The following is a 141,400-nucleotide window of genomic DNA, read 5'->3' as shown; positions in this document are numbered from 1 at the left end:
AGAAAATGTCTTTATTGTTGGATTCATACAACAGTATGAACAATAAGTCAGTTCAGAAAACCTTTACATTTGCACTGTAGGAGGATATCTCCCTCTCCTCTGCTGCAAGGAAACTGGTGCATAATATTCTAATGACTCAAGCAGCACTGTCTTTTCAAAAATACTAGTAGTAACAAGGAAATATTAGCTGTGCTAAATAAATATATAATCCAAAATAGAGGTGCGATTCCTTGAGAATGTCTGTCTTGGTTGGCAAGTGAAACTGCTTGCTTCTTGTGTCTATCCCAGTCAGGTCACTGAGGTTGAAAAAAGTTCCTCCTCCTAATTTTGGGCCGATAATAAACCGGCCGTGAGACCCCTTTCTGCTTCACACCTCCATCCCCCCTCATGAGGAAAATGTGTTAATTTCTTTTTCACTTCAGCAACATCATGGATGGCAGGGAGTTTGGTGACATTGAGGATGATAAACAAGGAAGCCTGGTGTCTATTTCTGTGTCTTAATAACAGTGGGCTAGGATATTTTTGCTGAGGGTAAATATGAAACACAAAACGTGAGAATCAGGGGGCAACTCACAACAAGTCAACACACTCAGAATAAGCGCCACCCACAGAATTCTGACTTTCTGGAAGTGGTGCTCTTTCCTTTGTCAGTTCGGTACTGGCACACACTAGCTACCCTTCCTTTTCTCATCATTCAAAACAAATTACTTTTGTCCCAAACACAATATATCACTTTGTGTGCAGCAGAGGATTTCAGTCTCAGGAGCAGGAGATGTATTAGACCCACGGTGTTTGCAGCAGCAAATGAAGGAACTTAGGTTGATAAACAATAAACAGATAACTCTTTATAATGTTAGAATAAATGTTGAGGATTAAATATATGAATAATCTGCTGGCAGAAACAAATTATTAGAAGAAAATATATGCCTTGTAATAAGTCTTGGAGCCAGCTAACGGAGAAAACAAAGTTAAGTGCAAACATGAACAGAGTAGGCAGAAGACTGACCGTGGCTTTGAGTGCCTGGATGCTGTGAGCGCGGGGGAAGCCCATGGAAGTGAGGATGGCGATGCTCTCCTCAGGGGGTGAGTTGCCTAGAAGTGTGGCACCCATGGGGCTGTCACTGGTGGAGGGACCAGGATCCATCATCGAAGGCAGAGTGAGAGGTTCTGCAAAGTCTGATAAAAAAGGGAGAGAATAATGAGATGCTGTAGCTCTCTATTTATTTTTAACCCTATATGTACACACAAAGCCATATATATTAAAATTCGAACACAGTAGAGACACAGGCAACTGCTTACATGAAATACTTCTTAGTACATGTCTCTACAGCAATCAAGTGTTTTTCTGTAAGTAAAACTCATTTTAGAATTTTCTGGGAAGTTCATGTCATCAACATCTCTGACTATGGATGATCTAGTGAGTATTTTTTTAAGAAACAAAACATCTTGAAAGGTGAAACACAGATCCATGATATTACTGCTGTTCGGAAGAATCCCCACAGGAGGAACGTAGCATGAATTTACATCAATTCAGGAAGCATCCTCAACTGAGAATACAGGCTTTGTTTCCAAGTCAACTGCAATGCTTTGAGCACTTTCAACAATTTCTAATGAAAGTGAAGAGACCCTCAACCTGGGAACAAGGACACTTTCACTGTAATTATCTGCTGTTGGCCATAAACAGAGCCTTCATTACTTGCCATAAATGAAAATGCACTTATCTCCCACTATCGTCTCTATCACGCCCTCCTTGTCTCGTGTCCTTTAGATTGCCCATAACACAGTTTTTATGCGACAGGGAGAAGCCAAGTAGTAAGATAACTGAACAGTGTATATTTGCATGTTAAGCTAAATTATTGTTAAACTGGTTGTTATTATTTAATTTCGAACATAAACTTTGACAGCTTCAATCTGTCTTTCAATCTCATCACAGCCTTTATTAAAGTTTATATGAACTCTGGTCCTGTTCAGTGAGGCTTATTACTGAATACCATGCTTTAAGTTTACCTTTGTAAATGTAACAAGTTCACCTCAGCCAAAAAGAGAGTTATGTTCTAAAAATGATGAAGTGAAAAGTTAAGTTTAAAAAAAACAAAAAACAAGTTGAAGTAATGCTAATGTGAAGGTAAAGAAACCAAAGAAATGTGGGGGAGGTATAAGAAGTAGTAACACTTGTACAGCAGTCAGGGTCAGACGCTTTTGAGCCTGAATGCAGCCCATTTTGCAGATGCATTAAGACCATTTAAAACCTAACAGGCAGAGGGCTGCTCTAATTTCCCTCCACTGTAGAGGCCCATTAGAGCCAACCAGGGAAATAACAGTGACAAGAGTCGACGCCTCAGGGGAACATCTCCACTACTGAGAGGCTTTATAAGAGAAAGTCGGCTTACAAAGTTTCTGATGACATTCTGATCACACACAGACATACAGAAATAAACACCTGCAGTACACAAAGGGATGCAAAGTCTGACACTTGCAAAAACAACTGATTGTAATGGAGGAAGTGGAGATGGAATACTTCTCGCACTTTGAATTACCTTTGCATTTAAAAAAAAAAAAAAAAAAAAAAAAAAAAAGGTCCCATACAAATAAACGTGCCTTGGCTTTGTATACTTGCTGCAGTTTTTTTTCAGTAAAAAAAAAAAATTATAAATCACTAGCTTCACATGTGAGCTGAACATCATATGACTGCTTGTGTTGCTTTGTGAAGCAGCAGACCTTTCTGAACCTTTCAGCAACACTTGGCTCTACTGTAAACTCTGTCCATTGAAACAAACACTGAAGTGACCTTCTTTAACACTACCTGCAAACACATCACATTTTAATTTACGGTAAACTATGAAAAAGTGTACACACTTTTCTTTCTGTTGTACTGTAATGCCTACATCTTCATCATCTGTGTAGTGTTTTCATTAATTTACTTAAAGCTGATAAAAGGCCTTAATGAAAAAGTATAAGAATTTGTGTTTCTGGATCTCTCACTACTTTTTTTCCAATGAAGGCAGTGAAGTTTCCTTACCAGGCTCCTCCATGTGGGCTATGATCCAGTTGAAGGCCATCTCAGGGCCCATGTTGCCTGTGTAGTAGACCGCCTTCCTACAGGCCTCCAGCGGAAAGCCCATCTCTGCCAGCTGCATAACTGCCACCTCGTCTATTTCTGGAGCTGGGGACACAATAAACTAAAACATCAATAACTAAAACATAGCAGTTGCTGATTCAACACAACCAGTAACCTTCCGGTTTAAACAACCAAACAGATTTGCTGTGGCTCTCTCTTCGGGTCTCATTAAACAAAGAGACCAGAAAAGAATCACCCCAGGGGATGCTTCTTTATCGAGGGATGATTTATCAAGGAGAGAAATGAGTCTGGCTAAAACAAGAAGAGCCATATGGAAAAGTAAAGTTTGTCTGGAGGTAGAGAGCAGCTGCAGCACCTGCTCAAGTATAGCCCCATAGCATTCATCACTATTGCTTGGTGACCAAAATACATTTTCCCCGGATATGACTTATATAAATGTTACATATTCATTTACATAGTACCGTAGTAGTAACTGAAAGGAGAAATGAAATACTCACAGTCTATGGAGCCCATGGAGTTATCTGAAAGAGGAGAAGAAACTTATTTTAGGTGACAGCACACAATGAGATCACTGTTTGTACTTTCACTTGTAAGAATGTTAAACAGTTAAATATTACAGATAACAGATATATAAGATATTACAGCAAATCAAACTAGAGAGAATTATCCAAATTTTGGGTTGGTAACACCATGGCAGGATTTTCCCGCTAAGGGCCCCAGAGCAAATGTTAAGTGCTGGGTCCCTTTCTCACCCATCTCTATGCATTTTGTTCAGCATTCCTACTAGAATATTACATTTTACCCAGGTTTGCTGTGTGGTGGTTTGATTAGTCACAAATAATTTAGGAATATACACAAGATCACCTGAAATAATGAAGGTCTGAAAACTAGATTTTGACCAACCTCAGAGTGAGACTATGTAACCTTTGAAAGAAGAAATAAATTCTTCTTACAAATGAAAAATTGAATTCATAACATCATTCTTCAATTCAATGTAAATGCTGAATTGGTTTGCTGACTTTGCCTCTTTTCTACTTATGCTGTTGATAACACTATTTTCGAACATTTACCATAGTCCTGTAATTGTAACTTCACGTCAAAAATGATATAGGCTCACTTTATTGTGCGGTATAAAGTCTCATATGGGTGTCCCTTTACAGACAGGGCTGATTCCAGTTAGCTGCAAGCTGGGCAAAAAACATGTTTGGCGGGGGCCTTGTCACCACCTGCGGTGAGGAGATTGATCGACCCCCACTGTTCCCAAGCACTGCAATCACAACTTGAGAGAGTCCCGCTCCCTTTAAACAAGCTTGATTTTTGTGATGCCTTTCCAATTGTGTTACTTTGGACAGTGAAATCTTAGCAATGTCTGCCACCAATACTCATTAAGGAGACAGATCCATAAATTATTTGAAGATGCTGGGTAAGAATAATCTGAACAAAAACATGTACACTGCTGTTTCATTCCCAAGTCCTCATTTACTCTACATGGACTTTTTTTTGTCACCAGTACTTTACCGGAGAGTTTTACACAAGGCAATTTCTTATGTTTTAAGTACTTGTAATGACTCAATAAAGTAATTTGCAGTTTGTTAAGTTTCTTTGTCTTGCTCACTCATGCGCTTCCTCCCGCTCTCTCATATTTTCATTGCATCAACAAAATTATAAAACAGATCCTTGCACACCTTTTTCCACAAAAAAAGACTTTTCCCATTTTAATTTCGAAGGAGACGAAATGATTAGCAAAAAAACCAAATCAATATCTATATGGTTTGAGCAGTTTTAATGGTTTGCTTTGTGCTTTAGAAAAATGGAATCACAAAAAGGCATGATACATTTTTTCTATCTTCCATTATCTTAATGGCCTGGAATCGTTGAGTGAATGGATGATACACAGGCCAATAAGAAATAATGTGATTCAAGCAGCATACAGGAAAACACGTTTTTGCGATGCTGTGTAATCAATGAGAAGCACTGAAGCCTTTTGGAAACAGAAGGGTGAGCAATGATTAATCGCTGCTGATGCCAGCCGGGGGATAATGGGCCGGTGGTTAATCGACAAAACTCATCATATAAATGAGAAATAAATAAATCAGAAAATGTATTGAAAACAGCACATCATTTCCTCTGACCTCTTTTCATTTCACGGTTTAAACCACATGACTTACACACTGGTACTTGTTTTAAATCCCTGTATGTAGAGAGAGAAGCTCAGACAGAAGTCAACATGGGGCAGGTGCGAAACAATTCAAACGACTCTACTGCCTCAAACTTACTACATCCAAAAAACATTTACACATATTTTCATGCATTCATTTTACTGTGTAGCTGCGTAGCTTATTGCTGTCAGATATGCAGTGCTGCATAAGTAAGGTAGTTTCAGCTCAAAGAAAGGATGCTTTAATGTGACTTTTACGTATACTGCAATCTTCCAAGAAGCCAATTCCATGTGTTTGGAAGTCTGAGATAGCAGGTACAGCACAAAACATGCAGTCCTGAAATATTAAAGTTCACTCAGACAAACATGTTCAGACTTTAGTTTCGTCCTCCGACTTTCCTGTCCTGAGAAAGAGCCAGCTAAAAAATTCTGTAAAGCTCTCAGAAAAAAAACCCTCCTGTGTCTGCCAATGTGTGAATCACAGTAAAGGCTGCTTGCAGATGTTACTGTGTCTTTGCTCCTTGGACCCCTTTTTGTGAGCTTGAGACAGTACAGAACACTTTGTGCTTCACGCCTGCTAAAATATTAAGGAGTACACTGATAAGTTGATGTAGCTGAACTTTGCAAACGACAAAAGGAGGACTAAAAGAATAGGAATTACAAATCACAGAGGAGACAGAGACAAAAAAAGCTGAACAAAAAGGAGGGATGTTGTAGTTTTGGCCTTTAGGAAGAGAGGCCGATAAAGAGGCTCAAGTACACTGTACGTTATACTGGAAATATCACTAAGCAAGCAGTCTAATGCAACCAAGTATTGAAAAAAGTAACAACAATACTGCTTACGCTCAGGAGCCTACAGTAGGTTATTCTCAGAGCAAAGGGAAGTCCATTACAAGGGGATCTCATTAAATCATTAGAACTGTAAGACTTAGCCACACTGTGTACTCAACAACTTTTAGTAATTGATTGAGCATGCCTTTCCTATGGGATTCAATATGCCCTTAAGAGAGAACTTGGGTGGCTTTGAGCAGAACATCATATTAAAGTCAATTTCACGGATCATTTGTCTCAGTCACAAAAATACCCTACACCTCCTGAAAAGGGTGCAATCCGATATATACTGTATTATATATTAAGAGGTCTTTCTAATATTCTGTACACTTTATGTACAGTATATGATTAGAGTGGAAAAAAACAAGTGCTCAGGGAAAACAATACCCTTTAAAATTAATAAGAGGACTGTGAAATTTAACATGAAGGGCCAAAAACGCCCCCAGTAGTTAAGAGTCGAGTATTTGCATTCACACATGCAAATACTGCAGTAAGTCATGTGATGTCATGAGTCATGTCAGTCTAATGACCAGGGGATCCTTCTCAGTGAATTCTGGATGAGAACAATGGAGCACTGTCTGATCTGAAAACTGGAGAATATCTCTGAAGTAGAACCAAACGTTGCCACCAATGATTATTTGCAAATATGTAGTAGAAATTAATAAAACACAAAATGTCAGGTTAAAAGAAAAAAAAAAGAAAATGTCTTTTACGTTATCCTAGTTGTAATCCCAGAGATGCCTTGCTAAAAAGTACAACAAAAGGTGTGTTATACTAACCGACATACACACACACACACACACACACACACACACACACACGACCCATTCCCACTTTAATCCACTCTTTGTGTAAAATACACATGTTCCATACCTCTAGTGTCCTCAGGTAGCACGATGGGAGGCATGAGGTCAGGCAGCTCCTCTTCACCCGCCTGCAGTCCTGTAGCCCGCAGCCGGCTCAGATCCAGAAAGTCTGGAACATCTATGGCCAAGTCTGTACATAGAGGAGACAAATAATATATCATATCGGAGGAATGCATTGACATGGATGGTGAGCTGAGCCTGTGCTTTCCCCCGAAGTGTGTTTCCAAAAGCATCTTAAGGCGACAATGATCTTAGCCCATAGAGGAGCGGCAGTCTTTTTTTTTTATCAAATCATTGTTATATTTGCTGTTTGTGTAAGTGATGCCACAAAACACGACTGATGGTGGGCCACATAAAACTCCAAATATTATACTGAAGATCACGATTTATAAATATCAGTTTAAACAATTACAGTTAACCTTGCAAAGCCAATTTAAGACAATCTGGGTGAATTTTGGCGAATTGAAAGCTGCAAGAATTACAGGAGAAGCCAAAAATGTACTTAAGCAGCAGTTTCACCTGCTACTGTACATGCCATGAGAATTTCAGACTGATGCTGCCCTCTGCTGAGCATATACAGTACTACAAATACTTATAATTAAGAAACAACATTGGTGGAGGCCAGTAGAAGACCCATTTAAATCCCATTAATCAGCGAAGGGAGACAGACAGTTACCTAGTTTCTTCGGCACCCAGTCAACCCCAAATGTGAATTTCTTGATCTGCAAAATCAGATACTCTGGGAAGGTGGAGAAACGAGAAGTTCTGCAGAGGAAAATAACATTTTAGTATCTTCAACCAAGTCCAGTTGCCCTTGACCTGGATGACTGAGAACCTTCACAGACAATTAAGATAAATTTATGAATACAACTGATTTTAATTTAAAGATATGTGGTAAAAAAAAAAAAAAAAACACTCATTGTACAGAGTAGTCATTACAGGCTCAGGAACAGGCGGCCCCTTTGCTTACTTGACTCCGGCTGACTTGGCCTGCAGCGCTGAGCTCCAGAAGTCGGGGACGTTCTCAGGCTCTGTGAAGGCCTGCAGGCACGCGGTAAAGGGGATCCGCGCTCTTACCGGCTCAGGGGGAGCCCGCATGTTCTCCTCAGCGTCCTTCCGCTTGGCCTCGTACACCAGCAGCTCCTCTGGTAGAATGACAAGAAAGAACACTTTGAGCGGTGCATAATTGATCTAAAACACCCCACAGTATTCAGTATTTTGAGAGAAATCAATAAATAATTTGAAGTGTTAATGTACCATTCAGGAGGGCTGCTCACTAAGGTCACATTTGTTTATTCTAATTATACAAACATTGTCACAATTAAAAGGACAACATTACAATAACATTAGCTACCGCTACATATCCTTTCAATAACACATAGCATTTGTCATATAATATCTTATGTCAAGCCAAGAATGTGTATGCAGTCACTTTTTCTTTCTGAACTACACAGCTCTCAGTCAGGACCTTCTGTGCCCTTTCAGAGAAGGACCTGCTGTTTCTCCCAGCGGCTGGAGCCACCTGAGCCCAGCATCATGCCAGCTGTACCGAACAGAAGCAGCTGTGGCTTCCTACTGCAGCTGAACATGTTTTGTGTGAGTGAGTGAGTGAGTGAGTGAGTGAGTGAGTGAGAGAGAGAGAGACGGGAGCTCCTTTACCTCGATTCGTAGCCGCCTCAATGGGGGCTGGCAGCTGGATGCAATAGTCCACCCGCTCAGTGTAACGAACTCGACGAGTCTGGCAGCACTGAACTCGCTCCTCCACCAGGAAACGAAAGACGTCGCTTGGATTCTCTGAGCCTGCACTGTTCCTCTGTAAACACAACAACATATTGGGAGGATGAGAGAGTGGGTTTATATATCAACAACAAAATCAGGCCATGAGCTCGGACACATATTTCAGTTTGATAATATATATCAGACATATTGTGGTGATGCCGCAATGGATAAGACACATACCTTTGGTGTAAGAGACCCAGGATCAATTCCACACTGCAAGACACTTAACCCCTAGTTGCTCCAGAGGTGTGTGACCTCTGACATGTATAGCAATTGTAAGTCGCTTTGGATAAAAGCATCAGCTAAATGTAAATGTAAATATTGTTAAGTATAAAATACAGACCTTTGATGTGACACTGATAAAACGGAGGTTCCTCCCAGACTAGTCAATAAACAGCGTTTTCTTTGCACACTTCATTTTTTATTTAATAGTTGATTTAAATAAGTAAAATAAAATCTTAATAGCACACATGCTGTCATCTGTCCCTTACATTGTAATGGTATTATCTGGCTAATGCACCGATAATCTCAAATTAACTGCATTAGCATAGTTTTAGTGTCCTATGGTCTAAAGGCTGTTACAAATACTTTTTAGAATAGTTCTGATTGTATTTTAGCAGTTAGCAGTAAAAAATATAAGTATGGTTCTACAAAAAGATATATCAATCAACAGTTTGAAACACAGGTATTTAAAATATAAGCTTCACATGTACCATAAACTTGTAAAGCTCCTGTGACACATGACAGCCTGAGGTTTGAAATGCAACTATATCTATAAGCTATTCTTTGCTGTGGTTTATTACAGTCCTCCTGGCATGACTTAAACCTAACTGCTGTTTGTATTAAGAGATCTGGGTCAGTTATTCATAAAGTAGTTGCGACTGTTTAATTTAGGAACCGCCTCAATTACCCCTTCATAGCTGAGAGTGTTACATCTTTTCAGAATCACAGGCGCATTCATCATTAGCACTGAGCAGCTCTGTCTCATCTCCCTACTTATGAACGGGGTCGGGGTCATTGAAGTTTAGACTGTGTTTATTTGAAGACTGTGATGAAGGATGGCATCGTGACTTAAAACAACCAGTTTGCGACGCAGCCTTTCTGCAACCCAGCCCTTCTATTCTAAGAAGCTACAGAAAAACACAAGTTATAATTTTACTCACGCCAAGTATGCAGGCTGACGTTGACAGAGGAAAATGTTGCTGATGGTGGTGGCTTTAGTCCCGTCATCTATGTCTGGATAACTAAATCGGTGTCTACTTTACAGACAGTTGTAAAGGCAAGAAAGTGGACCAAAGAAGGGGAAAACAGTAAGGGCATTTTTTTTCCTAAAAAAAAAAAACGTGTTCAAGCACAAGAGTTGTAAGGCGTCTATAGATAATGGGGCAAATATGGACAAATTGGGGCTCAGAAAATCTGGGTGGTATGTTTTGCTGTTCGTCACAACATTAGGTGGAGCGTCAGGTCCAAGTCAGGGCATGTATCATGGCTGAGGCAGAATAGGAAGCGTTATCTGGCCTCCCTGTGTAACAGATAGCACTGAGCTATATATATCCTAGTTGAGAAAGACACATCAGAGCACCCCATGTGTATGTACCAACCAAGGAGACAGTGTGCTGTGTTTAGTAAAAAACAGACCCTTACCCTCCCAACCCTACCCTCCCAATCAACTGCATGTCCATGTGTGTTAGGGGTCAGATGTAACCCAGCCATTTTGTGAAAATGTTATGATCACAAAAGTTTATAGTGTAGTATAGTGTAGTTTATAGTTTGTCAAAGGCAGGATCAGTCTATCTGTTGCATTAACTAGAATTATATCCCAGTGGATATGTATAAAACATAATAAATATAATAATTAGTCATTTAGCTGAAGTTTTTATTCAAAGCGACTTACAGTTGCTATATGCTGTATGTAATGCGTCATTGTAACCTTTCAAAGTTATAGTTAATCACATTTCTAGACTGAACAACAGCAAGTTTATGTTTATTTAACAGTTTATAACATTAAGATTACAATTTATAGCAACAGAGTCATCATCACAACTGGCCAAATACCATTTGCTGATGAAGATAATGGACCAGTGGATGTTGTGTTAAGTACAAAGATACCTTGGTTGTGGTGCTGCGTTAAAGGTGAAGAAGTCACTAAAATCATAAGGTGAAATCCTCTGAGGACTATCAACATCCAAATGAAGATTTAATGGTACATTGAGCAATACGTGGAGTAATATTTTGTTCTGAACTAAAGCGATTGACAGAGAGACCAACCAAGCAACAGAGGGGCAGAAAATAATGTTTCTCCTTACTTGCCATTGCTAAAATATGATTCTTTTAACAACGTACTTCAGTGAACAATTCGTGGCACTTCTCAAAAAAAAAAAAAAGAAAACAAAAAGTCTACTATGCAAATAATTCTATAAACACGACAAATGTGGACTAAGCTTATATACTGCACTACAACACAATTAAAGTGCACAACATATCATCCATTATATTTATTGTTTTATCAACCAACAGCATCTAATACTTCAACATTTGTACATCAGAGATATATATATGTTTTTTTTTGTTTGTTCCCCCCCCATGATGTCAAGGCCCCTTCACAGTCTACTGGCTGTAGTTTCTGTTCATTGGCAATCGCCTACTGTACTTTTTTTATTTTATTTTGACCTTTACAGGGTTTTAGTTTCACTCACCTCCACCAGGTTGATCATGTGCAGGAGGAACTCGTGGGCATCTTGTTGTCTGTTGGAGGAAAACTCTGGGTGTCCCCGGCTGACCAGGGCCTTCAACATCCGAGGAGAGATGCCCTTCTGCTGGTGCTGGAATTACAACATTTGGGCGTCACACAAGACAAGACAGCAGACTAGTGGTGATTTTTAAACACTGAAAGTAGCCTGCCAGTATCAGGCTCTATACAGAAGATATACCTGTGAAGAATTGTGTCACATAGCTCGTTATAGCTCCAGTAAAGAGTCTTGATTTACAACCTGAGAGTTGTGAATCTAATAAGAATCTAAAATATTATATTGAGACAATATTGTGTGATCCCAAAACAATAGTCAAAACATAACACAGACAGTGGTATTGGCTGTAACTTAAAGTTTAGTATGCAGAAAGGATAATGTTACAACAATGAATGAATAACTGGCATGACTGCTTCTCAAATTCTATAAATTCTTCTCCACGACTGGATTTCTTAACAAAAAAGTTTGTTTACCTATTGGTTATTAAAAAGGGCTTTAAAAAAAAAAAAGTGATGGAGCCTGCTAAGCAGAGAAAATAAATAAATAAATAAGATTGTGTCTGGTTCATCTGTCTGCTGGTGTGAAACACATGATACTCAAAGATGAAAGTATTCATAAGTCTTCGTGTTTCACTAGAAACAAGCAACACCCAATACTCCACAACTCGAAATACTTGTGTTCGGTCACTACCTGGTTATCTTATGCTAGTCCTGAAGTTATTGATACAGGCAGTCTGTGACTAAAAGGGAGTTTCTGCAGAGTTAGTGCTATGCTGAAGTAAAAGTTGAACACGTTCGATCTTCTCATTTGACCTAACTAAACATGTAAGTCAAAAAGTTCATGATTGATTAATTACAGATAGATCCAATGTGGAGACATCCCTACATCACCCTGCCACACTAATGTAGGCCAACCTCCAGCCAAACAAAAGTTATCACATAAAATCTTGGGCAGAGGAATAAACTTAAAAGGTAATTTTAATGAGAATATATATTATAATATATAATTGTATTGGGGAATATTTTCTTAGCACAAACAGACCACAGCATGCCAACTCAAGCCCCTTCCCCTTGTCTTCCCAGCTGTCAATATGTATCCAAACGTACCATCACATGTGTAGAAAGTACAGGGTGTCCGCTCTGCCCTATTAATTACTGTGGCTAGCAAGGCTTAAAATGGGCTTTAATGGTTTTCCTCTCCTAGTTTCCTGGCAGCTGTCTGGTATGTGGTTGAGGGGCAATGATTTCATATCATGCGCATTAAAATTAGTAACGCAAAACACACAAACAAATAAACCAAATAAATCAATATGTTCAATCACTTCAGAGACTGCAGGAAGCACAAGACAATCATTAAGCACCGCTAATATATGTGACTAAATTAAGTAGTGATGTGGGGAATTCAAAGCAAAACAACATTACAGCAGTGCCTGGGGCTGTGTTCTTAAACAATTTGAGTTGCACATTTGGGACCGCAGCCAACAGCTATTTTCAGACTACAGGAAAAAAGGTCAGAGCACATAAAAACTTGACAATGTATCTAAAAATCCCATCTTCCTTCAGTTTCGATCAACATCAAAAAGCTCAAGTGTATTAATGACACAGACGTTATGCATTATGAAAAAGTTGTTTCATGTTTAAAATTGGGAAAACATCAAACTGACAAGCTGAGACTCACGTCAGTTTGGTCCTTTACTGAAAAAGACCAATTTCACTACCACTCAGTACTAACATGCATCTGTCGGTTATGGACCCAGTTTGGGAGCTGGACATACCCAGTTTAATACCTTGTGTTCTTCTTTCATCACCTGTTCAATGAGCTCAGATTTCATGGGTGGTTTGGAGTACTGGCCTGAGAGCAGTCCGTGTCCTAGTTTAGCCCTGTCGGACAAAAACAAAAGGCAAAAATATTACAACACATCGTCAGTCTTTTAGTTTTTTTCTAGTATTTCAGGGGTGATTTCTTGTCAGAACAAACATTTCTGAGCCTTCAGACTATACACCTGGGGCTTGTTCCTCGAAGCAGTTAACTTGTTACCGAACATTTGAAGAATACATCACTTTTAGAAAAATTTGGAGAATATAAATCATTGTAATTCTTCAGATCCTTACAATTAGTTTGGTCACTCCGGCAGATGTGGCAATCTGTAATCCTTGGTGGTACATAATGTATTTGTGAACAGAGTGTGTGTGTTTATATATATATAAAAATAATCATTCCTCAGACATCCTACTGTATATAGAAAAATGACTTGTAATTCACCATACCAAACATTAACTGTAGGTGGCAGTGACTCAACCAATTTCAGCACAATCAGTTTCATCTGTAACAGTTTCTTCAAAAGCGTATGTTAAGATTCATATGAATCTTAGTTGTTTACATATATTAAGTATAAAAGGCAATAAAGTAAAATATTTCAAACTGAGCATTAAGTTTACTTTAGGTGTAATATCCTCCCCCAAAGGAAGAAATTATAGGTCAAGGCTAAAACAGTGAATATACATATTAGAGTCTGATGACAGTTGATAGATGCAGGAAACAAGGGAGAGAGATTGGGGGGGTAAGCAGCTAAGGGCTGCAGGTCGGATTCGGACCCTGACCCCTGAAGTAAGGACTCAGGCTTGTATATGGAGCACGCATTCTACAGGTGAGCTAAGCACACCCCTATTTTATTTTTTTTAACCTTACTCTAACCAGGAAAGTCTTTCAGAGATTAAAAATCTAATTTTGAAGAGTTTCCTGGCCAAGATAGACATCTAGTAAAAGGTATAAAATGCCCCAAAAATAATTTACAAAAAAAGAAATACAATAACTTATACTGATCTAAGACAATAAGATAATAAAGGCTGTAGCACCAATTAAAAGAATTATTGTTTTCCAAATAATCATTACACCATTGTGAAAAAAGGCATCGTTTTCATAATTATAGCAGCAAATAATTGCTGTCTTGTTTTCCCCCCCTCCTAAATGTATCTGAATCTCTTTCTGTACTCTATTTATGCACCGAGGCATCATCTGTATTAAGTACAGCATACAAGGCAATATATCACTTTAATTAGGTTAATCCTACTTTATTTAACTCTGCCTCCAGTGCTTTTAAGGGGGGTCATATTTAATCAATACAGGCCAGACGCATTACAGAGACACATATTCTCTTTCTTAATGACCTGATTTGTGCTGCCAGACAAACAGTGATGGGTATAAACATGTTTATCTGGCAATGAACTGTTTGTTGCTTCACATGAGTGATATTCATCTCCTGCCTGGCTAAGGCCCCTCTTACCTTTCATTTTAACACAGCATGTGACTGGCCTCTTGCAACACACTGGCTTACATGATAGAATACACTGAGCTCTCGCTCAGCATCGCAATTTATTGATCTTACCAACGTTTCGCTCTCAACAAAGATACAAATTTGAAGTTAGATACTCATAATTTAACCATTCTTTAGCCACAGAGACAGTGGCAGCTGGAAGACACTTTCACTTGTTTTGTATATTTTAAACACTGCATTATGTAACACTGGAGTCACTTACATTTGTGTGGCGAAGTCCTGGCTGGGGTCAAGAGGTGAATAGTCAAATATCCTCTGAAGATTCCCCACATACCTAAAGATGAAAATACATGTCACACACTAACCTCAAACGGAGCACATGGGACCCCACACAGACACAAGAGTTGGTACTTAGAAAACCTTCTGCTGGAGGCCAGGTTACTTATTTAAATACCCAAAGCTGTACTCAATGTTGTTTTACTCTGTATTTACAGCCAAACCTAATCCAGAGGTAGACAATCAACAAACAAATTATAAATAGTCATCAATAATTACAAGCAAGCGAGCTGACAGAGAACACTTCATAAAAATGTACTTACTTACCTTGACGTAACTAAATCAGCAATGCAAAAACTACTACAAAAAAGGTCCATCATGTCCATATGAACTAGTTTCAAGTGTTGACTGAGCTGTTTCGTGATGCCATTCAAAAATGACTGTTATACTTTGCCATGATTTAAAGGGTGCAACGTGTAAGAATAGAGACCACTCCAAACTCCAAAAAAAGGCGGGCAGCAAATCACATGTTGGGTCTTAACTGCTGCTAACTGTCAATAGCTTTTTAGCTCAATTAGCCGTGTAGCTAACTTAGGAGTCCTATTAGCTGACTGAGTCCGGAATGGCCACCAGGACCTGAACTGGGCAAACGGGCAACGGAACCAAACTCAGCAGCCTACAGCGATCACGGCCGGACCGGGACTGAACACAGCCTCTGAAACTGACGGAGGCCAGTGTGACAACAGGGAGGTGATTTACAGCAGTTCCAACCAGAATTGTGATGCATCAAGCAGAGAGTGGCTTAAGAGAGGCTGCAACAGCATGTAGAGCCAGAATATTTATACATCTAACTCGGTGAATTAAGGTTTTATTTCGACCAAACCCGAGTTAGTGATTGTTGGAACAGTGGTAAGACTAACCAAGATGGTTTTGCTGAGTTTTATTTTGTTACTATCAAGTTTGAATAAAATGTGTTTTACAATCAGGCAATTAGTTTGGTTTTTGGAAGGTTTAATATGTAAAATAGGCGTAAGATTTTTTTTTTCTTGACATTTTGTGCGAATATTTTGTTCACGTACAAAAGCTAAGAGAGCTGGTAAACATAGCCAACTCGCAGTTCGCACATATCTCTTAGCTGAAACTACAGCAGGGAGACAAGACACGCTGAAGCTAGCTGGTTAGCAAGCTAACTATCTCTGCAACACAATACATAGATAAATACATATCTTTGCCATAATATGAGAACTGTTACTGCTTCACATTCTCTTGATAATGTCTTAAATTCTCTCCATCATATTCTTACACATTGCACTTTTAACATTTAAAAATGTCATTTTGATCAGTGTAATCACAAATTACTTGGATAACTGAAACTTATCAAATTGCTGGTTGCAAGATTTCTTTGATAGCTGACAAATGCTATACCTGCCAATCAACTTTATATTTGAAATGTTTTATTTTAGCAGATTTGTTATTAAGTTAAGTCCTTTCCTATGCTGATTTAAGTATATTTTGTCTCCCTCATTTTGGAACACCAAAGTCATGCTGTGTTCCCCTTTGATTATGAGATTCTGTTTGCACTCAAAGTGACAAAGTGATGAGAAAAGTCTACACACAAATAATATAGTCTACATAATTTTACAAAATAAATATTGTGGTTTTCTTTAAGTCAAGTCTCATCACAGTGTACTCACATCCTCTGGAAGTCTGGGATGCTGAAGAGGACCTGCATCACTGTGCCGAGGTAGCAGCTGTTGCCGAGGTTTTTGATGCCTGTGTAACCAGAACCAAACACCGCCTTCAGCTTCATGCCCGACTCCTGGATCACCTCCCATTCGCTGACCCGCGGCCGGGAGTTATTGTCTGTGTGGTGACCATTCTCTGTCTGAAGGAGAAAAGAGCTTGGTGTAAAACCTTTAGGGTGGAAGCCTCACATTTTGGTTTATGTTTGGTTTTTGCACAGCAAACCCCACTTACTCTTTTCTGCATCTGTAGCATGTCTATTCCAAAGTGTGACAAGTGTTCTGATATGTGGGGGTCCAACACTGCTTCCTCCTCCTCAAATGAGTAGACATCTGAAACCAAAGATCCAGTTAGTCATTATGATAAGCTCATATTATAAACTAGTTATTAAAACAAAAACAATAAAAACAGCCATGTAATCCATTTTAAATAACCATGTCATGTGTCTCAGACCTGCTCCGTCTGGGGTGATGGTGTCCATTTTGACAGCCAAGGGGTAGTTGGTCTCTCTGTAGTGCTCCAGAGCGTGGCCGTTGCCTCCGCTACCATCAAAAAACCACTTCCCACAGAGCACTGCTCCATCTGTCAGATTCAGCCACAGGTTTTCCCTCATCTCGCACTTCTGACACTTCCAGCCACTGATAGCAAAGAAACAGACTTTTGTAACAGCTTGGTTGTTTTTTTTAATCCTGCAGTCATGCAAAGACTCCCTGAATGACAGCTTTTGGAAGATCAAAAAATTGCATTTTGCTCGTGCAGAAGTGATCAGATTTACATTTTGATTGTTAAAATAAAAATATAAACCTATCTCTAACCTATCTAACTGTTGCCATTTTTCACAGAGGGAAACGCGTATTGCGTTCCTTTTGGGGTTCTGGCGTACCCCAAAAGGCTGTACCTGCTGAGAAAGTAACAGAATCTATTGCTGTCATTAAAAAGGATTATTTCACCATATTCCACCAGATTAGACCATGTGAATTGCCACCCAAATTAAACTGTTAAATGTAATGCTCACTGTATAAATGATACAGTTGTGTATCAGTGTAGCTTGCTGCGTTCCTACCTAGGCGGGATCCTGACCCCGTTATCCAGCTGTCTGAGGCTCCTCGCATGTCTGGACACCTGGATCTCCTCCTCCCAGGATTCAGGCTCCTGCTTCTTGTAAGCTGATGGTGCATTGAGCACAGCGTCACAGGCGATGGTCACCTGAACATCAGAGGAAACAGCGGAGACAAAATTAACTTCTGGAAGTGGGTGTGACTGAGATCATGTTCAAAATATATCAACCTTTTTCTAAAGAGAAAACGTCAGAGAGATTAGGAACATCCACAAATATTATTTTAGTACTGTAGAAACATTAAACTTCTATCAATGAAACTTAAATGCAAGGTCAATAACAGCAAATAGAAAAGGACAAAAGTGGACATGCAAGACATTGTGAACAAAAACCTATTGATCTAGCTTAGGAAACAAACCATGCAAAACATTTTTAAACAAGAAGGGTATTCACCAGGTGTTTTCCCAGTAAATGTAAAAATATTATGCTCATCACAATTTGTACATTCACATTAAATGATAAATGCACTAAAAAAAAAAAAAAAAAAAAAAACACACAACACGACATGCCAAAAGCATGCTATTCAGTGTCCAAGCTCATACTACTCTAAAAACAAAGAAAACAGGAGCACTGACACACAGCCAGAAGTGATGAGGGCACCTATACAGTAGGTGCGTCCAGTGGTTCCCCAGAAACAGCAATTAGAGCTCAAGTGAATCACTGAAGAAAGTCTGAGCTTCCACAAATTATATTCTTGAGTGTTAAATTTTAAAACTGAACTTGTTCAGTGCCAGAGAAACCACTGAGTGCACCCTCCCATCGACATGCAAGGAAACACACAGAGCCCGTGCAGCAGTGACTCACTGACCAGAGCGGGCAACTCCTCAATATTTGGTAATGGGATCTCGAAGTGGTCTGGAAAAATGACAAGCTTGGCCTCGTCCTCATATTCATAGTCCTCGCCGTTAAAATCACGGTTTAGCTCTAAATCTACAGGGGGATGAAGTAAACATCCAGTCAACTGCTGTTAAGATAGTGACTGCTGTTTAAGACAACGCTGACTGACACTACATGATGAGCATGCTACAATCAACTTTGTTCTTGGTTATTTTTATTTTACGTTCTGTTCTTTTCTGCTCTTGAAAGGGAGGTCTGTTCTTTTTTGCTTCGTTCATTCACTTCAATACCATAATAGTCTGGAGGATGCAGCGAGCACAAACAGAACAAATAAAAAAAAAAAAAAACAGTGACAGCATGACTTCATAAAATGCTGATGACTCTTTTGCTCAGGCACAATTCATGTAGAGCTACTATATTTAGGCATTTATCACACTCTTTTCACCAGCAACGTGTAGAGTTACTGAGCAGTATGGAGGATGGCTTTGTCTGTGCAGCTACTGAAACTAAATGATCAAACACCCTCTGGTTCCAGCTAGTTGTCTGATCCATCCATCCATCCATCCATCCATCCATCCAGATATATAGTTATAGACTGTTTGTGACCTTTTTTAGACCAATGAAAAAAAAATAAGAATAATCTGCAGATCAATCAATAATTCGTTTCAGCCCTAGTTTACGGTCAACTAAGACAAAGAGTTTTAAAAGTTTTAAAACCTCACAATGAAGAAGCTGGAACCTAGGACTGGGCGATATGGCCAAAAATGTTATCACCATAAAAAAATAATATCATTCGATATAAATAATTATGACAATAAATGTCAAATCATTATTTCTTTCAAGTTTAAAAGGTGGACTTTTGCTCCTGAGTGAGTGAGTTTTTTAAAACAGATAGTTAATTGTAGTTTTAAGCTATTCTTTATGGTCAGAACATGACAAACACTTGATGCCAAACAGTGGATCACTGAGGTAGAACATTCAAAACAATTATGATAAAATCTTTTTTTCAACAAATATGCAGGAGTAAAATTAAGTAAAATCTTTTTCTCCCCCCTCAACAAAATAAATATTTTAATAGAAAGATAAAGTGCTAATTTGTTTGCTATTGATGAAACATTTATTGAACATTTGTTATATTGTGTGAGGAAAATTATACTGTAATAATTATCATTATTGTTTTACTGCCAAGCCCTTCTAAAATCAGAACATTTTTGCTCACAGGAAATGGCTACTCACGTCTCTCTCTCTCTCTCTCTGGCTGAGCCACCTGCACTATACTTACAATCCTCATATGGATCCTCTTTTTGTCCATGTTATTTGTTTGAGGCTATAACAGGGTGCAATTTGTAAAAAAAGTATTTTTTTTGTCATGAAAATACCCCCCACCTCCCTCCGCACGGTTTGGCACGCAGGTGAACTGTGGATTGATTGCAAAGTTTAACCATCACAGTATGAGAAAAGGTTTTACTGCCACTGTTAGCCTACTTAGTAACAAGTAAGTAATAAATAACTAAAATATATAACGTTACATCGCGATGCAGAGTTGCAGTGAAAAGAAGATAGATGCATGCTGTGTAAAAGCGCAGTGAGTGGGTAAGGGGAGGGCGACTGATTTAAAAGCGTCACTTTCAAGAGAGTCATTGAGTGAAACCCCCGTAGCTGTGACTTTGGGCATGTTCACACTGTTGTAACCTGGACACTGTGTTGCTTGTCATCATAGAAACAGATCATCATATTTTGATGTTTATTGCACCTTCAGTAATATCGGCTGCCTTCTCATCAACACACAGCTCCGCTGCTCAACGGAGCAAAGTGTTGATAGGCTATTATTCGCAACGTGTAACAAGTCAGATAGTGCTGTGGGTGGGACATAAATAAGTAAATAAAGAAGTTTTTTTTAAAGTGCAGCAAACAGGTCAAGATGTAGATGGGGGTGCGTTGCCAAAGAAGCTTGGGAACCGCTGGGCTAGTGGATTAATTAACCAATCATTTCATCTCTAATCAAAATAATATTTTGAAAGGAAATCTAGAGAGAACCTCTTCTCTTAAATCACTCTCCATATTGACTTGTCCGTCCTCCACTCCAGCCTAAAATCGTGTAATGACTCATGAGAAACAGGATCATAGGTTAACCCCGACATTGTTATTGTGCCCACTTGTTTCATGGTAACGTCTGACATTAACAGCTAGCGGCTTGATTAGATCACTGGACTGGTATGGAGATGACGGCGGATACATACTGCTGTCACATCAAACATCCAAAATGAACGGCAGCAAGAATTGTCCCAGAGAAGGAGCTTTTAAGGAGAGACAAATTCCTATGAGACATTTTTAATGTACACCTAATGTACAGCAGTCAGATCAAAAGCAATGGATAAAGTCTATTAAACTCAGGACAATAACAAAACAGGAACTTCAATTAAGTAGGAGGTTGAGTGGAAGGAATTCCTCCCCCCGCCAGGCCAGCACTAAGGGAGGGAGAGTGACAAGGAGCAAGAGAGACACCTGGTCCTCTCCAAGCAGTGTCATAGCTGCAGTAGGAGTGTGTCAGCTTAGAAGTGAGGTTGACAGGTGGTGGCAGCTGACAGGCCGGCGACAAATCCCCCCCCCCCCACGTCAAAAAGGAGGAGGAGGAGCAGGCCTGGCTTTGATTTAGAACAGTTACCAACCACATACAACCACATACAAATAAATGGGCTATATTTGGAGCACAGGAGGAGGAGGAGCATAGGTCTCATCATGGGAAATATCTGACGCTTTGGGAAAAGGCCTGGCTGGAGGGGCAGCTGGCAGGTCAGCGCAGTGTAACAAACAATAACACCAGCTTGTAACGAAGGGGGGTTCTCTAAGCGGAGAGAGGCGTTTTCTCACATTTAGTTTAAGAGTTTAATATAAAAACATGAACTTAATGGAAAAAATATAATATGCGTCCAGAGCAGCACGTTTTTCCTATCTCCAAGAAGCTTTAATGTCTCATAACTCTTCAAGCCCAGAAGAGGCAAAACTCTCCAATATTTCCATGAATCCTTTCAGATTTATTTCGTAACTCATTAAGAGGTTGGGAACTACTGGACTAAACTATCTAACTGTATTTTAAGTAGACTAAAATAGCTCCACCAGCTACAACATTGCAATGTTACTTAAAGATTAGTGTTAACAATCTAATAATGTCATATATAATATTCAGTCACAGGGGGCATTTTATGCATAAGGAGTACTTTTTCTTGATATTTTAAGTACATTTTACTAATATTACTTCACTTAAGTAACAGTGATTGCAGGATAGATTTTCACTTGTAATGCAGTATTTTTACATAGTTTAACTGATATTTTTACCTAAGTAAAGGATCAGAGTACTTCTTCCACCACTGCCTCTAACCGACAGGCAAACCTAACCTACCTAGAAACACTTTTCCATTTCTCCGTCTGGGTATGGCGCCTCCTGCAGCTCCTGTGGCTTTCTGTGGGAAACAGGAAGCAAAGGATTACATTGGATCAAATGATCATCATATTTAAAACATCTTTTGACAACTTTGCTGATACTCTTTATAAAATGCTAGGAAAGCTTGTGTGCTTTGCTGTGACAGAAGGTGCAGATGGTTGTCATTTTGTTAGAAATAGATGCTGGATGTTCCAGTTGCCAGGTCAGGTTACAGGGCAAGGGGAAAAACCCCTTCCATGGCAGGGTCAAAATAAAAAAAATAAATTATAAATTACATGACTTGACTTGGACAGATATCATTTACAGTACGTCATGTGTTTGGGCCTGTCTTTGCATGTAGAGTGCAATCGATCATCTTTCTATTTTGTCCACTTCATACTATCCAGAGTGATAAAAACTAAGATAAAATAATCAATCTTTAACAGACCAATAGATAAACATTTTCAGCTGTGATCCATTGATCAATTAACAAATAGAAACCAGTTTGTCAGGGAATCTACTAAAACGTGAATATGCCAAATGACTAAATAAACAACCCAGCGCCACCGACTGGTTTCCTGTTAATCCTGTCAGGCTAAGGTGGCTTCCTGTTCACTCAGCAGGGAGGAGGACACGACAGGAGATGGACAGAAAGACAGGGAATGCTGACACATTTGAGACCAAGTGGATTCATGGGGGGGGGGAAAACAGCAGACACAGGAGCCTGCAGAATGTGAGCAGCTGTTTCTGGTCAGATCCAGGCATGAAAATAGTAGCTCTTTACAAAGCAGCGCTTATCTGTGGGCAATTAGAGCCAGTGAGAAGACACGGCAGCAGCTCAAGCCTTTGTTGTTTATCATCAACTTTTAAAAGAGGGCTTGTCTGGGCCCATGAGTGCTTTGTTGAGTTAATTTTTTGTACATACAGGGATGGACAAAATGACAGAAATGCCTTAAAATATAATGCAATCCAATGCACCACCACCACAAACTTGTAAATTGGTACTAATCATATATAAAATAATAATACTTATCTTAAAAGAAACATTACATTTAAACCCTAGTAAATTTTTTACTTTATTATTCTCTCTCTCTCTCAAATTTTATTTAATTAATTGGATGTGTGCCAAAAGAAAACTGTCTATTATTTCCACATAATTAGTACCAGATTACCAGGTTGCTTTTTAGAAACCCGGCAGGAAGTAATAAGGAAATGAGGGAACTGTAAAATAAAGCATTACTAATATAGATACAAAGCACAAATGGAACAGTGTGAAAGGTTATAGTGTGATATGGGGAGTACAGATACACACAGAGCTGAAAACACTCAGACAGACCTCTGAAGGTCAAAACAGTCAGGTCCAATGAAAAGCCTAACAAAGTTAACATTTTCATCTTTTTCAAATTAAATGTTGATGGCAAAGCATTCAAGCTCCAAATACATGCAGGTCATGCAACGTAATTTAATCACTGATGCTCAAAACAATTGGATTGTGATATCAGCAATCCAAGTCTTGCAGCATACCTTTTTATTAAGCACCTTACAGTACTGCATACTTCTGCAACATCAGTCACCAAAGTGGGAATTTAACATGTAATCCTGTCAGCGTTAACATAGTCTACCAACCGAAAATTCATATAAGATGGGAAACACTTTACTTTCAGTCCTCCTATTTATCATTTGAGCAGTTTACAAACGCTTAATAAAGGCAGGCATTAGCTTAGTCCGTGGGGACTTCGCTTGGGAGAGTCACCAGTTTGAGTCCAGCACGGACGACTGCCAAAGGTAACACACTATAACGCAGTTATATATATAGTGTGATATATAGGCTTTTGTAAGGGTTTATTAATGTGCAGTATTTGGCAACAATTATCAGTTTTCATATAAAGATATATTTTACATTATTACAACTGTGTTTCACTAGATTGCCTTTTATTATCTGTTTATACAGCAGCGTCATCTAATGAGTGCCCACAGGAGGACTTACAGTTAAAGTCAAGTCAATTTTATTTATACAGGCCAATGTCACAAATCATGTGCTTCAGGAGCTAAAAAAAATTATATATTATATTACATGATGTGAGACACACAAAGTGCATTAATATTTTGTGCATAACTATATCAAGAATGAGTTAAATCAGTTTTTACTTACTAAAATCTCTTTTTTTAATATAATTTTTGTGCAATTTAGATGTGGATGTATGTGGTGGTTGTATTTTACTTTTCAGTTCTATTCCTAATGATTAATGTTTCCATCCATCCATCGTCAACCGCTTACAGGGTCGCGGGGGCTGGAGACAATCCCAGCTGACATTGGCGAAAGGCGGGCTACACCCTGGACAGGTCGCCAATCCATTGCAGGGCCAAACATAGACAAAAAACCAGTCACACTCACACCTAAGGACAATTTAGGGTCACCAATTAACCTAGTCCGCATGTCTTTGGACGGTGGGGGGAAGCCGGAGCGCCCGGACAGAACCCACGCAGACACGGGGAGAACATGCAAATTCCACACAAAAAGGCCAGGGTTGTTTTTTGATTGCCCTTTATAAATGTGATTTATAAACATAAACAAAAAAGATTACTGTCATTCTTACAACTAATACTGCCTCCAACTCCACATTAACTGCTATTATACAGGATGCAATTATAAAATCAGTACCCAATAAAATACAGGGCAGGGGTAAAACTCACCTCTTTGACATGGCGTTTGAGGTGCATGTAAACACTCTGTCCTGTTTTGCGATAATGCCTCTCCACATGTTCCCGTCCAAAGCCCAGGAATGTGTTCATACACACATACAGGCCTCCCTCTGACTCCTGCGGATCAAAACAAACAACAATGAACAGCAGCACGAGGTGAACAACCTTCAACACAACAGCACATTTGAATCTTTATTTTGCCTAATGTCAGACAGATTACGTGCAGTATATCATATCCTCACACAAGTATTTCTTCTTAAAATGCCTTCTCTAAAATGGAATTGTAGCTTTATTAAAAGTATTTCACAGCAAACATCAGATGACAATAATCATTTCAGTAAAAGCAAATGACTGTCATGACAAAAACAAAACTAGGTTTTTGGTGTCAGTCTCAAGAAATGTACTGGAGATGAGCTGTATTGTGTTCCACACTACTTGGCACTAGTTGGAAATAATTTAAACACGATATGCACAATGGAAATGCAAGAAAGAGACGTGTGCCAATGATTCTGCAAGCACATTTTCAAAAAAGGCCTTATTGCCCAAACAGTGTGTTTTGTCAAACGGCCAAAAATTTAAATAAAAAAAAATAAATAGTACCTCTGCTTTTGGGGGGTGCTGAGGACCTGCATGTTTTGCTCCAGTTTAAAAACACAGTAACCTTATTAAACTGCTGGTGAGTGCCTATGGACTGAGGCCCACACAGTTACTGTATCTAAAACAGCTTGTTACAGGATACAAAGGTTTGATCATTTTGTCACATTCAAAAGATCTGCATGTGATGCAAATTTAAAGAGGTTTTAAATATTTTCACACATGAACTGTCAGAGTCAAAATACACCAAGATTACTACTTCAAAACTAATGTAAATCTGCTATCAGTGTAGGCCTTATAAACCTCTGTGATAAACCTTTAAGTAGCCCAGAGTGACATTTGAGCTTCAACAGTGCAAGGATAAAAATAAACCAGTCCTGGGCCAACATGATGAACTCCAGACAGCTGAGTCACCGTTAAATACGGTTTACAGCCAAAAAAAAAAAATAGGTTTTTGGTTGTATGTAAATTTTCTTAAGAGCCAAAACCGCAGAATTTCTATCGGTCATGAGTCTATACAAGAACAGAAAAGGTTGAACTCTGTATAAAATCTCTAACATTAAAAAATGTGTCATTTCAAAGTTTTTAAAATGTAAATCAATCTAAATATGAAATGTTTTGATGCCCAGTCACTATTGCCCACTATTCACAGAGGAAACAGAAAATAAGGGAACAAAATAAAAGACAACATGCAGAGGAATGAGACTTTCTATGAACAAAACCCAAACTTTCAAGTGACACAAACACACAATATTTAGGCCTATTATAAAAAGACCCCAACAGACACACTATCAAGTATTTTTTAAAGTAAACATTTTTTAAGTCAATATATGAGTGTTTCAGTTCTACAATAGTTAGCATGAATTTCGCTTGGTCATTGTAAACACACTGTTGAACACTCTGAATTTTAACTGTAGGCCTACATCACACCATTCACTGAGAAAAAAAAAACAGACAAAAATTCACTGTTGTTAGCATACAATAATGGAAATATTACGAGGTTCCAGCTGAGCACCACTGACACACTTCAAGTCCATTTTTAGCCAAATTATACAAACAAAAAAAAGATGGCTGTAAATTCACTACCAAGCGGCACGCGCACACACACACACACACCAGCTACAACCTGACAGGGCTGCTCATGCTTTTCAGATAAATTCAAAGCTCGGGGCAGGTGTGGTAGCTTGTGTATTTAATTACTGATTTAATTGGCCTGGTTGGAGCGGTAATGTGGCCTGGCTTGGCCGTCTACCTCCCGCCTCGGCACAAAGGGAACCCCTCCATCCCTCCCTCTTTCCTGAGATGTAAACAACATTTAATTATTTATTTTCAAGTTCACGGGAGAGACACGCATATATTACAGCAGATTCACTTGTGCCAAGTCAGTCAAGTCAGCCCGCCTAACAACCCCCGCTCCAAACATCACGCTCATGTCTCGGTGTGTGTGGGGGGAGGCAGACACTTACTGGAGAGTCGAAGGAAAAGGCGCACTCGCTCTTAAAAACCCTGTCTCCGGTTCTGGGCACCCTGATGGTGGGCATGAACGGGACCAGCAGTTCTCCTAGGTCTGCAGCCATCTTCGCATTCCTGCTTCTCGCACCACAGTGCTGCGGAGCCCCCGGAGCAGCGCTGTCAGAGCAGAGGATGCTATTTTTAAAGCACTCCCTTCTCTACATTCCTCCGGCCAGCGCGACGTGACGCTGGAAAACCATAAAAATAAAATGACAAGAGGGGTGGAGGCTGGTTGCTACACAGGCGGAACAGCTAAGGCCGTGGAGGCTAGTACTGTTGTTCTTTTGGTGGGTGTTTTTTTTTCTTCTTGCAAAAAAGCTTTGACCTGCGCAGAAATTACATCGCTCCTGTTGACTGTAGTGACGCTCTCTGCACACAGGGATGTTTTACCAGAAGGGCCCCTCCCACCTCTTAGGATGATTCATAAAGCCACCCACACTTACTACAGCATGTTCCCCCCTCCAGGATTCAGGAAAAGCATTACTATGATTTAGTAGCTGCTGATTCCAGTATCATAGACACACAACAAAATACTCCATCACTCTTTATTCCACGCTCCTATTTTTATTTTTATATTTCTATATTTCCTCTATATATTATCATTATTTATATTTCTTGTTTAGCAACGTGAGCAACAGTATCCAAAAAATAACCTTAAGGAATCAATAAAGTGTTTCTGAAAGAGCCTACTGATAATCTACTAATTAATGTGCAGGAGCTTTTGTTGTTAAAATTATAAAAATAAATAAATACATTAGGGGGTTACTGTACATTCAGTTTTATTTCTCAGTAGCATTTTGCATCTTCTTGTGCATCTTATCCAATGTGTGGATGTCTACAACCACCTTTAATAAGAGGCCCTTTGTCCATCAGACAACAATCATTTTGTTTGCACAGCTCTGCCACCAGGTGGATGTGCTCCTTAATTGCAAAAAGAAAAATCTAGAAAATTAAGCAACCGATTTGCCAAAAATATATCATCAAAAAAGTGACTCTGTGCAGCCTGTCCTTGTTGACATTGCGTTGCCAAGTCCCTTGTGGATGTGCATAAACAAGTGTGATCTGTTCATTATGAGCTAAATACCCAATACTCTATTGAAAGACTACATCTCAATTTGTTTCACATTTCTTTATTTATCATAGGAATAAGAAATGTAATGTATCTAGTGCACCTAACTGAAGCTATTTGAATTTGTAAAAGCGCTTTGGATAAAAGCGATATATAACTGCAGTCCATTCATCTGCATCCCTCATCCCTGCTTAGGCTCTTACAAACAAATGGATTGTTCAGATTCAGGATTTTTTGAATTTTAAAGAACAAATTAAACAAATTGTCTCCAGGTGTGTATGTACTTTACATCACTGTGTATGCATTGACATGTAGGTGCAAACGTATATAGCCTAAATGTGTATGACCAGCTGACCCATTTAAAACTCAAATTGTTGTTTCAGATTTTGAAGAGCACTGGAAACCATTTATTATTTAATTTTGTTTATCCAAGGGCAGATATTTCATGTCACTGATGGTGGAGGACAACAAAAACATCTCCCAGCAGAGGGTTTGAAAAAGTTTGAAAAAGGCAGCAGACCAAACCACTGTGAGGCATAGAAGGGGGAAGGACATAATCTTTCAAAGCTTAAAAAAGGCTTCGGACTCTAGAAGAGAAGAGCTGTTGACCATTTGTGTACAGAATACATTGACTAAAAGCTGACAGATAACAGTGGTTATATTTAATTGTAAAAGTTATTGCTAAGGACAATTCATAAGTTTTGGGGTATTAGTAGGGACATGTCTCTACCCTCCCAGAACTCAAATAAAAATGAGCCCCCCAGATAGAGAGAGAGAGAGAGAGAGAGAGAGAGCTTTAATTACTTTACTTGTTTAATGAAATGTATGGGGTTGATTGTTCTTATGTAGTTTGTATGATGCTTTGGCAATATTGTTACATAATAATGTGTTAATAACACAATAAAGCTAATTTGAATTGAACTGAGAGAAAGGGGTGGGATATTATGTTTTTGGACTGTAAGAGGACGCAGAAGCACCTGCAGGAAATGTACACCGACTCAAGGGAGACCTTAGCTAGTTGGTGGATTTAAAGTTTGGACCTTCTTGCTGTAAGGCAGCATGCTATACACTGAGCCACTGTGCTTCCAAGCAATATCAATGAATCTACAAAGATTTAAAATAATTTTACCCAGACAAGGTCAAAACTATTTTGCCACATGGAGACAAGACAAAATATAAACACTTTTATTTAGTAGCAGCTGATTCCAGTATTCTACACACCCAACAAAACACAGTTTTTGTTAAAACTGTAAATAAAAATAAGGGGTTACTATACATTAAATTTTACTAAGTAGCATTTTGCATCTTCATGTGCAATAAAGACACTGGAAACAAAAAATCAGAGTCCATATACATACTTTATTTAGGTAAGAAGGGAAAAAATGTACAAACAGTGAGACTGATCGGCATGATGTACGAATAGCAGACACATCTTAAATTAAGAGTCAGGTGATGACTTGGGGCTGTAGTCAATTAGCTCCTTGTTGAGGGTTTCCACCTGGAACCACGGGCCATCTCCCTTCTGCCTCATCTGTCGACGTACCTCCAGCTGTGTCAGTCTGTTGACGTCAAAAAGGCAGGGCATTAATAAAGTCACGCTTCGGAAATGGAAACCGAGGGTAAGGTGTGAATCCCAGAATAGTGCTAGAACACCCCTCATGTTCACTTTTCACAAAGACAGAAGGAAGGAAAAAGGTTTGGTGTGCAGCAAACATTTCAGTTTGGTAAGATACGTTCAGAATTATTGTTTAACAGTGGAATTATAAAGTTGTAATTTTATGACTAGACAAATGGCTATGACAGCCTTTCTAACTGCCACAGATAAAACTTCCTCCTTAACACTTTCAGTTAAGTGCAAAGTGGATTTGTAAAGGAACTGCTGACAAACAATTCTTTCAACAACATGAAGCCTGTTGTGTTGGGACCAAACTATCACATTGCGGCCTGGATGTTTCAGTGCAATGATATCCATTTAGAGAACACTGGTACAGATATCAGCTGATCTAATTAAACATGCACAGGAATCTGCCTCATATGTTTATCTAACGGGAATCTAATCTCAAACCTCGAGATTAATCAACTGTCAAAAGAAATATCACAGAACTACAGGACTGATCTCTTAAAATGTATTCAGACTTAAAGCAATGACACCACTGACTGTGCTATGTGGCTTTGCCAAACATGATTTAATTAATTTAATGGTTTCCACTTTAAAATGAGAAAAACAAAATATTCTGTGTTTTTCTTCTTCTAAAACAATTTACTTCCAAGACTGATTATTTGTGTCACTGGTGAAGTTTAATGACAGTTACAAAATGTCTTTCTGCCGCTGTATCACAACTGCTTTGTGGTCTTCACACAGGACTTTGGTGACAGAAGCTACAACACCGGTGCTAACACTCACCTCATGTCTGCTTTTTCTTTCTCTATTTGGACTGCAGCCATCATCTTTTCATAGTCCTTCACTGGGGAATCATAGATTGTCCTTGCAATCCACCTGGTGATGGGGTGCTGAAGTGACAGGGAAAAAGATACGCATGACAAAATATTTTCAATAATTAAACAATTACTGGGTTTTCAGTTAAGTAAACAATTAGTTGAACAATTACTATGACTATACTAGATTTTATCCTTTTACATACGTACCACATGAATGAAAGGAGAACTGTAAATAGGCTCCTCCTGAAATATCTATTATAGAACTCTGTCTAGATCCAAAATGCACTCAAAAAAAAAAAAATCTGTGGTCTGAACATTGCAGACATAAAGCACACAAAACTTTCACTAGAGGAAATCACACTTGTTTTAAACACTGGCAGCACAGGCTTTGTGACGGCAAGGATGATTATGGTGTGCACATAGTATGAAGCCCAATTCCAAATTGAATGGATGCTTGAGCCCATCCTTCCCTAAACCAGGGTTCAGATCAGTGACAGAAAGAACCTCTGAAAGAACTAATGGGAAAGATGCTAGGCACATACCTTGTAGTACTCCCAGTGTTCAGGTTCATAGCCCTCAGGAATTTCAGCCAGCTCTGCCTCACCTTCACGACACAATGACATTCAAGCTCAATTCAAAGTAACATGTGACTTCTTTTGATTTACTCCTTCAATCACATCTTTAAATGGCCAGCTATTATCAAGTTATCCAAATAAAGCAAAAAGAGGCTTACTTACCGATGAAGACATTCACACATGTGACAATGACAGCCATAGGAATGCCGGTCAGAAGGATATAATATTGCTGAGAAAAAAAACGAGAAGAAAATGAAAAACTGAGAACTCTAATGTTTTGCATAAGGGGTGGTCAAGACTGGAAGTCTAATCAAGCCAAGATGTCTGGAATAATTCTTCCTTTTAGGGCAAAAGTAGTGGACATTTTATGCATGGCTTATAAGCACAGAAGTAATTGTTAGAGCAGACATGATACTGATACTTGCATTACTCACTACTGGCTCCATGTAATGTTAGTAATCGTAAGTAAGTAAAGTGTGTAAGCTTATTCTATTGCTAAACTAAATGCAAGTCCTGCTGGATTAGTGCATTGTCATTTGTGTTGTTCTACGTAGCACCATGGTCCTGGAGGAGTCCTGTCTTGTTTCTGTGTACTAGCTGTATATGGTTGAAAGGACAATAAAGACAGTCTAAATATGACATGAGCATGCACAAACATGTCTCAAATAAGGCTTATTTATTAGGTGAATTTCCAACAGTTTTGAACAGTGCTTTAAGGAATACAACTTTAAAGACAGCTGGTGAGGCTGAACTTGAGTAAAATTACATTACAAGCTTTTAGTACCCTTGTCCAAACTTCAGAAGAGTGAGAAGTACAGCAGGGCTCCACTTCAGTGTCTTGGCTTTTGACACAGCTGTCTATGAAGATTGATTGCTGCTGGCATCGACATTTATATCTACTAACTGCAGCTCCCACATTTAGGCGTTTGCACCCCCTTCATTTGTCACAATCACAGGTAATGAATGAGATGGTGTTACAGTACTCACCAATAAGCGTAGAAATCTCCTGTCATAGTAGTCAGAGGGTTTGATGACAAACATTTTCTTTCCATGACCCCAACGAACGGCCACTGCAAAACAAGGAAGGGGATACTGTTGTTACCATTTCCCGATTAAAGTTGTGGGCCTTATTTACATAGTATCGAAATCATGATGTCAGACTAGACAGACTGGTATTTTGGTTCTTGTGATAATGTCATGTAGATTCAATGTTTCTTGATTTTTAAGATTGAGGTCAAAGTTCTGAACTTATTGGACTGTAGTATCTGAGTGAGCTGAACAGTCATTGTCACATTATGTCCACATTACTGATGATCGTTCTTTAAATGCGCCTTAAATAAAATCAGGATGAACAAAATCAACAAATTCCCTATAATGATCATTATTACAGCTGTATCTTGATATCAATATGACAATGATAATTACTTTTCAAAATCGTGTGGGAAAATGTTTAGTGTGCATCCCACTGAGTAAAATGTTTTTTACTAAAATAAATCCTACAAATTACAAATATTTATAGGTTCCTTGTATTTAGACTACATGGTTATTGCAGAAGTTGGTAAAATACAAGCATTTATTTCGACAGAAAAACTGTAAACCACATCATTTTATTCGGAAATTGTTTGATTATCCGGGACATTATTCAATGGGGTAAAATTAAATTTAACGCATTGTAAGTTTATTTCTGACGCATAACATTAGGTCCATATCATTTCATGAGATAATAAACTGTCATTCAAGCTGAAAAACAACTATAACGCCGGCTACCAAATAAAGCTTGCACTAATAAAAAGAGCCGTTTAAAGATGAAGATGAAGAAATGTGAGCAGATACCTGTAGCTATTACGGTTTAACTTTTTGTTGACAACAGGACAAACGTTAGCGGTTAGCTAGCTAATGTTAAAAAGCTAACGAGCCCCAGCGCAAGGTCATAAGAAGAGACGGACACCTCCAGGGTAAAACTTCTCACTCTTTAAATGATCGGGGTGCCTCTTACCTTTATCTGCTCGCGGGATTGTTCGCGTGAGTAAATTTGCTGCATTATTTCCAGATTTCAGAGGACTCAGTCTGGCTGCAAAAGCAGCCGCAGACCTGAGAACGCTCATTCCCACCATCGCTACTGTGGGACGACAACTCAACAACACGATCTCTGATTGGTCGAGGACAGAGTAAAGCAGAAATCGCCATTTTAAGTAAGGGCAAACACGTTTATTTGTATTATTGTTAAGTGGTATTATTGTGTAAGCATAGTATATAAAGGTACGACGTACATTTATATTAATAAGTCGAAAAAGTCAAACAATAAAAAATACATATTTGGTGCAGAAAAATGCATGACGGGTAATGTGGGAAGGACTACGGAAAAGATGGCGGCGTCCTCATCGGCAGGACGCGTTTTGACTCTTTGCAAGCAATTTCAAAATGTCTGTAGGATATCTTCAGCGATAAATTCTCAGCACTGTGCTGCTAATTTGACCAAATACCAGTCTCACCTTTACAGGTAAGAAGGTGCTGAAACATGTTAATGGAAGCGTGTCCAACGCTGGCTCTGCTCCTTAACGGTTTGTGTAGATTGTGTAGGAGTCATTAACTTATATTAGGTTTAAATTATTGTTTTCAGTTACAGGGTGCTCTTTGTGTCCTCAATAAATGTAGATGTAGACGGTTGTATTTGCTATATTTAAATACAGGAAGTCATCACAGGCTGCATATGGTCCACTAATCTGATATACCAACAATATCATTACCGTTAAACTGAAGCAGTCGCTGACAATGAAATTCTTTTTGTAAGGCCCCGAGAAACAATGCGCATACAAAAACATACTAAAGAAAATAACTCGTTTTGGGATTTGTCTAAAACAAGTGTTTCTCTAGTGCTCTCTGAAGTCAGACTAAGAGGTGCAATTTTAGCGAAATAGCATGCAAATTGCAAATTAAAGGGGTTAAATCTTGTTATGTGAATTTATTTTGCATTCACCAGGGTAAAGTCTCCACTCGTTGGCCTGTCGTGGTGCAGTCCCATCAGCTCTGTGGGTCAGTGTCGAGCCCTGCACACAACCATCAACAGAAGAGGGCTGGAAGAGTTTTTTGACCTACCTGAGAACTGGGGAGAGGCAAAAGTGAAGTCGGGTAAAACCAACAAGTACACAGCACAGTAAATGATAGAAAAACAATCATGCAGATTTTTTTTCTAGGAAATGCCCAAATCCTTGGATAATTAGGGTTCCATACAAGTGAGCAAGACTCATGTGGCCATTTAAACACATTATGTTGCTCTAGCACCCTTCTAACACAAATTTACCCACCAGGCATGATGACAGCATTTTACACTTATTTTGTTTGTCATAATTTTACAGCTGCACCATGGACTGCCAAACAACTGAGAACAAAGAGCAATGAAGATTTACACAAACTCTGGTAAGCTCGGCTGAGATCACACTGGTGCTTCGCAGTGTAAAAACATTTATCAGCTGTGTTTTAATGCACTCATTCTGCTTCAGGTATGTGCTGTTGAAAGAAAAGAACATGTTGCTCACACTTGAGCAGGAATCAAGAAGGCAACGGGTTCAGATGCCAAGTCCAGAAAGATTAAGGAAGGTTGGTATGATGCTCAAGATGACCCCTCTACCATTACCGTAGAAACAGTGAATCACATTTGACAGATCAACTCTGGCTCAGCCTTTGGCAGAGTTAGTTGGGATGCAGGGTTTGTGGGTGTTGCTTGTGTTAAAGCAGGTGCCCTAGCTAAGGTAAATTTTGCCGTCTTCTTCCTCAAAGGTCGACAGGTCAATGATCAGACTGGAGACAGTGGTGAATGAGAGAGAGACTGCACTGCGTCTGCTGCAGACAGGACAGGAGAAGGGCAGACCAGGAGCCTGGAGGAGGAACATATTTGGACATGTCTACTGGTGAGGGCAGAGTCTTGGTATACAATATAGCATGCATACACGTGGAGAAATGCCACTCTCTTTTCTCACTCTATTAACCATTTAAAAAGGCTCACTGTGGAGTTTTAGACCTCTAGCAGCGTTATGGAGCTGTTTTGTTTCTCATGCACGTGGATGCCCTTGCATTGACATAAACAATGCTGTAATAAAAAAAAAAATAATTAAATTAAAATATCCGTTTCGCTGGGCACCCCAGTATCTCACCTGGTAGAGCAGTACCATGTACTAATGCTGGTCGGTCTTTTAACAGAACGTCTTCAGTGTAGGCAAAGTTGATTTTAGATTTTCTGCAGGTAGTCTGTAATCCGGTTGCTGTACTTCCAAAGGGCCAGGCTTTGGAAAATGAAACATGGGAAGTGGCATCACTCACGTACACTTTTCTTTCCCTCAGGTATCGATTCAAAGAGTATGCTATCCCTTGGTACATGAATAAAAGATACAGGCGAAAGAGGTTCTACACACCCAAGTTTGTCCAACCACACATAAGGTAAGATATAGCACACATGCAATCTTGAGCTCTTCTTATGTTTTAGTAGATATAAAAGGCTGTGTGTGTGTGTGTGTGTGTGTGTGTGTGTGTGTATAGAGTGTAACCCTTATGGTATGCAAAATTCCTGTCCTCTTGCAAAAATCTAATTGTTGATTACTACTGCCCCGCCCCACGCATTCTTTTGTCTTGCAGGCTGCGCATAGAGAAACATCTTCGAGAGAAGGCCAGGAAAGCCAGCTTAGAGAGGGAAACCCAGGCCAAACTCAAGGACAGGTTTCCTCAAATGAAAGTTCCTGCATCATGATATTTTACAATTAAAGCGTTTGACAGCTATGAGCCTGACTCACGTCAAATGGTGGTCAAACGGTCCTATGTAGATTGAGTGTATTTTTTTTCAGCTGTTATTTCATCCTATAACGTAAATTATGCTATGGCTGTAAACGTTTCCATACTTATTAAAACACACCATGTATTGAGTTTTCTTCATGTTTTACTAGTTTGTAAGATTCATTTTTAAGGTTTGGATGTCATGACTCTGGAGAACTTTTAAGAAAGGGTTTTGCAACTTTACAGCACCCTGATACGGTTACCTAAATGTTTCCTGCTCGGTTTCCATCAAACAGCTACATTTCAGTCCTTTAAGCACTTAATACAAGAAACCCTCAGTGGAACTAAAATAATCCACATACAAAAGTGGGCTATTATAGTCACTCATTTTAAAGAAATCATTTAACAAAAAAGAACTTTATTTTTAAAAGACCATATGTAGCCAATGACAAGCAAAGTGAAAATTAAATACAGATTTATTTGAGTTGACTCACAAATAAGCACAGGCGAGAATTGACTGGCTTTTGCTTATGATCAGCTTACTACACACAAAAAATAAAGGCTTATGGACAAGACATTGTTCAACTTAAACTGTAAGGTTATCCACCAAACACATGTCACCCAAATTTTACATTGTCTGTATTCTGCAGAAACCCTGGACAACACATCTTGTGTTTCTCACATTGTGTTTTCCCCAGTGTGATCAAAAACTTGAGCTGAGGACCAATTGCTGATATTTACTGGCCATTAGACCATGTCAGACTCTGTCAAAACCGGGACAAAAGGTAATGGACAATAGGTAGCAAGACAAAGCTTTGTCAATTTCAGAAAAACTGACTTAAGGTTTCCACAAAACACCAGCAATTTAAAAATAAGGCAACGGCCCTTCTGTTATGATAAACAAAGGAACTTAAACCTCATTTCATCATAGTGACGCAGTTAACTTTGTTGTCTGATTTTCACAATAAATCCTAGACAGGCGGCATATGGACAAACTCAATTATTTCTAAAAACAAAACCATACAAAACGAGAGCGATCATCCGCAGGTGTTCCTGAGTCCAGGGGTTAGAGGTGAACGATTCATGATGTTGAGCTTGTGGCAAAGACGGTGACAGACAGGGTACGGTGGCAAAAATCAAGGGCACTTCCTGTCCACACACTGCTTTCCTCCCTCTTCGTACTCCTGTTTAGAGATCCACATCTGCTGGAAGGTTCCCTGGCAGACAGAGGAAATGCGTTTAGTTTGTATACGTCAGGGTAAAATGGGTTTGGAAAGCACACACATAACTAAAGCTGTGAAGCAAAAGTGGATGTGTGAACCTGAATACAGTTCTCATGTATTTTGCCTCCACTTATCAAATTGCAAGAAATATGGCGATAAAGTGAAACATTACACCCTACAAAAAGCAGTTTTCCCATACTGGAATCAAAAATCCATCTATGTAATAGAAAGTGTGTGAGAGACTACTGTCAAAGAGTTTTGTTTTGTTTTTAAACAACTGTAACTGCTGTGTGTCCTTACAAGTGATGCCAGGATTGAGCCTCCTATCCAGGCACTGAACCTGCGCTCCACTGTAGTGTTGTTGGCTATCAGCTTCAGCCTCATGCTCTGCAAATCACAGACAAACACGTCAAACTCTTGCAGGAAATAAAGTAGTGTTCATGTGTTGATGGATTTAAAAGATTAGACAAGATCAGAAATTGTGTATTAATGAATACATATGGTTTGAACAAAAGAACGGCAGTGTCATTTTCAGATAACGACAGGCAGCACAGTAGTTTGAATTTGCAGTCTATGATTAACTAAAGCCTAAGATAAGCTAATGTTCATCTGAACAACATGAGGAAGTAGCGATGTTAACTCACCGGAGGGGTTTTCTGGGAGAGTTCTCTGTTCAGTCGGTCTGTGAAGCCCTGAATGAGCGTGTTTCCTCCAGTCACCACCACGCTTCCGTACAGACCCTGAGACAAAATGTGAAAGGTCAGTAAATCAGAGTTTCTGGTTTTAAAGGAAACGCCGAAGATTCAGGAGCAAAAACTAAAGCGCAACACAAACACACAGGCCTCCTATCAAACACATTCTCTGACAACCTTACATTGTTGGATATGAAAAAGTGACAATGAATGAATTCCAGGGGTTATTCTATTACCAAATTTTGCAATATATGTATATTTTGGGCATACCCAATTTGCCTCAACCAGCTTCATCTACTTTTGATTTCCTGCATTGGGAGATATTTCTTGATATCCCCCAAGAGTAGTGTACGAAAACGTATTGTATTCAGCTGCTACTGGCCAAACGTCTTGGACACAACAAATAAATGAAAATGAAAAGCACATAAAAAGTGTTTTACGCTGCTTTTTAATTGAAGCTACATCTTTAATGATTCATTCATCTATTTTAAATGTTTGAGAAAGTCATCTTTACCCGTTTAGTCATGTGAAATTCACTTAACTTAGGAGCATCATTTAAATGGATAAAAAGTTAAACTCAAGAAACATATTTCAGCGACCAAAAAAACCCCAAAAACTTGCAACCAATGTTTAAAACATCTAAATAAATCACCGGCCGGATGTCAATGTCACACATTCCCACGCTGGTCGTCACCACATGGCCAACTCCCAACATGGTATTTCCAGACAGGCCCTGATGTGATCAGAACAAACACATTATTTTTTTTTTTTTTACATTTTCCACAAATGAACCTGTAACACATAAGAAGCAACACATATGGAGTCTAAACAAGTATTCTGTCATAGAGTATGTTTTGGCTGCTCTGTTACCTCCATAGTTAAACTCATGGAGCATTCTGATCGCACACACACACACCTTGGCATTAGAGGGGTCAAACAGCCCCTCTGGGATCTTCAGCCTCTCAGCACCAAAGTCACAGTTGTAGCCGTTGGGAAGCTCATAGTGCACTGTGGGCATCTGTGCGGCAACCCTGATGAAAGAGGGGGGGATACCTGTGAGTTAGATATTTTGGGATGAAATTGACATTTTAAACTTTCAGATGATATATACTTTTAGCATGCAAACTTCCATGGAAGCAGAGGGATAAAGTAAAGAACAATGTCCATCAAGCTATTGTGAAATTAACCATGACAGGCTGATTAATTATGCCGATTAAAGCACAAAACTGGTCCATACAGAAGCCAGATCGTGTGCATGTTGAAATGGCGTAAAACACACGTCTACGCAATGGACAGATTCATATTGCAAATAATGCTCTTACTGTTCATCATATGGCGAGTCTGACACCTGCAGCACAGATGCCTGGAAGTCCTGGATCACACACTGCAAATATTAAGAAAAGACAAGTTGACACACACTCAACAAAACACAATACAGACGGTTCCTTTATTAATGCAAGGAGACAGCAAATGCAGAGTCTAAGAATTTGCTGCTTACATTACACATGTAGTTGTGCCATGAGCGGGTGACTTGAGGTAGTTTCTCCTTTTTCTTCCAACTGGCTGGGGATCCCTCCCGCACTGGATCCTGTAATCACAAACACCGTGGATGACACTGTCTGGTATGAAGTAAGATGACAATACGGACCAATACAGACGGTGTAGGTAAATTATGTTAAAAAAACATTTGAAATATATATGTATGTACATCCAAGACTCAACAAAGCTAACATTATGATCACCTATTTAAAAACAATGGATGTTAATATTAATATATGTTAATAAATATTCAATAATATTCAGGCTGGAGCAATGTTTGCCAAATACTTTTACAAGATTATTTAAAATATACCTTTCCACCTGTTAAACACTGAAATTAAATTCTCTATAAATTTGGTTTCCACACAAACATCTTACCTTTGACGCAATCATGTAAGGGGGGATTATTTCAACATTTAACTCTTGAAAAAGCTCCCTACACTGCATGCTCATGAAGTCTCCAGCCAGGGGCGATTTGACGATTCCTGTCAGAGAGAATAAATGTGACTTGAAGGAATACGGTGAATATCTATCATGTTTACATATAATACTACTCCACACTCTGTTTAAACTTGCTCAACTTGTTACATCACCATTACCATCGTGTGCTAATGAAATCTGCTGAATCACTCTCCTTTTGTTTCATTGCAGCTCTGACTCAAGTAGCTTTGCAACAAGCATTATACTACTGTTCTACAACACGATTTAGTTTCATCATGATTTAAAATCAGGCACCATTTACACAGTTATTGTGAAATAGCATACGATATGGCTCACTGAAAAAAACCCTCTTTCCCAACAACAATTCAGAATGGTAACAGAAGCTTGTAATAAAAGTTGCAGGAACAGCCATCTTGAATGGCAAGGCAGAGATACAGGCTCCAACCAGCAGATGGCAACAGAAATCATAGCAGGATGCATCAATGAAGAATTTAGGACTATATAATTTACATGAATCCTCTTAGGCTTATATGTAAGCAAAGTTAAATCTGCAGGTAGATTGCCAGCTTATGATGAATGATTTAGAATAATTGGTCACCTTGCTGCAGGACGTAGCCATCGTGCACTGGAATTGCTGTGGTGTGTGTGGCTCCACTGTCCAGGACCAAGCCTGTAGACCGACCATTGGCAAAGCTTGGATGCTCAGAGTAAAGGAAATGCAGTACAGTGCAACATATAATATATAATATTAGTTCAACAGACTCTGAGACCATTGTCAAACAGTAAAGGACAATTAAGTGTCCGATATTATTAATGACTCTATCCCATATTTTCTGGATGAAGTGGAATAGTAAAGGATACGCAGAGAGCACCGCTGATTTGCAGAGAAAGAAGGCAGGAATGTTGTAATGTTCAAACATCAGCTCTGTTAGTTTCTCGCGTTTCGCTCGTGTGTTCCACTGCAGACGCAAAAACAGAAAATAGACCGCTTACAACACAAATATTGTCAGCACAACACAAGTTTCTCCATGAGGTGACGAGGATCAGCGCAGGGAACAAACTACAGACAACACCATGATTACAGCTAAAACAAACTGCATCTCAAAAAGGTAACCTGCTACTATGATTATTTAACTAACAACTTCATATTTAAAGACAGAACAGGACTTTAAATTACTAATTTTTTGACAACTCAAATCTGGCTGATAAATTCAAACTATGTGAATACTGTTTAGCCTTGATACAATCCCAGAATAAGTAGCCAGTGTTGTTCAGACTCCAGCTGGTACAAATGCTAACTCACCGATGCTTCTGACATGAGCACTGGATGCAGGCTTGGTTCAGACTTGAAGTGCATCTTGTAGGTGTGATCCAAAATGGCCTGGAAGCTGTCCCAGTCCTCAACTGTAAACGGGGCAGGAGAGAAAAGAAGTACAGGGATTGTTAAATGTCAAACCACCATCAAATTACTTCTGATACTTAGCTAATATACAGGTGAGGACAACCAATTATTTGTGCTTAACATGAGAGAAAAGTTGTTGAAATTCCACATATAGTCTTGGGAAATAGTGTGCAGTTATTGGTGGAAACTGAAATAAAGATAAAGCTGTTTCATACAGAGAACACCTTTTTTTAACACATGTAGATATAAGTCCTATACACAAACAAAGACATACCATGAGCACACGGCATCTATGTTCTCGAGGTCTGTCTTTAATTTATCCGTAGCTACAGGCCTACAAAAAAAATGTACGTCACAAAAACCAAGTATCTTCCATGATCGTCACTGCTGGGTCAGATGGTGGAGAAAATAGAGCACTGATGAGCTTTTTTAGATAATAATTTGAGCACCAGGCACCAATGTTCCAGGTCAGCCCTCTGAGGGAGCCTGTGGTCCCACGGTGCTGTTCTGCTGCAATTAAGATTGGTGTCACACTTGTCTCTAAATAGCCCCACAGCCAAACTCCACTGGACCAGATTCTGATGAGCATCGTCAGCTAGGTCAGCGCACCGGAGCGCATGTTTCATATCCGCTGTTGCTGTAGCAACCTCGGGGTAACAGAAATACAACACACCTACAAAAAATGTTGCATCCGTAGCAGAGAATTTCAGCTTGGCTGTGAACATTTTGGACAGAGTGGAAATGATTGGGCAATTACCAGATCAATCAACAGACAGGAAATTAATTTGATAATTTTACTACAATTAATTAATCAAAAAGAATAGACAATAATGAAATAATGAAATAGATGTCAGTGGCAGCTGTAGTTTTGGATAATAGTTGAGAAGATGTGAGAAAAACACCTCAAAAGTGGTCGGCAATAGGTGGCCCACAGGCCAGAACTGGCACCCCAGCAATAACATCTGGCCTCCAGCCAGATTGCTTTGATAGCAGAAAAATAAATCCATAATAGCGGCTCTGCTGAAAAAGATCTCAGTCATGACAGCCACATAATCACTTCCTCTTAAGTGATTGTACCTCCAAAATAAAAGCGCAAGAACGTTTTTTGCAGCAATACTTTATGTCGAGTTTATTGAGAGCTTTTACTTTGAAGTTCTGAAGGACATTCAAAAGAGTCTCTGGCTTGCTTGACACACCTCTGAAAAAGTTTAAGAATGCGTATCAAACGCCGGGTCGTGCACACACACACAGCAGCACATGCTTTATTGTGAGCATGTGCAAAAATGTCCTTATGATCAATTTGTTTAACAAGGGAGAAAGAAAAAACATCCGCCATAGGCCTATGTTGCGATCAATCATACAACCCTCCCAACAGCAGTCCCGCTCATACCAACTGAGCTAAACGTAGCTTACAAATAAGCGCTCAAGGATTTGAAATAATTTGACTATGTTCTGGCTCACCCTGTAACAGCCTGAGAAAAAACTTGGGCCGATGCCAGACTTATTTGCCGACCCCTGCCATAGGATAACAGCAATATTTAGACAGGGTATCTCGTTCAGCATCAACAAAAGCACAGGACATGTGACCAACATTTGGCTTTTGGATGTTCGAAACATCCAACAATCAAACAAGAGCAAATGAGGATGGGAAAATATGATCACAATGAGGCAGACGCGGCGGTAAACCCAAGACTGAAAGAGGTCTGCGTACCATTGAGAGGACACTAGACGGGAAGGTTCATGATAATGAGTTGCCTTGGTCTTCAAATAATCTAATTATTATTCATGATGAAAGGCAGTCATCTATACGGCCAGGGGTTGTGACAAGTTTGTCTACAAAGTCGGCTGTCTAATTATGGATATGGATCAAGCAGACAGGATCATAAATACTCATTGCGTCACAGTATACGTCACAGATCAGGACAGAAAATGGCATCATATAACCTATGTATGTTCACATGGGTTCTATATTCTATCATTTATCAGCATTGCACATACACAGTTGAAGCAATCTGGTCAGTACATTTGGATTATGAACCAAATTCAAATTCTGTTTTATTTATTACTGTCTGCTCACTATTTACCACAACCAAGATCCAAAATGACTTTGGATTTTTAATGCATGAAAAAAAAAAAAAAAACAATAAATCACATGCCATGAGACATGAACACTCACTCATGCCATTCTTGAGCGGAGACATGACCTCCATGTTCTCCCGGGGTACCCTCAGCTGGTTGGTATCAATATAGTACGTGGTGCCACTCTGCTTGCCCTTGTCACCATCCGTCTCCATAGGAGTGCTGCCATCCTCTCGGTCAAGGGTCACCCCTATCACCGTGGGGAAGTCCGCCTGAGCAGAGCCAAAACAAAACAGGCCGGAATACAAGTCACAAGACACACTCTCACACAACCTGGTTTACCAATAACAATCATGACAAAAACTCATTAAAAAAGAGTGACTTATTTGTTTGCTATAGAAAGCTGCATTTTATAGCTACATGCATTACTAGAATTACAAAAAAAGTAATTGTAGTTAATTCATCGTAAATTTCATTATTTATTATTTTACTCCTCACATGTGAATATTTGTTGTTAGTTTTCTTAATTTTCTATGATATTCAACCTAATATCTTTGGGGATTGGATGGCTGGTCGCCAAAACATGACATATGAATATGGCAACTTGGGCTCTGGGAACCTGTGATAGACATTTGTGACATTATTCTGGCATTTTATAGATTAAACAATTGATCGATTTTGAATATAACTGTTAGCTACAGATTATCAGGATCAATAGCATGGCTATTTAATATGCTTTCATAGCAACTCTTTCCACAAAACCAGGAACTGTCATGCAAACTATAACCTCACACATTAATGAGGTCCTATTGTGATGGTGTGTGAATGATGGGGTTATGTGATAAGGCCATTATTACATAGATTAATGAAAGTATGGCAAATCAAGTGTCCATCGCTGACACTCCTCTTGCCAAACAGATATTTACACAGTCAAGATCTCCACCTAAAGCACAGATAAATCAAAACCCAGCAAGTTCTCCAGAACAATTGGAACTCAATTTATGCTGTCTGTCTCCAGGGTGACAGCCCTCATTTCTTGACATTGGCATACCCCCGGAGGGAAGATGAAGATGCACAGAGGAAGAAAAAGACACATAGTTAATCAGGTCATTTGAGCGATCCACTTACCTTGGGACAGTCTTCTCCTGCGTAGCCAGCTCTTACAGAATATGAGCCAATGTCGAACACCAAAGCTCCCACCTCATCTGCAGAAATGAGATGCGTTATGAAACTGTATATTTACCAATACTTCTCACAATTATCACAGCTATGCAATGGTATATAATATATGAGCAAACTACTGATATTAGCATTATCATTTTTCATTTTCATTTAGTGTGCTTGCTTGTATATGCTTATGTGAAAAAAGTATCCAGTTTACTTTCTCAACAAATATTTTACATACTTCAAGTCAATAAGTGATTAAGTCCGATCCCTAAAATGACAAATCACATTTTAATATATTTTTCATTGAATTTAGTACATAAAGAGCAGTTTCTTAAATATTATTTTTTCTTTTTCCCCACTCATCACAAAATATTCCCATTCCCACACTCCAAACCATCACATGAAATGTAAACTAAACATAATACCATTAATCTGTTTTGTACATGAATCTGCACGCTGTCTTATTAGTATTCTATGATATCAGTGTTTCACAAATTAAAATGTATTAAAACAAAAAATTGAATGGTAACTTGTAGTGCTGAAATAATTTGTCAGTGTAGATGCAGAGTTATTCAATTATGCCTGCTTTAATTGTGAATTTATAAAGTAAAAATACACACATATTGCTCAGTATTGGCACAGATGTCAAACCTACATATGTCATTACATGCTCCTCAGTTGATACTTTAAATGCCCTTTGTTCAATTAACATATTCTACCTTAAGAGAATAAAGTACATGGTGTGAAGATGCAGATCACAAAGTAAGACTCTTTTGAGTTGGACGGTGTATGTACTAAAACTTTACTTTAAAGACCCACTTCTCCCATTCATTTTCACCAATGCCTTAATACATTAACACAAACATTATCATTTAAAATTGAACTCTGTATGTATAGGTATCATTATCACTGACAACAGCATGAAGTACACCTCATAAAGTTAAAGTTATTTCACATCTGTGTGAATGTCAGCAGAAAGGCACATGTAGCAAATGACGACCACTCTTCAAGCTCAATCACTGTGACATACTTGGAAACATTTCTCCACTTCTAAGAAAGCTATATTTAACGTTACACATACAGAATGGGATGTGCTCATGAGTTCGGCAAGCCCACTTTCATTCATTTCCTAGCTAGCTAGCTCGTCGGTACGGGATTGGTTTACATGATTGTTGCACAAGCAAACTAAGCCTAAGTCATAACACGTCGCACTTACAGCGTTAACAAAGAAATATTTTCTTAAACGCATGGCGATTAAAAATGCTAGCAAGAATGTAGCTTTACTGTACCGCGGAGCTAGTTAAATGTTAGCACAGCTAGCATAGCTAGCTAACTCTAAAGCTACCGCACGGGACAACGTGGACAACAGTTTTATTTTTATCATGAGGTCTCACTCACCGCCTCCATACACTCCGCCACTCATCCTCTAATCGCAACAGCAACTTTCTTAATATAAGTTATTACAGCAGAATCACAACCGCTAAACGGTTAATCACAACAAAGGAAATGTGTTAGCATGGATCAATCTAACAAAGCAGGCGCCACACTGCGTAGAGGCGGCCGTCCAATCAGAATGTAGCACAGCATCAGGACTTCCGTTTCAGCTGTGACGGAAATTTCAAGAGACTGAAAGTGCTTCTATGCTCTGGAGTGGACGTGGCTCTGCGAGCTTGATATCTACGTGAGTGAAAAACTGATTATAAGTAGGATTAACTTACTTTTAACCGTCAAAAACCGATGCATAGACAGTCAAAGTGCATGATTTAACAGGACGGTGATGTTAGTAACGTTAAGTGTGAACAGCAAGACCTTGAGTCACGGTCGTTAAGACTTTAGGTATTGACCCTTAAATTAACCATGTCACGTCTGCTACAAAAGTAGCAACAGTGGCATGCAGAATCACTGTTAAGTGTCTTATTTCTGTACTATAAAACACCAGAAGTTTAAGTTTCGACATCCTCGTGGTTGTGCAAGCAGGTTGGGTGGACAATATGGTAATGAGTAATTTGCTGACCATACTGAAAGTCTGAGTCCAACTATGGTTATATAACGCATAGGCTATTTTGAATGAAACCCATACAGCTAAAATTCACTAATATTACTTATAACCAGTTACAGATCTAACACACGTTGTTTAATTTTGGCTGGTGTTTTATTAACCTTCTGCTTCATGTATTTTTGATATAAAGGTGATATGTAAATATAACGCATTTTCACAATCAATCTATTCACTACCAGAAGATATGAAATAGGGAAATAGGAGTTTCAGCTTTAACAAGAATATTGTGAATGAAATTCTTGTGTAGCTAGTCAACTGTATTGATAAAGAAGGTTTCAGGAAACTGTCTTAAAGTGTGTAAGTTGTAGTGGCATCTAGGGGTGAGGGTTGCGAATTGCAACCAACATCTCAGTCACCGTTCACCCTTCCCTTTGCAAGCGTGTAGGTGAAACTAAGGTGGCTAACCAAAAGCTCCTATTTTTATACTAGTTAGCAGTCTCTTGCCAAATCTGTTGACTCTCCTCATTCCCTGTAGCACATGTTCACTGTATTCTGCATTGACTATAATGCAGCTGATGCAACGTTTGAAGTTAAGTATTCATTTTGAAATTCAAATTATTTCTTGACCTTTAAAGCAGCAGTTGACAGAACTGGAGCTTAAATGGTTGGTTCATTGACAAAATCAATAAGCTATAATTTTGATAATCGATTAAGTAAGTTGCTTATCAAGGAAAATCTTAAACATTCTCTGCTTCAGGCTTCTTAAATCTTTGAATTTTAGCCCGTTGATCAGACAAGACCAAACATTTGAAGACATGTTTTTGGTAAAAAAAAAAATTCAACAGAATAATCGTTAGTGGCAGTCCTAGACACAACTAGCTCATCTGATCCTTTTGGTGAGATTGTTATGTCAACAATTATTTACAGATGTTCTTCAAGCATTTTTAAACTTGTAAAATAAATGTTTAACTTGGTTTGCTTCCAGCATCCATGCAGCGCTGCATCACTCTGACCCTTGCCCGGCACAACAGGCTCATCTTGAGAAATAAATTTGCATTTGTCCGCTGCCAGCAGTCAGCAGCCATGTCAGGTCTCCTCATCAACCAGCCCAAATACTCCTGGCTGAAAGAGCTGGGCCTGTCTGAAGATAACCCTGGTGTTTACAACGGGAACTGGGGAGGCAGCGGGGAGGTCATCACGTCATACTGCCCCGCCAACAATGAGCCGATTGCCAGAGTAACCCAAGCAACTTTGGCAGAGTATGAAGAAACTGTCCAGAAGACAAGGGAGGCTTGGAAGATTTGGGCAGATATTCCAGCTCCCAAAAGAGGCGAGATTGTGAGGCAGATTGGAGATGCTCTCAGAAAGAAGATTAAAGTCCTTGGGAGCCTGGTGTCTCTAGAAATGGGCAAGATCTATGTTGAGGGAGTGGGAGAGGTTCAGGAATACGTTGATGTCTGTGATTATGCTGTTGGTCTGTCTAGAATGATTGGAGGGCCCATCCTGCCCTCAGAAAGACCAGGACATGCCCTGCTCGAACAGTGGAACCCAGTTGGTCTTGTCGGCATCATCACTGCCTTTAACTTCCCTGTGGCTGTCTACGGCTGGAACAATGCCATCGCTCTGACTTGCGGCAACGTCTGCCTCTGGAAAGGAGCCCCAACCACACCGCTGACAAGTGTTGCAGTTACCAAGATTGTGGCTGAGGTGCTCGAGCAGAACAACCTACCCGGCGCTATCTGCGCCATGACCTGCGGAGGCGCTGATATCGGCACAGCCATGGCAAAGGATGAGCGCGTGGATCTGGTGTCGTTTACTGGCAGCACCCATGTTGGCAAGATGGTGGCCATGATGGTGCAGGAAAGGTTTGGTCGTAAGCTGCTGGAGCTCGGCGGAAACAATGCTATCATTGTTTTTGAGGATGCTGACCTGAATCTGGTGGTGCCCTCCGCTGTCTTTGCATCTGTGGGAACCGCTGGCCAGCGTTGCACCACAACCAGGAGGCTTATGTTGCACGAGAGTGTTCACGACACAGTGGTTGAGAGGATCGCTAAGGCCTACAAACAAGTCCGCATCGGAGACCCGTGGGATCCCAGCACCCTGTATGGGCCTCTGCACACCAAACAAGCTGTGCAGCAGTATCTGGCAGCCATTGAGCAGGCCAAGCAGCAGGGTGGCACTCTGGTCTGCGGAGGAAAGGTGATGGATCGCCCTGGAAACTACGTGGAGCCAACCATCATCACAGGGCTCGCTCACGATGCCCCCATTGTCCACACCGAAACCTTTGTCCCCATACTGTATGTCCTCAAGTTCAAGACAGAAGAGGAGGCATTTGCCTGGAACAACGAGGTCCAGCAGGGCCTGTCCAGCAGCATCTTCACCAAAGATATGGGTAGGGTTTTCCGCTGGCTGGGACCCAAAGGTTCCGACTGCGGCATCGTGAATGTCAACATTCCTACAAGCGGTGCTGAGATCGGAGGAGCCTTTGGTGGAGAGAAACACACCGGAGGAGGAAGAGAGTCAGGCAGTGACTCATGGAAGCAGTACATGAGGCGTTCAACCTGCACGATAAATTACAGCAAGGATCTTCCTCTGGCCCAGGGAATCAAGTTTGAGTGAAGCCTTCAGATAGTTTGTTGTTTAAGTGTTCGATGAGCTGTAAAGGACAACACTAAATGATTTAGTGGCAGAGTGTTGGCTAACAAATGCTAAACATAAGTCATTGCATTTTTGCATTCAGAAAGGTGAGTTTGAATAAAAAATTGGAATAATGTCAGATCTGTTGTCCTGTATCAGATCTCTGCCCATGGTTGCATTAGATGTGAATCCTGCTTTTGAAATAACAGTTTGAAAATAGTTTTGTTTTAAAGGTCAAGTAATTTTCATCCAAATGGTGTGCACTTTTTTACAAGCACTTAGAAAGTGAGCTAGATGACTGTACCAGATACTTCATACTGGAAAAAAAATAAAAAAATAAATCTTGCCTTTTATTTTGAAAGAAAAACTGGAGTGGACATTATTAATGTGTAGATTAGTCATCGCAGTACAAACAGCATTTCAGAAAAAAGTGTTTGTCATCAAGTTTTCCACAATCCTAAAATTATCATGAAAATAAAAAGACTGTTCAAGGTTGAATGAAGGTAGCTATGAAAACACTGGCTGTATTTCCTTTACAGATTTATTATTCTGTACTGCATCTAGAGCTCTCTTTAGAAAAGAGTCACACTGTGGCACTTTCCAGGTAACAACAAATAAAAGGCTTCATGTTGACGTGGACTTGGTCGGCCTATTTTTTTAACATTAATAGAGATTAATAATGGCAGCTGTTTCATTGCGCCTTGGTAATTTTTATGATCCTTATTTTTCCCATGTGTCTCTGATTTTGATGAGGAAGAAAAATTGTCTGATTGTTCACTGTTTTGAAAATGACACTGAAAATGAAATCATCTCTCATAGCTTGTATCTTAAAAGAAAATACTTTACTAATGACTATTTAAAGATGACAACCAGTTTTATGTAACTTTTCTGAAGATTTCAAAAGACAAACAATTGTATAAAATCAGACAGCAGACCATTTGCAAAGGAGGCTAAGCATTACTTTATTTACTTTAATACTAGACTTTATTTACAACCATTGTTTGAAAAGAGGAAGAAGAAAGTATTTGAACATGGATTGGCACTAGCAGTAGTGCTTAAAGGTTTCCACTGTCCATGTACAAATCAATGATCTGGCAGGCAGGCACAATCCAAAACCCACAGAAGTGTAATGGAATTACTCGGCCATCCTAGCGACAAAATGTAGCATGTGATAATTGGTGGTAAAAAAAATAACAGTTTTGTATACATTTTCCCACAGCACGCATTTTGACGTGACATTGTAGGAAGTGCCTGTTTAGCCTGCTGCCACTGCGACCCAGTTCTGGATAAGTGGAAGTAAATTCACAGATGGATGGATGGTAGGAAAAGCACAGGTGTTAGTAATAACATTTAAAAAGGCTCTGTTCTATTGAAAGGGACCCTAAAACTGAAGCAGCTAAATGGAAATCAGCCATCATTAACTTTATGGTTTACATCAGTGCTCTTTGCGACATATGAAAATATCCTATTGGCCTATTGTTTCAGATTCTCATTTCAGAGGAGGTTCTCACATCTGTCATGCTTTATATACTTACCAATGAATGTACTGTAGATGTTTTTGACAACATCAAAATGACCTTGTGGGAGTAATTGCCTCACCATGAACCCATCCTGGAACTCAGTATTACAACATGTTTGCCGTAAACAGCAGAGAATTTCTGGAAGTTGTCATGTAATGTCTAAGTATAGTATTGAAAAAATTAACACTGTTCCTTTAATAGAAATACTACTCTATCTCCCATCCTCCATGTCCCCCATATGCTCACCCTCCCAATCAGCAGCTGGCTACCTCATACTCCAGCTCCATCTCTCTCTCTCTCTCTCTCTCTCTCTCTCTCTCACCCTTTCTCTCTCTCTCTATTTACTGCCCCTCCCAGTAGCATCTACACTCACAGCTGAAAGGAAGAACTGAAAGGACAGCTCATATTCCATGCCATTTAGGACGTATGCAGAAAACGCCCACTTCCTCTACTATTCATCTTCACTGGAAAAAGGTAGAAAACCTTTAATTCTTTTTCTAAATGTAGGAGCTTCTGGTTTGCATTAATGCACAAAGTGGTGTTTCCTCTGGATTCATTCATCTGTGATTCACATCAGAACAATCACTGCCAGAGGAAACCTAAAATTAAAATAACTGCATATTCTTGGTAAATATGTACATAATGAAGCCTATTTCTACGGTTTAGAATAATATTTTTATTTTAACAAAGAAATGAATATCTGAAATCTGCACTAGAAGTGTTATTTGAATTAAAATGGAGATGGGTGTGGAGTCAAAACTAACAGTTGAGCCACCTCTGCAGAATTAATAGAGGAAACACTAGTGACTGTGGGTTTTGGCGGTGAGCTTGTCAAACCGATCTGTAGCTCTGGCATCAAAGATTGTGTTTAGTTTTCAGACAACTAGCAGATAATATCTTGGTCTTATCTCTAGTTCTGAACCTGTGATGCACCAAAATGTCAAGTCAGAATAGTGTTGTAGCTTTAACTGAGGGCATTTGAAAAGGGTGGTACTTCCTTAAAATTTTCCCCCCATACATAACTTGTGTGAATCACTTCTTCGGAAACTCAGAGCATGTTAGTTCACGCTTTGTGTTGCTTGTTGCACCCCTAATTTACAGAAGTGTCTGGGATTCCCCTGGACTGAAACACTCTCACTTCTTCTCTTTGCACATTTCCTCTGCAGCTTCTCCCTGAAACAGAACTTACAAGCTTCAAGCCTACTCATTCTGGTGTTGATTGACTCCTTCATGTACATATACATGTAACAGGTGCTTTAATTTCAACTTATAATACAGATGTTTGACAGGAAACATCTATGATGTTGCATTTTTGGAAAATGAACTTTCAGTCATAGGAGTATTTTTGGATATTTGCATTCACCTTTTAAATATACTATATATATATATAGTATATAAATATTTGCATGTTAATATTTATTTTAACATTAATGTCACTAACAAATAAATTCTTAAAAACTAAACTAAAAACTTTAAGACATCTGATTTAATTTTATCACTTATCATCTAGTCCTATTATTTCTTGAGTTATATGTGTGTTTGTGCACATTTTATGTGAATGAGCTGAAGACCATTCCACATTGGTGGACAATAAAGTTTTAAATTATTGTATTCTCTGAGTGAGACAAACAGCATTTTGAGTTTTGTTTAATTATATAAATACCTTATGTGATAGCATACTGATATTAAAGTATTGCTGTGGTATAATGATTAATTTAGTCCATATGTCCCACCTCCACCTCAAACTGGACAATTCTCTGTTGCATGTATGTGCTTCTGCCCTGTTCTGTTCATTTGGATAGCAACAGTACTTGGCCTTTGCCATCTGCAAATCTGACTCCACAATCGGTGTCCCGATCGTTGATGGTGACATGAGATGTCATTATCACAGAAACCATGAGGGCTCTTCACAAAGCTGCCGCTGTGACAGTCTCTCGTGGGCCAACAACAGCATGGAGATTAGACAAGAACCTGAAACAGGGACAGAGTAAACTGCTTGTAGTTACGCTCTGGACTTCTGAGAACCTATGCGTGAATATCACTGTGGATCCGCTGGGGGTGGTAATAGCTGACGTGCCAGATCTCTCCTTTTAGATTGTGTAAAATGCGGTGCAGTCATACATTCTGATTTAAGTACTGTGGAGGAAGGTTTTGCTTTTTTGGAGATATGAATGCACAACATTTGCAATGTGTTCACATCTAGCGAAAGCAGCACACATACTCCAGCCTATAAGAGTACTTATATTTACAAATTACATTAAAATGATCCAATCTGAGAAAAAGACCATAATGTGATCTTTGAACAGATAGTTCATCAGCAGTGTTTGACTCAAAGTGGATCATTTCAATTAGGCCAGTCAAGCCCAAGCTGTGCCAGTCAGCAAGTAAAACCCTGAAACTGTCAACATCTATTTTCCTCATCACACACAGAGAGAGAGAGAGAGAGAGAGAGGTGGCGAGCCCAGCAAGGCACGCATATTTTAAGTCACTTTGCACTCTTCAAGAGGGCCCTTTTTTCAGTAATCCATTATGCATAGCAGCTCTGGCTCTCCCTGGTATTTCTCCTACCTTCTTGACGTCAGTTGCCATTTGTGAGGGTTACCCTAGCAACGGCCAGCCTCCCCGGGAGATGTCTGGTGGATAAGACGGCCCTGATAAAGCCTTTTACGGTTATACTCTTGCTACACCTTTTTAATTGCCTTTGATATAGTGGAAGTATTACATGGAGGTCGTCAGGGTGCGTCGCCACATGTGGGCAAAAACTGGGAACATGCAGATAAAAATAGGCCTTGAGAAGCTGCTTCAGATTGACGTCCCATTATCTCCACTTGATTTGATCACCCACGTGTTGGGCTCATTTTTGAGCAGCCCTGTGAAACTGAATTGGACACTATAGATCTATTTTTGTTTACATTCTGCTCTACTCTTCTGTTACACAAAAGACATGTGTAAGAACCATTTTTAACAATGTGAGTAGTGATGAGACAATATGTATACAGCACGCAGCTCATCGTGATGCCTCTGAACAATGTGCGGATGTAATTATGAGATTATATGAAAAGATCAAATATCATCCGAGTTATTCATGTAAGCCATTAAACCGTAAATCCTCTATGGCATGCAAACTTGTCCATGCACATTATTGATTGTTGTAGAAAATGTATTATTGCCGCAGAGGTCAACGTCATTTTGCATCTATGCAAAACATCAGATGGCAAACAATGGGATGAAGACAACATCTGTCTACAAATACCAACCTGTTGTTAGTTTTGGGCCCTTTTTTTATACAGTAAAAGGGGTATTGTGTGGTCAGCTCTTGTTATTCCTCCTAAGCCCTAAAACCACCCTGACATTCAAATTATTTTATTCAGCTGCCTGACTGTTACTGCACTTTGAGCTCAGTTGCTTGCACAAGCCATGCTGTATTTGCATTGATTCAAAAATGTCTAATTCTTTGGCAACAATACAGTTGAGATACTGTAAAAGATACCTGTTCCAGGCTCCAGGAGACTATTTATAGCCTCACCAACATGTGTGTCTTTCTTTTTTTTCATACACCAGGCTATTGATGTGCTATTTTTACAGTGTCAATTTGCTCCCTCCCTCTCCATTTGGTTGCCAAGCAATGAGCCAAGGGACCTGATTGGCCAAGGATGTGCTTTTGGACACCTTGACTCTGATTCTCAGCTGGCTAATGAATTCAGTCTTTTTGCTCGCTAGAGGCACACAGCAGAAGAGTTGATCCCTTCTTGTGTTGTTTAAAAAAAACATCCCTGTAAACCAATCTCTGGTCAGAAAAGGCTAAAATATTAAATCAATGAATTGTGTAGTAAAAATGCATAACTAGAGTTGAGCTGTAGTTGCATGCTTTATATTAACCTTTGAACAATCATTATTAAATCTGTTAAGCAACAGAAGACACGACACAACAGAAAGCTTGGGATAACCCACGATTATATCATCTTTAAAACAAGTTAGGCTATGGACGAAACCTGTTTGTGTATCATTGTTCATACCACCCATACATTTAACAATAACAGTAAAACCATTCGGACGTCATGATTATTGTGAGGATGTGAGCACTATTTGTGTCTCCGATATAGTGTCAGATTTGCGGCTCACACTTGGTATGTATCATCCAATTTCTCTAAACTATGTGAGGATTTTCAGCTGTATACAGTTCGAATTAGAAGCTAGTATAGAGGAATTAATAAATGTTCTCATTTTGTAAGTAACACTTTGTAACACTTCCTGTGCATTCCTGTTTTTATGAATGTGTTTATTGCCTATCTCAAGGCTCCACTAATGACACACCAACCACAACATATGTTTCTGATATAATGCTAATCCTAATCCTCATAATTTGTTTAGAGGGAAATTGGTCTGACACACCTAAACTACTGCTGTGTGTGTGTGAATTCAATTAGACTTAATCTGACCCCATGCCACTCCGAAAGGAAACCAAGGGCTGGGCAACTTTCATCTTCCCTCCATTGATTATGGCTCGTGCAGAGATATGGAAAAGCCTATCCCACTGCTCCCTTTCATTGGCCCCATTAAAAATTCATCCTGTCCTAATGGAGAGAGATCCTTTTCAATGAGCCCACTGCAGGCCAACCGTGGTGTGCCGTGCTGAGACTTGGCACAGCTGTCTTCTGGCAAAAATCAAACCTTACAGCTTTAGGTTTTGAAATAGAAACTGATTCATCTTCACTTTTCTGTGTTGTAGTTACTGGATATATTGTAAATGATTTAAGTCTCAAAAGTGTAGGAACAGAAAGAAACAACATTCTGTAGTAAATTGTCTTCCATTTCCATTGTTTTCATGTCACTTGGAACAATAAGATAATTTATTATAAGTGTGTAACCAGTACGTAATTTACAATCTGACTATTTATATGCCTTTGGATAAAAGCGTCAGATAAATGTAATGTAATATTGATAAACTGACTAATCATTTGGTCTCCAAAATGTCAGAAAATAATGAAAAATGCCCATCACAGTTCCCAGAGCCCATATTAAAATATTTGTTTTGTCCAACAAACAGTTCAAAACCCAAAGATGTGCAGTTTACTGTCAAAGAACACAATCAGAAGAAAATTAATTTAAATATTACTTTAAAAAAATGAGCAATATACCATAGATTTACACCTCTTCTGCTTTATTCTGTGTTAGACCAAAAAGTGGCTTTGCAAACCTGAGGTGAAGTCCTTTTGAAGCACTGTAATACTACTACTACTTTATAGGTCTAATATTTGTTTCCTGTATCCCATTCGGTTCCTTTTTGTTGAGGGGGCTGACAGACGGTACCATTTCGTCCATGGGTTACAAAACAAATTTCAGTCATTTCCCCAAACATGAAGGAAACGTTATTACCGATTGTTTTTGAGTACTTGGTTTATTATAACGAGACTTAGCGACAGACTGATATTTTAAAACGTTTTATATTTGCTAGTTTAAAAAAAACATGAATCTATTCACCACCACGCACCCCTCAGCGTAGGCTGTTGCCATGTTCCCACTTTCATGGGTGTGGTGATTAGCTTGCTTGGTGAAAAATTTAGTCTAATCCGACCGGAGTTGTGCTGGCTTCTACCCCTTTAAACCGATTAAATTGTCTTAAAATTAACGCGGCTGCCTTTGCGATTTCTCCCACAGCTGGGACCATGGTTGTCGTTTGAAAACGGATCGGTGTGATACAGATTGCAAGGACGGACAGAGTCAAAAAAAAAGCCTGTTTCAGGTAAGGACGTGTTGTCTTGTCTTGATATTTTGGTGGATTTAAGGCTATTTCCTGCTTTGCTAACGGCGGCTCTATTTTGTTTTACATAGAGGGTGAGATGCAAAAATGTCCGTACACTTGAAATATTGTCACTGGTCTGAGCAGCAGTGTAGCTCTTGACATAACTGTTCCCAGGCTACTATTGCCTCAGTGCTGTTTTTTTCCTTCTAAGCAAAGCTTTCCACTGCTGAAAATTTACTGCTGAAAATTCACTGCTATCCAAACGCGGCCTTTTACAGGCTGTCAAACGATTCACAGGCGGAACTACAGGGGAAAAACCTTTCACTAGTAGACACACATGTCGTCTGATCCCATTTCATACATCAGATTTGTCATTTGTGGCTACACGAGACCCTGCGTAGCTTAAATTCCCTTTTTCTATTAAATATACATGCCAGTCCGCCTTCAACCGAGAGGCAACTGGTAGCGTGACGGGGCGCGCGACTCATGCAATTTGTTGCTTGTGTCAGAAATGTATCTCGACTCAGATCAATTCATAATAGATGTTAATTTAATCTAGAGTCTCTGTGTGTCCAAACGATGTAGCTGATGGCTTCCTGTCTTGATTGTTGTTGACAGTCGGTGTATAAGGCTGGACAGTGGGTTGCTATTGATGCACGATATAGTTACAGTATGAAGTAAGTTTGTGAAACTTAATCATGTATGTTGTCAATCCGCAGCTTATTTTGGCCTGGTTAACGTTAGTACTTACCTACATGTTTCAGTACATTTGGCACGTTTAATCAAATGTGAAGGTGGACAGTATTGTGATTAACATAACGTTTAAATATAAATAAAGTGTGTATGATGGCCGAGTAGATAACATACACTTGTTCATTTAGAAGAGTTATATCACTTAACTGTAATACAGTCTTTAAAGCCAGGTAAAGCTTTAAAGGTTCGCCAATGATTAGATAAGTTGATCAACAGAAAATAAATGACAATAATTTTGATAATTAATGCTTTATCATTTGTCAATTATCCTGCGATAATGCCAAAAACTCTCTAGTCAGGTTAGTCTACTAAATGAACAAAAATCAACAGATCATCAATAATTAAAGTAATTGTTATTTGCAGCCCTACAGCCAGGAAAAGACAACACCGATAACATTTTACAGTAACCCCTGGAAAATGAAAGCCAGTATACAGTACTCACAATAATAATATTGTGTGCATTGAGCTCACAGGTTTGGGTCGGTAAAATAATCAGTATATCATAAATATAATAATCAACGTTAATTTGAATTTTATTGCATCTCCTATTTGTACAGCTGTGTTGCCAAACCTATACCACATCTTACCACACCTATGCCACACCTCAGAGAAACTAACTTGTGGTAAAAGCAAAAAAACAGCAGTTTTTATAACTGGACCCATTATACCTTCGCAGGAAATCTCGAACTTTAACGTAACACAATTGTGCTTCACTTCAGTTTGTGCATGTCACTTAAAATCCGTCTTGTCCAAACAGGCCCCATCTTATTGGGCTCTTGTAGTTTTGATTAGGAATTACGTATGACTGCATTATGTGTAATTCTGTAACCATCTGGTTTAGGTGGGGTGAAACCTGTGATCAAAGTAGGTCATACTGTCAGATCTGTGCAATAATAAGCAAAATCAAACTTTCTAATTTTGCTGGGTACCAACCAAAACACCTACATGGTGGCTCCGACTGATGCGTATATCTTCCATACCAGATATTCTCTAAGCAGTTTTATATATATATATATATATATATATATATATATATATATATATATATATATATATATATATATATATATATATATATATATATATATATATATATATATATATATATATATATATGAATGATGTAAGATATGTGAACATATGTATCAGCTGACTTGGAGGTAGACATGTGGCCTCTTACCTTACTGGAATCTTACCAGGTATTTCCTCCATTCCTTTGCATAGTCAGTGGGTTATCTGAACAAGTTTACTGCTGGTGGAGTGGCCCTGCTGGATCCAGTTTTCACTTTCACACACCAAACCGTGGTGATTTATCCTGCTCATTTTCAGCGGGGCCCATCAAGTACAGACACTCATGGCTCCTGAAATTGGCTCTCATATAGAAACTGCTAGGACAAGAACAGGTGTAGGTGAATGGTTATTGTCTTTTTATAAGATGTTTAACACAATTTGAACAAAATACCTGAACAAAGTTTCTATCCTTTAGCAGTGTGTATCATAAATGTAATAAAAATGTCTGAAGTTGATGAATTGTGTAGAAGCTGATTTGGATACAAGGAAGGGAAAAGGGCTCCATAATTGTTGGACTTAAGCCTTTAGATTGTAGAATTATTACAAATTAAAACGCATCGTAACATTTGAAAACAGACAGTCTGTAACCAGGGAAATATTCAAGTCAGCGAAATGTATTGTAAGTGAGCGAAATGTCTTAATGTACAGAAAGTAAAGAAAGTGTAATTCAAAGTCTTGTCATTTTATATTGGAAATAAGAATACTTGTATCCAATGCAGGCAGTGATTTTGATAATGATAAATATTAAAATTTCACTGTAAACACGGGTATAAGTGCTCACAGTTGGCTATAGTGGAACAATTTATTCAGACCTTGGCTGTTCATAATGTTAATTCCTTAACTTCCTGACAATTCCATGTTGTTGGGCCCCTGTGGCTCTGGGTGCAGCTGCACTGCCTGCACCTCCTGCTGCTCTGTTCGCCAGTATTTAATTTTTTTGATCAGGGCAGATGCGACTGATTTTCTACTGTATGTGACCTAGAAGGAGCAGAAGGTGTCTCTGACAGATTTATGTTAGATGCAATACTGATGAGTGTTATGACTCCCATCATGTTTGTTGTGAATCTTCACTTTGAACTGCTTCTGGATTTTGTTTTCACGTTCTCTTAAAGCACTTATGGTTGTATATTTGCTGCTGATCATAAACTATCTAGTGAGCAGGGACACACACTGTAGGGTCTCCTGTAACAAATATCTTGTGACCAAGTGACTGACGATGACCTTACTGCTGAGATGTTAAGATCTCTCCATGTGTCTGAGTGGCATAAAAATGAAAGTGAAAGTTTGCATGCCAGTGTCTCAAACATGATAAACAGAATACAGTCATGTTAACACGCTACAGCAGCCTATGATGTTTTGACACCTGAACCTAGTGTTGTAGTGAAGACCACCCAAACCAAGACCGAGGGAGGGCGAGACAGAGTCAAGACCAAGACCAGTTCCCCACCTTACATGACACACAATAAAATGTGGAACGATAGGATCATAGGTACCTCTCAAATTGATCTGAAAGATCCACACACCTATTAAAACACCCACATACAAAAACCAAGAGCTGAAACCAACTTAAGCATCTTTATTCAACACTCCTTTTCCATGCTTACAATCGTGGGGAGGGGTGACAGTCGTTAACGGGAACAACACATTTTTAATTAGGGTTATTGGTTGCATTTGAAGCAAAACGTTTTACATCCAATCAAAGTTAGGATGTTAACAAATAAATCAGACAATGCAAAAGCAATTTCTTGATATTCCCAAAGTTATGGTCTTGACTGGACTCCTCAATTTCCGAGACCGAGACAAGACCGAGTACAAATACGGTCGAGTCCGAGAGGAGTCCAAGACCGGTCTCGAGTACTACAACACTACCTGAACCAACTAAAGGGCTGCAACTAAAGATTATTTTCATTATCAATTCATCTTCTGATTATTTCCCTGATTAATTAATTTAATTGTGTGGCTTATAAAAATGGCAGAAAGTCAGTAGTAAATAAATGCCCGCCACAGTTTCCCAGAGCCTAGAGTGACATCTTCAAATCCATTGGTTCAAAACCCAAATATGTTCAGTTTACTATGAGAGAAAGCTAAGACAATTAGCAAATATTCACATTTGAGAAGCTGTGGATTTTGGCATTTTGCTCAAAAAAGGACTTTATAATAAATCAGTTAGCAAAATAGGTGAAAAATCTGTCATTTGACTAATCGATTAGTCAACTGATTAAAAAAGCACATGCAAGCTGCATGTGCTTTTTTATTATATACCAGTCAAAGACACATTTCAAAACTTATACTTAAAACTTATATAATTTATCAAAGTTTTTGCTTAATATAATTGTTTTTATTCTGGCCATTAAAATAATGTATTTTCTGTTGTCTCCTTTTATTTCTGTCTGTTGTTGCTTATTTAATCCCTTTACTGATTACATTTTATGTTAGATACCATAGTTATTGGTTAACTGATACATGTATGATTAATTTTTTAATTAAAACCACCATGGACACTATCTATAACCAGAGTGGTGTGTAATGGTCATTTATAAGCTCCTCTGGCATTGTTAGAAGACTTTGTCAACACAGCAGTGATTTGAAGTGTAATCGCACCTCATTCTTTTCATTGACCAAATGCAAACATGTGATTAAGAGCATGCCTACATCAATTTCTAGCTAACTACTGGCTGAGATTTATAAAAGAGAATTATGTGTAGGCACAGCCCTATGAAAGTGACGCAAAGTGCACCGGTTTGCCTTTTTCTGCCTTCCTGCAGTTTTTCTTATGCCAATGAATGGAAGCTGTTTTGGTCCCAATTCAGACACAGTGGTCTCTTGCTGGCTGTTGGGAGCTTCATCATGAGCTTGAACATGTTGGTTGGTGTCAGAAGGGCAGTAACAATTATAGCTTCCCATGGCCAGTCTCAGAGACCCAACTGCGGTGGTGCCAAGCAGCACTATCTACTGTAGCTGGCAGCCACATACTAAACAATGGGCATCTCCAACACACAGCTCTGCCTTTGTCGCCCCTGATACTGTGCCATGCTCTGGGCCTGCATTGGGCCTGCCTGGCTGGCTGCATGACTCCACTCTCACATCTGGAGAAAAGACACACATAGTTGCTCACTGAGGTTTACCACTAAGGTAAACTTTACCTGTTCCTTTTGTAGGGACCATTTGTCTTTGTGGTAGCTTATTTTGGCTGCGGTTGACATGTGGTTACTTATGACAGCAGTAATGAGTGGCCTGTTTTGGTTTTGAAATGACTAATATTTAGTATCCATGTGTAAATGAGACAATTTGTTGTGGCACTTTTAACAAGTCACTCCCTTGGCCTGCCTAAAATCAGAGCTGTCCGTTTTATCCAAACTGATAGTAAAGCACCCCAACACATCACGTTTTTTTTTAAGCGTCACCTTCCATCATACCTGCGTTATTTTCCACCACCATCTCTCTTGTGTGCTCCGTTGCCTTTCACAATACAAGCCTCAGGCTGAAAGCATCGATTGAAAATATTTAAGAGTGTAGAAGGTCATGTTGGGTGTTTTGGTAGTCCACAAGGCGCTCTCTGTGACGTGGCAGATTTCAGAGGCATACAGTATAATGGATCCATGGCGGTCATAGAACAGCACCACATCATAGGCGAGCTGACGCTGAGAGCATCTCTTCTGGGGGATTGCGTCAGCTAAGAGTGATGTCACTCCTGGGCAGCTGAATACATTGCAACGCTCGCTGTCCCTGATGGCTCGTTACTCTCAAAAACCTCTTTGGCTGAGACACAAGTCCACGATGAGCAGTCCAAGGCATCCTCTCTTCTGTTAGCAGAGCAGAAGCACAATGACCAAAACCAAGTGAACCAGGAATCCAAAAGAGTAACTTCCCACACACTTACAATATCTTAGGGAAATCTCAGCAGCATGAATGAAAATCATTGTCTTTGTCATTGTCTTTTCACTGTTGGGATGTTATTTTGTGGTGAATAAGTAGCTGGGGCCCTCTGCAAAAAATGAAGATAAAGCACAAATGATCCTCCTCTTTGCATTAACAGGATTTTCTGAGGAGAGGAAGGCCTGGACTCAGTCTAATTGTTAAATTATAGAAAATGGAACTGAAAATTTAATCTCTGAGGGTTAGACAGCTGACTGTAAAACAGCCTGGAAAATGACGGTGGGTGGTGCAGTCCAAACATTTCTGAGGAGTGTCTAAGTGCTTTGTGACCCACATTCAGGCTCCCCAAGGTAAAGGAAGTGGCAACTCGCACATGCATATACGCGCACACACATACGTGCATGCACGTACAAACAGATGCTCAGTCTGACACACATTTAAATAAACGTCTGTCACATAATGTATACACACGTAGTTAAATAAATGAACATATGTTATTTTGCTCATTTGGAAATATTGCCTAATAAGCCATCCAGATCTGGCCACAGTACAAAACACACACACACATTCACAGCTCTTTGGGACGGGCCGGGCAAACAGCACAACGCAACAACACAAAAGGCTGATTGAGACAGGAAAGGTCAAAGCCTGGCTCATTTGGCCTTTTGAACCAGACTGTGGGTGTTTGAAGAGCCAGGCCACCCTCCAGGCCCACCCTTCGCAGCACCCTCCTTTGGTCTGAACCCATACAGGATAGCTATGTTTGTCTGATGGAAGTTCCCATCCTTCACTCTCCGTGTGCCTGTTGAGCTCATAGTATTTCTGTCTCTCTTTTTTTTTTCTTGCAGGTGTCAGCTGGTAAAACGTGTGAGGGTGAGTGAGTGAGCGAGCGAGTGTGTGTGTGTGTGTGTGTGAGTGTGTGTGAGTGCGTGTGCGCGTGCTTGCAGGCACGTGTGTTTGCCCAGCCCAGTCAGTATTTGGAGTGGAATACGGCCTGAACACATCACAGAGGGACAATGAGTGAGCTGGAACAGTTGAGGCAGGAAGCCGAGCAACTACGCAGTCAGATCCGGGTACGGCAACACTTTGTGTGTGTTAGTACATCACATGTGTACCACTGTCCAGTCACTGCAAGCTGTGACTCACAGTTTCAGATGAGAATGGTAACGCGCTCTGCATATAACCTGTCAATCGGCCACTTTCATTCTTGTACAGAAATTAGATTGTAGGAATTGATCTATAAATGTCAATTGCTTTTGTGTGACTGTTCCGTGACCATTAGAACTTGTGGCACATGTTTAGACACGTTTGTCTTTTAAAGTTTGTTTATTTGTGACATTGTTAGTGTTTGTCTGTGCAGTAACCACGTGTTACATCTAACTATGCAGCGACTGAAAAAAATGAACTTTGTTGCTGGTCAGTGTGATTATTAAGGTTTTTGTTGTGTTGCAGGATGCCAGGAAAGCCTGCAGTGACTCCACTCTGTCACAGGTAAGACTTCCCCACCACATATAGAATACTGTGTAAACAATTGCAAACCATGAATTAAGTTTTGACCCTTTAAGTTGTAATGTAGCCTGTTCATTTCTATATCAATTGGACTTTTCTGAAGCTAGATAAGACAATCTCGCTTGTGAATACTTGAGAGAAATACAGTTGTAACAAAAAAAACTTGTCATTGCCTTCAGTGTTAGTCAGTGGCTGATCGGTAGAAGGTGGTAGAAGTGTCAAAATAGACATTACAAATCGTTCCTGGTCTGCCCTCGGCCTGTCAGCATTTACAACATGTTGTCACTGCATCCATATAAATATAAATATTCCACAGACATTATGTAGAAATTTAACCGCCAGGGTTATTTGTCATTGTCAATTGTGGAGCGATGTCGGGCAGTTTTTGCTGCCTCAGCTAGAGTCTACAGTCCAGTAATGTGTGTATTTGCGGTGATAAAACTGTGTGGGCCTTGGGTGTCACAGCTAACGCTTCTTCCTGTGTTTTGGCAGATCACAGCTGGTCTGGACTCAGTGGGCCGGATACAGATGCGGACGCGACGCACTCTCAGGGGCCACCTGGCCAAGATCTATGCAATGCACTGGGGTAGCGACTCCAGGTAGTGAACTTATTCTACGGACAACTCAATTGGCTAAGAGTAGTATAGAATATGAACCTTTTAATTCCTTTTGAGTTTTTGTTTTTTTGTCGTCTTGTTCTGATTTATCTTTTTATTATGTTTTATTTTTAGGAACATTTCTGATAATTGGCAGACATACAGTCTGTACTTTAAGATAACATTTAACTCTCTTCCCCCACTTCTGGAAAGTTTTGGGATACCTTACAGAAGAGACTACTGCACTGTTACACCCTCAGTCCATTGTCTACTAAATGTTTTTCAGCAAAATAATTTTGATGCAGTGGTTGGCCCTGGTTTGGTGGGGTTTTTTTCTGCTGTCTACGTGATGATGCTTTAGGTTGCTTGCTTGATGGTTTCCACTCAAAATAGTCACACTGGAATGTAATTATATCTGCTCTTTAGTTTAAATGAATTACCTACGGTGGCCCACAGGAGACAAGGGTCACTAAAAAATGGTAATGCTTTAAAAACACAAAGGGATGCTAATAATCAGCACATTTTAGCCCATTTTCTTTTCTAATTTTATTGGAATTATACAAACTTTGAAGGTCACTTCCCCCCTGAGGCTTAATTTCTGTCACCTGCCAGCAGACTGTGGAATTTCTAGACAATATCTACAGTTTGCCAGGGATGGACAACAAAGTGCCTCCAAGGGCTGTCAATCTGTAGGTTTTCATTCCAGCCAAACATGGACACGCCTTCAGGCACCGCGCAGGGAGCTTTCAATAAAATCGCCAGTCTGGTATCGGTCTAATCTCTGTCTTGGAAATTGACTTTACTGCGTAAATTCTTATATTAGTTGTAATATCTAATGTATTTTCACAACTTTACTATCTATATCTAGGCCATGCAATGTAGCAAAACTTCAGCTATGGCAGCATATCGGTACCAAATTACTCACTGCAAATATGCACTAGTATAATTACCGAAACATTTTGGGGTTTTCAACAGCTTGTATCAATGTAATGAAACAATTTATTCTGTGTTTAATATGTCTGTGTCACTCTTTACCTTTCTCTCTGTCCATCTGTCTCCCAATGCAATGCACTGGGGCAGTGACGGAAGTCCCAGGTGTGGGGCTATATTACTACCAGTACCACTATTACCACTACTACTACTACTCTACTAATATGACTAATACAGCCATAATGTACTGTCACTACTGCCACCTCCACTACTACTACTGTACATCTGTCTAGCACTGTTTTTTTACGCCCTCACTATGAGCACAGTAATGATATTCACTGGGCATAGAGACAGGCAGCCACCACAGCTTATTTAATATTGCCTTAAAGATGCAGTTTGTAAGATCTAAACCTCTTTGACAGTTTTCCAAATGTATTGATGATTCAAAATGAATCGGTGAGTGAAGTTAATCTCTGTCCAGATTTGACTGCAACTGTGAGTTGTCACTAAATCAAAACTTACAAACTGCTTTTTTAACTGTTTACTAGATTTTTTAACACTGATCCCACACTTCAGTTCTGTTAAATTGGATTTCTCTTTTTTACACCACAAAAATCTGTGTTTGAGTGTAACTCTGTTTGATTACAAAGCTAAATACTGGTATTACCTGCAGTTGATGATGCATAGGCTGTTCATTCCTGATTATTCTGTTAAGTGTGTGTATTGGTGTGCATGTGTGTGCCTAGCCACCCTCTGGGTGACCCTGCAGGAGTCCAGTGTTTATTTTGTATACAGCCAATGACATTTGAGTGCGATGGGTCTCCTCTTGATTGTAGCGTAGCACTGTCAAACTACTTCCTGGAGAGATGGAAACTCAGTCAGGGTGGGAGGGAGGGGTTCCGGTTGTCTCTGCATCTGCACCACTTATTACTCTCACTCTTTACTGATTGTTTGTACCTTGTACTCTTCTGTCTTCCTCCCTTTTTTTTTTTTTTTTTTTGCTGTACCTTCATGCTGCCCCACCTCAGCTTCTTACTAGTGCTTTCCCAGCCCCTCAGACTTCCACCTCCCGCCTGACAGCAGGGACTTTTACATAACAGGGGTAATGAATATTAGATGTATGGGGACATTTAAAAGTAGCTTCCCTGGATGAGGAGACATCCACCAGGAGGGGGCAGAAAGAGGGAAGATGGAGGGGAATGAATGCCATTTACCCATTCAGACAGTATAGCACAGTAGTCTGCTAGGTGGCTGGCTATCATTGCTTTTAATATGCATGTACCGTAGATTATGTGTTTTGGGTTTGTTTTTTTTCAATGTGGGAGCCAAGTCTAATGCTGCTGTTCTTAACTTGTTTCCAGGTTACTTGTCAGTGCCTCACAAGATGGAAAGCTAATCATCTGGGACAGCTACACGACAAATAAGGTGAGATTATGTGATAGAATATGTCATATGTACAAGAATAGTTGTGTTAAAATCCACATACGTTACAGTACATGTAAAAGTTTTCTGAAATGTGCTGCTCCTGTCAGATTTCACTGACTCTACTCTTTTTGATTGGAGAGAGGGTTTGATAAGCTGATATCAAGTGTCCAGATGTGTTTTGTTGGTGAAATAGTGAAAGCATACGAGAGAAATCACACAGACTTATTGTTATGCAAATTTAGATTTGTCTTCTAACTAGACTTGGTTGAAGAAAAAATTTGTCTTATTACCCATAAATAATGGAATAAAAATATGTGGTCGCCTCATGCCTTATAGCTTTAATTCAGCATCTATACCATCTGAACCTCTGTGCCTTAACAGTACGGAGATATTGCTCATACACTGTTTTCACATCTAAAGTGCAGAAAGAAACCCTAGATTCGCTTGTAAATGTTAAGTCCTGTTGCCTTTGCACCATCTGATGTAATTATGTTTTCACGTTGGTTATTGGCATCTTTTGCAACAGTGCCACTCAGACATCCTATTCTGAAGTACAGAAAATAATTTTGTGAGCTGTTGATTTAAAAGCACCACACAGCATTTTGGATTAAAACATTAAATGACCCAGAATAAATAAATTATCCTTAAAGATCAACATTATTTCCCTTTTTGCATTTCATGAAGAAATAACTGACTCTCCTTGTCCTCAGATGCACGCCATCCCTCTGCGCTCTTCCTGGGTGATGACGTGCGCCTATGCCCCCTCTGGGAACTATGTGGCCTGCGGAGGCCTGGACAACATCTGCTCCATATACAGCCTGAAGACCCGCGAGGGCAACGTGCGCGTCACCCGAGAGCTACCCGGACACACAGGTAGACACATGGGCCAGCCAACAAATAGTGCTTATAAACTGAGCCTGTCTTTGGCTGGACTGAACAGAACCACTAACCCTGAGCATATTAAATGTTATTTCGATACTAACTCATATTCTTAGCTGAGGACAGCACTCCAGCATGCCTGATTTGGCCAATACCTGTGAAGCACACATTCTCTTACTGTAGATTTAGATTTCAGATATTCTGTATAGACGGGCTGGCAGGTTCAATGAGTCAAAAGAGGAAAGGTGTTGTTGTTTTTCTCCTGTTTTTATGTTTTCACTGGCTTATATACAGTACGTCTTCTGGCACAAACATTTCCTTGAAAAGTAAGATAGATCAGTGTGGGGGCTTTGTCTTTCCCATGCACTGTAGTCAGGACAATGTAAGCATGTAATATGGAAAAAAGTAAAATTTTCATTAGGCTGTCAGCCCAGGCAGAGAAAGAGAGGGTAGTATTTTATCATGGTGAGAAATTGCCTTCACAATAATTTCACTAATATACTCATGCAACTCTACCCCCGGGGCTACAGTGCTGGATAAACATGCCTGCTTAAACCAGTATCCCCCAAAAATAAGTTTTGTATTTCAAATCACAGGATTTGGATTAAGGGTGGACTCAGCTACCTGTGCACAATGAAATCCAAAAATGAGTAGGAATGCTCTTTAGGGCCACAGGCCACACTTGCATGACACAACATTTTGAAGAAGGATTAGCACAGCAGTAAAAGTTCAGTTGTGGTAGACCACCGTGTGGGTAGTTAAAGAGTTAAGGGTCATGCCCAGGGGTACTAACAGGGCAGGGCACTGCAGTGCTCTCCTTATCTGATGCTGAACCTCTGTTTATCTCCAGGTTACTTGTCCTGCTGTCGTTTCCTGGATGACAACCAGATACTGACCAGCTCGGGAGACACCACCTGGTGAGCAATGCCTCTCTGCTGCCGCCGCACAGCTTAAAGACATTAACGCTTTACATGATGGAAATATTTTATTGATATTCCTGTTTCCATGCTGCACAGTAGACTGAAAATAATTCTCATTATATAAAGTTAATACTGTAATGTAGGAGCTGGAACCAGCAAATATTTGACATTTTTGCTTGAAAAATTACTAAAATCATTACTTGATTATCAAAATAGTTGACAATTAACTTTCTTTCGATTGATGAATCAATTATTGTTGCAGCTCTAATTGTCTCTCACACACAGAATCTTCCTGTGCTGTGTAATTCACACCTGCGCCTTCATTATAACTGAGGGGACACTTTGGTTACTCTTACCTAACCACTACCTACTTTCTTGCAGCGCATTGTGGGACATAGAGACAGGCCAGCAGGCCACGTCCTTCACTGGCCACACAGGGGATGTGATGAGTTTGTCTCTAAGCCCGGACTACAAGACCTTTGTGTCAGGAGCCTGCGACGCCACCTCCAAGCTGTGGGACATCCGTGATGGCATGTGCAGGCAGTCCTTCACCGGCCATGTGTCCGACATAAACGCTGTCACCGTGAGTACTGAAACTTTAGTCACATACACACTGCAGAAAGGAAGAACATCTGGATTTGCTATAGAAACCACTGCTGCTCGTGTCTACCATCCAAACATGCTGCTGGTGCTGTTACAAGAAATATTCTATGGCAGTTTTCATGAGAATGAAAACTAGACCGTAAGAGATTGAATTTTAACTGACTATGTTGTGGAGGTTAGACATTTTGATCTTGACAGTATCAGTATCTTGGAAAAGGTAAATTATAAAGTATAGACATACTAAAACCCACTGCACCTTATTTTGAAGAGAAAATATGATGCGAGTCAAGTCAGTGATAAGAAACAAAGAATCTATTAATTTCCTGATTAAAATAAGGAAAAAAAAATCTTTTAAGTGTTTGTTTTGTTGTCTGGTTAACAAGCCAGACCATTATTGTTTTACTTTTTTTATCTTTTTGTTGTGGCAATCTAATTCAGTGGACAACATTAATACACTGGAAATCCAGTGTTACTCATGTCAAAGTACTCCCTGCTCTGGGAAAAATAAGAAGCCTCTTTTTAAAGAAAGCCTCTCTTCAGAGACTCAAGAAACATAATATAATGACTTAACGCCTTCCTTACTTCTGCTTGATTTACATTTTTTTCTCCTGCAGTTTTTCCCCAATGGGAATGCCTTTGGCACAGGCTCAGATGATGCCACCTGCAGGCTGTTTGACCTGCGTGCCGACCAGGAGCTGATGATGTACAGCCACGATAACATTATCTGCGGAATCACCTCCGTGGCTTTCTCCAAGAGTGGCCGACTGCTCCTGGCCGGCTACGATGACTTCAACTGCAACGTCTGGGACACTCTGAAAGGCGAGCGTGCAGGTAAGCAATGTCAGAAATCTGTTTTATTTGAGGTGACAGATGAGGAGACCATGTTTTCATGAGACTTGATTTCCTAACCTGCATTTACACTCCAGAAGTCGCTCAAACCAGTGTTCTTGTTCAGTGACATCAGCAAAAATCTGCGTGGGGTACATTTTTTTCCTTTAACTTTGATTTGGACCACATGAACAATGAGGCATCAAACCTAATATGACTTGCATTTGACCACTTAAATCCAAACGTGTTATGACCATTAGGGTCTACAGCATCTTGGATTTTGTCCTGGCAAAGTGTGTAGTTAAAATATGTGTGTTGTATGTTTATTTCCTCACTGCACAAAGTGAGATAATTGCACATAAACCTAATTGTAACCTGAAAACTAACTTAAGATTTTTAATAGTCTTAATTCATTTTAAGACTTCAAGAATTTATATTTTTATAATTTGGTTACAAAGGCAGGTGTGCCATCTGTGCCATCTGTTACTGTATTGCACACACATTTAAATGTGCTTTGGTAATAGTTTATTTTTATTGGTAACATTTGGTCTATAAAATGTCAGAAGTTTTTATTTATTTTTTACTGTTTTCTGATGTTTTCTAGAATAAACAAATAGTTGAGAAAATAATCTGCAGATCAATTGATAATGAAAATAATCATTGACTGCTGCCACATAAGACAAAGAATTCTCACATTATAACTGGAAATTTTGGTTTGTGCTGAAACAATTTCTCTAAATAGTTCCCAGTTATTTTTCTGTCACACGTAAGTTGCATCCTGGAATAGATATGAACAGGCATCGTAATAAATTAGAAATGGGCAGCAAATTGAAAATTAAACATAAAAGCATGTAGTGTGATTTCTGAGTAATTAATGATGTTATGATTTAATGGCTCTTGATTTGGGCTTTGGGTTCCAGATTTTTTGGAAATATTTTAATTGAAGTTATTTTCTTCGACCTCCAGGTGTGCTTGCGGGCCACGACAACAGAGTGAGCTGCTTAGGGGTGACAGAAGACGGCATGGCTGTGGCCACCGGCTCCTGGGACAGTTTCCTCCGGATCTGGAACTAAGGAAACCTCTTCCCTGTTGTACTCAATCACTGCCCTCCAACTTCCTCCCCGCAACCCCACCCTACATATCCCAACTTATCTGCTGGGCTGGACATGCGGGGTACACACTGTGTCAGCCGAAATCCTCTAATGACACCCCCAGTTCTGTGCTCTATTGGCGACCTGCCCACTTGTGAGAAAGTACCAACTCTTTCTACCTTTCAAAGTGACGTTTTTTTCACCCAGCTATTACACAAAAACAAAAATAAGAACCTTTCAATAGAGTTGTCCAACCAGAAATAAAAAAGAGATGCGTTGAATCTGAAAAATAGAAGATTTCGACCTTATACCAATTCTCTAGAAGGCGATAAAGAGCGTCTGTTACCATGAACAAGATCAGCGTTGGTGTGTAATATGTAAATGTATATATAAAGACAGTATATATGTATAGCATTATGTGTGTATATATGCATCATATATGCATATATAATGTGTATGTATATATTTTTGTAGTTAATTTCCCACCCTTGAGTTTTTTTTAATGATTTTGGGGGTTTTATGTTTTATTTTAAATGTACATAATCACAATTTCTACACAACATAATGCCAGAAACACTTTTATCCTGTGTGAGTACCAGCATGTCAGACCATTTAGACACAGCAGCGTATTGTAATTTCACCTAACAAATCACCTTTCATTTTCTAAAATTTCTGGTACTTGCTGATGTAGTTAAGTCCACTCATCCAGCAACAAAAGAGGATATAGCTAGCAAGCAAAACAATTTGCAAACATTTGGCCCAGCTAAACTTATTTTCCTTAGTGTGTGTGTGTGTGTGTGTGTGTGTGTGTGTGTTATGGTTACAGCCAGTTGGCATAACTTGTGCATCCTGTATCTTCAAATGTCGTGTCCATGTGAATGATGGCTATGATGGTATTTTTTATTTTCTTTTAACAATGCGACCCCTGGCATCCCTCACCAGTCTTTACATTAGGAAGGAAACCGTCACACTGCTGTGGTAGTGATTTAGAGAGAGAGCTTCAAAACCAACAAGCAGCGTTTAGTCTGGATTCAGCTTTAGCTCCAAAGTAGAAACCAGTGAATTTAAGGCTAAGATAGAAAACTTTAGTTAACTGGAGGCCCTGCCTTGGCCTCTGCTCAAATCGATTGTGGTTTCAAATCATCGGATGCTGAGTATCTGAAGACCACACTCATTCCATGCAAATCAACAACTGTGTGACATGTTCGACCCAACAATGGTCAGAAACAGATGTTTTGCATCATAATATCTTCGTCTCCTGTGGCCTATAGAATCTACACTTTTCCTTAAAGTCGAGACAACGAGCATCTCAAGTTGCCCATACAAATGACACTGATGGAGAGAAGGGCATCGCAAAGAGGGAGACCTTTTCCTCAAGCAGAAGCTGTTTTCTATTTGTGAGCCTGTATGGACACATGGTCGAGCGGTCAGTCATTAAATGAGGATTTTCAAGGACCATAAAGGACAGCAGTGACTCTGCCAGCGGCCTCTGAGGACTAGAGAAAAGATGAGGAGAGAGGCAGAAAGATGTCTGAGCTCACAATGTCATTATCTTCTTTCTTTTTTTTTTCTAAAATGAAGGATCAACAAGTCCTTTTTGTTGTTGGCAAGGTGTGAAATAATCAACTGTGTGGAAATTAATTCATGTTAGCCACTCCAAAATCACACCAGTACCACCACACGCCTGTTTTAAAAAGATAAAAAGGGAAGGGGAAAAAGGGTTGAATTTAGTTTTTTTTCTTTCCTCACCAGAACCATGTTAAGAACTGTTAAATATAGCTAGTGAAGAAAGTACACTTGGTAGACAGAAATGTACACTTAGTAGAGCGCTAGAAATGCACTCACAAACTAGTACAAATGTAAACCATTGAGCACGTGACTTATTTAGCTATAGAAGTGGTATCAGTGGAGTATTTTCTCATCACGCATCTTCCACTATTTTGGTTCCTCCAAAGGCTTATTTTTTGAAAAATTAATACACATAATGTATGTGAGTTGGACCTATCCATCGGCTGTCACAGGTGCCTATCTCTAAATATAAACATTTAACCCACATGGACTGGAGAAAGGAGGGTTTGTGCTCCTGTGAGATGTGGCACTATTGTCTCCATTCTGCCTTACGATACCATTCATAATAGAAGGTAATACTAGCATTGACTGCAGTAATGTTTTCCACTTACGATTCCTTTTTTACACACTGATCAATAAGAAAGTTTGCTAATCATTTTTCTTTTCCCAATAGAAGCATATTCTGATACTAGTAAACACTAAAAAAAGCATGCTTACAGAAAAACCACCACGACCACATGCAGCTCCATAATGCTTCTTAAAGCAAGTGTTTTACATCACTTTTTATACAATTGTGCTTTCTACTACTACCGTACAGATTGTAGTATTTATTTAGGTTCAATCAGCTATCAGTGAAACCCCTCATTGGCATACCGTGATTCTAGTGACTTATTTTTAGTTTTTATGTTTTAGCTGCTTCTACTTGGCTTTGCATTAATGAATCAATTGTGAGAGAATGTTAAGAAATAACAGTCAGTTTTTAGCCTGAGAATATCTTTGAGGTGTGTAGGATGTGATATGTATTGCATATCAGTGTTGAGGGTGGTTGTGTGTGTGTGTGTGTGGGGGGGGGGGTGATTTGCTGATGTATGTGGAGAACATAGATCTAAGTGTTACTTCCTCATTTGTGCCAATGTTATCCACAGACCCTGAGCTGTGAACTGAAAACTAGTCAGTGTGACAAAAACAGTGTTTGCTCACTTTACTCAAGTGCCACCCTTCCCCATATCCATCAGTTAAAGTCACATCAGTACCTGATTTTACACCCAATCTGTTGTCTGATCAAACAGGCGGATCTCTAAAGATGGGTTTTGGTATCCTTAAGTGTTATTAAGTTTACAGCGCTTATTAACAATAAAGTTTCTTTTTAAGTCAGTGGAAATCGGACGTAAAGATGATCGAAAGACGATATGCAATTAAAGGAAGAGCTAAATATTTTTGTGAAATGTGGCTTTCTGGCAGTTGGCAGCCTGTTAGCTTAGCACAAAGACTGAAAACAGAGGGAAACAGCTAGCCTGGTTCTGTTAGGTAAAAAAAAATCTGCCTTCCAGCACCTCTGAACCTCAAAAATGATCGTGTTATATCTAATTTGTTTAACAAAAATCATATTGTAAAAACGACAATTTGCTGGATTATTTCTTGGCTCAAATGCTAGCTGTAACTTCCTTGAGTTTCCACCTATTTCTTGTTCATCTTAAATAAAATTATGATGGGCAAACACTGTTAGTGTTTGACAGAGCCTAGGCTCGCCGTTTCAACTTTGTGCTAAGCTAGCTGGCAGCCAGCAGTAGCCTTTGTTAACAGGCAGCATTTGGAGCAGTCTTCTCTAAGTATGGCTAAGTATACCCCCCCCCCCCCCCCGCTCTTTTATATCTGAGCTGTGTCAAATTAGGGTACACTGTACTGTATATGTACTGTATCATTACTGACAGTGATGATTCAGCAGGCAACCAATTCCCGCTCTGTGTAGTTGAGCAGTATTATAGCAGCTGGAACCTGAAATAGTAACACTTCTACGTGCCTGTGCAGTTCTCTCATCTAAGTAGTGCAGTAAACTCATTAATCAAAAAGGTGCTTGACTTAGTTTAATTTCACATTGTTGTATTTACCTGAAGTCTCTGCTCCCAGTTTATTCTCTCCACTACACAACTTTTATGAAGCTGTTCAATCGGCTTATTTGATGTTCCAAAAATTTGTTGCATTTACAGTATTGTCTGAAGTACCAAGCTCAATGAACCTGAATCTGTGACTTCTTTGGAAGTTTGTATGTTTTGGCAGTAGATTTTGACGATCAATTTAAGTCGCCGTTGATACTCACAGTGCTAATGTCTAACTTCAAAGGGCAGATGTAAACAAACGTGGAACTCCTGCACATGTTCAGTTTCGAGGACTGCATTTGCACGATCCTCCAATTTAGTATCTGAATATGGAGGGGGGGGGGGTGTATTTTCAATAAAAAAAAATCAATGTCACCCCATCACTTGAATTGGTTATGTAACATGATTCCCGCCACCACACAATCACAAAATAATGCACTGCCCTTTGACTCTACAACCTACTGTTCTGACATTTGTTTTGATTTTATTTATTGTTTTTTGTTATAAGCCAGTAAAGACCAGGGACTTGGTGCCATGATAATTCTTACAGTGCTATTGTGTGAAATTATAATCACTTGTTATGAATAATTTTTATAGTCTTTTTCACACCAGACCCTTTTTTTGTATTTGTACAGTGGCTTGGTGATACCGATATGTTGCCATGAGTTATTGTAACCAATAAAAAGCTTCTAACCAAGAATACAAATCCTGGCTGACTTCCTTTACAAAAGATTTGACTGTATGCAAGCCTGTAAAGATATAGAGATAGAGATAGATAGATAGAGAGATAGATCTATATAGATAGATATAGAGAGATAGAGAAAGAGATAGATATCTATCTATAGATAGAGATATATAGATAGAGATATATATATAGATATATATAATTAGTATTTGCTTCTGTTTTTGACACAAAATTGAAACAATAGAAAGTAGTAAACTTATTTGATTCTAGACAGAATAGTTAGTTCTGGACAAATTACCATTTTTACAGTTAATTAACAATTTTTCTTTTTCACAGCAAATATTTGGATTGCTTTAAGCCAAAAGCTCTACTGTATTTATATTAGTATTTAATTTTCACAGATGTTACATGTTAGTAGTAATTTTGATAGGTGCAACAAGTATAAAATGTAAAAAGCACAGCCATGGTTACTTTCTTTGCCTGCAAGTGGCAACATCCAAACGGTTATATCTGCAGGGCTACTCTCCTTTCCCATAGGTGACATGGGCTGATTAAAAGACATGCTGAATGCATTTCCTTACTCACAAAACATTTGTAAAGTTGCGCACATGGATGTGGTCCTCGTGTGCAATCCCAAAGTAGATGTGGGCCCAGCCGTACAAGCATTTCTCCGTAGTGCTACTGGAGGTCAAACAACTCCATAGGGTACCTTTTAAAACAGTGTTCTCAAAGGAACGTCTTTCAAATAAATGCACAACAGGTCAGTTTTTGGATTGTGGCAGATTTAATACAATCAGGCAAATCTGGGAGGTATTTCAACACACAAGGAAAGGCAATTTTACAAGTGTAGACTGGTGTAATTGTCATTACAAGTCTAATGGGTATAAATAAAATAGGATATTATAAAATGAGGATTTCCAAAGCCTTTCATCTATACAGTGAAGATAATTAGAAAATGGAACATGAACGTACAGTATGTTAAAGACATGCTTTCCCTTTCTACTAAAATTATTTCTCAGTGAATTTACACTAACTAGGTCCATATAATCAAAACATCTGTTCTCTTTGATTATTAAATCCATTTCTTTTTTGTTGCCAACTTACAGCAGATCATGTGTCTGGACAAATACATGTGCCGTATAACAGACACGCAAACTTCATTTGCTCCCCAAATGTTAGTCCCCCCCCCTGCCAAAAAGAAGGCATATTCACAGAAGCACGTTGATGTCAAAATGTAGCACCCGACCGGTAGCCTTCACGCCAACCGAGATTATATCGCCATCATCTTTGCACACCGTGAGTCCAAGTTAATTTGTTTTACAGTTTGCTGTTTTTCAAGCACGTGATGAATAGCTGAGGAGGAGAGGAAAATACTTTCATGTCTGGGCCTTTACTTTCTGTCCACTAAGAGTGAAACTGACAATTGTATTCATTATCAATTAATCTTTTTATTTTTAGTCTACAAAATGTCAAAAAATAATGAGAAGTGGCCATTTAGTTACCAAAAACACCAAATAGTCAATTTGAAACAACATCATCTTCAAATTGACCATTTGGTGTGGCAACAACAAAAACATTTCCTTTTTTCATTCAAATGACACAAAAGAACTGAACCTTTACATTTGAAAAGCTGCAGAAGTTTAGTTTCCCTGCTGATTATCAAAATATCTATAGATAGATTTCTTTTCGTTTGACCAGTCGATTAATCCATTCATCTTTTCAGCACTACTGTCCACACAGAAAACTGTAGTGTAAAGTTTAAGTCGTGATCGGGCGTGGTAAGGCAGCGCCTGGTTGAGGAATGACTGGCTCAACAAGAACCAAGCTGTGTGAAGTGATGAAGCAGAACAGCTCACTGCTGAGGCTGCAGGTACTCGTTTGTGAACTCCGCCAACTGTCTCTCCAGATCTGTCGCTTTATGTCTGCAGAGAGAAGAAACACGTCACAACTTCATCCAAAACACTAATCAAGTAAAGCTTATTGTAATCAAATTTATTTCCAACAGTTAATTTCATATTTTCAGAACTGTTCTGCTGAGCATGCACTATGTAGTATTTTTTTAACAGCTATTTTCTATGCCTTGCACACCCAAATTTTCACATTACCTTGACTAATTAGATCTCTACTAAGGCTGAAGTTGGGTGTCAACAAATTGTAGGTACTTCATAATAATGGTGCAAGTTGTCCGGCCTTAACAGGTGCAAAGAGGTTTATTTAGTAAACATAAGTGTGTGTGGGTGAGCAATTAGGTGCTTTAAAATTTCATTCATTTTAGAGACTAAAATGAACATCATCAACTGCATTTACAGAGTAAGTGTTCAATCAGTTGTGATACTGAAGCTGCAGCTTTAGTAAACATTCTCCAAAGCATTAAAAAATTTAACGCATCTCTCTCTCTATCTCTGAATTGAAATCCCTGCGTTATGAGTACTACTCATTTTATCACATTCTTTAAAGAACTAATTTAGCCAATTTCCACCCATAGTTTGATATATTGAGACACAACAATGTACACTTAATCAATACTCTAAATTAAAGGAAGCTCTATTTGTTCACAAGTATAGATGGAGCAGCGGCAATACAAATTCATTTGAATTACACATCTGTTGACTGACAGCAGGGTTGTGCAGCAAGCTTGAGTTGGAAAAAAACCCATCAAATTCTTTGCCAGGTCTGGCAAATTTGACTAAGTTTGAATGTAGAATTTGATCGTTTCCAGGACTGTGCTGTTACTCTAGTATCATTCACATTATGTGAGATATTCATTTTCCCCAGACTAGATCTTCCCAAATTCTAAGGCAGTCAATCTGTTCATGTTGTCCCCAGTAAGAGCAGGAGCCGGACTGACCGTAGGCTCTTGGAGTGGCTCTGGACTGTCTCCAGCTGATCTATCTTAGCTGTCAGTTGGCGGATTTCAGCCTCCAGCTCTTTCTGTGTCTGGTCCACCTGCTGACAGAGCCGAGCAAAGGTCGTAGCCATCTCCCTGGCAACACAGAGGGCACAGCGTCTCAGTGCTTATTTATTTAGCTCTGCTACAAAGGGGAAGGCTGGGTGGGGCACAGAGGAGGGTGGAGCAGGTGTGTGCGTGTGTGTGCGTGTGTATATAAATTAAAAACATTATGGGGAGTCAGGCTTTGTCAATAGGCTTAAATACCACCGACAGGGGATTTCACCCTAACCCCATCAAAGACAAACTATTACTATTAACATTATGATGCAGTAAGAGCTTAATACAATATAACATCAAATGACAAATAAATTTATTATCCTACTGGCCTTGCCATAGTGATGAAAATGGCTATAATCTCTGTACATATCAATACAAAATCATCTTCAATTGGAGACCTTACTTTGTAATTGTCACACACTGTATAGCGAGTCCACATTTCACATACTGCTCTGTCTACTTGTTCTACTATAAAATGACAGAAATGATGCGGCATCAGGACTTACTGTTGAACCTGGTGGCTACAGTTTGCACTGGTAAAGCTGACGATGAGCTGCAGCTTCTCGGTTGCGTAGTCCACAAACTGGCGCTTCAGAGCGCGCTCTTTTGCCCTTGTGGTCCAAGTGAGTCTCTCATACAGGTACAGCAAGCCATACATTGAGGCTGACAGGGCAATCAGCCGCCACCCAACTGTTCTATACACCTTAGAAAATAAATAAACAAACAGAAGCCAGGTTAGCACCCTTACAGTTAGACTGGCCTAACTAAAAGAAAACCTACATTATCAGGAATGGTTTGCAGTGTCATGTCATAAAAATGGAGTCATCAGGGTTTACCTTTGCATTCAAATCTTTAAACCTCATATTTATAATACACTACTAGTTGTTTCTTTTGTTGCCATAATCTACAGCAGACACAATGCTGCCAAATGAATTTTTGACAACAAACAATATTTTAAATATCTTTCTATGCAAACTGTTATTGCACAATTAGAAGCAGAAATGTGACATCTAATAAGAGAAAACTCATAATGTTAAGCAAAGTCAACCTTGAAACAATCTTTTAGTCGCAAAATATTTATTTTGACAAAAGACAGAACACTATGTGTAACATTATGTGTACATTTATCCTGGAAGCTGACAATTTTGGAAACAACATACCACTCCCCCAACGATGACAATGCTCATTGAAGTGCGAGAGGTGAGGGACGCCACGTTGTTTGCAATGACTACCATCAGGTCCTCCTGGGTCATGAGAGCCGTCTCGTGGTTGGGCTGGGATATCGTGGAGGGGGGTCCTGAGGAGGGCGTACAGGCCAGTGCTGGTCGAGAGGACTGAGTAATGACAGAGTTTTCTTCACTATACATTTTCTATGGTGTTTATGTGAACATTTGTATTATTATTAACACTAAATATCACAATATGAATCACAGAAGACATAATAGAACTCTCTACCAAAGTCTTTCCAGCCTGTACCTGGAAGTTGTGGTCCACCAGTTTGAGAGCTCTCTGCGCGTTGACAGATCCAAGGAAGCGGTGGACTAATGCTGTCCAGCCCAACGAAAACTGAAACTCAATGTTCTCCTGGAAGTCGCTGCAAAGTTTGGCGCAGTTAAGGTCGTAACTCAGGTCAAACTTCCTGCTGGGCACCAGCATGTGGACTTGGCTCTGGGCCGAAGAGGGAAGCAGAGGGAGCATGCTCTCTGGAGAGTGTGAGAATTACAATAAACAGGGGATAAACAGAAATCAACAGCATCATTGTATCATAGCTTAGTAAACATGCACCGGTGCACAATATTTCACACTATTAGTCCGTTTTTATCTCTGGTCCCATTCCCACAGTTGGTCGCGGTGCTGGCCGCTTCAGTAGACTCCTTGGCCTCCATGACTGGCTCCAGTCCGCCTGCAGGGCTCATCGTGTGTGTTATGTGGATAATTTTAATATTTTCTGGCAAAGAATGTCTCTTTTTAAGACAGACGGACTTCACCCAAACAAATGGCGCTCAGAAATGTTAGCTGCGCACATACAGCATGTGGTGCGGTCCACACATGATTTATGTGAATGACTAATCATTCAAGCAGCACACCTGGACACACCACCGCTCACTGAACAGATCTCTGCTTCACTGCCACAAACAACTGTCTCCACCTGCTCGCATGTAAAGCCGTCTGCTCCCAGCGCTGTTCCACAGACTTCTATTCCTGTCATCATCACGCATAGACCAGTAAACCGAAATGTGCACATCCCACACAGAAATAATAGTAATCTCTTAAGGATTAGGACAACTGCACCAACTCCAGCACCCAGAACAAACTCATTTAAAATGGCTCTCTTCAATGTGAGATCACTTTCAAGTAATGATTTTATCTTGTCTGCAAATCTAGATTTTATGTTTTTAACTGAATCCTGGTTGCAGATGAATGACTATAGCCAGCTAGCTGAACTGTGTCCGCCTCAATATGATTGCTTTAGTCAACCGAGGGTCAGTGGTCGTGGTGGTGGGCTAGTGAGCGTGTATAGGAAAAATTTTAAATGTCATCAAGTACGCTGTGATGAATTTAACTCCTTTGAAGTTCTCACTCTTAAAGTTGGAGGGCTGCAACCTATCATATTTGTTATAATTTATCGCCCCCCAAAACCACCTGGAGGATTTTTAGCAGAACTTCCTGAATTTTTATCTACTCTGGTTTTAAATTATGACAGAATTGTTCTTTGTGGTGATTTTAATATTCATGTTGATGACCCCAACAATGTTAATGCAACTAACTTTTTAAATATGGCCACTTCTTTTCACTTCAAACAACATGTCAAAGGGCAAACACATAACCGTGGTCATACACTGGACTTGGTTTTTACCCTGGGTGTCAGCATTTCCTCTGTGGAATTGGTGGACATGACCATATCTGACCACAGATGTATTGTTTTTAGCTGCGATTCGCCTGTTACTCATGCCGCCTCACCAAGCTCTGTGTGTTCTCGCATCTTTAATGAACAAAGTGTTTCAAAGTTTTGCGCATTCTTTCAGAGCCAAAGCCAACACCTGTCTGATTCCAACACCAACAATCTGGTCAATCACTTCAATCATATCTGCTTGTCGTCACTAAATATTACTGCTCCTCTAAAGGTTAGGCCTACGTCTAAAGCTAGTAAGCAACCATGGATAAATGACAGCATTCGCAGCCTAAAAAGGGAATGCAGGAAAGCAGAGCGCAGATGGAAAAAATCTAGTCTCCAAGTCCATTATCTCAGTCTGAAGGATTTATTAATTAACTACAATAACATGGTTAAGGATGCGAGAACACACTATTTTTCTGAACTCATTACTACACATAAACACAATCCCAGGTTTCTGTTTAAGACTGTGGATCAGCTGGTAAACCCAACCCCTCCTTGTGCCTCAGCTGGAAGTAATGATGACTGTGAATTGTTTTTATCTTATTTTACCAATAAGGTAGTGTCAATCAGAGCCTCTATTACCCCCACTGCCTCTTACTCAGAGGTTCCTCACCAGCAACAAGAGACTTTTAACCAGTTTTATCCCATCGACTTGTCTGAGCTTTTAAAAACAGTATCACAAATGAGAGTGTCCTCCAGCCCACTTGATGTAATACTTTCAGTAAAAATTTTGTAGGTAATCGATTCTGTTGGGCCCCATTTGATCTCTGTTTTCAACAGCTCCCTATCTACTGGTTGTGTCTCTGATTATTTTTAAAACGGCTTGCATGAACCCACTTTTAAAGAAACCTGGTTTAGATCCCTCCCTCCCACATAATTTTAGACCAATTTCAAAACTGCCTTTTATTGCAAAGATTCTAGAAAGAATTGTGTCCAAACAGCTGCTCAATGTGCTGGAAAATAACAAATTATTTGAAAAGTTTCAGTCTGGTTTTAGGAAGTACCACAGCACTGAGACTGCCCTGCTTAAAGTCACCAATGACCTTTTAATGTCTGCCGATGAAGGTATGTGCTCAGTCCTTGTACTCCTGGACCTTAGCGCTGCTTTTGACACCATTGATCACAACATCATGTTAGACAGACTGAGGCACTGGGTGGGGATCTCTGGTACTGCCCTAGAATGGTTTTCATCCTACCTGTCAAATAGGAAGTTTTGTGTGTCTGTAAACAACTATGTCTCCTCATTCTGTCCAGTTAAATATGGTGTGCCTCAGGGGTCGGTCTTGGGACCCACTTTGTTTTTCTTGTATCTGCTTCCCCTTGGACATATTATCCATAAACATGGCATTTCTTTTCATATTTATGCTGATGACACTCAAATATACTTGCCCGTCAGATCTACAGACCCTGGAATGCTGAGTTCACTTAACAACTGCCTTTGTGAAGTTAAAAAATGGATGTCAAATAATTTCCTCCAGCTGAACTCAGACAAAACAGAAATCCTGGTCATCGGGTCTCAGCAGATGGCTGCCATCTGCTGGTTCCCTAGTAAATCACATTAAGCCTGTGGCAAAGAACCTTGGTGTTTGGTTTGATAGTAATTTAAATTTCGAGCAGCACACCACAAAGCTTGTTCAATCATGTTTTTATCAACTTAGAAATATAGCAAAAATTCGATCTATGTTAACTTTTAAGGACACCGAGACCATTTTACACGCCTTCATCTCATCACGCCTGGATTATTGCAACAGCCTTTTCACCTGTTTAACCCAAAAATCTATTGATCGACTCCAGACTGTCCAGAACTCAGCTGCCAGGCTTTTAACCAGAACAAAGAAATATGACCACATTACTCCTATTTTAGCTTCATTACACTGGCTCCCAGTATGTTTTAGAATTGACATTAAAATTCTATTGATCACTTTTAAAGCTCTTCATGGCCTCTCGCCTTGTTATATTTCTGAACTTTTAGTCCAATACACACCAGCACGTACCTTGAGATCCTCGGGCAGAGGTCTGTTGTCTGTTCCAGAGTCTCGACTGAAAACTTAAGGGGACAGAGCGTTTGCAGTCAGGGCCCCGAGGCTCTGGAACAGCCTGCCCGAGGAAATCAGGTCGGCTGAGTCAGTGAACTCTTTTAAGTCCCTTCTTAAAACATACTTCTATAGGAGAGCTTTTCCCGATCTTATTTGACTTTATTTTATCCCTTTTATTTTATTTTACTAATTTTATATTAATTTTTCATGCTCTTTTCTTGTTTTTTTTTTGTATTATTCTTTACACTTGTTAAAGCACTTTGTAACTTGTTTTTGAAAAGTGCTCTACAAATAAGGATTATTATATTATTATTATTAAGGGACTAATTCCAAATACCGTAAAACTTTGATTGATAGCCCGGGCTTTTATTTGCTAAAAATCACTGAACTGACCCTGCCTATATTTGGGACAGGTGTCCATATGGGACAGGCCTTTAATTCCTTTGTGAAATAAGCTACTATGAAACAGTTTATTCACAACTTATTTTTATAAAAGCTGTTTTGATTCTTTTGATCAGTGGACCCTTACAGACTAAAGGAATATAAATAATCAAGGAACGGACACATTCGGACTAAACGAGCACTTCAAATGTAACGGGAGCAGCACACTCCCCCCCCGCCCCCTACAGACCTACATTTATTTGTCAAAATGTGTTCCCACACCAGGCCAGTAAACAAGGTGGCCGGCTATTTGGGACTCTGCTATTAATTGAAGTTTTACAGTAAGAAGTACTTTCACTTTCGGTGCATTGTATAGCTAATAATTATTTAATGGGCAGAAACAACAACACCACGTTATCATAGTGGTCTGTAAAGCTAAAAAAAGTACATTTGATAAGAATATTTCAGCTTTTGTTTCTCTCTCCTTAGGGAGAAAGAAAAATAAAAACACAAACACACACAAAAAAAATAAATTATTCACACCACAATTTCATAACTGTCCTTTTCATCAGAGGTCACATTAACACCTTTTCAACATCACTGTCACCGAGCACAGCTTGCATGCGTGCCTGACACAGTGACGCATTTGTAGCATAATAGGGCTTGGGATGATGGCATTTGGCGAGGAGGGTAAATATAGCAGTGCACTGGGTGTTGCAGACCATAGCCTGAGTACCCAAAAGGTTTTGACTAAGTTTAGCAACAGTCTCTAAATGAGCGATAGGAGAGAAAAAACTATGGTGGACAGGAAATGTGGTCTGAGGTCATTGTTTTTTATGAAAACATGATTTCTTCCATGGCCTATTAAGCAAGGAAAGGCTCTGAGGAAACTATCATTTTAGACAACGAATCATCTATTCTAGTCTTTCATCTATTAGTATCTATATGTATTATTATATTATTATGATGGTATACACATATTAATACTCATACCCAAGAATACAAATATCATAAATGACCTGGATTTGACCAAGAGAAAGCTATAATCACTGATCGTGTCTATTAAATTCACTTTGATCATTAAGATGTAAATGTTAGGATTTAAAATAAATTTTTTATGCAGTGTGTTGCCATAGATTAATAGTTGCAACTTCAGATCATTCACTGAGTGGGACTATTTTACACTATTACTTTTTTAAATTTTCTTAAGGGCTACAGGCTGAGGTCAAAGCATGCGCGCAACAGAATTGTTCTGGTCAAGCCTCGAGACAACAGAAACATGGACAAAGCAGCTCAGTGCAACAAAGGCGATCTCATTATCGTGCACACAATTATGTCTGCGGTTTAATTACCGATCATGTATGACTGAGAGGACTGGACAGAGGCGTAGACGGCATCGGAGCAGCGGTAGGCCAAGTTCTTGCCCATCCCCTCCTCCACGTGAGCCAGCAGTTCCTGCCAACAGCGAATGTCAGAGAGACCGTCAGAGAAAGCGGTCAATAAAGAAACAAATGTACACGTGCTACTCTGGTCTCTAGTTTAAGAGCGCACCTAAAGATTGTTGGCCAGGAAAGGTGTGATCAAGAAAAACTGGGCCTCTACTTACAGACTTGTAGATCTTGAGGACATGCGGTGAAGGGTGGAAGTCAGCGTGGAACTCGTCAACGATTACGTGGAGACGGCAGATCTCCTCTCCCATGGCGCTGGATACCTGAATGACACACACAGCCCGACCAGAGTTATCAGTCAGCTACAGCACATCACCACAGGAGCAGGCAGGCCTTCTGTGTCTTACTCAAAGAACCACCAGCAGCACCATCAGGACTCAAGCTGCTGCATTAAATGGCATATATTGTTATTTCTGATGGAACGTAAACCTGTAAAACTACTTCTTGTTCTTGCTCTGGGCATCAACATGATATTCAAATTTCAGTACTGACTTTGCATGCAGCTGTAGTATCACATTTATATATACAGGAGGGACTATACTGAAACTATCATTTAGAGTAGAAACAATTAGTAGATACTAATTTTGATCCATCTTCTCAAACATTTTCTGATTGTATAGTCTTCTGTGATGATTTAAATGATGAAAACAACTGTTTATTTAAATCAGAACACTTAAACAGGACATTCACCAGTTCTTCCACCAGCTGTCGCCTACATTACCTTAGATTCCACATTCTCACTGATGGCCTTGATCTTCTTCTTGATATCGTCGATCAGCAAGTTGAGTTGATTCTTGACAAACTCCAGCCGGTCCATCTGATACTCTCGGTCCTCAAGCGCCGCCACTCTGAAGCCCCACAAACAGGAAGTAGAGTCATAAATGCAAACTAGCGGCTGAACGATTTCACAGTTGAAAAAGTTTTAAGGCGCAAGTAGAAAGTAGAATTTTTGAGAAATCCATTGATTTATCCCTCCATTATTAAACAAAATGGCCTTAAAATCGTGTTAAACCTACATGTTTTCTCATTTGTTTTGTTGATTACCTCTATAAGCGCTTCATGGCGTTGACAAAAGGAGACAATATCAGACTTCATTCATCTCTACCGGCCTACTCCCACTAAAAGAGTATGGGGGGGGAGGTGCATGGAGCAAGATACTCGCCTCTTCTCTGCCGCCTCGATGTTGATGGCGTCCATGATGCTCTTGACTTTTTCTGTGATCTGCTTGGCCCTGATAGTGTGCTGCTCAAACTTTGTTTTCACTGCTGACTGCGAGATACACTCCTGCGAGGCCATAACACACAGGTTTACTGTGACAGCTATAGGGGCCGCCGCTGCTGCTGGACAGGGTGCGTGAACTCACACCCTACCAGGGACGAACAGAGGACAAGATAAGACACCTGCTGCTTTAAACTTAAGAGAAGAAAAGAAATGGAAACACAGGTGTGGAAATGACAAGCAGCAGTGTGTCTATCTTGTGTCCCACAGCCCACATATTGTAAAGTCACAGTAATGTGTCGGTGAAGAAGCAGTGAAATTATAAAAACATCAGGTAAATACAATCAAGAATGCAAGTGAAAGAAAAAATAAATAATATACTGCAACATAAAAAAGTAGAAATGTTGTGTCATTTTGGGATATATTATATTATCTTGTGTTCAAGGACTATATATATATTTATTTGATAGACTCTGTTGTTCTTTGGTAAACAGTTCTTTGGTAAACAGTGCTATAATGATTTCAGGATTCAGGATCAAAACTCACAGCCCTCAAATACTGCCTTCTGTACTCATGATCTCACGGCTCCTCGACTATTATTTTCCTACTAAGCACTTCTCAACTCCTTATGATCAATATTATCAGTTGTCTGTCATGGTGATAATTCACTATTCTACTCATTAATCCATTTCAGGTCACTCAAAACAGACACACTATGTCAAGTGCAGCTGTTATTTGATCACTTTGATTATTATGAAATTAAAACCCATTTTTTAATACAATTTATGGTCCACATTTTTTTTGCAATAGTCATTCAATGTATTGGCATTCTGTAATCATCTCTCTATAACGTATGTATTGTTAGTGCATTCCCACGCTGAATTAATATTGCATTCACATCTAAGTGGGATTCACAGGATGCATGCATGTAGTCCATCTTAATTTTATGTAATTGATAACAGGCTCACGGTTTACTCTTCACTCTCTTAACAGTGTTATCAGAGCATTAAGTTACTGCTTACGCGAAGTGAACATCTCTTACTGACACTGCTTCGGATTAAAAGCTTTCAAATGGGGAAACCCGGAGGGGCAGAGTTCTTTATTAAAAACAACATACGTTTGTTTGGCTCACTGTAAACAGATACTGTGCACCAGTTGCTCTTCTTGTTTTATTTCTAAAAAAGTAGATGCTCAACAAATGTTTCCTGCTCCTACGATTCTTGGACATGTATTAAACCACACTTGCTGTTACCACGGTGACCACGGGCGTCACCAAATTTTAAGGATTATAATAATCTTATAATTTTTCCAAGTATGAACACAATTCACTTCCTGCTAGTTAAAAATCTGAACAAGATGCAACAAAACACAGAAATAACAAGAAAACTCAACAATCAAAATTGTTACTGCAGAACAAAATCAAAGTGGAATGAAAACAAACAAGATGCCGTCGCCTAAGTGAATCTAGACTTCAGCAATGAAGACGCAGGTTGATGGAAAAGGCACAGTGATTGGTCCAGAAGGCCCTGAGGCCTCCAGCTTGACATTGCATGGTTGGTGACGAAACCTAACCACTAAGCCGCTGCTCAGGTTAATAGTTACTGTTAGGAGAAGGACTTTGGTTACTTCTCGTTTTATTCAATAATCTCAAAACACACGCTTCTACAAACACGCAAGCGCGCACACAAATACATACACACACGCACGCACAATTGTATTTCTCAAATGCCCAAGGAGTTTGTGTAACTGGAACAGTAATTCATTAATTAAGTTCTGGTTCACAGCATGATAAAGCAGCCTGTCTGTATCTGCCTGTATATTTTCCCTTCTCTCTACAATTGGAACGCTATCTCACCAGCAGCAGCCAGAATTTGCTTAGCTCTTTCTGATATACCAACTGCAGTGTTCATCAGTCTATCGGCTATAACAGCATGTAAAACCTGCTGTTTTTGGCTTGACACTGATTTCACCTCAGAGGCATACCCGTTGAGATGTCTTTCTGGTTGCAAATATACCAGTGTCTCTTCACATATATGCCAAAATAAATGAAAACTGCTAAACTCTAACTCTAAATATGTCTCTCCAGATTCCGACAGGAAGTAGATTTTGCTTTGAGAAGTGAGTATGAAGTTATTGGAAGATTTGCACAGGACACACACACACACACACACACACACACACACACACACACACACACACCTCAAACCTCCTCTCAAAGCTTTGGAACTCCTTCAGTCTCTCCTGGAAGCCCTCAGCCAGGGCTCCACCTGTTGGATGAAATGATCACATTGTATGTAAAAATGAAACATACTTGCTATTAATGCACAAATCCACAATTTGCATCAGCACAGAGACTTTATCCTACATTAGGTGTTAAATACATAACTGTTGATCTTTTTTAAACATTCTAGATCACTTTCATTGCTGCAATCACCATTTCCATTAGTGTTTTGTCATTTGCAACATGAATGCAGTTTAGTGCTCCCCAAAAAAGCTCAATTAAAAATGTGGTATGTATTAAAAAATAAACATGTATATGAAAACCTATATCCAAATTTCACGTAAAGTCTCAAGATTGTTTTTACCATTTCAACAGATGTTGGTTTGATAAACAGTTCATCCTAAAGCGTGTATTAAACATAAAGATATGAATACTGTTCCTCCATCTTCCACAAATACAGCATCAGCCACCACGTGAAGCCTCACCTGTTTCAGGCATGCCCTGTGCGCGCTGCATGCGGGAGTTGAGGACCTCTTTGGCAGAGACAAAGAAAATGTGGTTGGGTGCCTTATCGCGGTCTACAACCTTCAGCTCCTCTACCAGGAAGTTCACACAACGGTCTGTGTGCTGTTTCCTTACCTGGAGGAAGAGGCGTCACATTCTTAGGTTGTACAATTTTATTTAATTTCCAATCAATAAAAAATAATAAATCATAAAAATCAGTAAGAGATCCATGGCTGAAAATTAGTTAATGTAAGTACTATTTTCATTGCAAACACTGTAGTTTAGTGTTCAGTTAAACCAACTTACAAAAGAATCATGTTTCTTTTTTACCTAAACCTAGTGGTTTCTAGCCAAGCAGATAGTTGTGCTTTTATGAGACCAACCTCGGCCCATAAAAGCTGATGTTTGTATTTTTATCTGCTCTTCATGTTCATTTTTACAAAAATCTCTTAACAAAATTATAACAATCTGTAACAACAAAATGTTGTTGTTAATGACATGAGACAGATCCGACAGACGGTTGACTCACATCTTCCATGTATTCTGGCTCGTTTGCCGAGGCATCCCAGCGGTTGTTGAGGATGAAGATGTTGGGCTTCGACAGACGTTCATTCACTTTGTGGAAAAAGTGCTTTTCCTAGACAGTGACGAGAGATGCATAAGAGTGATGCTGGTTTTGACTCAATAAAAATGCTTCATTTTCACCAAGACAGCAAAGGGCACGATTTCAGGACCACGAAAAAAAATGGTCCACCGACATGTGGACCATTTTTTGCTATTTGACTATCCTACATTATTTACATAGTGGCCTGGGTTAATTTCCTTTGAATAGCCCAGAGGAGAATATGTGTTTGCTTTCCCTTTAAGAGCTGCTGCTGGGTTAAGCCCTTCTGTGATTGACTGTTACTCCAGCTGCACATGGCTGGATACAAACACAGGCAGCCACATTCTCCACTCTGTAATCAGCTCAGCATTGAAAACATCCACACTGGCCTTTTTAGTGCACATAAGTGACACTCTGAAAGTACAGGTGTACAGTCAACATTAATAGTTATTCCCTGATGTAGTATAAAAACCAACAATGGCTAAACCCTTACACCAACATCTAGCATAAATTTCGCAGGTTATCGGCCAGATATGATCTTCATGAGGCTCAGAGACATTACCGTGTTCATAAGTGTGGATTCAGAGTTGGCCACCAGCACAAAGACATCAGCATCCAGGCAAAACTTGTCAATCCAGCTGTCCAGTTGTGTCGTGACATCTGTCCCTGGGCTACAGAGTGGAAGAGCGGTCAAATGCGTGACATCTACAAAATATGTGAAGTAATATGTCCACTTGAGCTTGATTTTTTTCCCCCTGCACGTTACTGCACTTATCTGTGTAAATCCCACTTTTTTTAAATGTCTCAGAAACTGTCAAATTGATATTTACAAACTTGTCCAGAATTCCCAGATGCGATACATAGATCCCGTTACCTGTCTACAAGCACCAGATCGTCTCGGAGAAGAGCACACTTGGTCTTTGGCCAAAACACACGGACGAGACAGCCAGCGTCCAGACTCTCATCCATGTGGAGCGCATGCGCCAGCTGGTTTACAGTCTTCAGAAGAGACGTAAACAGACTGACATTATGGTTATGAATAAAGTAAACATCACCTACCATTAATGCGACAGCATTTTTCCTGTAATTGTAATAATGACTTAATATGATATATGTTTTGTCAAAACATTTGTTCTTTTAGTTTTTACTACATCTAAAGAAAGGCTTCCATACTTTTAAGATAGTAGCATTTTCAAGTTAATTATTTCACTTTTAAAACCAGAAGGTATAGTTTACAGTATCAGGGGTTAAGTATTTAACAGTGAAATGTCATTAAGTAATTTTCATTAGAAATGTATTACGCTACCAGAATTCCTATACTAACAACTCCCATTGTCTTGACATTACCAGCTAGTAAAGTTCGTTGCACTATAAAGTCTGCATGATTTTCTCACACTCCAGACAGCACCATATAAAAGCACTCAACAGATTAACATATTAATATAAGAGGCACAGAATAAAGCTGATGAAGCTGCTTCATGTGCTGAACCCGTGACAACTTCATTCCATTCAGTGGGTTCAAGTTAAGAGAGAGCGGAGTCCGCCACATCAGGCTTACATTTCAGACACCTGACACCACCGTGAATAACCTGCATACCTGTGTCTGTTTACATGGCTATAGGTTGAGGCAGCATTTGCTCAATTCACACATGGAAATTTGGGAAGTGAACACGGGCCAGTTGGAATTTCTGTGTTAAAAAAACTATTTAATGTTACCTGCACCTATTTATTTGTTACCTGTAACAAATATAATCTTTGTAATTGGGTGACAACTGATGGTCAGATTAGTGAACATGGCCAGATTTTGGTGTGTGCGTAAAACCTTCCCCATTTATGAACAGAAGTACAAAGCAGTTCTCAATAATCAAGAACAAGCTTCCCAAAGCAGCTCCGAGGTATGAAAATGTGTGAATGGGAGACAGACCAGTGCTCATAAAAGACAAACAGAGCAATCCAAACCTTCCTTGCAAAATTGTTTTTAAAATAACTTTTACCTTGATGCTCTTCTCCTCATCAGAGCCCTCCGTCTTGAGGTAGGCCTTGTCGTCATCAGTGCCCTCCACACTCAGGAAGCAGTTAGTGGTGTGGCCAATCCCGCTAGGCAGCACTCGGTCCCTCAGCATGGCATTGACCACTGTGCTTTTACCATTACTGGTCCTAAATACAAACAAAACAGTCAGTAACTGAAGGTGAAGCCAAATCATTTTATTTCAAATTACTCTCTAAAATGAATCAAGATTAGCTTTAACTGTTGATGCAAAACACATATGCGGCTACTAATAGGTCAGAGTGAGAAGATAACGTGGTTAGAAATGTGTTCAACGTCAGGGGGGTTCAAGAAACTGCACTGACACTCCAACTCATTGCTGAAACTAGCTTTGAATTTTTCTCTGACACATCCTCAAACTGTGCTTTGGATTTAAAGCCTTTCCTTTGCGTCAGTGCAGAGCACAACATGGTCCAATAAAATCAGTGTAAACTCAACTATGCAGAATTGGTTTTAACAATATAAAAATGAATGACGTGACAATACCTTTTCAAGGACTCTAGGCAAATAAAAAACAAAAGTGAAAGCACAAACTGCCACCCAAATAAGTTTGACTAGTTTAACTTACACACCCTTGCACACATTCGAGTCTGTAAATGTTGCTCTTACGGAAAAAATACTTTTTTGAGAATAACATAAGAACAGTGTTAAAGACAATACCCTATATCTAAGGTGTGTACGTATTTACCTGCCAAAAAAGGCCACTTTCATGTGTCTGCGTGCCAGCACCTCCTTAATGACAGCAAGTTTATCAGCATACGCTTGAATCTCCAACTTTTGGTCCTGACTCGCAATGTTCTCCAAAGCTTTATTCCCACAGGTTTCTGTCCAACACACAGACATACAAGGCACACTTCATTAGCCATCCAAACTGACAGACCTGACTGACAGATAATAAACATGACGCCAATGTCAAATGATTACCATGTGCAGCTATTAGTGCCGTGATCCTGTTAGCATAATTACTCTCCAATAAAATAAATATTACATCACTACAGCTGACTGACAAATGGTACACATCAAATCAAAGCGTCTCACCTTCTACAAACTCTGAAGTCTCTTTCACATAGTTCAGTAGTTGTTCAAAAACATCGCTTATCTTCTTCTTGGCCACAACAAAGTGCTTCAGAGGGGAAAACTCCCCCCGAGCAGAGTCTGACCGTCTGAGTGGAGGGGCTGCAGCCATGGTGTTCAATCTGAACACAGAGAGGGATCAAACAGGGCAAACACGCTTTATCAGTGGACATGGATAATCTAGTTGACATCCTGATCATATAATCATATTGTTTGGATCAAGCTAGACGGCGTGTGTTTGTCATAAGATTGCAGTTGTACAACTTGTCAGCAGGAAAGTTGACTGACCAAAACTTGACGTTAGCGAAGTTATCTAGCACTGTTACTGAAGACATCATAGAAGTTAGCAGTGACATCATGCAACTTCGACACGTGATAACAACAGATAATGTCTATAAAGATACATGTGTTTGTCTGTTCTCAACTATTATGACTACTATTTAAAAATGTTATGTTAAACCGGCGGCGGACGCGTGTGGCTGCCAAACAAGCTAACAGATTAAGCTAACTTGCTGCCGTTACAAGCGGCACAGCTGTAGTCTTAGCACTGCTAACTAGCGGTATTGTTTTTCCTTACCACAGTCCCAAGATCTCTTCTCATAACACAAACAATATTGATCCGCGGCGACAACACAGAGAGTCCCTTCCCTCACTGAAAGATGACTTGATGTAAACCTGGCTAACCTTCTGTTTGTATCCTTTAATGGCACCAGGTCACAATAGAAAGTAGACTTCCGGAACAAATTTCAAAATAAAACATTGACGTTGCGTCCCAATGACAAGCATTTGACTGTGGTTGGATAAGTTTTGTTTAACTCCTACTCACTTGCACATGTTTTACATAGCTGTTTTAGTTATCTTTAAAGCTCAACTGATTCAACTGGTTGTGATTTTACATTTTCATTTTTAAGGTTGGTATTTTACAGCAACTATTGGTTTAGTTTGAATATGTGGATGTTTCATCAACAGCAACCAGATGTTACTGGCTCAGTAGTACAGACGGTTGTCCCTTGATTCTAAATAGGATGCAAAGAATTAAGAATATTTCTTACAAATTATATGTTTACTACAGGCCTTTCTATTTTAAATTTATTTTGGCCTATAAATAATTGCAGGAACAGTTGATGAAACAAGATGAAATGAAAAACGAACACACATACAGGTTGAGGTATACTTTAATAATGCTTTGAGAGGAAATTCAAATTGCTCACTCAGGCCTGAAAATACACAGGTCCCATACATGCATTGATGTGTAAAGAGATGCCAGTGCTGAAGGGCACCTCGGTTGTGTCGAGAAGGCAAACTGGCACCTTTCCAGCTAAAGAGTCCACACACTCCCAACTTGGTCCTATTACTCCCAATAAAGCAGTACAGAAGAAAACAATACATATTTTCTGCAGACTAAAAAGGTGCAGGCTGAAGCTTATTACGACTTTTTAAAATACACAATCTATGTTATGTTAATAGCAACATTAGGCAATTTCTTACACTGTCCATACCATAATAATGCCAACGCCAATTCATATAATATGTCAATACATAGTACCCGTTCCATAAATTTGCCTCTCTAACTAACACACAGATGTTGTTGTTTTTTACATAGTGGCCTACTGACCCTTTTCTGTCGTTTTGATATTATTTTGCTAACTAAACTAAAAATAACTTCCTGCTCTGTTCAGATTTACATTCGTTAGCTTGACGCAGCTTCTAACCTCACGTTATGACAGGGGGCGGACACAAAAGATTGGCGGGCAACAGCCAATCAATGAGCAAAGAATGCATCTATGTCCAGTCTATGATGCAACCCCTGAGATCTCCTCTACTGTAGCTGAGACTGAAGTACAGTTTATAACAAGCAAGCAAGGGAATAACTGTTCATAATGGAAAATAATTTCAGAAACTATAATAAATATAGCAAATATAGTAATAATTATGCAGAAAAAGAAAACAGAAGGAAATAAAGTATTTCCAAAAAACTACTGCAGACTACCTTTTTCACTTGGAAAAGGTTAAGAAGTATTTATTAACCTATTAATCTATACCTGTTTATTCTGTGCAGAGTTGCAGGAGACTGGAGTCTGAATGAGTGGCAATGTACATTTAGTTATTGTTGAGTATTATTGAGATATTTATGAACCTCATGAAAAATAATAACATTGATAGAAGAAACCAAGGACACATTATAAGTTATTTATTAAGTTATATAAGAATATTATGAACATGCACATGGGCTGCAACACCAATGTCACCTCTCCAAGTACAGAGATCAGACAGCATTTCATTGAAATCATGCCTTTGCAAGACCACAATAACCATTATTCAGAAGAGCAATGTGGCTGCCTGTGAATGGGACAACGCCGCTGTGTGTGTGTGTGTGTGTGTGACCTTAGCAACTGTGGCAAACTGTCATCAGTCAGAGCAGCGGACACTGAAATACCTTCACCTGGAGCTCCAGCATTTGGTTTGGCTTTGGGATATTTGACAACCTTTTGTCAGCTCGGAAACTTGGACTCAATCTCTTTCTGTTTCTCTTTTCTTGCTGGATTTTTTTTCATGGTTATGTGCGGATTTACCATGGAGAATTAAAATGGTGAGGAAGAAAAAGCTGCTGGTGTTTGAGTAAGTATTACTCCCGTATTCTTTTGCTCTATGTTGACTGTTTGAGCCTTTTGACATGAATTAAATTCTTCTTACAGTCTCAATAAAATTATATTGACACCACAACTAGGAACTTCAAAGGTGTCTAAGGCACTTAATTTTTTCAAGATGTGGTATTTTTACAGAATGGTTTGTAGACATATACATATAGTACGAGTAGGTGTTTGTAGTACATAATGTATGACAAAATAATGACATAAAGTCCACATAGAGTTAAACTGGAGTATGTTTTCATATTCATGACACCCCACCATTGTTGATGCAGTTTTGGTTTGGTGAAATAATATGTGGCTTTCTTTTTTCAGCGTGGCTCCAACATCATACATTAATGATGAGATGGATATACTAATTGCTCTCCTGGGCAGATATAGATTTCATCCCATCCATGTATAATTTGGATCCAAACTAAACTCATGTCTCTGTGGAATTAACAGAGACATTGACATTTTAATAATTTATTATCTCAGTTGGAAACCCCCTATTTGAAAATGTGAAAGTGACATAAATTCCCAGTTTTTAGCTTTATTTCTATGTGAAATAACCTGGGTTCCAGCTATTTTTCTGTCAGCTTCCCCATTGTGTTGATGCTATTGTGGCAGCACAGGTGACACAAGAGCTTATGTGTGTGAGCCAGTGTGTATTGTCTGTGGGTGTATGTATGGGTGCCCTTTACATTGTACCATCCTATCCAGCATTCTCCTTCTATGGGAATTTAGTTATTTTGCCCTTTGACTCACGTCTTTACCACAAACAAAGTGAGAAAAAGAAAGATTTCTCAGTTCACAGGTTCATCAGTGATCTGTCAGTGGGCTAAAAGTAGGCTTGCTGTTTATTTTTCATATCTGTGTTTTCTTTTCTTTTTAGAATTTGTGGAAGCATGATGTGGGATGGATAAACAACAACACAACTCTAGTGTAAGTAGACTGAAAGGCTGTTAGTGTGACCTGATATTAAACAGTGTGTGTTTTTATGACGTCCAAATGTGGAGATGTAACGATAGAGAATGGGTGACCCTGCTGACCTTTAAAAAAGGAAACATGTGTGAGTCGGTGGTCTATTTACATCTATAGTTTCCCTAAATTGTAACATTTATATAAATTATACACATTTTCCAGCACCTGTAGGATTTACAAAGGCTTGATAGAAAAGTAAGGTTTTAATTCATTTATGTTTTCAAGGCCTGTCACAGTGCAGCAGATGTCTCTTGACTCTGTAATGACAGCATTTTCATTTTTAAGCAACTTTTAATATTTACAAAATTCCAATTGATCCATTTTCTAAACATCCTTATTTATATACATATGTCATTTTTGTAATAGATACATAAAGACCACTTGAAACTGTGCATGAAGGCAATTAATATGCAAAATCGTTATATACTGTATTTTTATATCTTTCTCTCTCTGGGTGTACAGATGGCCTCTAATGACCCTGACCTTCCTGTCCCCTCTGGTGACCCCCAGCCTGGTGACCTGATTGAGATCTTCAGACCAGCCTATCAGCACTGGGCTCTCTACCTGGGAGATGGTTACATCATCAACTTAACTCCCGTCGGTCAGTATATGCACATTTGAACACATACGTATCAAAACACTTCTTTCTGCTGTAGTGGATCTCAGTTTCAACTGGTTTGTTGTGTTACCAGTAAAGCCCTCAATGGTTGTACTTTAAGGCAATTACACTGGTTTGGTTTTGATGAAATGATACGTGATGATAATACATTTTGTTTCTTATTGGCTCAGAGGCTGTCTGCATTAAACATAAGGGATTATATATTTACTATTTCGTCAAATTGGTTTATTTAATATTTAAGTCGGAAAAACACTTGTCTAAGTGGCCAGATCTCATCACACTGAGGCTCTCCTCTTCCTCTCCAGATGAGAGCCAGGCAGCCGCCATGTCCAGTGTGAAGTCCGTCTTCAGCCGGAAGGCAGTGGTGCGCATGCAGCTGCTGAAAGAGGTGGTGGGAAGCGACTCGTACCGTGTGAACAACAAGTACGACCACAACCACACACCCCTGCCCGTCTGTGAAATCATCCAGCGAGCACAAGTCCTCATCGGCCAGGAGGTGTCTTACGACCTGCTGGGGAGCAACTGCGAGCACTTTGTTACCCTTCTGCGCTACGGGGAGGGGGTGTCCGAGCAGGTCTCTCACTGTTTATTTTGTTTCTGTCTCATGTGTCATCAGGGCAAAATACAAACCTTTCACTCGACATACCACGGTCAATGATGATCCAAAGGTCACCCCTGTCATAGATTTACTTGTGAAGTGCATTATTAGAACAGAACAGGACATTTAGATCATTTCTTTGCCACTGTGGCAAATTAGAGTAAACCTTAACATAAAATAAATCTATCAGCATTTAATTTACTGGTACTCTGTTTCTATGTGTACATTGTGTTGTCACTAGTTTAACATGGATGACCTCTGCACACTAGTCAATGGTTTTATGTAAAATAGTGTACCAGAACCCTAGCTAAAACATGAACTTTGTACTTTTTGCCTGAATCACATGGAGTCAGGTATGACCTCTCTCTTGCCTACAGGAAGGGATGGATCAAAATGTCAAGAGACACATTTTTATTTTTCCTTTTACCTGGAGTGGATTATATCAATTTTAGGTCTAAACATAGGTTTGGCAAAATCAGATGAACCGTTACTCACCAAAAAATAATCACTGGGCCTGTCTTGGCTGGTTGGATTTAGACCTAGGTTTCGAGTTGTTAAAGTTATACCTACAGTCTAAGTGGATATTAAAGAGAAACTCCACCCAAACTCTATGTCAATGTCAAAACCCATCCGCATACTTTTGAAAAGTGGCCAATGTGGGTAAAGATTTTGTGCTTTCAATCGTTACAGGGAAGGGCAGATTTAGTAAAGTTGAATTAATTAAGATTACAATGGTCTCCATTACTTTTAACATACTTAACTGAAGCGCAGTTCCTGTTCTTTACTAAACGCATATGTTGGTCCGTTAGAGTGCCTCTCATATGCCACATTTTTTATATGCATAGCTGTTTTTGAGTTGATACTATAACTATACTATATGTATTTTGTCTTTAATATTTCAAATAATTCTGAACCGTAGATTGCCAAAAAGATCTTTAGTGCTTTGTTCTGAGCAATCCTGTACCTCCACGGTCATCCTCAGTCCACCTCCTCTTCTCCTCCTTGTCTCCACAGGCTACACGGGCCATTGGGGCCATCAGTCTGGTGACAGCAGCGGCCAGTGCCTTCTCTGTCCTGGGACTGATCAACACACGATCTAGAAACAGGCCTTTCTGACAGCTGTGTTCTTCACTGAAGGGTGTTGTCTCCCAACATTCATGCAGCTGTGATTTAAAATGAATTAAATAAAGTATTGTGAAAAATGAAAATGTCTGTGTTACTTATTCAGTAAGTGACCTCATAGTTTTAGTGGTGTTTGTTGGTCATGGGGACAGCTTGGTCCCTGTCAGAGTGTGAAATTGTTGATGCATTAAATTGTTGCTTCACCCAAATTACTAAAAACATATTTTTTGTGGTAACTAGTCATGCAGACAATATGGTTTATATGGTTTTTCAGATATCTGTCTGGCTGATATTTATGCTGCCACCCCAATACAGTGGGGCTGAATAATTTTATTTTTCATGGGGACTATTTCTCTGTTCACACAAGCGAGGCCAGTGAATTATCCAGTGTAACATAGACACTGTTTCTGGAGAGAAACGTTCCTGCTTAGGTTTTTGAATGTCATTCTCCCTCTTATTGCAAATCTCACAGACAGATTATTATTATTATCCCATTAATGGGATTTAGTGAGAGATTTGAGCTTCGCTTTTAGCGCCACCTGTTGGCCGAACTGCACAAATTGTCATGTGTGATCAGGGTCCCATGGGGAACAATTGCCCCAAATTTGGTATCAATCGGACTTGTGGTTGTGGAGATGTAAAATGCATGTAAGTCTATGGGATTTTTTTGAATAGCGCCAACTAGGGGCTAACTGTACCAAATTTTGCACAGCCCCTCAGGGGGGCATGCCATATAAGGTCCTCAAGTGTTGGCCTTTCCATGCCAGAGATATGTCATACTTGCTGTTTTTAGCATTTTCGCAAATATTTGTTAGCTTGAAATTGTGATATTTTTTGTCGGATCAAAATTTCCTCTACAAACTTTCATCATCTTGGTCCAGAGATTATCCGTGCCAAGTTTGGTGTCGATCGGACTTGCGGCTTAGGAGGAGTTAATTAAAATAGGTTTTTCAGTTTTCGCGATGTAGCGAAAAACAAGTCTAGGCGGAAATGAGCGTGGCCTATACCACGAGATTCCGCTCGATCCCCCGAACGCGTGGATATAAGGTTTTTGATATACGCCTTCGTAGGCGGAAGTTCCAAGGCCAAACGCGTTGACCTTGCTTATAGCGCCCCCTAGAGGTAGAAGTGTGCGGGTTTTGGCGCCTGAGGTACTCTTGAGGCTGTGAACCTACCTTGTGAGTTTCGCGTCCCTAACAGTTACCGTCTAGGCCTTAGTATGAGTTTTATGCACGGAAGAAAAAAATAAAAATAAAAATCCGAGCGAAAACAATAGGGTTCCCAGTACAGCGAAGCGGCTGGGAACCCCACCCGATTTTTATTATTATTTTGTTGCCTTGCATTCGCGGGTTCCCAGCCCACTCGGGCTTGGACCCCTAATTAAATGTATTAAGGGACTTATTTTACCACAGTTCACCTGCAGTTTTAAGGTGTTTCCATGGTTTGCATTCTGCGGTACAGACGTCAGGTGGCGGCAACGTCCCGTAACCACCGGAAACAAATCAGCAGAAGAAGAAGAAATACTGGCAGTGTGACGTTGAACATGTGCGCCGGGATCGCCACACGTGTTGTTTTCATACACGATTGAGTGCTTTAAGTGCCAGTGTGATAATTCTTTGTAAATTTTAAAACACGCAGCGACAAATATGGGGAAGAAACTCAAAGTCGGAAAGACCAGAAAAGATAAATTCTACCACTTGGCTAAAGAAACCGGTGAGTTATCGTACCAACACTCATGGCAGAGATAAGTTTGAGATTGAACGCATTGGGGGATATTAGCATTAGCAGGATTGCTAGCTGACTCGCTAACACTGAAAAAGGTGTGCTGGATTTTAGAGTGTCACCTGTCTAATGACATCTTGTCTTTTTTAGGTTATCGCTCTCGTTCCTCCTTCAAACTCATCCAGCTCAACCGTAAATTTCAGTTTCTGCAGAAGGCCAGAGCTCTGGTCGACCTGTGTGCCGCTCCTGGTGGATGGTGAGCTGCCTGTCAACACCCGATCAGATGCTGATTACTTGTCAAGTTCGAGCATCATGTCGAGGGTTAAAAGCGTGGTTGCTTAAACTGTTCTCCATAGAGGGACAACAATGGAAACTAATTCTGGGACGCTGCCTGGTGGCATACTTTTGTATTGTCTGTTCATTGCATCCGTTCAAACATGTTTAGACATTCAGAAAAGCTTTTTTTTAAATGTGGTAGTTTGACCCTCCTTCAAAATCAATTTCTGGGTGAACTATGTAATTGCAAAAGTAACTGTAAGCAGCAAGCTGCACACATAACAGAAGGAGGACTTTCTGGCATTCCCAAACAGACTTTGTGTAATACTGACATAAGGCCAAAAATGTAACACCCTCACACAACACAACAGGAATATAAAGCTACCAAATCCTGGAGTAAGGGACATGGTGTACTAGAAGATAGGAAGCACGATGAATAGACTCATGATTCAAAATCTCCTTGCAGGTTGCAGGTGGCGTCCAAGTTTATGCCTGTATCAAGTCTCATTATTGGTGAGTGTAATATTATCAATATGATTATTTGATAATAAATTGCTCTGCCTCTGCTAAGGCCTTTAAATTCGCTTGTTTTGAGAAGTCTCATTGGTCTATTTAAAAAAAAGCCCAATTTGTATTTGCAATGGTAAGTTACTGTGAGAGAAGTTTTTTTTGTTTGTTTGTTTTTTTAAAGTGTTTCCTCCTGTCAGGTGTTGACCTGGTGCCCATCAAGCCCATCCCCAATGTGGTGGTGCTGCAAGAAGACATCACCACTGACAAATGCAGACAGGTGAGGCAGCTGCTGCAGAGTTCAGTGCATCACTGAAGGAAAACAGACTTCAGTGTCCTGGCTACAGTGCTGCATATACAAAATTACCAATTTAAGAGCCCTGCCTAAAATATTACACTGGAGACGGCCGCACTGTTGACAAAGAATCAGTTTTCTCTAAAAATCAAAGTATTGGATAGTTTTTAACATGGATTTGTTAAGTGAGATATTGCCTCTCCCCTATGCAGGCTTTACGAAAGGAACTGCAGACGTGGAAGGTTGATGTTGTGTTAAATGATGGAGCCCCGAATGTGGGAGCCAACTGGCAACATGATGCCTTCTCACAAGGTAGGTGCCACTAAAGCAAACGTTTTAGACTAAAATTTAACACACTCAGTCAGCAAAATACAATTTCACCTCTTTAGCATAGCAGTAAGTAAAGATTATTTAATATAGCACCCTTCAGAGAGCAAGTCACAAGGTGCTTTACAATGATATAAAGTAGCAATAATAAAACAGTAAAGTAGTCAAGCAATCATATATAAGCATCAAACATCATTAAACCATAAGAGGCATCAATCAATAAAATCAAGACATTTATGGATATTAAAGAGCACATGAGTATTAACATTTTCAAAAGTTTACAGTGAGATAAAGGCCTGCTTAAATGAAAGAGTCTTAGAAAAGAAAGAGCTTAGTTTTAAACGCTTCAACTGAGACCAATTCAGTTGGCTTTATTGGCATGATGTTTTTGTTTAAACACGAAGCCAAAGTTTTATAGCTTATAAAATGTTAATGAAAATAAAATGATGAAATTACATATTGCATGTAGTTTAAAAGGAAAATTAAATATTCTTACCACTTTTGCTAGTTTCTGTTTGTGTCCCAGTCACATCCCTAAAGGCAAGCACACTTGATATCATGGTCCGCAATTTAACTTTGTGTTCCTCAATTTCACGATGTTATCCATCTTTACCCCCCAGCTCATTTGACCCTCATGGCCCTGAAGTTGGCCTGTGACTTTCTGACCAAAGGTGGCACTTTCGTCACCAAGGTCTTCCGCTCCAAAGACTACCAGCCACTGCTCTGGATCTTCCAGCAGTTCTTTAAGAAGGTGCAGGCCACCAAGCCGCAGGCGTCCAGGAACGAGTCCGCCGAGATCTTTGTCATTTGTCAGGGTCAGTGGCAGCAAACGATAACAGTCTGTGATGAGAATATATGTTTTCTAAAGTATTATATATTTTTATCGTTATTTCTCATCCAGTTCTGCAGATTACATCTGAACCAGATTTGTTTTTTGTTTATCAGGTTTTCTGGCCCCTGACAAAATCGACAGTAAGTTCTTTGACCCCAAACATGCGTTCAAAGAGGTGGAGGTGCAGGCCAAAACCGTGAAGGAGCTGATTCCTGTCAAGAAGCCAAAGGCACGTACTCTGTAGGGTTGGTGGAATACTGGATGAGCAGCGTTTAATGGATCATTTCAAGTACATTTTTTTGTCACAATAACAAAACCAAAATCTACTTTCCTTGACCTGACTTGCCGTTTACACTTGATTTGAATGGTGTCAATAAGCTGTGATAGTTCTCACTCAAAAATATTATATTTACTTTGAAATAAACATTTGATTCCAAATATATTGCATGCATCTCTGACCAAGCAGCTGCTCTTTCGTTTTAGGCGGAGGGCTACGAAGACGGTGATCTGACACTTTACCACAGTTTCACAGTGACAGCCTTTCTGAAAGCCGACAACCCCATAGACTTCCTGAGCAAAGCCAGCGAGGTGAGCTCTCTGGATTACTTTGAACTCCAGTCAAAGACTGATGCTGGCAGTCTGTACATTTTGCTTGTCAGATGTATATTGCAGCCTTAAGGAGATTCTCACTCTTGTCGTCTTCATTCAGATCGCCTTTGACAACACAGACCTGGAGTCTCACCCGGCCACCAGCAACGAGATAAAGGAGTGCTGTCGTGATATCAAAGTGTTGGGTCGCAAAGAGCTCCGGTAAGTCTTTTCCATCACTCACGGCTTAGGTTTGTGCATTAATTGTTGCTACTGCTTTTTTTTTTCTTCTCCCTATAAATAATACAGATTGTGTGTGCGCGCGTGTTCTTTTGTCCTCTATCCTCACATCTGCAGCCTGCTGCTGAACTGGAGGTCCAAGCTGAGGAGATTCCTGGCCAAAAAACTGAAGGAGGCCAAACAGCTTGACAAAGATATCAAGTAAACTCTTTACAACACATACATACAAAAAGCCACCCAAATATTCTAGTCTTTGCCAGACTCTTTCATAGTAGATAAACAAAAAAATATCTTTGCTTTTAGCTTAAGTTCTGACGAAGAACAGGATAATTCAGAGGAAGAACCAGAAAAGAAGAAAAAGGCAGAGGAGGAAGAGGACGAGGAGGCAGAAATGGAGAATAAACTGGCAGAACTGAAAGCTGAGGAGGTGGCTGAGCTCAAACGGTACGGCACAAAGTTGGTCAGGAGTACAGTTTTCTTTCTACTCCAGGATTTTATTTTTATATTTTCCGCAACATTTTGTGCTTGTCCAATGCAGGTGCAGATTTTCCTGAACACTTCTGCTAAGTTCTTTTTGTAGCTGAATTCAAGATTCCTTTTTTATTCAGCAAAACACAGAAATATGTAAAGCATGAAAAAAAATTACAAGCCTGGCTTCTTTAAAAACAGGGTATCGTAACATTACTAAGTTGCAACAGACAGGGCTGTGAAGTATTGTTAATGCTGATTGAACCAGCTGCTTTTTTGATTGACCTCTTACATCTTGTCAGCCTGTTGCCCATGATGTGGTTTTAGTGGAAAAATATGTGTTACACCTATTATAGAGTTTTGTATAAGTGTCCTGCTCCATCAGGAAGAAGAAGAAGTTGCTAAAGGAGCGGAGGAAGCAGAGGGAGCGGGTGGAGCTGAAGATGGACCTTCCTGGCGTCTCCATCGCAGATACCAACGACTCATCCATGTTCTCCCTCAGCGCCATCAACAAGAAAAAGGTGGAGACCACACAGATGCAAACTTCCCACTTGGGCTGGGCCGTCAGAGAGGACAACAAATAAAGCTTCAGTCCTTGTAACATATAGGCTTTACTGAAACCATGTTAAATCTCACATCTGATGAACACACATTTTCTACAGTCTTTCTATTTAAATCTCTTTTTGTCTTACCTGCCCAAATTGCACCAAACTAAAGATGAGAATACTCCTGAGGTCAGTGCTTTAAGGTAGTGTATACACATTCCAACCTCATATCGGGTGCATAGGCAAAAAAAAGTCTTAAGAGAAAAGAGCACCCGCACACCTAACATATGCTGCCAAAATAATTATTTTATTAAATACAGTTATTCCCAACATTCATACTTCATTAGATAGTAATACTCTCCAGATATACTTGGTGTGCACGAGACTAAGCACTTGGTCATTATTCTGATTTACACCGAGAAGCAGCTGTACCTTTTACCAGTTCTAATCTGACATCCTTTTTTGTTCACTTCTCTCCATCAGGTGCTGGCTGTTATATCCAAGGGGGACATGCAGGCAGCAGACGCTCTGGTAGAAGGAGATGACGACCTCCACCTGTCCGACGAAGAGGATGACGAGGTGGATAAAATGTCCCTGGCCTCTGATTTAGATGATGAGGACTTGGAAGAGGTGGAGCAGAGAGAGAGAGAACTGGAGAGGAAAGCACCAAAGAAGAAGTGAGTGGTCAAACACCTGGTGTTTAAAACAGTGTTCTTGAAAAACACACAAGGGTCATACCCTCAATATTTATTGTTTTGTTTAGTTTTTGATTCTGTTTGTGTTTCCTAGAGTTAAGTTTGCTGAAGAAGAAGAGGAGGATGAAGAGCAGGGAAGTGGTCTACTGGTGGAACTAGAGGGAAAGGATGAGAAGAAAGAACGAGAGACCAACCTGTGGTTCAGCAAGGTTTTTCCACCTGTGCTCCCATACTGTTAAAAAAAAAAAATAAAGAAAAGATCAATCAATATAAAAATAAATAAACATGGTGTTATATAATTATTGGTGACATGCCTCATGGCTTACACCTGCAAAACATTTCTCTTTGACCTTGTCATACTTTTGCTCTTTAGGGCATCTTCTCTGAGATCGACCTGGAGGGAGATGCAGAGAGCGAGCTTCAACAGACCGAGTGGCTACAGACCAAACAAACAGGTAACGGGCTCCACTGTTTCTCATTCATTTGTTCCCGCCTGTTCATCAAAAGTGTTCTAAAAAAGGATATCCATGATTCGTTAAACAATATGGACATAAAATGAGTTTAAAATATCACTCTTAAGAATCGTAGGTCTCCTAAATCTTGGACAGGCAAAAAAATGACAGTTTTGGATCTTTTTATAGAAAAGGGCAAAAAGAGGAAAGCTGAAGAAGAGAAGCAGGAGGAGGAAGAGGAGGAGAAGGCTGCTCCTCCAAAGGAGAAAAAGGCGGGACCTTCACAGAAAGCTGAAGAGGAGAGTGACAGCGACTCGGATGACAGCGATGATGAGAAGTAAAACCTTACTTACTGTGCTTGTCTATTCTGTTCCATATAGTATATAATGGGTCCAGTTTGATTCGTACTATTGACAACTAAACAAATATCCAAATAAATCAACCAATATTTTGCTGCTTGTTCCAGGGAGATTACCAGGATGAAGCAGACCAAGGGGACTGGTGGGATGTCAGGAGAGGCTGTTGACGATGACCTCCAAGTTGTACCTGTAGAAAGCACCAGTGAGTATGAAACATTAATATTTCAGGTGTTTAGCTGGTGATCTCCAATTTACTAAAATACTTTCGGAAACTGCTGAACTTATAACACAAGAGAAACCAGCCTTCCAAGGTTGGAAACTGGCTCACCTGCAAATGGGGCTGGTAGATGAAAACATCCACCGGCCAAACATATTTTTTCCCAGCAAAATAATACATTGCCTTTTTGTGTCGCACATACATTTGTTTCTGTCTGAGAGTGCCAACATTTTTTATACAGTCTATAAATCCTATTCCTTGATCTCTGGGGAGGACGGCTGGACCATAAGAAGATCTGACAGGATATCAGACACTAGACTAGACCGTCAACTTTATTTTTTATGGTCTGCTTCTGCCGCCATTTCATCTGCATATTTGTTTGGGGCGGGGTTTGGTTACTAGACCTGGTAATGGTTGCCACATTACAGTGGTAGCTAGTTACTAACACTCCAAGTACAAGTTTCGTAGCTCCTAACACAAGCCGCTTTCACACTGTGTTATTGCTGACCAGACCACACTCTCCCCTCTTTCCCTCCCGACTCCTGTCCTCTAACTCCCACCCCCTTACAAATCTACGCCAATCAAACACAAGTAACATGAAACGAACATAAACAACAACGAATGAACCCCCCCCCCCCGCGCCATCCGCCGTCCGCCATCTCATATGCAAACTTATTTGGGGTTATTTATCATTTCAAAAGTAGTTTACATAAGTTACCAACATGAGACTGAACGCTCCTGTGCATGTAAATGCAGCCAGTGACAGTGCATGAGTTTCATGATGTTTATGGGTTCTGTCCTTGTCAGGTAAGAAAGCCAGGATTCTGGATGCAGAGGGCCTGGCCCTGGGCTGCCAGATAGCTACGTCTAAGAAGAGAGCCAGGGACCTCGTAGACAGCTCCTTCCACAGGTGGGTGGGTGTTTTCCATGGCATTCAACCCCAGAGCTCCTTTGTTCCTACTGCAGATGTAAACTTACAGAAACTGTTCACAAATATACAGCATATTTTTATTTTCACACATTACACACTTGGTGCCATAGTGGGATTGAGTCACAATAAACTACACTGCCCACATTCACTGCAATGAAAGTGATATATTGTTTTTTATTTTGTGCATGTGTGAATTGTCTCACAAAACTTATAATGTAACTAATACAAAATCCTGATGCTGTAAATAATCACTTTACCACCAAATATGTGAAAATGAAAATATATGTGTACAGTTTCTAAAAGTTCTTTGGTAGGAACAAATGTGCTCAGGGTTGAGTACCACAAACACAGTGGGGAGGACATAAAAAAAATGTATTTTAGCTTTTATATTTTATTCTTAGCAGGGTCAGGGAGGCAAGTTAGCCAAAATGTTTTGCACACTGATTATACAGTATATTATACATATTATTACTATAAAACTAGTTTTGTAATCAGACATAAAGCCAATTGTATGCTCCTCTCCCGCAGGTTTGCCAGCTCCGAGGAGCAGTGGGACGTACCGGAGTGGTTCCTGGACGATGAACGGAAACACAGGAAGAAGCCGGTACCGGTTACCAAAGAAATGGTGGAGGAGTACAAACAAAAATGGAAGGAGATTGATGCCCGACCCATCAAACGAGTTGCTGAGGCCAAGGCCAGGAAGAAGAGGAGGGTAAGGTCATGGAAAAGTACAGTAGTGCAACTGTTGATGACAGATGATTTAAATAAAAAGTTAAAGTTGCCAAAAAGATGATCAGATCGTTACAGCTGCTGAATCTATTTGAAGCAAAACCTGAAACCTTTTAGTTTAAGAAACTTGTAAATCAGGCAATGGTCCAAGTATTTCTGTAGATCTTAATTTGATTTGTTTTTCTGTGACTTTACCAGATGCTGAAGAAGATGGAGCAGGCTAAGAAGAAAGCAGAGGCAGTTGTCAACACAGTGGACATCTCTGAGAGGGAGAAGATGGCTCAGCTGAAGAGGTATGATGTCACACGTTTAGGGGTGGATCCTCAAAAACAAAATTATGACTAACATGAAACTAAATTGCTTCATACTGGTTACTTTTAGAAATAATATAATTTGCATAATTTTGACATTTTTGACCCCCCCCCCCCCCCCCCCCCCCCCCGATCTGCCAGTATCTACAAGAAAGCAGGCCTGGGGAAGGAGAAGAGAGAAGTAACATACCTTGTGACCAAAAAGGGAGCTGGCAAGAAAGTCAGACGGCCCCCCGGCATCAAGGGAGCCTTCAAAGTGGTGGACAGTCGCATGAAGAAAGACATGCGGGGAATGCAGAGGAAAGAACAACATGCTAAAGGTGGCAAAGGAAAAGGTGGCAAAGGAAGAGGTGGCAAAGGAGGGCGAAAGGGAAGATAAATTTGAACCTGTAACACTCTCACAGTCCCGGTCTTTCTAACCGTCAAACATTGCCTGGTCTCGTATTGCAGGTGATCTAAGATGCGCGCCGCAGTTTGGGCTCCGGTATTATGTACAGAGGCTAAAATAAACTGTGGTCATTCACTTGGATGCCATCTTTTTAGCTATCTATGCTGAGGTCCCTTAAACTGGACACCTGAGATATGTTCTGGGGGTATTTACATGCTGGTGTTCTGTGCACGTCTTTAGGAAGATGTACATTATTTGCCTTGAACTCTATGAACAATGCTTCCACTTCAGCTGAACTGAAAATCACAGTAAATTAAACAATAGTCTTCCATGTGCCCTATACCTGTGCAAGTTCATGAATAAAACCAGTTCATCAAGTTAGTAGTTTCTTTTGCAGATGAAGATTTTATAGAAAAGACATATAACAGTACATTGATCAAACAATCCAACAGTATATGAAGATATTAAAATCACAGGGGCCTGATACATTAAATTTCTGCTAAATGCTGTAAAGAATCATTCTTCTTTTATGTACTTCTGGTTTATAATGTATCTGTACTTTTACTGAAGTGATATTTTGAATGTAGGACTTTTTATTTTTTAACTTATTTAAATAATTTTACTTAAATTTTATTCTACCTTTTTTTTTTTAACATGTTTTGTCAAGAACACAATTGCTCTTCCAGAATAACGCATGTGTGTATTTTTCCATAGTAAAATATAGAAGTAGATACAAGTTATATTTTGCTAAATTGAATTTGAGACTTTTGTGACTGAAATGTCTTAATTTTAACGTCGGTTGTAGAAATGGGGTGGTGATGATGCAGTGGATAAGGACGCGACATGCCTTTGGTGTGAGAGACCCGGCTTCAAGTCCCCACTGTGACACGTCCACCAATGTGTCCCTGAGCAAGACACTTAACCGCTAGTTGCTGCAGAGGTATGCGACATATATAGCAATTGTAAGTCGCTTTGGATAAAAGCCTCGGCCTTTCTTTCAATGTCAGTTCCGTGAGACTTACAGGTGTCGTGCCAAGGTAGTTATCCCCGCGCGCTACCCTGCCGCGGGAGCGCGCGTGCATTCAGCGGTGAAGGCGGACCTTCGACTTCATCAAAGTGAATGTACCATGTGGATTGTTTAATCTATCGTTTTAGTATTGTTTTATTAACGAGGTTTGTGTAGAGCAAGCTAGTATGGGATTAATATCCTGCCTTGATTCAAAACTGAAAATAAAGTTCTGAAAGGTTGAAACTAAGTGTTTGAAAACTCAAAATCTTACAAAAAAAGTTTTGCAAGATCAAAAACTAAGATTTGCAAAATGTAAAAAAATTAAACAATCTCTGCAAACATTATGTTGTTTTTGAGTTTTCCTTCTTCAGAACAATTTTAAATCAGAGTTTCAAATTTGTCAGTGTCCTCCCAGTGTATTAGTTTGTTTTCCAGGTTTGAAACCTTGTAAATGGTGATCTGAAAACTGGTGTGCAAATGTATGAAAAAAAAGTTTTGAAACTCTGAAAATTGAGATTCAAAAGGGCGAAACTTTATTACATTACAGTTGCGCTCATATTGCAGACTATTTTTTCAGAGCTAAGTTTACAACACCCACTTTGCGGAGATACGCCTACACAGTTGCGAGTTTGCGACTCACGTGATTTGTGGCAGCGTTGTCACGCAGCTCTGCTCTGAAACTCAGAAACTCAGACTAAGCGAAAATGAAGCCTCGCAACTTTAAAATAAAGACATGGAGTCAGGGCCTTCTGCTCTTGGCCAACGCTTGGCTGTCTGCTGAAGTACAGTCCAATCTCAAGTCATATTTACTGGATAGAAGGATTGACAGACTGCTCCGCCAATGACAGACGCGGACAGGATACGTGTTCAGGAAGCACGGCTCCCTGGACGGGCTGGCTGTCTCGGTCCAAGCGGTGCATGGATGTGGAAAAGAAATCTGCAACGGGTAGTAAGTAGCTCAGGGCGGTTTGTTCATCAGCGCGATGTCACCCGTGGTGGTGTGTCAGCAGATGCAGTAACTGAACCAGCGGTGAGTAAGAAATAGTATAAATAACATGTAATTTGTTATTAGCTATGAGGAGATGGAAAAGTCCGCTAACCACTAGGCTAATTTATGCTGCGTAAAGTGCAGGCTGAATTTACGGTAAACTATCAATGGAGACTATCAACCAGACAAATCTCGACAGTTATTAAACCAAAATGTATGCTTTTGTTAAATGTGATTATTCTATTATACCACGTTTTATGTGTGGTAGTGGATTCATTTTAAATTTGACTTTACTGTAGTTAACCAGTAACAACTATTTGTGTTGTTTTTTCTTTTATGGCCTAAAGCACTGAAGACAAGGCAGCATGCTGCAGTCATCACTCACAGGAGGACGAAAAGAAGGAGGAGGAGAGCAACAAAATAACTTCCAAACAATAGAATAAATACCTTTTAATCCACCACACGTCTTGTTGTTTATATGGAAATACAGAAGAAGCATGGGAGAACTGCACATAGTTCGTTGTTACTGTGTTATTAGAGCATGGGAGAACAGTGGATACTTTTAATATAGCCCACTCCCATAATATTACTGTGTAGCTACAGAATAACAAGTGGAGAACATGCAAGATTTTTTTTTTACAACAGTCTCTACAGCTTCATCTATTGTGTGTTAGGAATGAAAATAAATACTAGACTCCTCTGTACCCCGTTTACATTCAAAGTTAGCTGTGTTTGATCCACCTTCATATAGAGTATACTTCACATTATTACATTACTGTATAACTTGAGAAAGGTAAGTTTGTTTTCTACTCCAGCCTGCCTAAAGAGCTGTTGCAGTGCAGGATGATAATAGACTTCTTTCTCAATGTATTATTTTAAATCATGCAATAAGGAAGAAGAAATGTGTAATACAAATGTGGCTGGCCTTCTGAAGGGGGCAACCAGATCATTTGTTTTTTATTGAATTCAGTCCATTAGTATATTATTTTGGTAGCACATCACAACTGAGAAAAACACCTTAATGAATTAATAGATGCTAAAGGAGGTAATTCTTGTAAACCGTTCAGCTCTGTTTACTAGCACTGTAACTAGTAAGCAAGGGCGTCACTTTGTGTTGTAAAGTGGGGACATAAGGTCTCAGATTAGGGGGGTGATGATACATTTGGGTTATAAGATGTGACGATGCACGAGAACAAGACAAAAATATAGCACTATTTAGATGAAACTATGATGGTGAAATATGTGCTGTAGGTCTGGGTACTCCCCCAGACGATTTTAAGCATTAAACTCGTAATTTCCTGCATTCTGGAAACATTTTCTGCTCCAATTTATGGTGGAAATGTCTGTTTTTTATGAGGGAAAACTATATTGCGTTGCATGTATTCTTATTGTGCAAATAAACCTTTCTCAAAGCAATTTCATTTGTTAGTTAACATTTCTTGGTGCTACTTTTGAGAACGTTTTTAACAAATGCTTTCAAAAAGTGATGGGGACAAAATCAGCCATTTCAAAATCTGGTGGGGACATGTCCCCAGCATCCCAAGTGTAAATGACACCTAGGCTTGTAGGTACCCAGCCTTTTAAGTTTAATACTTGCATATTGGAAACCAAAAGGAGAGAACAGAATCAAACGGTTGTATTTGTTGAAATGTAAATAGTTTTATTCATTGCACATTTTCAGCCCCAGTGCCATCGTTCTTTAGTTTGAGTTTGCTGCACCTAAAAACATTTGACAGCTGAATCAGATTATTGTGAGTCAGTTTAGTTTTCAATAAATGCTAAAGTAGTTGCCTTTACATCCAAAGGTGTCTTTCAGGGTGAACTGATGAATGGCAACCAATCTGTTAATGATCATTGTTCATTCATTGTAGACAAGAACAATGAACTCCAGGATGAAGCTGTCCACAAATACATGTCTTTTCGTCCTCCTACATTGTCTGTCATTGGTGGAGCAGTCTGTCAATCCCTCTATCCAGTAAATATGACTTGTGATTGGACTGTACTTCAGCAGACAGCCAAGCATTGGCCAAGAGCAGAAGGCCCTGACTCCATGTCTTTATTTTAAAGTTGCGAGGTTGCGAAGCTTCATTTTCGCTTAGTCTGAGTTTCAGAGTTTCAGAGCAGAGCTGCGTGACAACGCTGCCAAATTTGAAACTCTGAAAAATTGTTCTGAAGAAGGAAAACTCAAAAACAACATAATGTTTGCAGAGTTTTTTAACAATTTTTTTTACATTTTGCAAGCTTGCAAATCTTAGTTTTCGATCTTGCACAACCTTTTTTTGTAAGATTTTGAGTTTTCAAACACTTAGTTTCAACCTTTCAGAACTTTATTTTCAGTTTTGAATCAAGGCAGGATATTAATCCCATACGGTAGCGTCAGATCCTGTTTACGCTGGGGGGAGAGGTAGTTAGTGAGAAATACATTTCCCGTGAGTCTTTGCGACGTATCCAAAACCGAAATCGGCCTTGTTGTTGGCCGTAACGCCGAGTTATACGTAATTGGCGAGGAAAGTCTTCTGGACATGTTAATATTAAGTACGTGTCGTGTCCGTAAGCTATCTACAAAAGCGAGTTTGAGTCGGTGAGTTTGAAATTAGGCATCTAGTCTGCCGGAGAGCCAGAAGAAGAAGAGTTTGAAATTAGCATACCTGCTACCGTTATAACTCAACTCCCGAAACCGTAAATTAAAGTTAGTCTTGGTTTCACTTGGCTAGAGCTCTTGTTTGGAAGTTACCACTCCAGCTACCTAAATAGCTTTAATGCTGAACGGTTAATTGGGGAGTAAACCCCCCTCTCTGTACCAGGATGCTCCTTGTTGTGCTGGTATGCAGCCTGTCCGTGTCACTGGCTGCTACGGGGCAGCAGACCGACGACGACTGGATAGACCCTTATGATATGCTCAACTACGATTCAAGCACCAAAACGATGAGGAAGCCTGCAGAGGTTGGTTGATGTTAAAAGTCTACTCTGATCAAATTGCATTTGCTGACGTTGCTATTGCCCTGATGATGTGAAGCGATGTTCATGTTTCTGTTGTGACAGTATGTATGTGTGTATGTATGCCTTGCAGCCAACAAAGTATGACAGTGTGCCAACTACAAGAAGAGAGTATACCAAGGACTCCAGCCAGGCTGAGCTGACATCGTGCATCAGTCAGGTAGTGGATGTACAAACAGGCTGCTGGTTTAAACTTATACCATTTGTTAACTTGCACGTTTTTCTGAGGAACCAGATTACATGAATTCAGTCAGTGTATGTATAGCTATACCATGGTAATGGCAATTAAATCCTTTGATTACTGTCAGATTCAAACCCTAATCAGTAAATATCTTAATTTATACATCAACCAGTCATTTTCTTTGTCTCCAAAGGGTGGTTGTGCAGCAGTGCAACATAAATGTAAGAAAATCGGAAGGTCGGCGGTTCAATCCCTGGCTCCCCCTGGTTGCGTGTCGAAGTGTCCTTGGGCAAGATACTGAACCCCGAATTGCCCCTGGCGGCTATTCCGCCAGTGTATGAGAGAGTGTGAATGTTAGTTTCCGTTTGAGCACTTAGGCAGTGTATGAATGTGTATGACTGGTGAATGCAGATGTAGTGTAAAAGCGCTTTGAGTGGTCGAAAAGACTAGAAAGGCGCTATACAAGTACGGAGCATTTACATTTACATTAACATTTAAACATGTGCAAACATAAACAGTCTGCAGAGTGTAAGACAAAAAGCCAGTAACCGGTGACTTTATACTGTATTGCGCAGCTATCAAAGGGAGGAAGGGAGTAGAGACCAGCTGTCCTGAGATGAAGGCCAGTCATATAAGAAAACTCTCTAACGAGCATCCTTCCCATGGGAAACTTCACCTAGCTGTAACATAATAAAATAATAATAATAATATCACACAGTGAAATGCTGGTCTATTCTGATGAAGCATGCAGGGTGAAACAGTAAACACAGTAAAATATCAAATTTCCATCACAGTCGATAGTTTAGTTAAGAGATAGCAGAGGGGATTATTTGATTTTTAGATATGTTGGTTTTCACTAAGGGATCCTAAAAATGGAACCTGGGGGGAAGATCCAAAACTCTGGATAAACACGGGATGGGCCTATCATGCTGAATTAACTGCTTTGTGGACCAGGCAGTTTTTTCTGTTCCAGTGATTTTACTGCAGACATTTGCCAACCTATTTAGGAAAGTACATACAGCAACAGTTGGCAAAACTGGCAAAGATGGAAAAAAATAATTTAAAAAAAACAACATAAAAACTCAGCAACTATGACACCTCAAACAAACAAATGTTGTGCTTTGCTTTCATTCAGAAGGAAGAACTAGAGAAGAAAATCCAGCTCATCTTACAGCAGCCCACATGCAGTCCAGTGTTCATGCGATTCCTTAGGAGACTCCAGAAGGAAATTCAGAGAGTTGGTTTGGTATATGGTCATTTCACATGTCTTTATTGGCAATGATCATATGGCCTACTTCAGACAAAGTTATTGTAACCGTTTTTAAATGTGATATCCCTGATGTTTCAAGTTCTATCAAGTCTGGTTCAATATTTAGAAAAGGCCCAGTTGCACTTACAGCGCATTACAGTAGAAAATGGGACACCATTTTAACAAATCTGTCCCCTTTTCTCCCCAGCCCAGTGACTCTACGTACACTCACTATGATGCAAACATCAAACTGTCCAGACAAGACATGACAGAGATTGAGAGACTTCTGGAGGGTGAAGACAGCTGGAGAACAGGGGCTCTGGACAATGCCATCAGTCAGATACTAGTGGATCTCAGACCACATGACCGTGAGGTTTGGAGGTGGCGTTTTGAAGACACCTTTGGCGTGGAGCTTGACACACTTTTAAAAGTAAGCTTGTTCATTAATCGGAAATCTTTGTTAATGGGTCTTTAAGATTCTTCAGTCATGTGCTACCTGTTCATAGTCACAACTCTCTAAAAATGTAGTCTGAGTCTAAGATGTGTCTTAAGTGAAACTGGAGTGTGTGTGTGTTGCAAACTTCATAATGTTCGTTTCTTTCATCTCCTCTCTCCCTATGTGTATCTCACTTGCAGAGTAGACTCAATGCTTTTCGGGAATGCACAAATTTGATTGGCTGAGCAGCATCACATGAGACGATTGGAACACCTGCAATTCATGAGCTTCTTTTAATGATAAAATTATAACTATTAGAAACAAAATTCACTATGACCTGCCCCCAACTGGCTCCGACTTCTAAACTCAGGAACCTTAGAAACAGCTGTAAAACCAGATATATGTTTAGATTGCTTTGCTTCCCTCAATCTTTACCAACTAACTTCAATAATTTCTTCATCTAAACAATCAACCTGCCTCTTAGACCCCATCCCGACTAGGCTGCTTAAAGAAGTTTTACCCTTAGTCAGCACTTCTATACTAGATATGATCAATCTGTCTTTATCAACAGGCTATGTACCACAGTACATAAGTAGCTGTAATTAAACCTCTTCTGAAAAAGCCCAAACTTGATCCGGATGTTTTATCAAACTATAGACCTATATCTAACCTTCCATTTCTCTCTAAGGTCCTGGAGAAAGTAGTTGCTAAACAGCTGTGTGACTTTCTACAGAGCAATAGTTTGAGGATTTTCAGTCAGGTTTTAGAGTTCAACATAAATGACTAATGACCTCCTCATTGCATGACTTGTCTCTGTACTGGTTTTATTAGGTTAGTGCTGCATTTGATACCATTGACCATCAGATCCTATTGCAGAGACTGGAACATTTCATTGGCATTAAAGAAACCGCTCTAAGCTGGTTTAAGTCCTATTTATCAAATCGATTTTAGTTTGTACATGTTAACAATGAGTTCTCCATGCATGCCAAAGTTAGTCATGGAATTCCTCAAGGATCTGTCCTCGGACCAATCCTCTTCACTTTATATATGCTTCCTTTAGGCAAATATTATCAGGAAATATTCCATAAATTTTCATTGTTATGCAGATGATACTGAGTTATATCTATCGATCAAGCCAGATGAAACTCATCAGTTAGCTAAACTTCAAATGTGCCTTCAGGATGTTAAAACCTGGATGACCTGTAATTTTCTGTGAAGTTATTGTTCTGGGGCCCAAGCACCTCCGTGACGCATTATCTAAAGATATAGTTTCCCTTGATGGCATCGCCCTGGCCTCCAGCACCACTGTGAGGAATCTTGGAGTTATCTTTGATCAAGACATGTCGTTTGGATGACTGCAATTCCCTATTATCAGTCTGCTCGAAAAAGTCCATTAAGACTCTTCAGCTGATCCAGAATGCTGCAGCACGTGTTCTGACAGGAACCAGGAAAAGAGATCACATTTGTCCTGTCTTAGCTTCTCTGCATTGGCTTCCAGTAAAATCCAGAATAGAATTTAAAATCATTCTTCTCACATACAAAGCTCTTAATGGTCAGGCACCATCTTATCTTAAAGAGCTCATAGTACCTTACTACCCCACCAGAGCACTGCGCTCCCAGATTGCAGGGTTACTTGTGGTTCCTAGAGTCTCTAAAAGTAGAATGGGAGCCAGAGCGTTCAGCTATCAAGCTCCTCTCCTGTGGAACCAGGTTCCAGTTTGGGTTCAGGAGGCAGACACCATCTCCACATTTAAGAGTAGGCTTAAGACTTTAGTTAGGGCTGGCTCAGGTGAGTCCTGAACCATCCCTTAGTTATGCTGCTATTTCCTATGATGCACTGGGCTCCTCTCTCCTCTACTTTCTCTCCCTCTGTATGCAACCTCATCCCATTATTGCATGTTACTAACACAACTTCTCCCCTTTCCGGTAGTCTTGTGCTTTCTCTTCCCTCTCCTTCTCTCCTCCTATCACTTCCTGCAGGTGTTTCTGGCTCTGGAGCTGTGGAGTCTGGATCTGTGGTTGCGAGTCACCTGCTGCCCCTGTGTTCCTGCTCGACACCCTCTGCTACAATTATTGTTACTAGTCCTATTGTTATTATAATCATTAACATTACGATTATGATCATTAACACTACTATAAATATCTGTACTATTTTTCGTTTAGTCTATAGCAATATCACCTTTACTGTCTGTACGTGTGTGTGTGTGTGTAGGCTGCCTCCCTCCTCTCTCTTGCCCTCTCTCTCTCTCTCTCTCTTCCTCTCTCTCTCTCCCTCCCTCTTCCTCTCTGTCCCTCCCTCCCTCTTCCACTCTCTCTCTCTATCTCTCTCCTTCAACCCAACCGGTCGAGGCAGATGGCCGCCTACCCTGAGCCATGGTTCTGCTCGAGGTTTCTGCCTCTTAAAATTAAGTTTTTCCTTGCCTCTGTCGCCTAGTGCTTTGCTCTTGGTGGGAATTGTTGGGCTTCTGTAAATAACATCAGAGTATGGTCTAGACCTGCTCTTTTATGAAAAGCGCTGTGAGATAACTGTTGTTGTGATTTGGCGCTATATAAATAAAATTAAATTGAAATCAGTACTGTAAAAGTATGCTAGAAAAGCTGTGCTGGTTAAAATGGAAATGCTCCTTCAAGAGGTAGCCTAGTAATTCTCTGTAATAAATCGGCTATTGTTCTAGGTGCAGAGAGGACGGCGGCTGGGTCCGGATCCCGGCCACGCTCACCAATTAGTGACCTACACCATATACCCTAAGTAGTGAGACGTAGTCAGAGCACCAATAGAAACATCTATTCTATATGACTGCTGAGCTTTTAACTTGAATGGAAAGTAAGCTTTAAACAATAACACTTACAGTCCAACTCGTTAAGGTGGCCCACTTCCGTATATTTTATTTATTTATTTTTAAATACTACTGGTGTTTATTTTGTGTTTACAAGTGGTTTTCCATCTTGTGCAATCAGTCAAGATGTACTCTCTCTTTGTGTTCCAGGTGTTGCTGCTTGTTCTGATCATAGTGGCGATCATATGCACTCAGCTGTGGTCAACGGTGTCCTGGTTCACGCAGTTCAGGAGACTGTTTGCTGTCTGCTTTTTGATCAGCATTGTCTGGAACTGGTTCTATCTGTACAAGGTGAAGAAGAGCTCTTTTAGTTCCCTTGCTCTTGTTTAGCTGACAGAGACAGACAGAAGTTTGTAATACTGTTTCCTTTTATTTATTTTCAGATTGCCTTTGCTGACCACCAAAACAACATAGCGAAGATGAATTCTGTGTATGAAAAATGCACTGGAATGAAGAAAATTGACTGGACGGATAGCTTGAAAGGTGAGCCAATTACAATTGAGAATCAGAATCAGCTTTATTGCAAAGTAGGTTTACACATAAAAGGAATTTTCTTTGGTGACTTGGTGCATAACAATAAACATAATACATATAAATATAAAAATATTAAATTGACAGGATATAAAAGAATAACGACGAAATGTGCAATATCGTTTTGGACCGCAGCCACCTGCCAGAGGGGAGTCTCTGAAACCGGGGTGGGAGGGTCAGCCACAATGTTTCCTGCTTGCCTCAGAGTCCTGGAAGGATAGTAAATTGCAGCCATTCTCCTTCTCTGTGGAGCGAATGATAAGTTGCAGTCTGCCCTTGTCCTGGCAGTAGCAGTAGTTTACCAAATGGTGATGGAGCAGTTAGGATGGACTTGTACCTGGAGGTGTAGAGGTGCACCATCATTGTCTTTGGGAGGTTGAACTTCCAGGAAGCGGTGCTGATGGTCCAAGAGTCAGACATGTTTCCCCTGCTTCACCTGCTGCCCTCCTGTCTGACAGGAAGTCTGTGATCCACCTACAGGTGGAGCCATTCACGTCAGTCATTGGTGCACATTTAAAGCAACATTCTGTGGTATTTTTATCTTAAAATAACAGCTTATAATTGGGAGAATGGCATCTCAGTCATTGCCATTCCGGGCAACATTGAACAACACTGAAATCCCGGGCAGGAAATTAATCGCGAGAACAGCATAATGCTTTAAGGCTACATATCGCACACCAACAAAACTGTTATGCAAGCAAGCTATAAGAAGAAGAGAAAAATTATTAAATGTACGATGTATGTTCTGTGGAAGAAGCTAACTCTGTATTCTCAGCACGGATATAGTGGCAGAGGCTGTGAAGTGAAAGAGAGTGACAGAGCAAGAGACTGGACAAGAGTAAATATTGGACTGGCTTTTACTGATTGGCATGAGCCAAAAAAGGTGAAAGAATGCAGGACAGATGCCGAGTTGGCCTTTCTGTTGGAAAAGCAATAACTTATTAGCTGCTTGCTACGACTTGTGCTGCGCTTGCTTGATGTTTGGCTGTAGCAAAGTTGTAGACCGAACAAAATCAGTCGGAGTGTTCACAGACAGGAGTTTAGCCGCTAACTGTAAATCTCGAGTTGATGTTAGCAAACCTACTAGATGACACACTCGGACATCGGTAACAGTACTGTAAGTGCTCTTGCATCGGTCGCTGGCTAGCTTTGTTGGCTAGCTTTCCACCATTGACTGTATATAAGAAATGGGGACAGTCATCGTGACGTCACCCGTTGGTTTGTGGACTGCCGTTATGAAGCCTTGAGTTTGGCCGATAGGGCTCCGCCGTGTTGATTTTTTTGCAACCAGGAAGTGCCCGGAAGTGACCATATTTGGACAAGACTAGGGATGCAACGGTTACAGATTTTGTTGGTACGATTATTGTCAGAGAAATAATCACGGTTTCACGATTATTATGCATTTATTAATTTAACTACACTAGTAATTACTTTTTTTTTTTTTATAATTAATTACATTAACAATTATATTTCTATACTATGTAAGTATTATTAATATAAGAGGAATATTAACTTTTATCCCCCAGGTGAAATTGCTATTAAGGAGGGAAATAAACTGAACTGTTACTGTCATCAATTCTCATCCATACATATAAGTATTAGTGAAAATTATGAAATGAAATTGAGTGCAGTGTTAACTGAAATGCAGTTAATTTGTAGCCTATAGTCCTGAAAGTCTATAAGCTCCTGATGTTATGTTAGTGTTTTACATCTGGCAACATTTTCTCAACACAGACAGAAGGATGTAACGATAAATGTTCAGACTTGGTGTACCCGAAATTCTCCCACACTGCCAACTTCAGCAGTTTCTTTGGTGGAAATAAAACTTCACAATTTGGTCCCTCTGCCAGAGTTTCTCTGATAAGCATGACACTTTAAGCTGGTGCACTGCTCGTGTAACTTTATTTTCGTTATGTACAAGTTGCCACAGTTTTGTTTTGTGCTACAGAAACACTCGGTGTAGCAGCGCCTTTACGATTAAGTAACCGTGTCGTTTTAAAGCACGGTTAATTGTGAAATCCAGTAATCGCTGCATCCCTAGACAAGACGGTGGAGATGACGCCTGTGTGTGTTTTGTCTAGCGAACAACAGTCTTAAAACTAAATGTACTCATCAGAGAAAGTGAATAGCCAACTCGTACGCTTTTTCAACGCCGCTGGTTAAATTTACACAGTGCCGTGGGTATGAGTCACTCTAGCGTGATTGACAGGTCACCATGGTAATGGCTTGTCAATCATAGATAATCCCATCCTGAAGCATACTCTGCTTTTATGATCTATTTTAAAATAAATGGGACCATAATTTACTAAATGAACATTATGTTGTATTGAAGAAAATGTGAAATTAGCGATTTAGACCATAAACTCATTTGAAAGTTTTTACTGAGGTAATAAATCAGGTGAGAAGTAGGGTCATTTTACAATTATTTCTAATGGAACCGGACTTCTTTTTGCAACCAGAAGAGTCGCCCCCTGCTGGTTGTTTAATAGAATGCAGGTTTAAGGAACCTCCGCATTGGCTTCGCGTATCAGACTGGAAGCTTATAATCAGCCTCTATGGAAGTGACATTAGCTAATGACAGAGGAGAAGAGGACGTTGACGGAGGAAGCTAAGAAGAGTAAAAGAGAGAGACACTGCAAGAGGCTCACAGACGTTGGTGAGAGCTTCGTGAAAGAAAAGCAGCAAGGGCTGCAAGACAGATGCCGAGGTGGCATTCTTTCTGTGTATACAGCTGGACTAGTAAGTCATATTGCTATGTGAATTACACCCTGAATTGGTAGGGCTACCAAATTGCCCCAAACCTCCAATCTTACAAAATATCTTTCAATGGTTTGCACTTTTTTTTCTAGTTGGATGACTTTTGCTTTCATTGTTTTTTTAAGTTTTTCTTTGGGAAGATGAACTCTGCTACTGACAGTGATAGCAAGCCTTTGAAGAATGACCTTAGCTACCTCTGCTGTCTTTGGTTGTTTCCTTGCAGAGTGGTTCAGAAGCACCTTGACTCTTCAAGATGACCCGTGTAAGAAATACTATGAAGTCCTTGTGGTCAACCCCATTCTGCTGGTATCTCCAACCAAGGTAGGTCACTGTGACAGCATGTATGTAAAACCTGAGAATAATTACTATTACTATTAACTTGGATTTTAAAGGAGACCTATTTTGCTTTTCCACATTTTGACTTATCTACAATGTTGGATGTTCATGTTAAACATTGCCAAAGCTTCAAATAATGAGGTTAAAGTATTTTAAAAGAAATCCCTGTGAGCCAAAACCTCAGATTTCCTCCTGCTCTGTTTTGAACAGCTTTTTCTACCAACAGCTCCGTTCTACAACATACGGAGCTAGATGAAGCCGGAACTATAGGACTGGAAAAACACTTTAATAGGTGTCCTTTTAAGATAGCAAAAATGTTGCATTGCTGTTTTAGTTTTTAGGCATTTATTAAGGAAATAGAATAGGGATGCACCGAATGTTCGGCCACCAAAATGAATCGGCTGAAAACAGCAAAAATAGCACATTCGGCCTAATACATCAAAAGACCGAATAAATTTTACCGAACAGTTAGGTTGACATGTCGGCAGTGTGGAAGCATTTTAAAGTGTCCGAGAAATCCGCAAAAAACGCCATTTGCAGGCACTGTTAATATATTACATATTGTGTACATTAAAAATAAATGGACACATGTAATTTACTTCACGGGACCCTCTTGGGCCTCAGACCCACCCACCATAGTCTCTCCAAATCCTGTGGAATACACTGAGTAAAAAGCACATATTGACTATTTAATTTGTGCAATGGTAAAAAAAAGGCAAAATATGTGAATGTACAAATTTTTTCATTATATTTGGTTTCTGCTTCGGCCATGAATTTTCATTTCGGTGCATCGCTAAAATATCATGAAGCATTTAACTCTCTCATATACATTTTAAAATGATGATATCTTCTTAAACAATGTTATTTTTAAAATTGGTATTATTTTTTGAATGTCTGTATGGGTGTGGAAATGGCGCGCACACAAGATTTCAATCTAAACGTCCCTCTCTGTTTAGGCGTTCACAGTTACCATCACAACCCTCATCACAGATCCACTGAAGCACATCGGCCAGGGGATCAGCGAGTTTCTTGTAGCACTCCTCAAAGACCTACCAGTTACCCTGCAGATCCCAGTTTTCCTCGTTGTCATGTTGTGTGTTTTGGTAAGGACTTTATAAATGATCAGTGACACATGCAAATAAATGAAATCTGACAGGGTTTCTCAATACTGGTGTATTTATTTGACTCTTCTACAGGTATTAATGTATGGAAGTGTACAGGCAGCTTTCCAGCATGGCATCGCTGCACCTTTCCGCCATCCTCGAAGGGATCCACCTCCTCTGCAGGTGGCGCAACTGCAGATTCACCTCCAGGGGATCGAGGACTTTGACCGCTTAGCAGGAGGGGATGCACCACAACATTCCCAGAGGCACCGAGCAGATGATGGCAGATTAGACAGGAACCAGGTTCATCAGAGGCGACACAACAGACCCAGAGAAGAGCAAGCCAAGGTAGTTGTGGTGACAGTACGCACTGCCGAGTCTCCTTACAGTGAGGATGAGATGGACGCTGGGCGGCGTGAGGCGGAGCCGAATCTCTCTGCTGAGTCCGATTCAGGAAAGCAAGAGGAGCTGGCTGGAGCGAGTGCTAGCAGTGTTGAAGCTAACACAGCCCAGTCAAAAACTAAACCCAATGACTCCTATTCATCTCCATCAAAGACTAAAACTGAGGAAGCGAATGAAAACCTTTCTAAAGATGAACTCAACAGACACAGTGCAGCATCTAGATCTCAGCCAGCAGCAAGGCGGCCTTCACAAACTGATGTACAGGTGAGGTCAAATCAAATTCGTCCTAGGAATATCTGACATTAGACATAAAATAGCGCTTCTTAACTGTGAAAATATTTAACATACCCTGTTTATGTCTTAATGCCGTTTCACATGCGATAATGGGATGATGAATATTCTCATGTGACATAAATTGGTAAATAAGTAGATCATATTTTTGACATATTTTCATTTGGGTTAGATTTTTCCGTGTTACGTTTGTGTTTTGATAGATGTTGAGCTTGTCGTGGATGTGTGTGGGTGAATGTGTTCAGCCAGTAGATTTTATAGCTTTATATGCATGTCATGTACTGTATATACATTAGAACTGGGCAATAAAACAACAATGATAATTAATTCTAAATAATTTTCCTCAATAACAATATAACAAATGTTCAATAAATGTTTGATTTAATTAATTTGAGTCACAAACTAATTGGCGCTTAATTTTTCTTAAGATATTTATTTTGTCGAGGATTAGAGACTGAAAACAGATTTTACTTAATTTTACATTTGAATATTTGTAGAAAAAAGATTTTATGATAAGTGCTTTGAATGTTCTACCTTAGATTTGTTAAGTAATCCACTGTTTGGCATCAAGTGTTTGTCATGTTCTGACCAAAAAATTAACCATTTGGTTTTTTTCAACTTTCACTCAGGACCAAAAATTTTAACTCAAGAATTAATGATTTGACAATTATCCTGATAATTATTGGTATCGAATGATATGAATTTTTTTTATCGTGATAACATTTTTGGCCATGTTGCCCAGCCCTAATATACATACGTATATATTAATAAAACTAGTTCTTAGAGCAGTTGATTTTAACCGGGGATGCCATGACATGCTGGTGTGTGAACTTGAACATGTCCAAAATCTGAGGAAATTAATCTTTGATTAAAAATATGTTTCAACTACCAAATCATTCTTCTCTGTAACCATAAATATTTGGCTTTAAAGAGGTTGAATTCCAATTTTTATTGTGATTTAAATTCTTGTAACATTAAATAACATTACCCTTTCTCTTTCTATAATGTAATGCAACAAAAGGTCAGTTAAGATATTTCAGGGATTTAAGCCCGTAATACTCAAATCAATGTAATTTTATTTTATTATTCATTTTTATTTGTACATGCATTTTGTTATTTTTTTTTCTCACTGCAGGACCAGCAATCCTCAGCAGAAAACAGGACTTCCGCTGACTCACTGATACAAGTTGAAACTGTGGGAGTTCCTGTACAGGAGTCCTCTCCAATATCAGCCGAGTAGACCGATTCTACGTCAGTCAGAAGAGGAAGAATAACCATTAGTGTTTGGTGCTTTTTGCTGGACTGTGGAGAGTAGATATCGTTGACTAACTGATTTACAGACATTGTTTTAATGTGGGCGTACAATATTTTGAAGTTTACCCAAGGAGGAACCACCAGAGTGTTGCCAACTGACTTTGTCTGCTGTGCGGTCAACTGAATGTGCCTTAACCTGAGCAGAGAGTAACCAATACTGTTTGGTGAATCTACTAAATGTTTCATGATTTCAGCTTTTCCTGGGAAAAAGGAAACATATATACACACAGATAAAAGCATTATTTACTTGATCTGGTGTTTTGGTGTCTTACTCGTGGACAGGAGTCATTGTGTTAAAATCTAGGTTTGAATTGTTGTTTCATTGTAACCTAATTATATTGAAATTCTTTCTGAATGTGAAAAAATAAATCTTGGATTTTGTAATTTACTAGGAATGATAACAATTTCTTTATGCTGTTTTTTCCTTTTATTTTTACAATGAGCTATTAAAATTAAACATCCATCCTGCCAATCATTTGCATTGGGACACGTGTCACATTGAATCTTGGAGACCTTATACCTAAAGCTGCAGCAGATATCATGAATGTCTTGCTTTTGGATTAATCGTGCAGAATACATTGTACTCTCACCTGGGGCCTATATATAAAACTGTATGTAGAATCCATCCAAAAACTGTCTGTGCACACAAAAACAAAACGGAAAGGGAGGAAAAATCCGATTTACAAAACCTGCCAAAGCACACACACCACCTGGAAATGTGCTAACGTGGATCAGTCTCATATCCAGCTTTCTACACGCCCACGTAAATGGTGGTGCAAGCCATAAATGGTCATGCAAAGCACTTTATAAATATTATGCACGAGTGTCACGCAATTTATTTTTTACAGCAATCATACGGAGTAGGCTACTTCACACTTTGCCAAACGGATTTAGAGGTCCTTCCGGCAGTAGTATCTCCCACCAAGAGCACAGGGCTATCATGGAATTTTGACAGGTGAACACATTTTTAGCTCGGTTTTTTTATGCTTTGCCTGCACTATGATGAGGACTGATGATGAGGATGGAGTGAGTGTGCGAGAGCTTTCACTGGCTTTCTATTTTATTTTATTTTATTTTATTATTTTTTTTCAGACTTTGTTAATGTACACAATGCATATATGCAGGACAGTTGGTAAAGATGTGCCAGGTGAGTCTGTCTGTCCGTGCGCCACCGCTGTGTGCGCCCAAGTCGACTTCACTGCAGCCATTTCACACACAAAAAGTATAAAAAAAATATCAATAGATATTAGTAAAACCTACTTCTTTTATGCTATTTAATGTAATATCCACAACTGACCGACAGTGTCCTCTGCACTCCGGTCTTGGGGTAGGTGATGATGAGACAGCGCTGATTCCCCTTACACATAGACTAATTTAATTTTGATGTTAAACATTATCCACATCCAACTATGATGGTGGATCAGCGATATAGTGACAGGCCTGTATGTTTTTTTATATTTTATCTGTGTTTTTCCACCGGAGGGCTGGGCTTTAATGATTTTATCACCATCAGGCATCTCTGATGTGTCTGAAAAACTTTCCGTGAGCTCTACGCATGGGTGAAAGGATACGTGGAAACCCAACTAGAAATCCGTACGTTTTTCCGCACAGTATTTTCTCATTAATCCAGACGAATAATTATGCGTATACGCACATTTAACCGCCGTTTAGGCAACTTTTGCCATACTGAACTTTCACACTCATCTGTCAGCAGCACACCCACCCCTGTGAACACCAGGTAGACACACATGGATACAACGCGTTAAGATGGTTTGATGTCTAACATTAGGCCTACTGCATGTTTCACAGCCACAACAACACACAAACACAAACAACATCCACATATCTCATTCCAAAATTAAAACTGCATTAAACCCAAGTGCCAGCGGAGTCAACAAACAATCCTCCTTGGCTCTAAAACCAGTCGAACCAGTCGGCATGACGGAGCGGGGTTGGCGCTACAGTAAACGCCCATCAAAATACAACAAGTCCCTCCCTAGCTTTGTGTATTTACAATAGATTGTATATCACAAGAAACACGTAACGTTAAATATGCGGAAGCAAAGAGCACCCCGCCTTCATGGGAACTTTGGTTTGCTTTAATTGAAGTTAGGCACCTGTACTAGCTTCCACTTTGAAGCTTCCACCTTGAACTCTTTGGACTAACCCCCCCTCTCTGTACCAGGATGCTCCTTGTTGTGCTGGTATGCAGCCTGTCCGTGTCACTGGCTGCTACGGGGCAGCAGACCGACGACGACTGGATAGACCCTTATGATATGCTCAACTACGATTCAAGCACCAAAACGATGAGGAAGCCTGCAGAGGTTGGGTGATGTTAAAAGTCTACTCTGACCAAATTTCATTGACTGACCATGCTATTGTCCTAAATTGATCTGATGCCATGTCAAGAGAATCATTTTGTGTTGAAAAGGGGTGGGGACATTTAAGGGCTCAGATTAGGGGTGTGATGAAACACTTAGATCGTGAGACATATGCCATTGCACAAGATTGGGGTCATGAGTACAAGACAAGAATATATTTTAATGCCAATAAGAAAAAATATTTATTGATCAAATAGCCTATAGGATGGGGGGTCTATGGCTCCTCCCCCAGAAGATTTTGAGCATTAAACAGTTTTATGGTGGAAATGTCTTATTTAGAGGGAAACACAAAATTCAAGTGACAATTCATAATAAAAAATAATGTAGTGTAATGAAAGTTATTAGGGATTAGGCTATGTGCTCTGTTACTGTCACACTCTGCCTGCCATGCCGTGTTTTGCCCTTTTGTGTTTAGTTAGCGTTATTTTGGTCTGTTGGGTTTTGGGGGTCTGTCTTGTCTGTCGTCTAGTGTTCGGTAACCCTTGTCATGTCTGTTACCCCAGTGATCCCTCTGCATGTCTGTCCCAGTTTTCCCTGCTCTCTCTCTCCCTGCCTGTGCCTCGTTAGCCTCATGTCTTTCACCTGTGTTGCTCCCGCCCTGCTCGTTAGTCCCTGTGTGTATATACCTGGTGTTTCTGTCTTGTCCTTGTCGGGTCATTGTTTATTGTCACCCAGTGTTACAGTGTGTTACAGTGTGTTGCCTTGTTGCCTTGTTGCCTTGTTGCCAGCCTACTCGTCCTGTTTCCCTGCTTATATTGGTTTTTGGATTCTGGTTTTCTCGTTTGGATTACTTTGTTTTGGACTCAGCCACTCAGTTTGTAAGTGTGCTCGCCTTTGTTTGTTTATTAAAACCCCTTGAACTGTACCCCTGCATTTGGGTCCTCCAACCTGCTCAACCCTGCCTTCACCTCAAAACCGTGACAGTTACGTTTTGCTATCAGAATTTAGTTGAGAGCTAAGCGGTTATGTATGTTTATTTTTTTGTATCTGTTGGTTTTCACAAGTCTAATATGGAACTGACTGCTTTCTGACAACTATTATATGGAACAGGCAGGTTTATCTGTTCCACCCTACTGAAGAATATTTTCTGTTTAAACATTACATAAGCATAGCAACAAGAACAGTTGGCAAAAACTGGCAAAAATGAAGAAAATAACTTTTTGGTGTGGATCTTGACATGTGCAGCAACTTTACGACCCCTCAAAATAAATGAGCATAAGGGTGTTAGACATCAGAGACACTTCATCCTTCAGCCAGAAAGTACAAGTTTGAGTCCCCTTGTATCTGCCCTGCTGTTAAATATCCTTTAGCAAGATGCTGAATCTCAATAGGGCAAATAAGAAAACCTTCCTTCATTGAATCAGTCAAGCATCACAAATGTTGCGCTTTGCTTTCATTCAGAAGGAAGAAATGGAAAAGAAAATCCAGCTCATCTTACAGCAGCCCTTATGCAGTCCAGTGTTTATGCGATTCCTTAGGAGACTCAAAAAGGATATACAAAGAGTTGGTTTGGTAAGTGGTCATTTCATATGTCTCTTCTGGCAATGATCATGTGGCCTACTTTTGACAATGGTATATTGTCTGTTTCAAACGCGATCAGGGATGATGTTTTCAACTCTGTTTGAGTGCATTCAAACACAAGTGTGGTTCAATAATTAGATAAGGCCCCACCATTTTGACCTTTTATACAGAGGAAATCAGGGTCACCTTACAACTGAGGCCTGTGTACAGTACATAAAATACAGATATAAATATTAAAAACCACAATTTACAACTGCATTCAACAGTAATGTGTCCGTTCAGGAGTGCTAAATTGTCCTGTAGAAACCAAAACATCTGGCTTAAGATTTTCCTGAAATGTATTCCAAGAATGAGGAGCATTGTATTAATTAATTTTCTCCCCAGCCCAGTGACTTCACAGAGGCTCTCTATGATGCCAGGATCAAACTGTCCAGACAAGACATGACAGAGATTGACAGACTTCTGGATGGTGAAGACAGCTGGAGAACAGGGCCTCTGGACAATGCCATCAGTCAGATACTAGTGGATCTCAGACCACATGACCGTGAGGTTTGGAGGTGGCATTTTGAAGACACCTTTGGTGTGGAGCTTGACACACTGTTAAAAGTAAGCTCATTCATTAATCTGAAATCTTTGTTTAGAATCTTTAAGATGCTTCACACATCTGCTACCAAACAATAGACACTGTTCTATGACAGTGTATTGTAGTCTGAGGTATTTTTTGCAAGTGAAACTCAATATGCATATAGAAGTATTCAGCTCTATGCGCAATTATTTATGGGGATAATTCACAAATGTATTGCAACAATAAGATATTAAAGGACTGTAATACTACTTAATACTGGACAATAGACAGTAAAAGTATAGGAATTGTCCTCCATTAAATACACTATTACTTGAGTAATGACAATTTCTTCCCACAGAATACAGTATCTCACAAAAGTGAGTACACCCCTCACATTTTTGATAAATATTTGATTATATCTTCATGTCAAAACACTGAAAAATGACACTTTGCTACAATGTAAAGTAGTAAGTGTACAGCTTGTATGCCAGCTGTGTGAGGAGGCACTGAGCCCTGCCCTTGGTGAAACATTGGTGACAGAAGCAGTGTCCGTAAATGACACCTAAACACAGCAGCATAGTATTTTTCTGTTCTTCTAGCTTAGGTGCTGTGGAAAAGCACTTATAATGCCAGGGGAAAACCCAGATTTTTAGACATTGTACCCACATTTTGGCAGATTCCATGTTTTACAGTTTATTCCATTTTTACTATCAAATCCCGTCTGTTTTCCACATCTCAGAAATCATAGTAAATCATCATCTGTTTGTGTTCCAGATGTTGCTGCTTGTTCTGTTTGTAGTGGCCATCATATGCACTCAGCTGTGGTCAATGGTGTCCTACTTCACGCAGTTTAGGAGACTGTTTGTTGTATTCTTCTTTATCAGTATATTCTGGAACTGGTTCTATCTGTACAAAGTGAAGAAGAGCTCTTTCTGTTCCCTTGCTCTTGTTTAGCTGTTCAGTGCTCTTTTTGTTTTATTTTAGAAATGTAAGCTTGTAAACCAGTACTTTTTTCAGATTGCCTTTGCTGAACACCAAAACAACATAGCGAAGATGAATAGTGTGTATGAAAAATGCACTGGAATGAAGAAAATAGGCTGGATTGATAGCTTGAAAGGTGAGCCAATTACATTTAATTTGGTGACTTGGTGCATAACAAACATAAAATAAGTAAATAAAAATATTAAATTGACAAGTGTGACGGAAAGGTAAGAGCATATCACCCCAACCGGATTCAAACCCGGGTCTACGGGGTACCAAACATCAACAACAACTTGACCGCAACACCAAAGAGTCAGGCTCATTGGTATAACAGTCACAGCACATACTCAACCATAGTGACGGTGGTCCGTCACAACAAGATAAAAAATATTGTTAAATTTGCGAAATATTTACATGTGACAAACATTTACGTATGTACTGTAAAGGGTGTGGGTGGTTGAGGCCAGCTGCAGATGTTTCTTTTGGCGTGAGGTTTTGGTCCTGACGGAGTGGAGTGTCTGAAACAGTTTGTGTCCGGGGTGGGAGGGGTCAACCACAATGTTTCCTGCTTGCTTCAGAGTCCTGGAGGGATAGTAGATTGCAGCTATTCACGTTCTCTGTGGAGCCAATGATACGCTGCAGTCTGCCTTTGTTCCTGGCAGTGTACCTGAGGATGGACTTGATGACGGCGGTGTAGAAGTACACCATTATCTTTGGCAGGTTGAACTTCTTCAGCTGCTGCAGGTAATACATCCTCTGCTGGGTTTTCTTGGTGAGGGAGCCGATGTTCAGCTCCCACTTGAGGTCCTTGGAGACGATGGTGCCCGGAAAGCGGTGCGACTCCACAACGTTGACCATGGAGTCACATATCGTGATGGCGGGTGCTGGGCTCTTCCTGAAATCCACAACCATCTCCACTGTCTTAAATGTGTTGAACTCCAGGATGTTCTGCTCAGCAGCCTCTATGGACATAGCTAAGCTAAGAAAAGAGAGTGACCAAGCAAGAGGCTCCCAGACATTGGCGAAAGCTTTGTGTAATAAAAGGTAGCAAGGCAGACGCCAAGCTGGCATTCTCTATGTTGGACTAGTAGTCAAAATTGCTATGTGTTGTGTTAGCAAAGTTGGCAACTTGATAGTTTTTGATCATAAGTAGCCTAATGTATTCATAACAAATGTACAGCTGTCCATATTTACAACAATGGTAAACTATGAAAAGATGGGGGCGCCAAATCACACAACACCTATCTCATCAAATCTCTTTCAATGTTTTTGGCACTTTTTTATAGTCTGACTTTTGCTTTCAGTGTTTTGTAAGTTTTTCTTTGCAAGGATGCAGAAAGACCTTAGCTACAGCTGCTGTCTTTGGTTGTTTCCTTGCAGAGTGGTTCAGAAGCACCTTCACTCTTCAAGATGACCCTTGTAAGAAATACTATGAAGACATCATGGTCAACCCCATTCTTATGGTACCTGCAATCAAGGTAGATCACTGTAACAGCATGTATATCAAACTTGACTGAACAATGACTGTTACTATTGTGAGATAACTGTCATTGTGATTTGGCGCTATATAAATAAAATTGAATTAACTTTTATTTTAAGATGGCAAAAAGTTCCAAAATGTTGAATTGCTGTTTTTAGGCATTTATTGAGGAAATGGACTAAAGCATTTCACTCTCTCATACATTTTAAAGTGATATCATCTTAAACAATATTATATTGATTGGTATATTTGAAAGTATGTGAAAGTGACACACAAAAGGTTTCAATCTAAACGTCCCTCTCTGTTTAGGCGTTCACAGTTACCATCACAACCCTCTTTACAGAGTCTTTAAACTCAACAGAAATAATGATTTGACATTTATCATGATGATTTCAAATGATTTGATGAAATTTTTTTTATCGTGATAACATTTTTGGCCATGTCGCACAGGCCTAATATACTAACGTAACCTCCATCTACTACTAAACTCTGGTCAAACAAAGTGCATGCTTTTCAACTGATCGCTTCCCACACCGGCTTGTCTGACTAGCATCACAACGCTAGATGGGTCAGTATTAGAATATGTGGACACTTACAAATACTTAGGTGTTTGGATAGACAGTTCCCTCTCTTTCCAGCCCAACATAAACCACCTTCAATCTAAAAGTATGTCCAGAATCGGTTTCCTTTTCTGCAACAGGGTCTCGTTCACCCATGCTGCCAAACCTGCCTTGGTAAGAATGACTGTTCTACCCATGCTAGATTTCAGGGATGTCATATACAGATCTGCCTCAAACTTTCTTGTGAAAAAACTGGATGTGGTCTACCACAGTGCCATCCGTTGTTACCGGCACCCAATTTAATACCCACCACTGCGACCTCTATGCATTAGTCGGCTGGCCGTCGTTACATAGCCTACTCGACACCTAACTCATTGGTACCAACTTATTGTGTGTACATAGTGCTTGCTAGGCAGAGCCACCCTATACCTATGCTCACTGGTGTCTATATCATTACCCACCCGCAGCCTGCGCTCAAGCAGGTACATCTCTCTGGTCACCCCAAAAGCCCATACCACCTTCGGTCGCCACTTCAAGTTCTCCGCTGCCAACGACTGGAATGAGTTACAAAAACCCCTCAAGCTAGAGACCCGCATCCCCCTCACTGCCTTTTAAAGCACATCTGTCTGAACTCTTATCCGATCTATGTCTATTGTTGGAGCCATTCTGTGTATAGCCATGGGTTGGCGCTGTGTGCAGCCACAAGTCTACTTAAGACATTGGGTAATTAGTGCAGGTGTGGCGCACTGCGAGGTGCATGGTTTTTGACCGTGAGGCACGGCGTGTAATTATGGAGACTGACTTGAGTTAAGTTATTATTGAATAAATGTTTTATTTTTTGTTATGTTAATAAATGGATTGGCATATCCGACGTTAAGTTCAGACTTTTGAAAGTTTATTATTTTAAGCCAAAGGAAACAGCACGCCTGAAACACGCGTGCAAAACAACTTAAATGTGCGCCAACAATTAGTCAAAAACCCCCTCTGTATGAGGAAAAGACTGATCAAGTTGAAACGACACGGTCCTTATGCTGTTCGTGCACTATCACGGTGATCGGCTGAATGGAAAACGCTGGCGCATCAGATGCAGTAGGCCCATGGGCGCAGCGGGCCTCACATTGGACAGTGAGGCGGCCATCATGGAGGTGACGGACGGCGGAGATCGATAGCGGACGTCGGTGACGGACGGCGGAGATCAGTAGCGGACGTCGGTGATCGGTAGCGGACGTCGGTATAAAACGCTTTGAGACTGACCGTGAACATTGAGGAGGTCCGGATGGGACGCGGTAAGGACGGACGGACACCATAGGCGACGGTCACGGAGGTTTGTGTGCGGCTTCACATTGGACAGTGAAGAAGGGGCACTTTGATGCAGATACTCGGACAAAGGAGGTAACGGCAGTTAGCACACACATAAAAAGATGTATGCATTAAGAGCTGCAGTTATTAAAGTATAAACAGCAAGAATAAAAGGAGAACACAAAATATTGACATTTGGTTAAAGTAAACGAGGACTTGAAATAAGAGACATTTGGGTCGAGGGGTTTACACAAGAAAAGTAAAGTGTTTATGCTTTATTTCTGATTTCTCGTTTTCATATTTAAATGAAATGTTTTTCTTTTGTCTGCTTTTTCTTGGTTAAAAGTGATGTAAAATGGATGAAAATTATCAAGGTATCGAGGTAACACATGTGGTGTCGGCTGACTCTCAAAATGATAAAGAAGAAGCCTCCGTAAAAAAAAATCTATAAAACCTACAGCAAAAGCATGGCTTTCTAAACTAAATGACTTGGAGACACTAAGAAAATCCAAATTAAGTAAAGCCGCCAATCTAAAAAAAACTGTTCAAGGTTTAATGTGTGAGTCTGGTTATGAAGCTGAAATAAAAGGCAGCTTCAGCAAATATCAAGCTTTGATTAATGACGCAAAAGTTGCACATAATAATCTGCTTGAGTTGTTACCCGTAGAGGAAAAAGAGAAGCATGAGACCTGGTTCAAAGCAAAGCTTTTAAGTGTGCATGGATTTTGCCAGTGTGTGGAAAATCATTGTAAGAGTACAAATAATGGTACTGCAGAAGAGGTTCACCTTGAGGATGAAATAAAGCCAACGGACAGTGTATCAAATGTTGGAACATCATCATGCATTAACAGCCGCACCAGTGAAAGATCAAGTCGATCAAGCAAGGCTGCATTTGAAGTTGCACAAGCAGAAGCCAAGAAAGCTGCACTTCTGGCACGCGCAGCAGCGCTAAAAAAGAAACATGAAATGGAGAAGGAGGTGGAATCATTACGCAAAAGAATGGAACAAGTGGAAATGGATGCTGAGATTGAAGCCTCGGATGCAGAGTTGGCAGTACTGCAAGCATTTTCAGATCAGGATAAAATGGGATCTTATTTTGAGAAACAAAGATCGAAAGAAATACCTGACATTCCTGAAGCAAGGTTTGAGAAGTCTACAAGATTGAGGAAAAATAAAGGCTTACCTGTTGCAGTTGCAAGACCCGCTGAAAATGTTGTACATGCAGTTGATGACAATTCTACACGACAAATTCTGCAAAAGCAAAATTAAATATCCGAGCTGCTCATTCAACAACACAGAGCAAGCCAACTGCCACCAAGACAAATGCCTGTTTTTGAGGGTGACCCACTGAAGTTCAAAACATTCATGCAAGCTTTTAAGCACTGTGTGGAAGAGAAAGCTGCATCTAAAGGAGATTGCATGTATTTTTGGAAAGGTACACCAGAGGGCGCCCACATGACCTTGTACAAAGCTGTTTACATATGAGTGCGGAGAGAGGATTTGAAACCGCTAAAGCCCTCCTACAGGAACACTTTGGTAATGAAACCAAGATCACAGCAGCTTATATGGAAAAGGTTCTCAACTGGCCTGTGGTGAAGGCTGAAAGTGTTTCGTTACTACAGGACTATGCATTATTTTTACGTGGCTGCAATAATGCAATGTCAGATTTAAGGGATATGAGAGAATTGGACATGTCTGCCAACCTCAAAATTGTTGTTTCGAAACTTTCTTTTAAATTGAGGGAAAAATTTAGAAATTCTGCATGTGATATTCAAGAGAGACACAACCGCAGACCAAACTTTAATGACGTTGTACACTTTGTGGAATATCAAGTCAAAATCTTGTCTGATCCTGTTTTTGGTGATATTCAAACTACTGAAAGAGTACATGTTAAAAGGGAGGTGTATACAGCAAAGTCTAAGTTGAAGCGAGACAACTTTGCTACAAACGTCTACGCTGTTCGCAAAGTACAACACAAGGACACACAGGAAGGTAAGCATAGGGACAGCAACATCAGCATCAATTGTTTATTCTGTTTACAAAATCACAGTCTGGATGAATGTCAACGATTTGCCAATAACAAACATCATGAAAAGATCAACTTCTTAAAGGAAAAAGGAGTGTGCTTTGGTTGTCTCAACACTGGGCATTTGAGCAAAGATTGTGATGAGCGCAAAATCTGTGCAAAGTGCAAACAGAGCCATCCAACAGCTTTACACATTCACGTCAAACAACTGGACAAAACAATGAACCCCAGTGAAACTAAACCAGCTGTAAACCATACGCTTGTGTCAGCTCAGACATTTGGGAGCCAGACCGGGGCCGGTTGCAATGGAATGCTCTCCATCCTGCCAGTTCAGGTAAAAGCACAAAAAGGCAACAAGGTGATTCAGACCTATGCTTTTCTGGACAATGGCTCAACATCCACATTCTGCTCTGAAGCTCTTATGCGTAGGCTTAATCTCACTGGGACAAAGTCAAAAATATGTTTGTTAACGATGAGCCCAAAGACATCAGTGTCAACATACATTGTGAATGGACTTGAAATAGCTAGCCTTAATGGTACAAGGTACTACAGTCTTCCAAATGTTTACACACAGAAATCGATGCCAGTGAATACAGCAAACATCATCAAACAAGAGGACCTTACACAGTGGCCTTACCTTGAGCACATTGAAATCCCTGAAATTGATGCTAATGTGGAGTTATTAATAGGGACTAATGCTTCAAAGTTGCTGGAACCATGGGAAATTGTGAATAGTCAAGGTGAGGGTCCTTTTGCTGTTAAAACTCTATTGGGGTGGGTGGTCAATGGCTTCGGAAAGGATTGCAAAGACATGAATGACAATGGTGGTCATAGTGTTGCTGTTAACCGATTATCTGTGGAATCACTTCAGCTGCTATTGGAGAAGCAGTACCAAAGTGACTTCAATGAAAAAATCGCCGACGACGGAGAAGAAATGTCAAGACAGGAGGCAAGATTCATTGAAATAATGGACCAATCTGTAAAGTTAAAAGACGGACACTACAGTTTAAAATTGCCATTCAAAGCTCAGAAAGTGACACTGCCAAACAATCGTTGTATTGCTCAACAGCGCTTCACTGGATTAAGAAGGAAAATGGAAAGAAATGAGAAGTTCCACCAAGAATACGCAAGCTTTCTTGGGGAAGCTTCAGACCCAGCACAGTGGCGATATGTTCACACAAAACAAAATCCTGCAGATGACGCATCTAGAGGACTGACAGTCCACAAGCTTCTGAACAGCAAAACGTGGTTATCAGGTCCAGAATTCCTGTGGAAAGCAAGAGAAACGTGGATACATTATGAAGTAGAATCCACAATAGAAGAGGATGATCCAGAGGTCAAACTGGAGATCTCTACCAACACAATAACTATTCAGGAGGATAATGCAACCAATCAACTCATCACATATTTCTCTGACTGGAAGAGGTTGAAGGTTGCAGTTGCATGGTTACTCAAGGTTAAGAAGACTCTATTGGAGTTGAGTCAAAGAAGAAAGCAACTTGTGATGGTTGAAATGGCTGATCTTTGTTATGTGGACAAGAAAATGTTGGAAGCCAGAAAGTCATCAGGACGAGACAGTATATCAACTGAGGATCTATTAGCGGCAGAAAATGCTATCCTTCAGTTATGTCAAAGGGAAAGATTTGACAAAGAGATTTGTGCACTAAGGACAGGAAAACCTGTAACAAAGTGTAGCCCTATCTACAAACTGAATCCTGTTCTAGAGGATGGACTGTTAAGAGTAGGTGGAAGATTGTCCAGGACTACAATGCCCGAAGAGAGCAAACACCCAGTCATCCTGTGTAAAGATCAGTACATCTCCATGTTAATTCTTAAAAATGTTCATGAACAGACAAGGCATGGTGGGAGAAATTACATCCTCTCCAAATTGAGAGAAAAGTTCTGGGTCACACATGCCAATGCTGCAGCAAGAAAAATCTTGTCAAGTTGTACTTTTTGCAAACGTCACAAAGGAAAATTGTGTGATCAAAAAATGGCTGATCTTCCCAAAGAAAGGATTACTCCAGACTTACCTCCATTTACTAATGTGGGAGTGGACTATTTTGGGCCTATTGAGGTAAAGCAAGGGCGTTCCTATGTGAAACGTTATGGAGTTATCTTTACATGTATGGCCAGCAGGGCAGTTCATTTAGAAGTGGCGCACTCATTAGACACGGACTCTTGCATCAGTGCTATTCGTCGATTCATATGCCGAAGAGGATCCGTAGCACACTTTCGCTCAGACAATGGCACAAATTTCACAGGAGCAGAGAAGGAACTAAAAAGAGCAATTGCAGAGTTAAACAACAAATCAATTGAGAAAGTTTTAATTCATGACAACATCAAATGGACGTTCAACCCACCTACAGCTTCACATCATGGTGGTGCTTGGGAAAGCATGATCAGACTGGTCAGAAAGGTCTTGGTATCTGTTTTACATCTACAGACTTTATCTGATGAAACCTTAGTCACAGTCTTATGCGAAGCCGAAGCAATCTTGAATGACCGACCAATTACGAGAGTTTCTGAGGATCCTAATGATTTAGAACCCCTGACACCTAATCATCTTCTTACTTTGAAAAGGAAACCAATTTTGCCTCCAGGCCTGTTTGATCAAAGAGACCAGTACGTAAGACGAAGATGGAAACAGGCTCAGTATCTTTCAGATTTATTCTGGAAAAGGTGGACAAAAGAGTATCTCGTTACTCTACAGGAGAGACAAAAGTGGAACAAAACAAAACGTAATCTTACAGTAGGAGATATCGTTTTGGTTGCGGATGCTACTGCACCACGAAATTCTTGGATGATTGGAAGAATTATTAAATCTTTTCCGGACAAATCGGGCATAGTTAGATCTGTGCAAATCAAAACCAAAACAAACATAATTGAGAGACCAGTGACAAAATTAGGCCTATTGGTAGAACAGTCAATGTAAAAGTGAACAAACACACCAAATAGGGGTTTATTTGTTCGTTTATTTGTTTGTTGTTTTTATTGTAAGATGTTTTTGTTGCATTTATGTCTCCATACGTGTATATGTTTATAATTGTTATGTCTTGTATTGCCATGAACAATTAGGGGCCGGTTGTGTTGGAGCCATTCTGTGTATAGCCATGGGTTGGCGCTGTGTGCAGCCACAAGTCTACTTAAGACATTGGGTAATTAGTGCAGGTGTGGCGCACTGCGAGGTGCATGGTTTTTGACCGTGAGGCACGGCGTGTAATTATGGAGACTGACTTGAGTTAAGTTATTATTGAATAAATGTTTTATTTTTTGTTATGTTAATAAATGGATTGGCATATCCGACGTTAAGTTCAGACTTTTGAAAGTTTATTATTTTATTTTATTTATTATTTTAAGCCAAAGGAAACAGCACGCCTGAAACACGCGTGCAAAACAACTTAAATGTGCGCCAACATATATGGTAGGTCTCCTTCACCACTCACTTTTGCACACAATTACTAAAATTGCTCTGTCATGTCCCTTTCTAGTTGCTGCCTCATCTGTTTTATGCCCTTTTGATCCATTCCATCTGCACAAGTATGCTCAAATGTCATTCTTCCCACCGCTACTGCCATACGGTTTTGCACACCACCTGATCTACCTCAGTAATTCAGAACTCAACTTACACAATGTTTATAGATCTCTGTACTTTTTATTTATACAGGTGCTGATCATTTAATTAGAATATCATCAAAAAGTTGATTTATTTCAGTAATTCCATTCAAAAAGTGAAACTTGGATATTATATTCATTACACACAGACTGATAGATTTCAAATGTGTATTTCATTTAATTGTGGTGATTAAAACTAATGAAAATCCCAAATTCAGTATCTCTGAAAATTTGAATATTAAGACCAATACAAAAAAGGATTTTTAGAAATGTTTGCTAACTGAAAAGTGTGAGCATGTACAGCACTCAATACTTAGTTGGGGCTCCTTTTGCCTGAATTACTGCAGCAGTGCGGCGTGGCATGGAGTCGATCAGTCTGTGGCACTGCTCAGGTGTTATGAGAGCCCAGGTTGCTCTGATAGTGGCCTTCAGCTCTTCTGCATTGTTGGGTCTGGTGTATTGCATCTTCCTCTTCACAATACCCCAAAGAGTTTGCTGGCCAATTAAGAACAGGGATACCATGGTCCTTAAACCAGGTACTGGTAGCTTTGGCACTGTGTGCAGGTGCCAAGTTCTGTTGGAAAATGAAATTTGCATCTCCATAAAGTTGGTCAGCAGCAGGAAGCATGAAGTGCTCTAAAACTCCCTGGTAGACGGCTGCTTGGACCTCAATACACAGTGGACCAACACCAGCAGATGACATGGCACCCCAAACCATCACTGACTGTGGAAACTTTACACTGGACTTCAAGCAATGTGGATTCTGTGCCTCTCTTCTTTTCCTCCAGACTCTGGGACCTTGATTTCCAAAGGAAATGCAAAATTTACTTTCATCAGAGAACATAACTTTAGACCACTCTGCAGTAGTCCAGTAATGTCGTGTAAAAATTCACAACACCAGTCCTTTTTGTATTTAGCCCAGGCGAGACTCTTCTGACGCTGTGTCTTGTTCAAGAGTGGCTTGACACAAGGAATGTGACAGCTGAAACCTATGTCTTGCATACGTCTGTGCGTGGTGGTTCTTGAAGCACTGACTCCAGCTGCAGTCTACTCTTTGTGAATCTCTCCCACATTTTTGAATGAATTTTGTTTCACAATCCCCTCCAGGGTGTGGTTATCCCTATTGCTTGTACACTTTTTTTTCCTACCACATCTTTTCCTTCCCTTCGCCTCTCTATTAATGTGCTTGGACACAGAGCTCTGAACAGCCAGCTTCTTTAGCAATGACCTTTTGTGTCTTGCCCTCCTTGTGCAAGGTGTCAGTGGTCGTCTTTTGGACAGCTGTCAAGTCAGCAGTCTTCCCCATGATTGTGTAGCCTACAGAATTAGACTGAGACCATTTAAAGGCCTTTGCAGGTGTTTTGAGTTAATTAGCTGATTAGAGTGTGGCACCAGGTGTCTTCAATATTGAAACTTTTCACAATATTCTAATTTTCTGAGATAGTGATTTTGGGGTTTTCATTAGTTGTCAGTTATAATCATCAAAATTAAAAGGAATGAACAATTGAAATATATCAGTCTGTGTGGAATGAATGTATACATTATACAGGTTTCACTTTTTGAATGGAATTACTGAAATCAACTTTTTGATATCCTAATTATGTGACCAGCACCTGTGTATATAGACTATATTTTCAAGATCGTATATCGTGATTTTTATTGTTGCCATACCATTTACGCATACAATCTGACCTACCTCCTTGAATGGTCGGCACCTGCACTAAATGTACATAGATGCTACTGCACTTTCAAATATTCGTCTACAGATTCATTACTGTTTTACGTATTTTTGTAATTTATGCTGTGTATTCAATGTGTAACTATATGTTGATCTGCACGTCTACACTTTCTTGGCCAGGTCGCGGTTGCAAATGAGAAACTGTTCTCAATCGGCCTACCTGGTTAAAGTTTAAATTAAAATTTTTTTACGTATATATTAATAAAACTAGTTCTTAGAGCAGTTGATTTTAACCGGGATGACATGCTTGTGCGTGAACTTGATGTCCGAAACATCTCCAAAATCTCATTTACTTAATCTTTGATTAAATATTTGGCTTTAAAGAGGTTGAATTCCACTCTGAGTAAATTTGGTGTGTGTAAATGTTTAGTTCTTTCTATAATGCAGTGAAATGTAATTCAAGCCAGCAATCTCTAAATAAATGTCATTTATTTAAATTACTTTATTTGACTTGCAATGGTAATTTTATTTGTTGAAATATATCTAAATATTATTGACTTTGTGTTAAGCATTTTGTGTATTATATTTGTTACTGCAG

At 39.8% G+C, this 141,400-nt stretch overlaps 11 protein-coding genes across 18 annotated transcripts in view; 7 read left to right on the top strand and 4 right to left on the bottom strand.

Moving 5' to 3' along the window:
• usp13 (ubiquitin specific peptidase 13) overlaps nt 1–27,344 on the bottom strand; it is a 33,389-nt gene extending 6,045 nt beyond the window's left edge. Inside the window, exons 1-18 of one of the 3 annotated variants that reach the window (XM_038715809.1) lie at nt 26,892–27,344; nt 24,823–24,948; nt 22,108–22,168; nt 18,679–18,800; nt 17,817–17,959; nt 17,207–17,391; nt 16,988–17,085; nt 16,705–16,895; nt 14,997–15,068; nt 13,235–13,340; nt 11,410–11,535; nt 8,594–8,747; nt 7,905–8,079; nt 7,611–7,699; nt 6,942–7,064; nt 3,577–3,600; nt 3,020–3,163; nt 1,007–1,176 (exon numbers count right to left, since the gene is read on the bottom strand). In XM_038715809.1, coding sequence (XP_038571737.1) covers nt 1,007–1,176; nt 3,020–3,163; nt 3,577–3,600; nt 6,942–7,064; nt 7,611–7,699; nt 7,905–8,079; nt 8,594–8,747; nt 11,410–11,535; nt 13,235–13,340; nt 14,997–15,068; nt 16,705–16,895; nt 16,988–17,085; nt 17,207–17,391; nt 17,817–17,959; nt 18,679–18,800; nt 22,108–22,168; nt 24,823–24,948; nt 26,892–27,002 — 2,220 coding nt within the window. In that variant the 5' untranslated portion in view covers nt 27,003–27,344. The remainder of the gene's footprint in view (nt 1–1,006; nt 1,177–3,019; nt 3,164–3,576; nt 3,601–6,941; nt 7,065–7,610; nt 7,700–7,904; nt 8,080–8,593; nt 8,748–11,409; nt 11,536–13,234; nt 13,341–14,996; nt 15,069–16,704; nt 16,896–16,987; nt 17,086–17,206; nt 17,392–17,816; nt 17,960–18,678; nt 18,801–22,107; nt 22,169–24,822; nt 24,949–26,891) is intronic. The other 2 variants (XM_038715811.1, XM_038715812.1) reach the window with 2 other exon arrangements.
• A 2,001-nt stretch (nt 27,345–29,345) lies between these two features.
• Nucleotides 29,346–33,173, bottom strand: ndufb5 (NADH:ubiquinone oxidoreductase subunit B5). Its single transcript, XM_038715808.1, has 6 exons — nt 33,017–33,173; nt 32,008–32,090; nt 31,183–31,249; nt 30,988–31,049; nt 30,411–30,517; nt 29,346–29,565 (listed from the first exon to the last, which is right to left on the bottom strand). The coding sequence occupies exons 1-6, from the start codon at nt 33,132–33,134 to the stop codon at nt 29,445–29,447; spliced, it is 558 nt and encodes a 185-aa protein (XP_038571736.1). The 5' UTR covers nt 33,135–33,173; the 3' UTR covers nt 29,346–29,444.
• Nucleotides 33,174–33,367: 194 nt separating this feature from the next.
• Nucleotides 33,368–35,934, top strand: mrpl47 (mitochondrial ribosomal protein L47). Its single transcript, XM_038715807.1, has 7 exons — nt 33,368–33,520; nt 34,001–34,149; nt 34,377–34,437; nt 34,521–34,617; nt 34,798–34,928; nt 35,359–35,454; nt 35,650–35,934. The coding sequence occupies exons 1-7, from the start codon at nt 33,387–33,389 to the stop codon at nt 35,759–35,761; spliced, it is 780 nt and encodes a 259-aa protein (XP_038571735.1). The 5' UTR covers nt 33,368–33,386; the 3' UTR covers nt 35,762–35,934.
• Nucleotides 35,935–36,182: 248 nt separating this feature from the next.
• Nucleotides 36,183–45,893, bottom strand: actl6a (actin-like 6A). The gene is made up of 14 exons (XM_038715805.1): nt 45,726–45,893; nt 44,289–44,365; nt 43,258–43,432; nt 40,983–41,083; nt 40,541–40,638; nt 40,278–40,372; nt 39,617–39,723; nt 39,198–39,287; nt 39,022–39,083; nt 38,616–38,730; nt 38,352–38,432; nt 37,652–37,747; nt 37,308–37,394; nt 36,183–37,001 (listed from the first exon to the last, which is right to left on the bottom strand). The coding sequence occupies exons 1-14, from the start codon at nt 45,748–45,750 to the stop codon at nt 36,921–36,923; spliced, it is 1,290 nt and encodes a 429-aa protein (XP_038571733.1). The 5' UTR covers nt 45,751–45,893; the 3' UTR covers nt 36,183–36,920.
• A 3-nt stretch (nt 45,894–45,896) lies between these two features.
• Nucleotides 45,897–49,596, top strand: aldh7a1 (aldehyde dehydrogenase 7 family, member A1). Of its 2 annotated transcripts, none has more exons than XM_038715803.1 (2): nt 45,897–46,008; nt 47,312–49,596. In XM_038715803.1, exon 2 carries the CDS (start codon nt 47,317–47,319, stop codon nt 48,943–48,945), a length of 1,629 nt encoding a protein of 542 aa, XP_038571731.1. In that variant the 5' UTR covers nt 45,897–46,008; nt 47,312–47,316; the 3' UTR covers nt 48,946–49,596. The 2 variants fall into 2 exon arrangements, with proteins under 2 accessions (XP_038571731.1, XP_038571732.1); XM_038715804.1 differs by lacking the exon at nt 45,897–46,008 and adding an exon at nt 46,013–46,030.
• A 1,300-nt stretch (nt 49,597–50,896) lies between these two features.
• LOC119900655 (guanine nucleotide-binding protein subunit beta-4) lies at nt 50,897–75,075 on the top strand. Its single transcript, XM_038715806.1, has 11 exons — nt 50,897–50,957; nt 56,142–56,226; nt 62,775–62,999; nt 63,379–63,417; nt 63,928–64,034; nt 66,323–66,386; nt 67,097–67,259; nt 68,116–68,182; nt 68,567–68,768; nt 69,403–69,619; nt 70,583–75,075. The coding sequence occupies exons 3-11, from the start codon at nt 62,943–62,945 to the stop codon at nt 70,687–70,689; spliced, it is 1,023 nt and encodes a 340-aa protein (XP_038571734.1). The 5' UTR covers nt 50,897–50,957; nt 56,142–56,226; nt 62,775–62,942; the 3' UTR covers nt 70,690–75,075.
• A 743-nt stretch (nt 75,076–75,818) lies between these two features.
• Nucleotides 75,819–93,162, bottom strand: mfn1b (mitofusin 1b). The gene is made up of 18 exons (XM_038715801.1): nt 93,011–93,162; nt 92,398–92,555; nt 92,048–92,183; nt 91,307–91,469; nt 90,187–90,311; nt 89,875–89,983; nt 89,238–89,345; nt 88,690–88,843; nt 88,183–88,250; nt 85,928–86,049; nt 85,487–85,613; nt 84,924–85,028; nt 84,670–84,772; nt 79,481–79,707; nt 79,165–79,338; nt 78,511–78,707; nt 77,906–78,040; nt 75,819–76,979 (listed from the first exon to the last, which is right to left on the bottom strand). Exons 2-18 carry the CDS (start codon nt 92,543–92,545, stop codon nt 76,910–76,912), a joined length of 2,271 nt encoding a protein of 756 aa, XP_038571729.1. The 5' UTR covers nt 92,546–92,555; nt 93,011–93,162; the 3' UTR covers nt 75,819–76,909.
• Nucleotides 93,163–94,841: 1,679 nt separating this feature from the next.
• plaat1 (phospholipase A and acyltransferase 1) lies at nt 94,842–98,463 on the top strand. The gene is made up of 5 exons (XM_038715800.1): nt 94,842–95,052; nt 95,956–96,005; nt 96,507–96,645; nt 96,969–97,237; nt 98,276–98,463. The coding sequence occupies exons 2-5, from the start codon at nt 95,979–95,981 to the stop codon at nt 98,375–98,377; spliced, it is 537 nt and encodes a 178-aa protein (XP_038571728.1). The 5' UTR covers nt 94,842–95,052; nt 95,956–95,978; the 3' UTR covers nt 98,378–98,463.
• Nucleotides 98,464–99,933: 1,470 nt separating this feature from the next.
• ftsj3 (FtsJ RNA 2'-O-methyltransferase 3) lies at nt 99,934–108,773 on the top strand. Its single transcript, XM_038715799.1, has 21 exons — nt 99,934–100,096; nt 100,256–100,361; nt 100,848–100,894; nt 101,089–101,168; nt 101,396–101,495; nt 102,131–102,325; nt 102,456–102,571; nt 102,826–102,930; nt 103,052–103,152; nt 103,288–103,371; nt 103,474–103,614; nt 104,024–104,159; nt 104,667–104,860; nt 104,973–105,087; nt 105,252–105,333; nt 105,520–105,667; nt 105,797–105,891; nt 106,714–106,816; nt 107,366–107,549; nt 107,765–107,859; nt 108,019–108,773. Exons 1-21 carry the CDS (start codon nt 100,030–100,032, stop codon nt 108,254–108,256), a joined length of 2,532 nt encoding a protein of 843 aa, XP_038571727.1. The 5' UTR covers nt 99,934–100,029; the 3' UTR covers nt 108,257–108,773.
• Nucleotides 108,774–112,810: 4,037 nt separating this feature from the next.
• On the top strand, nt 112,811–125,168 carry LOC119900647 (chloride channel CLIC-like protein 1). Of its 4 annotated transcripts, XM_038715794.1 has the most exons (11): nt 112,811–112,951; nt 113,067–113,205; nt 113,333–113,419; nt 114,576–114,686; nt 114,898–115,119; nt 118,113–118,253; nt 118,346–118,445; nt 121,474–121,571; nt 122,543–122,689; nt 122,783–123,355; nt 124,518–125,168. In XM_038715794.1, exons 2-11 carry the CDS (start codon nt 113,068–113,070, stop codon nt 124,620–124,622), a joined length of 1,722 nt encoding a protein of 573 aa, XP_038571722.1. In that variant the 5' UTR covers nt 112,811–112,951; nt 113,067; the 3' UTR covers nt 124,623–125,168. The 4 variants fall into 4 exon arrangements, with proteins under 4 accessions (XP_038571722.1, XP_038571723.1, XP_038571721.1 ...); XM_038715795.1 differs by lacking the exon at nt 112,811–112,951 and having other exon boundaries at nt 113,030–113,205; nt 114,576–114,677; XM_038715793.1 differs by lacking the exon at nt 112,811–112,951 and having other exon boundaries at nt 113,030–113,205.
• On the top strand, nt 112,985–133,061 carry LOC119900648 (chloride channel CLIC-like protein 1). Of its 2 annotated transcripts, XM_038715797.1 has the most exons (8): nt 112,985–113,085; nt 126,901–127,020; nt 128,479–128,589; nt 128,983–129,204; nt 129,938–130,078; nt 130,181–130,280; nt 131,525–131,622; nt 131,934–133,061. In XM_038715797.1, exons 1-8 carry the CDS (start codon nt 113,068–113,070, stop codon nt 131,997–131,999), a joined length of 876 nt encoding a protein of 291 aa, XP_038571725.1. In that variant the 5' UTR covers nt 112,985–113,067; the 3' UTR covers nt 132,000–133,061. The 2 variants fall into 2 exon arrangements, with proteins under 2 accessions (XP_038571725.1, XP_038571726.1); XM_038715798.1 differs by lacking the exons at nt 112,985–113,085; nt 126,901–127,020 and adding an exon at nt 127,752–127,895.
• Nucleotides 133,062–141,400: the final 8,339 nt, after the last annotated feature.

Source organism: Micropterus salmoides, unplaced genomic scaffold (assembly GCF_014851395.1).
Source record: "Micropterus salmoides isolate LMB-PRFRI ecotype aquatic unplaced genomic scaffold, ASM1485139v1 Ms_hic_scaffold_13, whole genome shotgun sequence".
NCBI lineage: Eukaryota > Metazoa > Chordata > Actinopteri > Centrarchiformes > Centrarchidae > Micropterus > Micropterus salmoides.
This window is presented reverse-complemented; position numbering and strand designations above follow the sequence as displayed.

Coding starts and splice junctions, on each gene's coding strand:
- ftsj3 (XM_038715799.1), top strand. CDS start 100,030: ATGGGGAAGAAACTCAAAGTCGGAAAGACCAGAAAAGATAAATTCTAC. Junction 100,362..100,847: donor TGTGCCGCTCCTGGTGGATG/GTGAGCTGCCTG, acceptor ATCTCCTTGCAG/GTTGCAGGTGGCGTCCAAGT. Junction 107,550..107,764: donor AGGCCAGGAAGAAGAGGAGG/GTAAGGTCATGG, acceptor TGACTTTACCAG/ATGCTGAAGAAGATGGAGCA.
- actl6a (XM_038715805.1), bottom strand. CDS start 45,750: ATGAGTGGCGGAGTGTATGGAGGCG. Junction 41,084..43,257: donor TCCGCTCAAGAATGGCATGA/GTGAGTGTTCAT, acceptor CCCCGTTTACAG/TTGAGGACTGGGACAGCTTC. Junction 39,084..39,197: donor GGCACAACTACATGTGTAAT/GTAAGCAGCAAA, acceptor TAATATTTGCAG/TGTGTGATCCAGGACTTCCA.
- ndufb5 (XM_038715808.1), bottom strand. CDS start 33,134: ATGGTGGGAATGAGCGTTCTCAGGTCTGCGGCTGCTTTTGCAGCCAGA. Junction 31,250..32,007: donor GGAGATTTCTACGCTTATTG/GTGAGTACTGTA, acceptor TTTTTTTCTCAG/CAATATTATATCCTTCTGAC. Junction 29,566..30,410: donor AAAGAAAAAGCAGACATGAG/GTGAGTGTTAGC, acceptor TGACGTCAACAG/ACTGACACAGCTGGAGGTAC.
- aldh7a1 (XM_038715803.1), top strand. CDS start 47,317: ATGCAGCGCTGCATCACTCTGACCCTTGCCCGGCACAACAGGCTCATC.
- mfn1b (XM_038715801.1), bottom strand. CDS start 92,545: ATGGCTGCAGCCCCTCCACTCAGACGGTCAGACTCTGCTCGGGGGGAG. Junction 85,614..85,927: donor ATCGAGGCGGCAGAGAAGAG/GCGAGTATCTTG, acceptor GTGGGGCTTCAG/AGTGGCGGCGCTTGAGGACC. Junction 78,708..79,164: donor TTGTCATCGTTGGGGGAGTG/GTATGTTGTTTC, acceptor TTATTTTCTAAG/GTGTATAGAACAGTTGGGTG.
- LOC119900655 (XM_038715806.1), top strand. CDS start 62,943: ATGAGTGAGCTGGAACAGTTGAGGCAGGAAGCCGAGCAACTACGCAGT. Junction 66,387..67,096: donor ACAGCTACACGACAAATAAG/GTGAGATTATGT, acceptor CCTTGTCCTCAG/ATGCACGCCATCCCTCTGCG. Junction 69,620..70,582: donor TCTGAAAGGCGAGCGTGCAG/GTAAGCAATGTC, acceptor TTCGACCTCCAG/GTGTGCTTGCGGGCCACGAC.
- mrpl47 (XM_038715807.1), top strand. CDS start 33,387: ATGGCGGCGTCCTCATCGGCAGGACGCGTTTTGACTCTTTGCAAGCAA. Junction 34,438..34,520: donor GAAGATTTACACAAACTCTG/GTAAGCTCGGCT, acceptor ATTCTGCTTCAG/GTATGTGCTGTTGAAAGAAA. Junction 34,618..34,797: donor GTCCAGAAAGATTAAGGAAG/GTTGGTATGATG, acceptor TCTTCCTCAAAG/GTCGACAGGTCAATGATCAG.
- plaat1 (XM_038715800.1), top strand. CDS start 95,979: ATGGATAAACAACAACACAACTCTAGT. Junction 96,006..96,506: donor AACAACAACACAACTCTAGT/GTAAGTAGACTG, acceptor CTGGGTGTACAG/ATGGCCTCTAATGACCCTGA. Junction 96,646..96,968: donor CATCAACTTAACTCCCGTCG/GTCAGTATATGC, acceptor CTTCCTCTCCAG/ATGAGAGCCAGGCAGCCGCC.
- LOC119900647 (XM_038715794.1), top strand. CDS start 113,068: ATGCTCCTTGTTGTGCTGGTATGCAGCCTGTCCGTGTCACTGGCTGCT. Junction 118,446..121,473: donor CTGGACGGATAGCTTGAAAG/GTGAGCCAATTA, acceptor GTTTCCTTGCAG/AGTGGTTCAGAAGCACCTTG. Junction 122,690..122,782: donor TTGTCATGTTGTGTGTTTTG/GTAAGGACTTTA, acceptor ACTCTTCTACAG/GTATTAATGTATGGAAGTGT.
- LOC119900648 (XM_038715797.1), top strand. Junction 130,079..130,180: donor ACTGGTTCTATCTGTACAAA/GTGAAGAAGAGC, acceptor TACTTTTTTCAG/ATTGCCTTTGCTGAACACCA. Junction 130,281..131,524: donor CTGGATTGATAGCTTGAAAG/GTGAGCCAATTA, acceptor GTTTCCTTGCAG/AGTGGTTCAGAAGCACCTTC.